The following is a 144,179-nucleotide window of genomic DNA, read 5'->3' as shown; positions in this document are numbered from 1 at the left end:
CTGCCTCTATGTGCTTTCCCCTGCTGTAATGCCTTGCCTGCCAGCCTCAGTATCTGCAGCAACTGAGTGTAGAAAAGGTACAAACAGAAAATTAAGAAATGTTTACTGACTGCCTAATAGCATTTTATTCCTGGTTTTTCTGCACAGGAGCCCACAAGGAAAGCTGGCCTGTCGCATCCCATTTGGCACATGAGGTTTCGGAAGGCTGGCACTGCATTTTGCTTGCAGCTGTATCGGTGCATTGTGATTGTCATTTTCATCAGACATCTGAGTGCTACACACTACATCCACAATTAAATCCCGTGTATGTGCTGCTAAATTAGGAGCATGTGAAAAAGATTTTTTGTGTGTTTTTCTCTTTTACTTTGACCCTTCAAAAGCAGGGAGTGCTACACTCCCACCTGATATGTAGTATTTGGTTGCCACAGGTAAATTGATCATTATCTACAAAAAGAGATCTTCTGCTATCATGAAAACATCTTCCTAGGTAATGTTTACATTGCTACATACTGAAGAGCCTTTGTAATACCAGTAATTACAAGCAAATGTGTCAGATGTCAGGTACTTTTTATATTTTAGGTAATTCTCTTTCAATTCAAAACACTATCAAACAATGAATTTCTGCCTTTAATTACTTTTTTAGTATCTCAGGTTTTCCTTTCTTTTATTGTTTCACTGCTCCTTTGGGTGCTTTTTAAAAGCTCTTTTTAATACATTTGTTTTGGTTCATTTTGTGATTAAATATCCTTGCTTCAGTTTAGTTCAGCTAGCCATGAACTCAGGCATGCAAGTGTTTTCATATTTTTAGCTGGCCTATCCACTCTTCTAACAGATGACAGCCAGTATCCAAAACTCAGTCGAGGCCTGAGGCTGGCCTTAAAAAGTCTGGATTTCTTCTCAAGAGAAATAAGGCTTGTGGATTTCCGCCCTTCCTTTCTTTTTTTTCCCTTGAATTTGCTCTACAGGTCTTTAGCTCCAGCTAGTGGCTTACTCCAAAATGCAAATTTTGTCCAGTGCTTTAAAAGAAAGCAGAAAGGTAGGGTTTACTTCTAATTCTTACAGTGTTCTGAAGTGCATGAGGAGAAGGAGAATTTTTCAGAGGCATTAGTCCTTCCTGGCTAATTTTAAGTTAACCAACACATTCTTTAAAATGTAATAAATACACTCCTTTTTCAGATTGCAAGTTCCCGTGTTATCACATTGGGCCAAATTCTACCCTCAAGTGTACACTTGTATAGCTCTTCTGGACTTCAAAGGGAGCTGCATATTTGTGTCTTAAAGCAACAACAACAACAAAAAAAAAAGATGTTTTATCAAATAAAATGTTTTACCTTAGCTCCTACTTTGACTCTGCACCCTTCTTATTGAGCACTGGTATATAGCCATTGTACAATGTGCAAAAGCAAAACTAGAAAACATTCATTTTTAAGTAGGGTTTGAGATTTGCAACCTGAAATAGAGGTGACAAGTTCACGGTCATTTTAATAGGAAGACACTGTCCCTGTTCCTCAGAAGTAAAGCTTCAGCCTGAACCAGTGTTAGTGCTGAAATCGCTGGGAGCAGGATGCTCTGTATGTTCTATGATTCTTAATCTCATTTGTGTACGTGTGTACGTATCCTTCCCTTGCTGAAAAATTATTTTGACAGAAATTGTGAAGCCACTAGAAAAATATTTTTCACTGACCCCTTTCATTTTTTCATTCAAAGGAGATTTTTGTGTTAAAACGAAGAATTATTTAGTCTTAGGAGGAATTATCTAAAACTGAGTAAGGGTTCAGGCAAGTAATCTGTGGTTGGATCCTGTTTCTCTCAGGACTTTGTGGTGGACACGGACCCCTTCTGGGTACAGGAGCCACGCGCTCAGGCTGGACACTTCTGAGAGCAGAAAGCCCTCCTGAGGAGGCAAATTATCCTGGGGAGGAGGATGAAAGAGAAGTCTTTGGAGCTTCCCCTTGAAAGGGGATGAGTGGCTCTGCTGAAAAATATCTCAGGTGAATTTGGGTTATTGTTCTGCAGATGCAGCCATGTTCTGCTTCAGTAATTCTGCAGTCACAGACAGGTTTGAGGGAACCTGAATACTGGGAAGGAGGGGAGCGTGTTTTTTCCCTATGAGAAGGGAAGTAAGGCAAATTATTTTGTCTTAATTTACATAAAGTGCCCTAGCCTTCAGTGTATTGATTTTAAATGATAAAAAATAAATGCAGCTTAAATTAATCAAAATCCACGCCTCAGTTTTTCTTCAGTATTCAGTCCAAAGTTTCACTTAAAATATTGTTAAAATAAAAATAATTATAGATTCTCTTCTTTCCTTCATCCCGTACCCTCACCCCAAGAAGAGAAATGTATTTCCAGTACTTTGTGGAATTAAAGCACATGAGCAGGCACAAATCAAGCTTTGTTGTGTGACTTTCAACATTGGCACCAGTACAGATATGGCTGCCTTGGCAGCACTAGAGGAAACCCATTTGAGTTCTACAATCCTCTTGTTTAAACCCAAAGACTCAAATGTCTGTTGTTTGTTCAAAGACTTTTATTGTTTCCATTTCATTACTTGGTGAACTGGATACTGGGACAGGTGTGTCTACAGTCTGTTCATATTGACTGTCCATCTGAGACACCAGATAACATGATAACTCATTCCTGGGTTTCCCAAACTTTGTCACTTCTGCCATAAAACCCTGGCACCTAGTGTAAATAAGTATATCTGGAATATAGTAAATTCAATCCAGGTCTCTTTCAAAGGGCAGTAATCTGTTCCTGAAGGCCTATCCTTCCTCATCAGTCAGAAATTGTGCTAGTCCTACACTATTGATTCAATCCTTTCCTGAAGGAGAATAAAGCACCAGAGTACATTAAGGGATTTTATGTCAACATCTCAAATGTAGCTTTTGCCATACAGTCTGGAAACTAAACAACAGATATATATATATATATATATATATATATATATATATAGGGCAATGCAGAGAATGCATGCACGTTTTCTGCCATGATACAGATACAGCTGCTGTCTCTCTGCTTTGTCTGTTTATATACCTATGCACAAATTCACATATGCACACAATTTATGCATGTGTATATATATTTATATAAAATGTATGCATCTGTATGCAGTCTTCAGCTAGTTGGTTGGATTCCTTATCTCTCAAAAACACTTTCATTTATTTACAATATAAATGTTCTGAGAGCAGCACAACAAGTAGAATTGGTAAGTGCTTCCCAAGGTTCTGTTGTCAGTGAGTGCAAAGTTATACCAAGTCAAAAAAATAATATATTAGTGCTGTAATTTTCTACCCAGTGCACCAAGAACACACTTGGGACCCATGCATAAGTCTATTGATCCACTAGGTCAGGGACCTTAAAATATTTGAAATTGTTCTTTAGAAAAATAAAATAACCCACACTTTTTTTGAATTACTGTGGTCTTTCAAAGTCCATATAAAGTATTACGCAAGGAGACAAAGCTATTTTACCAGGCAGGCAGATATTCCAAATTACTGGTTCTTAACAAGCATGGTAATACATCAGTCAAAAGCAATAAATTTAAACTTAATGAAATCTCAATTTGCCTACAGTGCATTTCACTTTGACATTTTCTACATTGCCACGGTGCTTTGATAAAGTTTTTTAAAATGCAAAGAAAGTGTCTGTAAGGCTAAAGAGCAGGCTTGGTGCCATTGTGCCCAATGGAACATTACAGTACTTAAGTTCCATCACTATATGCCCTGTGGCAGACTAAGCCTGAGTGCTAACATAGGTTCAGTTTTCATTATCATCATGTGATTATCCATTTTACTGCATTTAACTGATAATACAACTACCAGCTCACCTTAAAAGAATTAGCTTGGAGGTTTCATTGCTTTCCAAATGGAATTCATTTGACAAACAAATGACAATTAGCCCAGTCTCCCTGTTCTGTGTCAGGATGGTTTTTGATTGAACCTAGACCAATTTACAATTTTTAAATGAGTTTAGACATTTACATTTAAAATGTCTAGAGGAAATTAGCCTTGGGACATCTAACAGCCAAAATGCTTTTTGAAGTTGATTATTATTTGATCTGGTACCCTCTACCTGTACATTTTGTTCTGACTTCAAAGTTTTGGAATGAAAATGCCACCTACACCTCAAAGCGTAGGGAAAAACTTAAAAGCAGTTTTACTCATTATATTATGCAAAGAAACCTATATTTTAATATTCGTTTAATATGGTTAGTTAGCTTTAATGACACCAGTTTGACAGTGTCATAGTTTTTGAATATAAGACATTGATTGAAGTTTTCTGTACTTGCCTTTTTTTTTTTTTTGTAGAACGAAAGAATATCTTTTGAAGGTGAGATTCATATGCCCCACACTACTATTCTGCCACAGACAGAAATGTAATCATTTACAGATGAATGCATGTCTTTGTACAGAGTCAAAAGTATGTTGTCATTTCTATATTCTGTGTATCAAAATCTTTATTAATGTTTGTATTCCTGCATACTAAATTTGTCCAGCTATATTTATGTTGCTCTTATAGCATGAGGGTCTCTTTGCAAAAAAGGGGTTGTCAGCAATTCCATTATAAACATGCGGGCTCAGATAACACAGCCATGAAAATTGGGCTGAAATAGGCACATGGTATCTCAGCCTTAAGGTACTTTGCGTCATACTATTTTTATTTTGTATTATTAATTTATGCATTTTTTATAAAGTTAAAAAACTCTACATTTGGCCAATGTAAAATTATGAGCATAGAAATAAAAGATGTTGCTTTTCTGGGTTCTCAGTCCTTAAAACTCCACTTGAAGCCTATAGGAGTCTTATGACTTTCAGAAATAGGTCTGTTTTATTTCAACAAAATCACTATTTGGCTTTCAAACAGTAATGATTGCTTGGGAAGTATTTTTTAAAGATGTTTCATACCTTTCTGATATATGTACTTTCTATGAGCATACAACGTTATCCACTAAGTATTCTCTTTTACCATGAATAAATATAATTCTGTTATAACCATTCTTACAAACCCTACTCAACAGGGTTTTAGGCTTCCAGCGCCTGAAGTTGTGGCCAAACACACCTGAAATCAAATAAGATTTTGGGATAGGCTTTTTTGGAAATCTAAGTCTGAACAACAGCAACATTATTGTTTTCTAATCCTATTCTTTTGTTTGTTGAATCAAGGGGACCACATTTTCTTGAGGGAAACAGTCCTATGCCATCATCGACCACTTTGCCTGACTTTCAAGTAGACATAAATATCAGGCCATGTCCATACAAACCTAGTCAGTGCTGATGATTTTGGACAGAGCAAGCTGATAAGGACAGTATACTCTTACCTGCTTAGAGCAGTCTCGAGATAAGGCGGTGGTGGTATCCCTTTCTCTGACAGCCATGGCAAAGTGTCCTTCCCCTTTGCTATGGGAAAGATTTAGGAAAAAATTGGGATTCTTTTTCCAACTTTGGAGGCTTGTCACTTGGCTTGCTGTGTTTGTGTGTTCCTACACAAAGAATGTAATTTTGTTTATGCTTTGGATAAAAAGCCTAAATGTCTACTCTAAGTAGCCAAGTTTCCTGTGAGGGCTCAGTGATTAAAAAATCAAGTGCATGTATTTTAGGCAATTTGGTGATGAAGGATCTTTCTGGTCTTGAATCTTAGTCTTCTGTGACTTAGTCCTTGGGGAGCTCAAAACCTTTGTCCTGAAACATTTCCTCACATGAAGACTTCTTAGGGATAGAGGAAATGCAAATCTAAAGAATGACCTGGGAAGAACCCTTGGACAGACTGTGTCAGGCCTGCAATGACAGGGGCTTGAAAACGTGAACAAATTTCAACAGATCCAGTCTGTCTCAAAATGTATCATTACGATCAGTTCAAGGTGATGCTGCCACACTCTTTCAGAAATAGTTATTTATGTAAGGAAAAATATATATGTATATATTTTCTGTCTGCTGTACTCTAAAATATGTGCAAGTGAGATAAATATACTTCAGGTGTGCTTGGTAAGCAAACAAACACCCCAGGGCATGAAGGTCAGAGACCAGCTCTCCTGGGAAATTTTAACTATTAAATTCAAAGTCTGTAATTTTCTACAGTCTAAAAAGCACATCTTTAAAAGTAGATACCAAAATCTTCAAGTATGCAAGTGTGAGTCTCTCAAATCAGAGTGACTAATCCTTCCAGTATCACCATTTAGAAAAATACTGGTTTTGCATTCCAACTAAGAGAACATCAGTTGGATTTCTCAGTTGGGAAATGCTTTTGCTTGTAGTACATGCAGTGAATTCTGACAAACGTTAATAACTTCTCTTCAACTCAGAGGGCAGAGGTTGGAGATATTTAGATCTAAACTTGCTGCTGTCAAATACAAAGAAAGGGCAATATTTTTAGAGGCAAAGCTGGTGGAGACCCAAAGCATGGAGCAATAATTGCCATGTTAGAAGTCACCATTCTCCAACTCCCTGCATCACCCCAACCTCACACGAGAGCACATGACCCTCATGGAGAGGGAGAGATGGAAGGAATGGGATGACTTGGTATTTCTTGAAAATGTTGGAATTCATTTATTATTTATAAATTTCATTTTGTACATATCTTAAGGGACATTAAGAGATTAGTAGTCATGCAGTTTGCTCTGAGAATTAATGCTAATCCTCGACGATAGGTGAAGGGTAATTTCATTAGTTTTTATAAAGATTTGGAATAAAACTAACCATTCAGTCAACAGTTTGAAAGGAGACATCCAGTGCTGTGCTCTCTGCTATCTCAGCAGGCTCTGCCTCTCTCAGCAATGTGTCAGCACAGACGGGCATATCGGCAGTAAGGGTGCATTCCTCAGACGTTGTTTTATGTAAAATAGGTGGGTACTTCTTTCCTAAATATGTCATATGAAATCATTGTCTCTAGTATGACATATACTAGTTCAGGAAGGGAAGCTAATCTAGGAAATAAAGGGATACAGACTATTGATGCCAAAATCAGCAATTACATTGTATGAGATCTCATGAATAATTCCTGAGCTGTGATTTAACATTAATCTGAGTGTTTAGTACAAAGCTGGGCCGACACCAATAAAATGCTGACTGATTTGTTTTAAAATAGTGCTCCTTCAGGCTTCACTACACTGCTTTGAAATGACTGCTTTTAGGCAATACCTCAACCTTTTCTCTATAAAACACAGATAGACGTACTCACATGACTGCACTCTCAGACTCTACTGTTATTTTTCCCCTTTATTTTGGGCTGAAACATTTTCCGTGTGCAGTATTTAATACTAGCCATGATTTAGGCTGTTAGCTTCATAACCCAGAGCTTCCCCCTCACAGGGAAAATCTTCTCAAAACAGGACTGTGTTAGTACTGCGTGGTGGTATTTGCTAGGCATAGGTATTTCAAGTGCAAAGATGAGGAGACTATATGGTGAAGAAAGCAAGAAATTACTCAACCAAACATTAGAAGAGTTCAGTGTGTTGCAATTGTTTCTGCATCATTAATAATGCCTCTTTCCAATGAACATCAAATGACAATAAATAAATAGGTGAATGAAACAGCGATGACCGTCTCAAGAGACACAATGCATTTATTCACTCCCACCTGTGCCCAGGAAATGATGCGCTTATAGGCATCTCCCATCTCATCTTCTGCTTCTGTAATAATGTCTTTGCCACTTAATAATGGTAAAGCACTAACTGAGCACATTCTTCTCATCCATTACCATAGAATGTCTGTTCAATAGAAACCCTAAACCTGGAGTGCTCACACATGCCTCCTATGTGCTCTCTTTTAGAAGTTAAGACAAAAGGTGTCTTAACCCGTGGAAGATGGAAGACTATCCATGATGCTGCAACCAGGAGCTCATTTCAAGCTATTTCAGACTTTTTGACAGTACCCTGCAGTGACTACAGAGTGGTCATGTTGTATGAGGCTAGCCAGAAAAAATCACTGTTATGTGCCTTTCCTAAGCATTGCAGTGAAAAACTGTTTCTTCCAAACACCCACTTCAAAACAGCAATCACTTTGGGCATGACAGTGATCTCAATAAGTGACAGTAATTTACTCCTACCTTTTGCATATCTACATGCTGGCAAGTACAATCCGTACAGCAAAATGCATGAAGCTCCATAGGAAGCATGCATTCTCCATGGCCATGCTGGATCATTCAAGAAATAATGGACTTAATGTGTAGATGTATGTCTGTCTTTATTAGGAAAACTATGCTAGGAATACATTAAAATGCCTAAGGAGATTGTTGAGTTTTCATTATTGAAGGTTTATTTTCAAAGAAAAACAAGAAAAACAAGCATCTCTGTGATCTGATTTCTGTTTCATTCCTGCGCAGTGGTGAGCACTGCATCTCAAAAGTTCCTCAGTGTAGAGATCCTGATCACCAGACCAACCCTGGCACTATCAGCTCGGTGGAATTTGAGAATAGCAGTGTTCTGACCTCAGCAGGAGAATATTTTAGAAGCACTTCAATGAATGTTCTGACATTACAATATTTTATATTGTCTGACACTTAAAAAGTAACCCAGTGTCAATGTTCAACTGACTTTGGCTTGAACAGACCATACAAAATATGAAGCTTTTTTACAAAGAGAAGGTTTTCCAACTAAAATACCCTTTCCAGGACTCTGCACCAGTAAGTCTGGGTGGATTGTCTAGTTTTTGTCTTCTGATTCCAATTGTGCACAGGGATAAATAACAGCAAGGGAGCAGGGTCTTAGTCTGAATATCTTGTTTCTTCTTCACGTGTTTGTTTATAGAACTGCCCAGACATGACTGAGGACCCTGGAACCAACAGCGTGTGGAGGTATTAATTCAGTCTCCCCGTTCCTAATGTCAATGTTTGTGTAGTACACACAGTGGTTTGCATTTCTATGATATACTGACCTATTCTGTCCTTTCTGACCATAACAGCAGGAGGGAAGGACAATAAAACAAAGCAGGAATATAAAACAATCTGCTAGATGACGAGCCAGAAGACCAAGGGCCTCTCTAAATGGAATAAAACAGGAACCATTTCTGCTCAGCAGCTACTGAGTAAGGCAGAGGGTGAGTGCCATACTGTGAGGAAGGAGGAAGGTCATGCCAGAAGGCAGCATCCTGCCTGGGAGAACATTTGCTGCCTTCAGTGGTTTGTTTCACTGTTCCCTGTTCCTTCACTCTCTTCACAGGAATTATGGAGTAACAGCTGAGGATAAAGCTCCAGCCCCAAGGAGAGGTGGTTTTCCTTGCTTTACTCCTTTGAAGTTTTATGTCCAGATTTGCAGCCTGGTGCTTCACCCCTTGCTTGCATGGAGTCTCCCTGCATGGGTGAGACTTTTGTCGGAATGAGCAGGGTGCTGCAGGGAGCTGACAGGAGTAGGGTGCTCTGTTCTTGCACATCCCTTTTCCACTTGGCCTGACTTGCTCAGAGAGCATCCTGCCCAAGAGGTGTTTCAGGGCTCTCAAGAGCTGCGGTGTAGGATTTTCACCAAGCTGGATGCTACACCACATCTCCTTTTGCAGGCGCTTGCCAGTGTTTTTTATTGGCAAATAAGAGCTTGGAAGAAGATGGCTTAGTAGTGGGTACATTCATGATATGGATGAGTCTGAAGGCAATTATATTCTTGGGGATAATTCATCTGTGGGGCAGGGACTAGTGCTCATGATTTTTTTAAGGTCTTTTCAGAGCTATTCAGGGGAAAAGCTCTCTCTCTCTGTCTCACATGAATCTTGTTACTGTTATTATTCTTTTTCCCCATTATTGACTCATAATTTTAAGCAGTCTCAGGACTACTCTAACTTTTCTCTGTTGATAAAATTTCATGGAGTTCTGTTATATTAGAAGTGTCACAATAAAGAGTATCCTAAATACATCACCCATTACCAGTGGCACTCCCTGGCATTTGGGACTATCCCTGCACTAATAATTATACCACGCGATCCTCCCAGATATGCAAAGACAAGCTGTCTAATCCAGGAGAGGAAAGAGAGAAGTATCTAGTTGTCAATACTTAGACTTAAAACTCTTTATACAGTTGGAGTGTGTAGCTGAAAAAGAGATAGTTGAATAAATGTAGCAACTGTTACCCAGGGAGAAGTTTAGGCATTAAAATTAATGAACAAATGTTTGTCTGTAGTTTGCAAAATGAAAGAATATATGGTGTCGGAAGAGGTTTTATCATCTGTATATATTTTTTTAAAAATTTAATAAAACCAAAACAAATAGCATTGGCTTATCCCAGGGAATATTGAAATCCATTAGGAATGCACTTGGAGTAATCTGATTCAACAAGTCGGTATATTTCTCTCAAAAACATAATGTCTGTACTACATTGTGCGAGAAGAAGGTTAGATTACATTTCTTGCCAGTGCAATAATTCCCACATCATAAATTCTGATGAAATTATATCAATATATAAAGCAAATGGATGTCTGACCCACCATCGTTTTCTAGTTCTCAGATGCAGAAGCTGACATACAAGTAAATCCCCAGCCGCTTTGTGCAATACTATTACAACAGTGCCATTGCCTGGGAACTGTTATTAGCTATCTTGACCAGGAGCTGCTGTTAGAGTTTGTGGTTTCTGCTCTGAATATTAAACTTTGGCATACAAGAGTCCTCATTGTGGGGAGCACTTGGAAATGGTAATGCTAAATTGCTTTATATTTGCAGGGTTTGATTGCTTCAGATGATACAGGTCTAGCTGGTGGGCCTCTCTTACTGCTTGTATTTCCAGATTATAAATCATTCCTTTGACAGGGTATCTGCCATAACCAGTTCTCAGTTTTCTTACTGTCCTTCTTTATATTACAGCTGGCAACTACTTTTCTGGGCCATTCAGCTGGACGGCACTTTTTGTGTAGCTTATGAGAATAAAGGCAAAATTGAAGTTTTCATATGTATCTTAATATTTAGTTCAAATGTCATTAAGTATGTGAAACTAGGATATGGGATACAGGTTTGGAAAGAACTCTAGTTGTTTTCCCAGCAATATTACATATTTTTATACCTGCTATGATCAAGCTCCCATATTAATGGCTGAACTTGAAGGACAATAGAGTGCTTAGGGTAAAACCAACCCAACTTATTATTAGCACTGTTCGTGACATCATCAAAGATTTTAACAGAATAAGAGCTTACAGGTGAACTTGCAGGTCAGCTTGGGTTAAAAAGTTTGGACAGTGTTTAAAGTCTGTGGCAGAAAGAGTTACATTCATTTAGGACATTTTCTTAAAACGGCATAATAATATTCTCAGAAATAAAGAGGAAAATCATTAGCGTTATGCTCCTCCAGTCCTTGAAGAATAGTGATGTTAAATTGGAAAAAAATAATCAAAAAGAAGTATTGTTCATGATCTTATAGTTAAAATTTAGTGTATAAACTATTAAATACAATTTCACAGTGTTTAATCACTGTTAATGCAAAGTCTCGGTAACTCTCTGCTGTCTCATTATGCTTTTATTAGATTAAGACCTCAATGATGTTTCGCCCACCATCATATAAAAATGACTCAGAAGGTCTTTAAGAATATATACGAGGTTTTGAAACCTCACAAGTCTTTTTTTTTTTTTTTTTCTCAAAAGTTTCATATTAACCTGTCCTTTCAGACAATTTCTAGAAGTTCCTGAATACTGAGTTACTGATTGTATCAGAAATCCCGATTGCTTTTCAGGAAGTCACAGTAGCAAAGATATAATAAATAAACAGATAAATATTTGGGTATAAAACAAACAAGAAATGTTAAACAAAAAGCTTTCAATGTAAATTTTTTAAAGTTTTTTTTTTCCAAACATTTCCAGTCAAAATGACTGTTTTTAATGAAAAAAATTGCTTCAGATAATATTTTTGCTTTTCAAAAATTGTGTATAAAATTAGAAATAGTTTTAAATTATAAACAGAAATACTTTACAAGAAAATAAACTTTAGTTTTGCTTTTGAAATTAAATTGAAATTATTTTTCTATGAGAAATATTTACTTCAAAGAGAAATCACACTGTTATCAAATCACATTTTGAAGAAAATCAGATATTGATTAGCCTATAAAATAAAAGAGCAATGTTCTGTACTTGAAAATAATCGTTTACCTTCAAAGAAAGATTAAAATGCATTTGAAATGCATTTGGCCCTAAACCACTCAAATGCAGACACACCAGGAATCTGACATCAGAGATTTTTCACTGTGTGTTGATTTTGTGATGGAAAAAGCTAAGGGGGAAAATCATTAATCCGCACACCCCATAATTCATCACACAAACCCTGGTATGCTCTTCCCGAATCTCAGCAAAGATTTAAAAGTGAAATACTGTAGCAAAGTCTCATGTTACTAGGATTTATTGTTTTCCAAAATACACTGCAGAGCATGGGCTAGAATGTCAAGAAGTTCAATTAGAAATCAGAGAAAGTAAAATACACCTGTTAGTTTGGAGGAAAAGCATTTTTTGGCTTCAATTGGCTTTTCAGTGTGCTGGTCTCAGGGAATTCTGAAATTCCTGCCCACTTTTTAATAGGCAATGTTGACCCAAGACAAGTGAGCGTTATATTGATATCAGAAAGCTCAAGCTGGTGCTGATTTTGACAACGTGATAAAGGGCCCACTAAGCATAAGTGGTTCCTAGAGGAGGCAGGTTTTCTAATGTGTTAGGGCTGTGCTTGTCTGTCTGCTACATCTGGGAGGCATATCTCAGTATGTCACCTACTTCTTTTCACAAAATAATATGTGCCCGAGCTTGCAACTATTACTGACTGGTATAAATATTAACATATATCTGACGCAGAACCGTGCAACAAATAAATGCCATTTGCTTCAATGCCAGGAGCAGTCAGCAAGGCCACTAGTTCATCCTGACACTCACCCCTGTACAGCAGGTCAGGATAACGTGCTAATACCTCCACCAGCCTTCAGCTCATGCTGGAGTCACGACGTGCTTGTGCCATGAAACGTCTCCCTCCTGTCTGACTGCTGACACTTTGCACCGATCAGTGACAGTCGGGATACAGAGCACCTTCATCTGATGTGCCCAGCACAGATCTCCGTGCTGGTGTTGACACTCAAGTCATAGTCCAAGCCTTCTGTGCTGCAACTGATCATCAGCAAAATTGCACCTGGACCCAGCTTTTATATGGGGGAAAGCTGGAGTTTAGCTATCTGTATCTTCCACCCTAGAATTTACACACTACAGCATTACTAACAGCTGTAGATAGAGACACAAATATTTTATTCTGTGAACATCATTATGTATCCTACGAGATGTGAATGCCATGCTGTAAAGGTGAAGATTGTCTAACTCATGAAAGAGTAAGGGACTGTGGCAGTGCCGAGCTAAAACTACTTGTGGCAATTTCTTATCCTAATTGAGATTTTCCCAGGACTCTGTGACCAGTACTTGCTCATTCCATCATTGCTGAAGATGTTAACTGCACAGCATGAGTCTGCCTTACATAAATGCTGCTTATTTTCCAAAAGCTCAGAATACAATGAATGATGTATAGGGGCAGTGGGGTAGACTTCACCATTATAGACAATTTTCTGAATCAATTTCCACTGAGAGAGGTTTATGCATATGGCACGTATATCAGTGTGTTTTGGATCCATTCTGGATTCACAGACCAATAATAAGGAATAAAAAGAGAGTTCCCAGGTTATCTCAACAGACAGAAATAATGGCACTTGATGAGATACTGCAGCTAAATGCTGCTGTAGCAGCTAACTCTCTTTTATCAATTGCCCCAAGAGCTTCTCAAGTAAAGATGATTTGGGACTGGGAGAGGACAAATAAGGAATATGTGTAGCTCTGTTACACATGTATTGAAGACCTTTAAGTAAGTGGCTGGTGAAGAATCACAACCCAGTTGGCTAGGATGCATGGGAAGATGTATGGATCTCCAAATTCATTACACGCTTGTGAAAACATAAATTCTGTGCTCAAGTCACTGCCTTGACTTTGACTTTTCCCACGTTGACAGGGACTATAATGCAAACAAATCTTAAATTGTTTTGAAGTTCATAAACAGTTTCAACCAGTTTCTCATTACCGGTTTCTTCATCTGAAAACCAGAGCTACAGTGTTTGCAGAAACCAGTTCATGACTTGATATTTCTAACCTGAGGCTTCTCTCAAGGGCCTGATTTCTGGAGACATGGGCGTTCAGTATTTTCTGTGTCCTGAAGCAGGACACCACTCAAATTACTTGTCACTGAACTGAAAAGGCTGCTTATGCCTATTTGATATTTATACAGCTCTCTGGAGCTACATGCAAAAAAGACAGCCTGTATATTGAAGGCATGACTGCCTTTCTTTGTAGGCTGTCACTGGAGATCCACGTGACAGGAAGTAAAACACAGCTTCTAAAAAGTCTTTAGAAATAGGAAATAGAAAATCCTATGCATTTTCCTTGTAATTGAGTTGTCCCATCCTTGGCTCCAAGGCACTTTTTCCCCAGAGCTTTGCCCCTGCTGTAACCTTATTTTGAGCACTCACTTTGGATCCCAGTATTGCTGCCATTTTCTGGATCCCTGTATTGCCAGTCCTGTCTGGGATGAGCTGTTGCCAGCTGAATGTGGAAGGTCTGCACTGTCTGTGGCTAGCTTTACAGGATATATTTTTATAAATGCATGGCATGCTGTATTCCAGAGATTCCAGAGCTTTAGAGGAGCAGCAAATTTTGACCTTTGCTTCTGCTTAAGCAGAAATAAAAGACGGTGTTTGTTCACAACAAATATAGGACACGAACACGTCCCTGTACCACATGACTTACAGTAATCTAATAATAAACCTTGTGGAAGATGTTAATATTGCACGAATTTAATTTTGTTTATCTGGGGCAGAATATGCACTAATTGCCTATTTAATCATGTTTATAATTAAACTTGTTATAACAATGATTCACGCGTCGGCTTCTCTAATTACACAGGCAGGACGGCATTATTTCCTCCTTACACTTCTCTCGTTTAGGCTGGAGAAGCTCGGTGTCACTGACAATCCAGTACTGCACATGAACTGGTGGGTGTGGGTGGTGTTGAAGCTGTTCTAGGAGGAAGACCCCGCTGTGACTGACCCCTGGATGGGCCGTGGTGAGCTTCTGGCAGAGAACTGCAGAAGGGGGTCAAGTTGAGAGGCCTGGCATTTCTGCACGAGATGGATGTGGTTCAGTACTGAGCACACCGGATGTCTGAAAGAGTCCAACGGGACAGGATATTATTTTTTTGTTTGACAGAATTACAAGATTCACATCAAATAAGAGTATTGGGTCTTATTCTTTCTTTTTTTCAAGTATTTTGCAAATTAATTTTGCAAAATACTCCTCAATTTGCAAACCAGGAGGATAAGGTTCAGCGAGCAAATATGCCTCATCCAGAGTCAAACAATGAGCTGTCATTGAAAAATAATTCTCTGAGATCCACCAAGTTCTGTATTCACTAAGCAATACACTTGAAATAAGGATACTGATGTTTTCCTTTTCATTTTTAAACAGATAAAATAATAAAGACCTGGGCAGCGTGATATAGTTTATTCTTTCACTGAGCACAAGAGGTTCACTTCTTGCAAGAGACAGGATGCAATTTCTGGGGAATATATACGTGCACTCGTATATATAGCTACAGATACATAATTAGCAGCCTGCAATATTACTTGTGTGTCATAGTTAAAATTCTGCAAGATACACTAGGAAACCTTATTTTCAGCAGTCTAATGGTAGCACTGTCATAAAAATTCACAGCAGGCTGAAAATATCTCAGCCCAGGAGCTAATTATTTTAAAACTTTAATTTTTCTGGAAAAATCTTGTTTTCCCCTTGAGGCTATGAGTTAGAAAGTGTATCCTTGTTTAAGTCTCCACCCCCCTTCCCTCATCTGCTATAACTGAAATACAGCTCTGTTATTTAGTTAAAACAATTGCAGACAAATTGAATCTGTAATGACGATCAATTACTATTGGTATCTTGCAATGTTTTCCAATAATTAAGGTCTAGACTTTCCAAAGCAGCTCACACTGTGTAGGAATTAGAGAGGAGGGTTTGAGAGGTCACATGAGGCTGCAAAACATGGGGCAATGTAAATGCCTGGAGTGCCTTTTTTTCTGTTCCCACTTACAGAAGTTCTCCAGCCCTTGCTGAAGATCTAAAGCCTTGTGCTGGGGACTGGATGAGTCCATTAATCAATGCTCAAAAATGTTTTTTTGGTCTGTAAAAGAGACATTTGTAATTTAGGTCTTGCAAAGACATGGCTGCATAACTTCAAACTCAACAAGGCCAAGTTAGAGGTGTGAATTACCCCCTGAAGAGTCACCTGAAAGCTGTGCCCCTCAGTGGCTTGCTCAGGAGCCACCTAGAGCCAAGCCCAGCAGCAGAGCCCACTCTGTGGGCGTTGAGTGGTCAGTGCTGGTGACACGATCCTGAGCACGCTACAGGAGGCTGTGCTGGAAGGAAGGGTCCCAGTACCAGCCCTGCCAGGCTCACAGCCCACCCTGGTGTAGCCAACAAAGGGCCCCAACCACGCTGGTCAAGCACCAGGCAGGCAGGGCTGCTCTGCACTGACCTGGTTCACCCCTCTGCTAATGAACTGCTCACTCGTTAGGAAAGTTGCTCTGGAACAAAAGTCGGAGTTGATTCTTTGTTCAGAAAACGAGCTCCTCTGTCAGCATGCTGAAAAAAAATATGCTCAAACTATGATAAAAACAGCAGGAAGCAATATTTTGAATAGCATCTTAAAAATTCCTCTCTGCTGTGAAACAGTGGTACCACTGAACTCAGCCACACACACCCTGTTTGCCAGGACCAAGGCATCATTAGTCTTGCATTTGGCCCAACAAAGTGTCATGCCCATTCTGCTATCTAGTGGCTATTCTTGTAAAATGCATCCAGTGCCGTACAGTCTGAAAAATATCCTTCTTTCCCCTCCTCCTTTATCATATAACTTGTTCAATTATATTGTCTTTTCTTCTCTCGATTCCTATCTGCAACTATACTTGCCCAAAGCAGCTATTGTATAACCTGTGGGTCTTGGATTAAGTTCACTAGTCTAGTTGACCCTCATCCTGACCTTCACTTAATTAAATACAGGATTAAGCCCAAGAAGTATGCAACTCAAATCTCAGGTTATAGCAGAGGGAGTTCAGCACACTGGCAAGGAGCTGACTGATGTTCATGAATGAGCTCACCTGGCCTTGTAAAACACCAGAAAGTGCATGATCCAGCCTGTTGCTTTTGGAAAGGAGAGCGGATTTAACTCTTTCCTGGTGAACCTTTCTCTGTGTTTTCTCTGATGTTATAGGCCAGCATAAAACCACATCTAATTACAGAAATGAGGTGCATGACACATTTCTCTATTGTGGAATCAAGAAAATGAGTATTCTTATTAAAAGTAGTAGTAGTAGTAGTAGTAGTAGTAGATGAAGAAGTAGTAGCGTAGTAGCATGAATATCTTTGGAGCTAGTCCTAACATTTAATGATTTTGAACTGGGACCCTCAACCATCATCTATTATTTCCAGTGCCAATGTGGCTGGAAAATTGTTTCCTCAAAGATGTCTTCCGTAGCCTAAGGTACCTAAACCAGCAGCTTTTACTGTATCCATGAATTAGAGGGAAGAGAGGCAATGCAATGCTGCACTAACTCTTCAGGTGGTGCAAACCAAGGGAGGAAATGGGAAAACCCTGACTTCCACCAGCTGATCTTCTAATCTGAGGCATGTGAAAACCGCCTGTTAAATTTCATGGGGCAAATCTAAAACCTCATGTGTAATGGGGATGATGCAGAAGCGGACCACTTTACATTTCCCATCATTGTCTATCCATACACGTAAATTGTGAGAAAGAACATCCAGTTGTTCCTGATAGGGGACTTTCTTGAGAGTAGACTGCATATGACACCAAATTTAATTGTGTTTTAAAGCACGGGTAGGAAATCTTGTTGTTGTTTTATAATAGCTTGAGCATGGGGTTGAAATCCAGGAACTGTAAGGATACAAGGTCCTAGCCTGCAAAAACTTGTTTCAAGCAAGTGGATAGTCCCTGAAAACTGAATGTGCACTGAAATATTTTGCACATTGTGTTGGAAGCTTCTCTTAATTTACTACTCCAACCTGAAATGGAGGGAAAAGAAAAATAAATAAAAATAAAAATAAAAATAAAAATAAAAATAAAAATAAAAAAGAAGCTTATTGTACAGAAGTGTGTTTAATGCACGTTGTCCAATTCTCAGCTGCAGATTCTGTGAGTAAGGACCAGCTTACTTTCCATTTCAGGATTTCAGTTTTATTTTGTTTTGTTTTGTTTTGTTTTCCCAGAGACAGTGTGAGACGAACACTGAGCTTGCAAATTATGAATTCACTAAAAAATTGTTCACTGTTTTTCTGAGGATCGTGCTGCAATCTGGAACAAACCCAGTGGGACCAAACCCCTGGTGGTGGGCAGCATCTCTGAAGAGGACTCAGCGAATGTGCTGGCCAGTGTAAGAACAATTGCAAATATCTTATTTGGGGTGTCTTGTATCATCTCTATACTGTATATTGACATTTTCTTGACTCTGTCTGCTCTACAAAATGTCATGTCACACAGGATGAAATGAAGAGTGGTACCAGGAAAACCATGTAATCTGGCTGGGTCAGGGACTGAGCTCCCAGGAAACCCACAGGAGAAGTCTCAGCCTGAACTCTAGCAGGGAATTAGCATTTAGGTACTTCAGGCTTTTAAATCCATTGCATTAGCTGAAGAGCATTTGTCTAAGATGTCCATTACTGGTGAGAAAGAGTTTATTTGTTTTTAAAATCTGCTTTAAATCTAATGGGCTACTGAATCTCCCCAAACTCCATTTGACAGTATTAATTTTTCAGATTAGTTTTTTTAAGAACAAAGAAGCTTGACACCCCACACAGTGTGGAATAAAACTTTGAAAATGAATAAAAAGCAACCCCGTGACTAATACATTCACTATGTGAAGGAGCAATGGCTTAGTGGATCTGCTATTTCATAGGCAAAAATGCAGAGATTGCCTCTTTTGTCAGTTCATAGATAAAATCCTATTCTTTGTAATCCCTGAAGAAACAAATCAAATAAGCTCTGGCTGAGCTAACCATTTTCAATCCATCAAAGCAATCAAATTCTGTTTACCTGAATCAGAATGATTTCTAAAATGTTATTAAAAAGTAAAATGGAGTTTAACTATTCCAAAAAACTGAAAATGATGTGCAAACACAAAAGGGATAAGATTTCAGTAATTATGTAGACACAAAGTCGGTGCCATCATTTGTACCACAATACAATGTAGCTATGGCATATAAAGATAAAGCTTCCTTTGTCTAACATTACTGCTGCTAGTGATGCATAAACATAATTAATGTAAGAAGTCTTCAAAGGGGCGAATATTCATTTTGTCAGTTAGTTTTATTGCTCTTTCAAGCAAACAAAGGTTTTATAATTTAATAAACCAATTAACTGATTATATATTTCACCCAAAATATTTGTATATCACACATTACTATCGTTTCACAAATCACCCTTGTTTTTCATGAAGCAGAGCCAGCTTGTGGTGCTACAGTTTAAGCCCTGCATTTAATATTCATGTAGTTTGCCCATTATTTTGGAGGGAGTGCCTTAAGAAGCTTGTGCCTCACTGCATTCCCTAAATATAGTGGCAGGTTCATACAAATTTTGTCCTGTGGTGGCTTTGAAATGAAATCATTATGTCATGATTCTGGAACTGATCTGCATGAAGAATTGCGTCACCTTCAGGGCAGGACTAGGTGCATTTTACCACCCCTGCAGGATCGCTTTTCCTAGTCAGCAGCGGATCGTGGGGATGATTTCAGTTGCAGTGCACATCACTGCAATGCATCCCTCACTTGCTCAGTGACAGCTCATGGGGTTTCCCACTGTATACATTATAACATATGGGAAAAAAAAAAAAAAAAAAAAAAAAAACTAAAAAACTTGTAGAAATTCTCTCAAAGTCTTAGGGAACCACTCAAAGTTTGATGCATCTTTTTTTATATCATATAAACAGGGGAAAAAAAATTGCACAGAGAAAACAAAAACCATCTCCAACTTATTATTGTCATTATTATATCATTATTATTATCATCATCATCATTATTGTCAATATTATTATTGTCATTATTATTATTGTATTGTCATTATTATTATTTTATATACAGATAGGAGCCTTTCTATTGAGATTGTACATTAACTCTGCAATTTAAAAATATCCCTGCTTCTCTAGTTGACAAGGACAAAACCTGCCTGTGATGACTGTGATTGCCCTTCAGTGTCCTGCCAAAATATAGTCCTAAATTTGTCTAAGCTATAACACAAAAATGATGTCCTCTCTCAGTTTGAAGCAAAACCTCAACTGCTAGTTATTTCATTGCATAATAAGAGGCAGCATTCACAAGTGGTTAGGCATGAGACTGAGATTGGGAACTCAGCCATCTGTTCCCAGCTCAGCCAGTGCCTTGGTGTCTCTGGAAAAAGAGTCATCCCATGTATGACTCCATTTCTCAGGCTAAATTTGGGATAATTATTTTCTGCGTCTTTTTAGAATCCTGGAGGCATTCGTGATGTGCTAACATGGCCAGTGAGGAGCAGAAAGGACTCGTGCACCACGTCTGTGTAAATGAAGTTGCTTGTTTGACCAAAGCGTATTATACAGCCTCATGATACAGCCCAGCTCTCAGCTCCGTATAATGCTGGAGCCAGCCGATGACCTTCCAGGGAAATTTAGTGGGAGAAACATTTTATCAGTGGAGTTGCCCTAGAGGTAATTATTCAACTACTCCTTCTGGGTGTTTGAAAGTTAACACAATGTTTTACTTCCAAAACTTGTCTTTTCATCCTGGGAAGCCAAACAGAAATTGGGAAGTCTGCAAGGCATCTCTAGATCCTCCTGAAGCAAGTCGAACCCATCACTGCCTCTGTTTCTGCTCAAGGCTTCCTTAAAGATATAAAAACTTTCTGCAGACATTGGCACTAAGTATAAAACTGTTATAACCCCCCAATAAAATAAAAAATATTGCTTTAAGCTTTGTCTTTGCAACAGCTAATCTTTTACATTTCACTTTCCCCATACAGCACAATGCTCACCTGCACTGATAAATACTAAGTAATGAGGAATATACCAAAATGTGTGGTTCTTTCCCTCTCATATACACATGCACACGCACACGCACGCGCACACACACACACGAAATACTCAGAACATTAAAGAAAGCTGTTAAACTAATCTGGTGCATCTAAATGGGCAATATATATTGAATCCATGCTCCATTGATCATAATTATTGCGGTGCCCTTTATCAAGCAGCCATCTTAAACCATTATTTAGAGATCATTTTGCTTTCCATTACTGTCACTATATTGCAGAATTCACCAGGAATTGGCTGCTGTGTGATAGATGTGTGTGCAGCTGTATTAGCCTGGAATCTGCTCGTGTTATCCAACAATGTTTCTAAAATGAGAGACTTAGCAGTGCATTCACACAACTTTTGGACAGCCTTTAACTTCTTTCTGAAGGGACAAATTATTCGCATAAGCTTTGTTTTCCCTGTACCTCCTTTCCACCTCAAATTCTTTGAATATTCTCCTTAAAATTAAATAGCCTTTATGTGACTGTGCACACTGAAAAGCTTTTCTTGTCTTAAGGTGTAACTGAGAGGTACTAAATGGCTACACTGCCAGTTTCAGAGGGTGCTTGAAATGACTCGTTAACCTTCACAAAGTCTTTATTACCCTCTGGGGTAAGCGAAGGGGGGAGACAGAAGTATTTTGGCCCTCTGAAGCGATGCACCACACAGACAATATGGTAATTCCACAAAAGCCAGCGTGTAAATATCTGGAGCTGAATCCAAAGCACAGAATTCTCAGAAGTACTTGGAAAACACCTGGCTCGTTTGCCTTGTAAGAAGATTAGAGGAACACAGAGAGAAAGAGGAAAACATGGTTCTTAATAAGACCAGCATCATTTTAGACTGAATCCCTATCTCAAGCCTCTTGAAGTAATGCACCTGGCATGTGCTGCATGCTGTGATATTAATAGATGTATCAGGAACACAGGTGTTTAAGCGGATATTCGCCAGTTTAACCAGGTGTAAGGGGATTTTAATGTAGCCAAAAAGTAAGAGGATGGAAAAACAGAAGTTTCAGACATTCGTCATCAGTGTTAGACTATGAAATAATACAAAATGTGTTGGAGATAGCTAAGTCAGCATTAATCTTCTGACTTATAGCTAGGTGCTCAGCATATTAAAAGTTCAGTTTGACTCCTGATCAGTTTTTTCCAGGTCTTAACACTTCAGCATAGGAGTCCTTATGAATGGCTTCGATACTGGGGAGCCCTTTGTGTATCACAACCTGAGCGACCTCTGGGAAAAATCACTTAACCTTTCACAGCCTTTCTCCTCCTATCTGTGAAATGAAGATAATAACACTTCCTAATCTCAGAAATTGTGTGACTTTAATTGATTATTAGCATTTGTATAATCATTTTGAACTCCAGAGAGCGCATACACACTGCATGTGTAGCATAACAGGTAAATATCTTGCTTAGCCGTGGAGACAGTCATTGGACTTTATCTCATTGGGGCTTAAGGTCAAAGGCATAGAGAAGGCACCAGAATCTGATAAGGGCTTAAGTGGTACAGGGGAACTGCTTATGTTCTGAAGAAGCCACCAGTATCACTTTCTCCTTGACTCTAATACACTCTCAGATGCTGTGTCTGCTACTATCAGGCCAACATCTGTATCAGTCCCCATGCCTGAGGCAGAGAGTGTATTGACTAAAGGCAAGCCAAGTGAGGAAACACTCGGCGTCTTCACAGGCAGTAGCAGCCAGAAGTGTATTTAGTTCTCGTCTCTGTAAAACCTCTTTTAGCCTCCCTAACCCATTGGGAGTCCTAACAGTGGTGAAAAAAAGAGAAGGAATGAGACCAGTTTGACTGGCCAAACTCCATTATTTAGGGAGCAGGTCGGCTGATTTTGTGTTCAGGCTGCTCGTGGATATAGGCATGCCACCAAACTGCCAACACAATTTCAGAGCTTCGCTGCTGTCCAGGCATGCTGGGTGTACAGCAGAGCAATGGCATGACTGGCAGCAGGACAGAGCATCTTCTATTTGTGCAAGGTGCTGACAAGTATTCGCAGCACAGGAAGCTCAATGACTGGCAGACATCCTGAGAGCTGAAAGGTTTTCCAGGTTTACTGGGCAGCCAGTGGACCAACTGCTAAGGAACTACTAAGGATAATATTGAGAGGTCTGTGATCAGATGTGATTGACAGTTTGGGTCAAGTAGAACCGACTCCATGCCAATTTAGGTGTCAAATGCATTTGGTCACTGTCTTCATGTTTCTTACTTTAAACTCCACCTGAAACCGCACTGTCTATGAATATATTACTCAGCTGCAGCAGACTGGGAACTACTAAGCACTCATTAGTGGCTGCATGGAATAAAGGAAATACAGACTACAGAACAGACCATTACTGTGTGAGCTGTAGCAAAATGAAGTTCACTGTCTCCCCAACAAGTTTAAAGGCAAGGGCCAAGGGCTAATGGATATGGAAGAGTACCATTGACAGCTCATTGGCCTCCTCTGTTATGCTGCCTAGCTTTTAACACAAGACTTTGAATTGGACATATCCTGAGGTTCAGTGCCTTCCACCAGAATTATTCCATAGGGACTGTTGATGCGGCATCCTTGTTTTTTTAGACCAAAATGTGTCTTCTCCATGTGGTCAGACATTACAGTTATACTCCCAGTCTTCTCCTCAATGAAGAACATGAAACACATTGCTGCCTTACATTTTCCTATAACCGCAAATCACTTCATTCCTGTACATAGATTGAGCCATTTGCTATCTCCAGTTTACCCACGATTGCTGCTAGAAGCAGGCTCAAGACAATATAACATCTGCATTAGTTCATCAGTAGTTTTTAAACAGTGATGAGACTGTCAAGTCCTATTTTAGAAAGGTGATGACTGATAAATCATATTGTTGTGTTCTCTACTAAGGAGCGTGAAGGTAACTCTGTCTATCCATTCATTTTCTCCCAATGCTTGTATGTTTTCCAGTTCTGACCTGATGTTTCACAGTCAAATAGTGTGACTTACATCCAGACTGTGCACGAGTTGCCGTTGGTATCTTTGGTCTGCAGATTTTGCTGACAGAATTTGATTTGGAGGGATACTTTGTGCAAACTGTCATTTTTGTCCACCATAATTACATATGCTGAGCCAGGAAACAGAATAAATTAATGTAAGGACTCCTCTGAGGCAGTGTGCCTGCTTATGCAGCATAGTGCTAAATTCAGTGGGTTATACCTCCCTAGGTCAAAATAAGTTTCACTTATTGCCAGTTTCCACTGGATATTGCATAACGTAGTTCCCACTTCTGCAATTTAAAACCTTTCTAGTTAATTTGAATGTAATTGTCTTTAACTGTGTAAAATATGTTTGCCTTTTTTACTCTATCTTTAGAAAGATAATGTCCTTGAAAATACCAAGGAGACAGAAAAGACAAACCTGCTTCTGCCCTGGTGTGCATCTGCTGTACTGTTCTTGAAGAGTCCAGCTGTAATTTTCCAATATGGCATTTCAAACCTGTTTTGCAAGCAAAATGATCTTGTCATTGACAGCGTTTCCTGTTTTCCCAAGTGCTCTCTACTTGTAGTCACATCTAGGTGCTCTGCATCTATCTACAAAATATAAGGATTGTTTCTTGTTGTTTGTTTGTTTTTGTGAACATCTGTCTTGACTCCTTAACCATTCTACAGGGAAAGAATAATCAGAATATTTTGGAGGATAGAGGGCAATCTGAAAACTAGTCATGGATTTTGCAAAAATAACTCAAAAGCTTCCCTGGATTTTGGGCAGCCTGCCTTGACCATGTTTCTTTAATCTTCTGTTAGGTTAACACTAAAATTCAAATTAAGGCCCTGATTCTACCCCAAGATTGGTGTTTGTAGATTGCTGCTTATCAGGTTACATCAGCTACTGCTCTCCTGTGCCAAGCAGCAGATTCTACAAGGTGCAGCGTTGATGGACGGACACAGCCCCTTGAGGCTCAGCTCATGTGAGTCATTAAAGAAAGATTTATTTCTCCTTCACTTAAACAACAAAGAGGTTTCCCACATGCAATTTTAAAAGTGTTTACATTGAAGGCACTGACTGTTTGATTAAATAATTGAAGTCACATAATTAATACCATTAAGAACAATAAATGATTTCTTGAAAAGATACAAAAAAAATAATGTATTCTCAAACAAGCTACATATGTAAGTAAAAAAAAAAAAAAAAAAGGCGAAAGGAATCAATATCACAGGTAAAGAAAAATGGTAAACACAGTGACTATACACTTTCCAGCAAACACATAGCTTGTATTTTTAAATTCTTCTCCAGAGCTAAGCTTTTTCTTCTCGTCAGAGTATAAGTCAATTATGCTGTAGCACAAAAAGAAATCTGCAGTATTTTACTGTCATTGTTGGTAATTTGTCCCTTAGGGTGTTAGCATTCATACATAATTGCATATTGTCTCTCCCTGTAATATTTTCTACTTTCTTTCTGTGTTAGAACAACATAAGAATTATTGCATCCATGGGTTTTAGCAAATTATCTAGCTAACTTGATTTACATTCTATTCACAAACAGAATTACAGAAGGGAAATACATTGGCTTTGTTTTTTTCCTTAGCTATCTCTTGGCCCTGAAAGATTAGAGTTTATTCTTTTTTTCTTTCTTTCTTTCTTTCTTTCTTTCTTTCTTTCTTTCTTTCTTTCTTTCATTTGTGTGTGTGAGCATTCCTTAAAAGTATAAACAAAAATAAGGAAACACAATTGTATATAATATTGAAATCACTAAGAGAATCTCTTTTGAAAGACCAGATGCAGTCTGAAGACAAATGCATTATAACTTGCATAAGTGTTTGCAGTTTGTAAAAGCAATAACCCATAATACTCATTACACAGGTAAAGGCAATATCTTGAATTTCTTTAAGTCCTTGAAAGGAAAAAAAACTCCTCAGAGAATGAATAGACTTCTTTCTGTAAGTGCTGCAGGCTCTGGAGTGACCTGTTCACCATCACAAATCTTCTAAATATTGGAGATGACAGAATCATCCCAAATTCCCATCTGCTTACATATGGATACTTTAGTGAATATGCTGTCCTAAGCTTTTGGCAGATTTCTCATCTGGCCAAACTTCAGGGCTGATGGAGCAGCCAGAAGCATCCTCAGGGTTGCTTGATCACAGTCCAGAGGCTTCCTTGGTTCCCTGAACAAGTCAGAGTGCCTAGAGGTGACTCTTGCAGTCACTATTAGCTGACAATAAGCAACTCTCTCCTAGTGAAATCTGCTGAAGACACTTAGATTATTTGGAACAGTAAAGATGCAGATTGGCGGTGAAAATCTGTAGAAGCTTATCACTCCATAGCATGAAAATGGAAGCTGAAATTCAATGTAGGTAATTGCAACATGATGATCATGGAAAAAGTACTTAATTCTGCATATACTTAAAAGAAGCCTTGATTGTCTACAAGCATGAGGAACAGAGTGTTGGGTTCATAATAAGCAGTTTTGTGGAAATATCAGATTAATGCCAGACAATAGTCAAAACAAATAGACGGCTTCATAATTAGAAAAGAAATAGAGAACAACACAGGAAACAATCATTCTCCTGTATAAATTCAGGATGAAATCTTGACAATGGTGCAAATGTAGAGTCCCCTCATGCCAAGGGAAGTGTGTAGGCCTGGAGAAGGCAGGAGAAAGGTGACATGGATGGTCACAGCTTAACAATGGTTCCTACTTGAGCAGATGATGAATTCAGCCTGGAGAGGCATCGGATGAGAAGGAATATAATATCCTAAAAGAAATAAGAACAGAAGGTTATCGACTGCTGTCCGTTCCAACTTCAGGATATATACTCAGAAAGACAGGTTTCGAACTAGAAAGAAACTAGGTTGCAAACAAAATCTGTCTAACTGTGCCACAAGATACAATGAGTGCCAAAGATTGGTCTCTGGACAAAGCTTGTCCTGCTCTTACTCTCTTTCCAGCCAGAGACAGGGCACTGGTTCTGTTGTGTGACCGTGTGTGGCTATGTATTCACCACCTCAGCAGGTCTTCTGCCCGTCCTGTAGGTGGAAGATCACCTGGGAACCTCAGGCAGCGGAGATTTTGGTGTGAACTGAAACCCACTGACCCAGAACGAGTGGAGAGCTGTTTGGCACCATTTCTGCTGCTGAACTGACAGGCAGAGAAGAGAGGAGCCTGCCTGTAATTAACAAAGCAGCTTAGCTACTAATACCTCAGTAATGTCCCTCATATTTTAGATGAAAGGCTCAATCAGTAATTTGAAACGAGAACAAACAGACTGAAAGGGTGGCCACTGTGAGAAAAAGGAGTACACAAAAACAGCAGTTTATCCAAAAGAAAAAGTGTGTTTTCTGGATGTGCTCACAGTGCTCTGTGTACAATGGAGACTGCTTTTGCAACTGTTTTCCACATCCAAAGCAAGTGAACTGCAGTGTAGTGCAAGTCCTGCATAGCAGCTCCCAAAGCAGCTCCGACAGGGCTTCACTGCAAACACCAGGAAAAATAAATGAATGAATGAATGAATGAATAAATAAATAAATAAATAAATAAATAAATAAAGTGAAGAATTTTTAGAGTTTTCATCTGCATTTCTCAGCAAAATTAATAAAAGGACCCGATTCTTGTCTTGGGAAATAATATATACATATTTTCAGCTGGGAATTGTACTGAAAACAATGCTTTTGACAAGCAGAAACATCCAAAACTCAAAGTGGGAAACATTTTGTTCAGATGAAGGGGATGTGAGGATGCCTATATGTTTTCATGCATCAGAGACACCTATGTACTTTTGGAGGTAATACATCGATCTCCGAATAACTGTACTGTACAGTGACTGTGAATCCCACACTACAGCTAATTTTGGACATAGTTAACCCATAACTAAACCAGAAAACAGCTTTATCTGATGTAGAAAAGCTATGAGTCTGGGTCTGACAGATAATTACTTCCCAGATATTCATCCAGAAACGTGTTGTGTTTTTTTGTTGTTGTTGTTTGTTTGTTTGTTTTTAAAAGATTATTTTTTCTTCCATTTTGAAATCCAGATGATGAATTTTCCTCCATTTCTATTCTCTCTGATAGAGTTCCTACTTTCATGGCTTAGTGACTGTTTGTGTTCATTGCCCATCAAGCATGATCTGTGTTTGCTTTGCTCTCCTCCTCCTCCATCTCTCATGAATAACAAAACCAGAGGAAGAGGCCGAATGTATCTGGAATCATTCAGGTAGCAGATGAACTTCGAGTGTTGACTTTTTCACCCTCACAGGCATTGTCCATTTACTTTCTTCTTATATGCCTGCTCTAATTTGTACAAAGCTACTTGTGATTAGCTGACATTTACAAACATGTATTGATTTTTTTATTATTTTATAAAGACTTCAAACAAATAGTGGTAGTCAATTCTAGCAGTAATCCCCCAAGAGGCAGGGAAAGATACAGTCAAAGCTACACAAGCTATAGGCAGTGCACAGTGCATTAGGGAGTAAAATTTCAGATGCCTGTGCATCCTTTCACAATAACGCTTTGTGCATGTAGTAAAGCTGGTAAATACAAATGTCAAGAGAACATTTTCAGTGAGTCATATGAAATGACTCAAAGTTGCATAAAAAGCAGCACAGTCATTCATTAAGTGCTGTCGGGTGTCAAAGGATCTCTCTTGCGCTTATGCACCTTTTGAGAAAAAGAGTTCTGTCTAAATCACACTAACCACAAAATGCCAAGGGCGGAAACAGAACAGTCAATTTAGTGCCTTAGCTCAAAAACAAGGAAGATGCCTGCTGGGGCCCCCTGACCTGATTCAAGGCTATTCAGGGACAGGGGGGAATGCCAAAATGGATTCTGCTGCTTTGCAGGTTGAGTGGAGGTACTGGATCGTTTCAGCCAGGAGATGCATACCCTGGGGCTAGACAGGCTTCAATGCAGAAAACATCTACAAGGAATAGTCAGGGCAGTCAATATGGGTGTTTCTATAAAACACTTTGCTTTACTCCTGAGGTAGGGCAAGGTTTCTTTCTCCACGTATATCAAGTTTTTCCTTGCTTGCGAGTGAGTATTGATAAGCAGTCCCTGGAGCAGAGGGGCGAGATGTCAGCTTGGTCAAGTTCTTTCCAGCTGAACTCATTTTATTGAAATGGGGAGTTTGACTAAATGAACAATTTGGAGGAAAACATAGTATTTTCCTTAAAGATGTCCACATCTATGTTTTAATGAAAATAACAGCTTCAAACAGCTCTGCTAACACTACTGGCAGTACGTTAACCTGCACGCTATTGGAGTCTATAACAAGGTTCTAACATGAAGCAAGGATTGTCCCATGTCTCTCTAAAACACTGCATAGGGGATCTGTCAGTGTAGTAGCCCTGGGACGAGATTCCAGCCAGCTGGCAAAGGCAAATATTTCATTATTCCTAGCCTTTACCTGCCAACCTCATCCGGAAGCTTGATAAATTAAGTGCATTGATATATTGTAAGAGTTTCTAATGTATTGTAACGTCCTGTGAATATAGGAGCAGAACACTTGCAAATGATTTCAAGAATCTTCCAAAAAAAATAAAACCACCATCAGATAGTCTTCACTGATGTGTTATACGCTGTTATTAGCCAGAGTCCAACAGTCCCGTGGTATTTAGAATCCTCTGGCATTTCAGTGACCTTTTATAAGGCATAAGGCATCGAACTATTAATTTATTTCATGGGCGTCTCATTATATCCATGAAAAAATGTTAGTCAAAAACAGGTGTCCTGATCCAAGTCCTGTATTGCATTTCAAAACCCATTGAGCAGAAGCTAATTTCAACAATTTGCATGAGAGCCTTTTGCTATCACTTCTATCATAGTATCAGTGTCAGCTCAATTTTCAGAGCAGCTGTAGCTCAAACACTGACCTGCTGCCTATTACAGTAGTGTAATGAAGTGCAATGGACTGGTAATTATTCTACATTACCGTAGATCAAGTAACATGCAGCCCTCAGTTATCACAATGGAATCCCAGTTCTTGCTCAAAATGAGAAAACTGACCATGAAGTTGATTTAAGGGTGTCATCAAAAATTACTTTCAGAGCCTGGAAATGTACTACTTATTTCCCAGATAGCATCTGACATTGCTGTGCAAATGTCCCAGAGTCGCTGCATACTTGAATAAACTAGTTTCAAATAACTAAATGAAAAGTTGTATCTGAGAGGCAGGAGTAAATTGAGATGGGATGTTCTTAAAATTTCTAGTAATGAAATTACATTAGGCAAATGATTTCAATGTCTCCTTTCTAACACCATCTGCGAAACATCCTAACAACTTATTCAGGAAATCATGTTTTTTTTTTTCTGTTGCTGCATATGAAATATTGAACATTATGAATTTGACTTGAAAGCGTGGCAAACCAGTCTCTACCTGCCTGTACAACAATGACTCCAGCCTGTACAGATCATATTCCTCCAAAAGAATAAGCCAAGATTGTCATCAGCTCTATGGTAAGATCTACTCCTTCCCCAAGCCCTCTTGACACAACCATCTCAAAACCTGCATTTAACCATGCCCTTTGGAGGAAGGGAGCCTTGAAGAAAAGAAGAAATCTCATAAGAAATCTGGATTTTCTGGATAGATAAGGGGAAGGGAGATTGTGGGCTGTACACTTTTATTTTGCAAATTTTTCTTAGCTAGCAATTACCAGTAGGCACTTAGCAAAGTTGTGTGCTGCTGATAGAAGCAAAGACTTCTATTTTTGAGGCAAACATTAAAAAAATCTATTCCCGTGTCTCCATCAGTATCTGGCACAAAATTTTAGCTCTTCCCTACCAGAGGTAACAGGACATTAAGATACATGGAACAAGCAGACTGGAAAGTTTAACTGTCAAAAGCAGTAACATTGTGTCAGAGGTAAAATTAAGTTCTAAAAGGATAAAATAATCCCTGCAGAGCAATTTGTAAGAAACTGGGTTGGTTTGGGTGGCTTTATTATTATTAATTATTATTATTATTATCATCATCATCATCATCATCACCACCATTATTATTATTTTTAAATAAGCAGGGTGCCCTCCCACTTCTGAGGGATTCTGAAACCTGAGCTCATGATCTTGTATCCCAGTGCTGTCCTTCCCTCATCCAGCTCATCCTGATCAAGGAAGCCATAAAGTGATGGCAGCTCTGGGGTGAACCCAAGGGGAAGCCAGCTCTCAGGACAGTCTTTAAAGCATCCGTCTTTCTGTTTGTCCATCAGCTCCTGAGCTGAACAGCCCCACTCTATCGCATCAAAGCAGCCAGGCTCACTGCAACAGCTGCCATCGGTACTTGCAAATAATAATGGAGATAAATACTGGGCAATGCTAGAAAAACAAGTGAATGTGAGGTAGCAGATTCTCAGGAGTTTTCTTTCTCCTTTTATATTCATCTTCTATAAATGATCACTGTCAAAATGAGAAGATTTTAGAGCAGAATTTAAATAAATAGTAGATTTAAAAGAGATATCTCAATGCTACCTCATAAAGCAATTGAAAAGTGGGGCTTATTTCTACAATTTTAAAATCTGGAACCTAATTTTAAATGTGACAAAACTAGATGTGACAAAACTTCAGTCAGAGACACATCAATATGACAAGAGCGATGCTGCCAACCAAAATAATTTGCATAGTGAGATTTGACTATTTACAGTAAATAACCCAGTAAGGAGCCATAAAGAGTTGATTCTAACAACTGTTGCAAAACTAGTCAATAATAATAATCAGATCAGCTAACTTTGTATTTTTCAGGTAAAAAAAAATAAAATTATCACAAAGTTTGTTGCAAAGACACATTCACCACTTAATATGTATTATTCACTGGCACTAAATTATGATTCTAAATCACGAGGGTAACAAGGTGTTTTCCTATATAAGATTTAGCTAAACCTCTGGAGTTTTTAATCTGTTTTCCTAACAAAGTTTACTCAGAAACATTGGCTCTGTTCTGACTGTCAGGAGACCTCAAGTCTCTCTGTGTAAATTGAAAGAGGCTCCCCATGCTGGCTCATGTTTTTATTATGGGAATCACAATAAATGTGATAATTTTAGTGAAGAGTATGTTTGCTGTTGCATCAACTTCTAATTTTGCATCCTCAGCATCCACAGAATATGAATGAAGAACATCAATCTAACTTTGAGGCTTGCCACCAAACACAGGGATGGTCTTATCAGGTCCCCAGAAAAAAATACATCTGAAATAGGACAAAACTGTGTGGTGTTCGACTACTCATTTGAAGAGAAACATCTGAAACTTCTGCCTTCATGTCTTCACCAATCACTCTCTAAATATAAAAGCTGGGGCTCCAAATTCGACATTCTGACTTTATTTGCATTGCAAAATTTCACCAGTTACACTTGTGAAAATGAGGCAATTCTCTACAGCATCGTGCCCACAGTGACTTGGCTGAATGATCTAGCGGCTGTAAGGATAAGACTACGGTTTATGTCTACTTTATGACTCTTTGCAGTACAAAGTACAAATAGTTTAATTCATCATCCATCTATATGATATTAGGAGAGAGCATTAGAAAATGCAGAGATGCATTGTCCTTTTTTTTTTTTTTTGTCAATCTCTGTGGTTCTATTGACTTGAATCTGCTAATTCCTATCTGCCAAAAAATTGGCTCATGAACAAGATGTATTTAAAATGGAAAAATATTTAAAATGCAAATCTCTGATGCAAATAGCCAGAGCTTTATCAGGATGATAAATAAAATAAAATAAAAAAGAATATTTTTTTCCAATAAAATTCAGCTACCAATAGTTGAGAATTTTCTATTGGAAAGTTTTTGTTTCAATGAAGATTTGCAAGTTCCACAGGGAAAAAAAAAATGGAATTAACTAGTCCATTTGGCTTGAAAAACATTTTAAATCACTTAGTGATTTATTTTCCCTGAAGTGAATTTCCCTATGATTCTTTGCCATATGATGGTAGTTCAGCTTTCAGTTCAAGACCTCTGGCACCCAAAATCCTGGCGTTCACAGCCACTCGCCACCACTACGTGTCCCAACACACTGGTGTCACACAGAGGTGGCAATAAGGGAAGGAGATGGCAGTTGCTCATCACCCTGCTGCATAAATCCATGCAGGACATCATTGTCCTGATTCCCAAGAGGACTGGAAGCCAACACATTAATTTTTTCCTGGCCTGGACTGATACAACATTAGGGGATCAGAAGACTTGGGGTCAACGTAGAAGTTGCGGCCTGATTACGAGCTCTGGGCTGTAGGGAAAAATAGATCCCAGCTATGACTCTATCAAGGCAGTGCCTGGCTCCTGTATGCTTCAAGGAAACACATTTTTGATGCAGGACATTTGGGTTGTTTTATCAGTGACTGAAGGAAAAAAAAACAAAATTGCTGAAAGTTTCATTCTCTTAGAAGAACATCCAAAGGAATGTTTGTCATTTCCTAACTGGAAATAATGTGAAGTTTCCATCCCACTGTTAAAAAAAAAAAAAAAAAAATCTGAATCTCACTTTTTAATCCTGTTTTAAGTGGAAAGAGAGGCCGAAATGTCAGCATTTCTCCTGGGATAGAAATGCTGTACTTCCTAAGGTCTGTAAACAATTTTGAATAGGAAACTGTTTCAGTGGAGATCACATTCTCAAAATGATTTATGGGCTTACCATAGTATTAAGCATCAAATTAAGTGGCTGTAAGGATCTTTTTTTTTTTTCTTTTTTTTGTTACCTGAAGTGTACATGCCTTTAACACACAGGGCTCTAAACTAGCAGAAGGTGAGAGAGATCAATATGACAGAAAAGAATAGCAGAACAAAACACCTGATAAACACTAAATTAGCTCCTGAAAACTGTAAAGATCTGACGTGACACTGACCACTTTTTTCCTTTGAGTGGGCAAATTGGCTACAACCTGGCTGTGGTGTCACTCTCCCTCCTCGCTGTTGCACATTCCCCTCTAGTGGCTAGTAAAAGATTTATGGGATGAATTTCCTCTGAGAGCTAGAACCACGATTGCAAAGGGAAATCAAGGGGAATAAAGCCCGGAAAGACTTCGCACAACCTAGGCAGGGGGTCTTTACATCACGCAGTGACAAAACGCACCCTCAGCATGCTGCAGGTAAAGATCAAATCGCTCTTTTGGCCAGCGCCAGGCTGATTACATCCAGAAATCAAAGGCTGAGCAGCACGGTTGGTGCAGCTCTGGTTGGGGAGTGGAGTTACGGTGGAGAAACCTAAAAGTATATTTTGGATAAATATGAAAATTATTTACTTTTTTTGTCCCTGTTTTTTCTGTTTTTTTGTTTTGTTTTGTTTTGTTTTGTTTTAGATTATTATATTTTATTTTTAACAGGGATGGCTAGCTTTATGGTGGCTTTTATTTTGTTTTCATGTTTTGTATGTGTGTGTGTCCGTGTGTGTGTGTGTACATCCATGCTTGCTGAGGTGCCCTGGGTGTCAGCTCCACCTGTGTCTCCTGGACTTGGGGATCGGGTTCTGGAGTGTGTTTGTTCTGCTTCTGAGTAAAATCGCAGTTTGCTTCTGAGTAAAATCGTGTTTGCTCTAAGCACACTCTCTTCTTTTGCTGATTGCTGTGCTGCACCTGCCCAAACCAGGGGAAGAAGTAGACAGAGGAAGAAGTCCCAAGCACGCTGTGCTGCGTGGCTGGCTGTCCACATGCTGAAGAGAGGGCCCGTGTGTCCGTCAGGCACTCGGGGAGCCTTCAGGGATCACTGCTCCTTTTGGAAAGGACACCGGCACCTCGATTAGACCTAAATTTTAAACCCTAGCACACAGGAACCACGTGTGGGCAACCTGATCTCGGTGGCCCTTCTGGAGCAGGGTGGTCAGACCAGACAACCTCCGGAGGTCCTTCCCCTTTGTGGGGCTGTGAGCGAGGCTGTAGAGCAATAACCCGCTTTGAAATGCCTTAAGCTTATCAGCCTTTCCTGGAAAAAAAAAAAATCCTGTTATAAATGATGCTATAACGGCTGTTAATACGGGACTCACAGTGTTTTGCCGCCAGCAGCCCAAACATATGTTATGTGGCAAGCCAGGTTTCAGCAATTCCTCTTAAAGTGCAGGGAGCAAACCAGGCTCATCAGGAGGCGAGTGTGTCCCTGCCACCTTCCAACTGTGTTTTCAAACAACATTTGGGAACGATTTGTGCTGCATTATGCCTTCGGTACCATCTGCTCATCATCATAAGTATAAATGAAGTGATAATGAAGAAAATGTTCTAAGCAGCTAACAAGATGATTACACTATAATAACATAATTTTGGCATAATTTGGATCTTCAACGATCTACAAACACTTCATTTCAAAACCTAAAGGTCTGGAGCTTTGTTGGAGCTACACAGAAATCTCTTCTGGCTTTTAATGCCAGGGAAAGAAACAAACTGGTCATGAAACGTGTCAGACGCCCCGCTCCACCTGTCTGCTGACTCACACTTTCTCCTGCACGGCATCTGCTCTGCTGCAGATTCCTGATTCATTTCCTTGCCTGATCACCTGCATTTTGGAAACTTTTATTCTCAGAGCAGAGCCAGTATCTCCCCAGGGCAGGAACCAACACTTTCCTGCCAGAGGGTTCTACCTGGTCTAATCTTTTCTTAAGGGAAAACAACAAGAGCTGTCCTTACAACTTCTGTTAGGACCCTTCAGTTTTGTTTTGTTTTGTTTTGTTTAATGAAGAGTAAATTGAAAGTTTAGAGAAAACTCAAAGTAGGGGTGATTTTGCATGGAATTCAGTGAAGTTTCAGGGAAAAAAAAAAAAAAGAAAAAAAAAGGAAAAGAAAGAAAGGAAGGAAAAAAAAGAAAGAAAGCTGCATTTAAAAAAAATAGTTTTTCTTTTAACTTTTTATTTCAAAATGTCAATTTATGTAGAAAAATAAATCTAATTTCTTTAAAGACAAGGACTGAAATGTATCTTGCATCTTTTTTTGGGGAGGTGGGGTCGAACAGAAGTGTCTCAGTTCAACCACCTAATGAAGAACTTCATTTGCCCTGAAGTCTGGCCCAGTGTGACACAAGTTTGTATTATTCCCCAGGGTTTTTCTTCTCGGTTTCCAGTGTTGTTCCAAGAGGAAATAGCCTGGCCATCCTCGCTAGCGTCAGGTCCTGCAGTGATGTGGTTTGGGACTGCTTCCAAGAGCCCTGTTTTTCCAAGCAGGCCTTTTGAGACAAGCTTGAAATTTCCTCTGCAATGCAGAGCCTTCCCTAGCTGTCCACTCCTTTGGACCCCACAGCTGGATGCTTCCTATGTACTCCACATTTTGATATATCTTGGGGCCATCCAGGTGCTCGCAGAGTGAACCTCCCATGTCAGAGAGATGATGGGAAGAAAATGCTGGGTGATGCATTGTGAGCTGATTGAAGCTTTTGGATAGAACTGAAGGTGGTTGTTGGTTGTTTTTTTTTGTTTTGTTGTTGTTGTTGTTGTTGTTGTTTTGAAATTGTCAGAAATTGGGTGGACTGCTTGGATCTCTCCTGTGATTTATCTTTTTGCAGTAATGAACCCCTACAGACTATTCCACTAAACCTTGCCTGCTCCAACACTGTTGTGTGGCAGCAATGCAAATGTGCTCTACGGTTTTTAGGCTAACAGTGTGAAACCCAAAACCAATTCTAGAAACTCTTGAGCTTATTTCTTAGGTGACAGAATTTCCACGTCACCCAAGGAGAAACATTGTCTAAATTTTGGGCTTCTGCTTAGGATATTTTTTACTCCCGAATTATCTTTTCCATAGTGAAAATTTGCATGACACCTTGCTGCCAGTCTGACACAGCACCTCGCTAGAAGGACGAATGATGTTTGTTGAACAGGTAGCACAACAGAAGATCTGCCACCCAAGCCAAGCTGCCATCCAGCTAGACTCAGCTCTTGCTCTGATCAGAGTTACAGAGAGTACCAAGAAAGAGGAAGCACAACGATTTGTATGGTGTTATTTTGCTGTCTTGTATTTTCATCTTTATATTTGTCTTTTCAAAATGAATATGCAGAAAATAAAGAAAGCACCCTCACAAAAAGATGCGGTGCTGAAAGGTACTTGTGCAGTCAAGTGACTGCAGTTGCCCTGAGGACTGACACACAATGGACGTGTCTCATGGAACAGCTATTGCTGCTCCAGGTGCTTAAAACCCAGCAATAACAGGTTGACATGGAAATCATCCTTTATTGTTCTCACCATACAAGTGAATCAATCAATGGATCTGCAGGAGGACTTATGATTCTTGGTTATGTCGTGGATTCTGGGGCTAATGGAAACAAACTCATCCCCTTCTTTAAGCAAAAGTATTTCAGAAGATTGCCAGAATCTGCTCTAGGACCAGAGTGGCACCAAAGCTACACCCTGCCCAGCATATAAGCTGGGTCAGAAAGTGGAAAAAGACATAAAGACCACCATATTAAAAATAATAATAATAATAAATAAATAAATAAATAAAAGACCAAATCTGAGGAAAGCCTTTCATAACAATGCTTGAGATTTCCGTGTAGAGGCAGAGGGTCAAAGACCAGCAACTTCCCCAAAAAGGAATGGCATGAAGAAGTACTAGCAGATACTCCTCGGTGATTTAACAAGACAGAGAAGTAAATTAATAAGGACCTGCAAGCTACAAGAACTCTGTAAAAACAAAGCAAAACAAACAAGCTGCTGCTGGTGTTGTACAAATATCTTTTCTGATTTATTTTTAATTGTGAGAAGGGAAAGAGGGGGAGAGAGGGACTAACAGCCCTTGCCAAGTGTTCAGTGATTCTCATATACCTGATTCCCAGCTGCATCTAGCTCATTATCACTTCTGTGAGCATAACACTTCTCTGCAAATGCTCCAGCCACTTAGATTTTTGAAGAGGGTTTTTCAACAAGGATGGAATGTGATAAATGCAATTTAAACAAGCCACTTAATCAACTTATTTATATTAGATAATGATATAAGCTGAGGGAGCGAGCCTTCTCACGGAAACCCACAGGAAACCTCTCTGGAAAAGAAAATACCCTGAGATCCCTTCATGTGCAGACACCCTCAAAGCATTTCTTTGCTGGGCGATGGGTCTGTGTCCCCCCAACAGGTTTTGTAAGCTTCTAAGAAGTATCCCTCTAGGAAATGTGGTGTGTGTCCCCTTTCACCACGCTCCTGAATATGCCCTGAGCGATGAGTGGAGGATATGGAACAACACTGCACTACTGCAGCTTACTCTATCCAGAATGCCAGTGGGCTTCAGGAAAATATTGAAGGAAGAAATCTGTGTGGGCAGAGCTACTAAAAATGTCAGTGAATAAAGCTAGCTTTTAAAATTACATTTTCAGATTGGAAATAGGAGATGATCCGCACATTAGGTGAGGAATAGCAAAATAGAGGGAGAATTATTTTTTTTTTTGTGTGTTCATTTTACTTAATCTGAGAATTTAAGTTTATCCTCATTTTACAGAAGCTTGTGGAATCCCTAATTTGAGATAAGGTCTGAGCTGGGATCAGAGACCCCAAGCAGAGAAGAGGGCTGATAGAAGTTTAAGCTGACAGAAGTTTAAAGAGAAACAAATGGGCTTTGCCTCTCTGAGAATGTAAGCAAAGACCACAGTTCTGGAGGGAAAACAGGACGAAGTCAGAGAGAAACGATTCATAAACCACAGACTCGACTTCTCCACTTCAGAAAAGGCAGAGGCAAAGGTGAAACTACAAGAGGATACAAGGAGAAACCGGAGTGATTTTTGAAGAGGCCTCCTGAAGGTTTACAGTCACAAATCAACCAAATTTGTGAAGCCTTTTTGTCTGTGTAAAAAATTAAGGCATTTTAATAACTGCAGGTATACAGAGATAAACAAAATACACATAATTTACACAGAAAAGAAGGATTTGTAGGAAAAGTTATAGAGACAGAAGTACATGGTGCCTGAACATGAACGGAGCACTTTTTCCTTGTGAATCAAGCACCAGTGCACACGTCCATTGGAGACCAGAAGTTACATTAAAATTTTGAAGATTAAAATTAGTGCTGCTGCAGACAAGAATGTAGACCTTTGCTGGAGTCACTGAGGAATGTGTGAGCTAGATATGGAAAGAAGATGTCTTTCGACAACAGGATCCTCCAAGCTGTGCAATAGAACAGGACGTGACAAATAAAACCCATGAGCTCCTTTGAAGATTTGCAAGACAAAGGAGACCAGTTCAGCCTGATTGTGACCTTTTGATATGCCTGATATATGGTCACTTCTTTATATTTCCTCTAAAATGTGGAGAGGTAAATGAAATTAGACTCATATGAGATTGGGGGTGAAAAATAGAACTTCCTGCAGCATTGCAACTAAGAATAAATGTTAACTGTGAGCAGTCTGTAGGAAAAGGACAGACCACATACACAGACCCTCTGTCTCCATCCCAAGGGGCTTCTCTCAAAGGTGTGTTGAGCAAGCTGTTGTTCCACCAAGGACACCTCAGTGCTGCAGCTCAGGTTTCTCCTGCATAGCTGTGGGGGCATGGCACTGGCAGCAGCACTCACTCCTCCTTCCCCTGGAGACCCATTGCAGACCTGCCCCTCGCCCTGTGAGCATGGCTCACACATTACTGATGTCCTACCTCCTTGATCGCACCCAGGACTGGCCCTAAATGCAGCCTTTCAGAGTTGCCACCTTTGTCTTATCCTTGCTTAGCATTTGCATTTATATAGCAGGAACAGCTGTCAGCCACTGATGGCAGGATCCCAAGTCTCAACCAGGTCTATGGTTTCGGAGCTACATGCACACTTGCCATATGGACAATCCTGTAGCAACGTCTCTGAGACTATCTTGGGCTGAAGCTGGAAGTTCATATGGAAATATTTTTTTGTGTGTGTGTGTGAGCTGGTTTTGCCAAACGTCCTGTTTTAATTATTCATCTCTCCTTATGAATAAATGAAAAGGAGAAACATCAAAAGTCGCCAAATACTCTGTGCTGGTCACAAACACTGAAGGTTTCTTTTTAATGTGCAATCAGAAAGCTGGATTAAGATTCACTCCTTTGATATGCAGCTGATTATTTTTTTTTATATATAAAAAAGAGAGAAATTCCTGTTTCCTGCAATTAACTGTATTTTTTTTGAAGCGCAACAGGCATAGAGAAATCACATATCTGTGGCGACTCCTTTCAAAGAAAACAATTAGCATCCATATCAAAAAGCTAATTCAGAGAAATTAAAGAACACATACATCAGTAAAATATAATATTTCCTCTTTAGCACATCTCATTGTGTACAATGTGTCACTGTAAAATTGTTAGGCTTGGAGATAATGAAGAGTGACAGTTGAAGGGTTCAGGGCTTCATATAAGACTTTTGGGTATGTAAAGATTTTAATTGCACATAATTATGAATGTGGAAGTGGAACGATTTAATTTTTTAGCTTTCATGCTATTAGAAGGCTAATAGAACCAATATCAAACTGAGTTAGTTACAGCAGAATTACTAGAAGAAGCTATTTTTTTCATTCAGCAATTTAAATTAAATCAAAACAACCAAAAAAAATTTAAAATAGTGCGTATGTTTCTCTCTTCTTTTACATTTATATAGCGGTAGCAAGATAAGTGGTGTAAGCCATTAACAGCGATGAAGGAAATAGTTCTAATAAGCTTAGAGTATCCTGAAGCAGTGGGAATGGTCAGTGGGGGCTACAGAAGGAAATGGACCGCTGTGACTGTAGGATTGCCGTAAAAAAGAGGTCTGTTAAGTTTGAGAGATGCCGTTGCTTTAGGCAGCTCTCTGTTCCTGCTGTAAATAACATACCCTCTCCCCATCTTAGATACACTATTGTCATACCAAGAGAAGGAATGAGCTCCTTTCCCTGGGTCTGTGTGGTTTGTGACCACTGAAAACACACAACTAGCAGAGACAAAGCGTGTCCAGTAGCTGGCAGGGTTTGTGAACAGCGCCTCACTTCAAACCCTCTGGGAGGGAATTCTTTTCTTCATGCTGGCAATGCCAGAGGGGACCATGGCAGGGATTGTCCTCGCCCAGCAGCCTGGGTGACCCTAAGCACCAGGACAACTTCCAGGAAAGCACTGGGTGGGGTACAACAAGATTTCCACCATAACCCATTTCTGCAGGGTTCAGACCTCCCCAGTAATCCCGGTCCCCGATCTCTCCCCGTATCTTGGTAGCACCTCAGTTTCAGTTTCCCCTGCTCGCTCCTGCCGGGTACCCTCCTCCCTTGTATCTCTGCCTCTGCAGGGCATTTCCCTTCACCTGCCCCGAGTTCAGAAACCTCACAACCCTGCCTGCTACTCAATCACTCGCTCTGGGAGAGGCTGGAGTTTCCTTCCCCTGCTTTCCATCCAAGGGCCTGCTTGCTCCATGCAGCTGTAACCCAGCCTGCCCAGCGCAGGGGACAGAGGGCAGGAAGAACAGAGATCAGCAGAGAGGAGTGAGAGGAAATAGTGTCCAGACACTCAACGTTTTCCTTATCCATAACCAGGTGTTTCAGTTCTGGAGCGCTTTTTCATTCCCCATATCATTCCTTGCAACAGAAAGAGAAATTTCTGTCTACTGCTGAAACCTTATTTAAGTCCATCTTTCAGCAGCAATTAGACGTCTGTTGATGTTAGGATCTCTTTGCAGATCTTGGACCTTTTCAATTAATTTTAATCAGGTTCATTAGCACTTTTTTAATGTGTAAGAAATGGGCAAATACATAACTGAAGAGCCACTTACCTTTTAATGAAGGTAACAAATATGCAATTAAAAAAGCTCCATCTTTCAGCAACTTTGCATTAAATTAACTTGTTTTGTCATTATTGTGCCTGCAGAATGTCACTTGCTGTGGGGCTTTGACATAAAATTCTTTATCATTGGCAGAATTAGCAAGTAACATTAAGAACTAGGAAATGACAATTAGTTCACAATTTAGGTGGGATATACAATGTGTTAATTATGGAGGGACCAAACTTCATGCAATTAAAAAATAACATCAAGATAAGAATAATGTATTATTAGGTATCTGAGTATTTAATGAAGTTGCAAAATGATTGCAAAATTTTATAAATTAATTCTGAGGTTCCTTGACTATTCTTTGAATGTTTTGTGCCTTGGGACTTGTAATGGGCTGCATTTGTTGGCAAATAGAACAATAACACAAACCTCTGAAATACAATAGGAAGATTTGGGTTTTATCGATCATACGTGTACCTGCAAAGATGTTTATTAAATGTCTTACTGCTAAAATACGTTATACTGATGTTTCTTCACTGAGATCTTAATTTCAAAGCCGCATTTGGCATACAGCTCCCACGTCCAGCAGTTTATTGCCTGTGGATCAATAAATTGTTGGAAGTTCACTCTTTATTGAAAGCTCACTCTATGTCTCCTTAAAATCAACGGGCATCCTCCCATACTGTCCTTGCCACATCCTTGTAAATACAGAGCACACGCAAACAGCAGCTGGCTGCTGGCTTCAGCGGGACTTGAATCATGTCCATAATGCTGCAGGAGACTTGATTGCGAGGCTGCAGGTGGAGGGTGGAGAAGTCATGAAGTTAGACTAGCAAGTCGTCACTTCACCGTGAGCAGCCAGCCCCGTATCATCCCAATAAACTAAACAGTAAAACAACAGGTCCTCAAGAGGGACCATTTTTCCCCACATAATTTAGGGCTATCGTGACTTCCCAAGTCAGCTACAATTGATGTCTATCTGCTGAGGACAGGGAAATCTACCTAGGCAGCCCCTTGGATGTCATCAGGAAGACCAGAAAGCGTGTGGAAGGTCAGAGCAGCGTCCGACCAAGCAGGGCAGAGGAGGGGCTCACACACAGCTGGACTGGGACTCCTCTTCCCCATCCTCACCCTGATGGACGAGCAGCCCCCATGCAGGCAAGCAACCTTTAAGAAATTTTTAAGGGATCTGACACTGACCCCAAGCCACTGGCATAGGAAAGAGGCCCCTTGCTTCCCACTAGCCACCATCGGGACACCAATCTCCTGAGAAGCCCAGGGGTGAGGGACACAAATCTCTGCTCCACACCTACATTTCAACAGCTTGGGCAAGATTAAGCATTTCTGCTGGAAAATCTCTCTGTTTCATCACTCTCTTTGCAAGAGCCAACAGTAAATTTCAGAGCAGCCTTGTTGGGGTTTGCTCTTGGATACGAGTCCCAGGTTTTGCCACACTGCAGTGAAAGCAATGTGCTGTGCTTGTGACTTGGTGCCACAGACACTTGCACAGCACTCCCAGCACGAGTGGGTTTCGCAGCTGCTCCGCTAGCTGGATGATCCCGCAGCAGCGAAACCTTCAAAAACTTGCAGCAACAGGAGGTCCTACTTAAACGAAAGCTGCGGCCTATATTATTTATTATCCCTACCATAAGAAAAGAAAAATATTAACCAAAGATGGTGAGAATAGACTCGCAGTGGTTTTAGTGAGCCACGTTATGTCTCAGGAACGGGTCCACTGCTGCACAGGCAGAAGAGGGATGGTCACAGTGACATTGGGGTGTGATGGAGAGCCACGTGTCCGTGTCACCTACCCCATTGCCATGGCTCAACCAGGCTCCGGTGCAGGCTGGGGTGTTATTTGCTGTACCTGCGCTGAAAGCAACACAGCATGCAGCACTGATTCTACATGCAGCCCACAAACAAGGCTCTGTGTAAACTATCTTATTTATTTCACTATCCATCCCCCACTCACCAGGCAAATTATCACATGTGTATTCAGTTTCAATAAGATAAAAAATTGCCTAATAAAATATTTACTCAGCCTTTGTCCCTGCAAGTGTAAACTCATGTAATTACAGACTACTCCAGAACCTGTGGCTATAAATCGCTAGAAATAAATTCCTCAGCACATTGACAGAATAAGGCTCCCACTTACTGTGAAAATGGGAAGCTAGTCCATGCCAAGCTGTTAGATTAACTTAATATGCTTCAACTCATGCTCCTTCCCTCTCTTCAGTCTTCAGGGAAGGATGCTTATCTCCTCGCACTGCCTGGCGATGACTGTCATTATCTGTCTGTCATAGGCTGGAAAAGTGATGATTCCACCTTTCTCACGGAAATCAGTGTCTCACAACCCAATATTGGCTCTTGTCACTGCCTACCACAAGGGCGGTGGGCAGCGGCGCCTGGGACGTGCCATCAGCTGAAATAGGCACACAGCAGAGAGATAAAGGGACTTAGGACGCTGAGAGAGGCACAAACTGGGCAGCACCAGAGATGAGTGGTGGGAACCTCTGTGGAGGAGAAAGGGAGAGAAGAAGAGGCAGAAGGGAGAAGCTGGGCTGTGTTTCAGATCGCCAGGTGCCAAATGGCAGCTCTCATTTTAAGCTACAGGGCTCTGAGTGTACCTGAGGTAACACGGACCTACGTTTAATAATGTAATGTGTATAGATGCACTCAGAAAATTCAAAGTATGCTGGTAACAAGGCAGCTTTGGTTACCTCAGCTACTAATAAGTCGCCAGTGGATATTTAAGCACTCTAGCCTGATCTTCTTTGAGCAGCCTTCCTCGGGAAATACTGTCAGCAGAAACGTGGTGTGACAAAGCTGCTATTTCCAGGAAAACATTCCTGAGACTGCAGGGGTGAACCTTGGAAGGGAGTGGGAAACCTCTGCCTGAGGAGGCTGCTGGCAGAAGACAAACAGTTAGCAATAATCTGCTCATTAGATGGGCAGATGAGAAGAGAAGCTATTATTTCTTATTTTAAATAATGTTTACACTGGGGCTTCAGTGCAGAGGGATCAGTGGAGAAGGGAGCACAAAGAATAACAATATCTTTTGTACCTGTCACTTTAATATACGCCTGCTCCCACTTTGGCACAGCACCAGAGTTTTTGAAACACGGTAGCTTAGAGCGGTAGGGAGTATATTTTGAAGGAACTTTTAATTAAGTCTGCCCTTGGGCTCCAGAGCAGAGAAAGGTGGGGGCTCTGGTGGTTGTTTTTAAAGGGTTCCTCTATAAAGGCATTTTTTTTCCCAGGCTATCACAGGTCTAGAATTGAAGAGAAAAAAAAAAAAAAAAGAAAACAGGTAACCTCTCCAGCTCAGTGGGTAATCTAACCCACCTGCCCCTGAAAAAGCACAGTTTCATAGGCTTTTTACTTCCCAAACTAATTACTTGAAAAAACCACTGCTTGGACACAAACCAGGTATCAACATTGCTATTCAGCATTCTCACTACAAACCACAGCAGTAGGCAAGCAGACAATAGGGGAAAGTAGTAAGCAAAGAAGGAAAATGTCTTTTACTGCCTGCCCTGTGGAGAGCTGAGGTGACCCCAGGCTCCCCTTTGAAAACCAGAGAAATCTTCCTGAGGAAAAGTCTGCTTTTTTTTTTTTTTTTTTTTTAAGCTTGATAGAGCACCACAAAACACAGGCTTTCCTTAGCCGGTATTTTTCTTTTTTTTTTTCCATCTGAAAGCATTCTGTTGAAGAAAAATCCATAGCAAGGTCTGCTACAAGCTTTTCCAGGTGACCCAGTTGGAAAGGATATGAGGGAGAAATTTCTTTAGTTAAAGGAAACACCCAAGTTTCACAGTGATTGTGTTTATGAAAATGAGTCTGTGATATCAGCCCAGGCATTCATGTGAATCACTGTGTCAGCCTCTGAGTTTAATCTCAGAAGCCAGTTCACCTCATGACTCTACAGTGCCACTTTTGCAATGGTGCACACTAACAAGAAGCATGTCCAGTGATGCTCAAACACAAAGCCCTGCCTGAAATGAAGTCAGGCTGAGATGAGTGCTTACACCTTTAGTGCTGGAGCTTTTGCATTTCCAGCAGACAAAGATGACCAGGGATTAACACTTGGGTGTTATGGTTTGCAGCGCCTGCAGGCAGAGTCCTTCTGGGGAAGCAGAGACCTTCCAGGGTAATTTGGCTGTGCTAAAACAGCTTCGTTCTCATGTTTGGCAAGTTCTGGCCTGGGAAATTGTGGGAAACACTCCAGGGGTGGTGGGTGGCCAGGCTGAACCATGGGGGCCAACATACAGCCTTGCCATAAGGTTGAAAATGGGAACCAGGACTTCCTACCCCCACCAGCTTAATCCAGCATCACTTATGTCACCGTGGAATGCTTTGCTTTGAATCTCCAACTTGTTTCAAGTTCTGCTGTTTGAACAAAGGGGAAAAAAAAAAGAATGTGCTTCAGCCTTAGATCTCCTTCATCCATTTCTCCATCACTTTCTCTCCACTTCAGTGCCAGAACACAGCTCCCTCATTTGTAACTGCATTCCAAACAGGCTCTAATCAGGCCTGCTTCTTGCCTTGTCTGCTCCACACCATCCTGCACTGCCTGGCTCCCTGTCCTGACAAAACTGCATCACACTGTGAGAGGTCTTCCCGTCACCAGTTGCCCATCTGAGCGGGTTTTGCTGTCTTTTTGGAGCAGAGGGGAAAAGGGGGGGTGGAAAGCACTGTTTCTGACGACATGATATAAGACAGTTTCCAGGCTGGCAAAGCAGGGTTGCATTCCTGAGAGCAAATTCAGTCTCAGTCTGCAAAAGCAGAGTGGATCTGCAGTTTCTTATGGTCTGACAGTCCTATCCCCGCAGCATCCTGCTCCGGATTATGTCTCTGTTGGGATCAGTGCTTCACCAGCACAGGAAGGGGCCAGGGCCCTGGGCAGTCATGCAGAGATGGGTACAGCCCCATGCATCCATTCCACAGCTATTTACTTTAAACAAAAACTGCAGAGGCTAAAATAAGTGTGTGAAGGGTAGATTTTCTTCCTGCTTCTGCCCACCCTTAATAAAAAGCAAACATCCCCTTTGGGTGGCAATACTAAGGAAGTAAAGATAATTTTCAAAAAAGCCAACTTGGAAGTCACTGAAGCAGCATTAACTTTCTGCCTGTGTCAGATGCCACCCTGTGGCTCAGAAACCCCTCTCCCAGCCCAGCCAGAGGAGAGGTCTCCACTCAGCACCATGATGGAGCTGGGCCCAGGAGGGCCACGTACTCCTTGTGCACACTGTGCTGGTTCTTACCCAGCGCTTTTTAATATACACAAAACATGGATGCAGAGATGCTTGGGTGTAATTATACACAACATATAGGGCCATTAACCATATGGGAGCAGTTGGGGCCCTTTGATCCTTCTTGCCTGTAAAGCTGGGCTCAAGAGGCCTGGCGTGGAAAGCAGGGCAGCGGGGGGGGGGGGGGGGGGGGGGGAGGGGGGCTCACACTGCTGCCTGCCCCGTTCAGTGAAGGCCAGGGCTGTGCCTGTATTTTCTCATTTCTCATGCGTGTTTGGGAACAAGCTCTCCCCACGCAGCTGGAGGCAAGCGGAGGAGTGCTGCTGGTGTCATCTCCGGCTGGCTCCTTGGGGTGCTCTGGGCTGGGCTGGAGCCAGGCCACACCTCCAGGCCCCATCAGAGGCAGGGCCTGCGCCTTCGAGCAAGGAGGGCAAAACGATGCTGTGGAGAAATCTCCATGGTGTTCAAGGCCCTGCTCCTTGCTGTCATCCACCCTGCTGCCCTTCCTGATGGCCGACTGCTTCATTTGTGTCAGGGATGGTGGCATGGACATTGACAGGGCAGGACTGGGAGGCAGCTACAACAGAGTGAAATGGGACTTTACATTTCACTGTGGCTTCCACCATTCCCTGACTGAAACTATTCTATAATCTAGTAATATTTCATAGATACAGTTATTTCTTTTATTTTCTATTTTGCTTCTGGAAAAAAAAAATCCCTTCACAAAGGCATCAAGAAATTTAGCTGTATTTTACATGGTCTGGTAGGGTTCCCCAGCCCGAGTTTGATTCAGCCTCTGAGGTGTGAGCGGCCTAGACCAGATCACTTGGCTGTTCTGCCTCAGTTTCTTCTTTTCTCTTTCCTTTGCCCATACTATATATATTTTTCCTCTATGGGAACACCTCTATAAATCTGTCTTCTAGCTGGTTAGCTTGTATGTACAGAACAAGGAGGGAGAGATCAGGGCTGGAACAGCATTAGGGAAGAAACCCTGCTAACAGTAGGATAAAACCAATCTACCAGCTACATTTCCAAAGGCAAGGGGGTTTGCTCACCCGCTAAACCCAAGCCTGAATGCAAGCCAAGCCTCTGGGCAGTTCACAGCTGGGTTTGCCAAAAACAAAGGACCTGCCCAAGCTGAGATGGGCCTCTGGCAGCCCCAGTGCTTCTGCCCAGCCCCCCCAGCCTGCGCCCACAAATCCTCACAGGTCTAAAGGAGATTTGCACACTTGGGCCCATACCAGTGAACCCTACCGGAGCCATTTATTCCATCCTCCTGTTGCTAAAATGTGAGAAGCCATAGCACCCTGCCTGCAGTTAGCGGTATAACCCTGCCTCATATACATGCATTACTGTCAATAAATTGCTATTGCATAGCAGGTACTTGTAAACTCTTCCCATGCATCCTATGAGAACGACATGGAGTTTGATTTAAACTTTTCCCCTGTTTCTCAATCTGTTTTTCAGGCTATTTGAGCCACAAAAATGGCCAACAGACACAGCTGGAAAACACACTGCAGCACAAAGAAAAAATAATAAGGGTTGGGAGGAGATTTTTTCCCCTCTACAGAACTGTAATTGGGCCTTGTATTTATTTTTTTTTTAAGCTCAGCTGGGATATGAACTCCTTAATGTTAGTTTGACTTATGGGAAAGGGAGGGCATTAGCATATTTATAAAAATTTACCTTGTTCTGAAACTGTAGACATGCTTCACCTTTTAATTTCATGATTAGTGTCATTTCATCATAGGGGAAAAGCCACTTTTTCTATCCAGCGGCACAAAACGAATACAAATCAAACACATGCTTTCTGGAATTATTCACACAATGTTTTCAAAAATCGACATAGTTCAATAGTTGAGCAATAAATTTTCTTACTAATGAGACACTAAAAAATGTTTTTGATGTTACGCCCAGGGAGAACTAGTTATTGCAGATTTATAGGCAATCTGTGCAAAGACTGTCCTTTGCTTCCAATGAGTTTCTAATTTTGATTTGATGATATCCAGCTGCAGAGATTTGGCCATGATATTATATAACTTGTGATATCACATATCTACAGTATTTTCTTCACTCTCAATGACTGGCCTTTTCGTACATGAGCTGGACTGTAACATCCTTTAGTTTCCCTGGGCAGACAGCCACAGTGTGCACTCTTGATGGACCTTTCCATGAAGCATACACAGTTACAGTAGGTGTCTTGCATAACTCTCTGAAATACTTGAGGAAAACTTAAATTTTGCTGCTTTTCAGCTCTTCTTGCACTCTCTTTGCTCCAGGAGGTGTAGATTGGAGTAGGTGGCAGTGTGTGCAGTGATGCACCAAAGGCCTTTTAGACAGCATTTTGCTCTTCCCTTTGTTCCAAGCACCCCTTCCAGCAGGATCCTGGAGCTGAGCCTGTCAGACTTGTACCACACAGGGCGAGGCATCACATCAAGGGATGGAGTTGCTGCAATCTGCCCTGCACACAGGAAGGTTTGAGGGCAGCCATCGAGTCCTGCCTTCAGCCTGGTGGTGGCTGGGATGGCCACCTAGGCCTACGTCTGTGGCGTTCATAACAGCATTTGTACATGAGTCCCCAGAATGCAGGCTGCGTGAAGGTAACCTCTTCTGCCAACATTTTAAACAACAAAGAGCCCAAAGGGGAGGGTTTCTCAATTTGGGCAGGGAGTATTTTCTCCTCTTAGCAAAAGCAGAGTGGTGCATTCCCTGAAGGTAGCCACCATAGGCCCAGTGCAGGAGTCGATTCCCATGGCTGCAATGGGATCCCACCGAAGATGAGTGCAGATCTTCCCTGGGGACATTTTTAATCTGAAACAAACCGAGCGGTGCCGGTATTGATACTGCTGGCAGGCCCCCTTCCATCGGAAATGAGGGAATATGGTATCTCTCAGAGGGTAATAACAAGGCTCCTTGCCTGGATACAAGAACGATGAGTGCTTCAGAAGTGCTGATGATTAAGGCCCGTGTTTAGGACGCTTGGAAAAAGTGGTCTCCAAAACGAAACAGCCATCAGCCAGTTTGCTCCGCCGCTCGCCTGCCTTCCACCCACATGGCTGCCTTGTGGGCAGCCTGCAGACAGGCTCTGCGAGCGCGTCTGGCAGCCGGCTCGCGCGCCATGTGTGCCTCAACACGCAGGGGCCGCCTGCGCTGCAGCGTGTGCTCCAGCGCGGCCGCGCCGTGCCTCGCAGGCTCGCCGCCCGCACCCGGCGCAGCCTGGCCCTTTGGGCCGTCCTCAGTGAACAGCACGTCTGCATCCACTCTCCACAGATGAGGAGCGCCGCTTCTTTTAACTTGAGTTCTGCTTTATTTATTTATTTGTTTTAGGTTTTTTGGAGGAAGCCTGCAGCCTCGGTGCACTGCGAGTAAGTGGAGAGCTTGGCTTCTGGCAGAAGACAATGAGATGGTGGTGTGCTAAGCTAAGCAACTGCAAACGAAATCTGCGGAGCTATTTTTGGTTAAGTAAACATTGCTAGATTCCAGAAAATGATGAGGAGTCTGTGGCCGCCCTAAATTGTATTAAATTAACTGATAACTCACGAACTCGTAAGTCAGCTATTCTTCTAAGGGGCTGCTGGGAGCACACCCTTAGCAAGGACTACAGATGTCTTCGGTAGGGACTCCCCCACAAATCAGGCAGAGCCATCCTCTCCCGTTCCTCGCGTGTCATGCATATGCATAATTCCATATAAATCATGGGTCTGAGCAACATAGAAGCACTACAGAAAGTTAAAAGTCCACAGAAGCATATTCAGAATGACATCTTATTCTCAGCTTTCAGTAAGCGCATTATACAGTGAAGAGTTGCCATTCATTTTTTACTCATAACCCGGGCTTTTGGTCCCCTCCTCCTCATATGCACCTTCTAGTCACATTTCTATATCCAAATTCACCACTGATACAAATGATTTCAATAGCACTTCACAAACATACACAGAAAATGCAGCCAGATGTCTTACTTGGATTTCAGGAAGGCAAAGAAGTGTCAGAATTAAATCTGGATTGCTGTGATGTTGCCAAAAATAGTTTCTGCACTCACTCTGTGTCTGTGAAGATGGATCTCAAGGCCAAACACAGAAATTAGCTTCCATATCAACATTTTACTGTCACTTTCATCGCCACGCCAATAGATTAGTTAAAATAACATCGTTTACTGGCATGGAGTGTTATTGCAAACAGATGTCATTGTTAGGATAAAGACAAGTTCTACTATTTCATCCAGGAACTTATTCATGGAAATTTTGATTTTTCTCATTGAAAAGACTAACATTTTTTTTCTGTCTTTGAATCTTCCACCCTCCAAAAACACTTCAGGGAGTGTTTTATCCTCACACCCCCTACCCCTTCCAATAAAGAAGAAATCAGCATTTTGCTTGTCAATGCAAAAATTGGGTGGATATTTCCAGTTAAATGTTTTCCTCCAGTGAAAGACAAATGTTAATTGGAAAAATATCCATGAACAACTCTAATTTCCTGTGTATCTTTCATAATTGTATCTAATTGCATACTGCTTCCTTCAGCTCTTCTCTGTCTGGAGTTGAATAATTCTAGTCTCAAATATATTCATATTTTTCCATAAGCCTAGTCACTGAGCTGCCTTCTCTGTGTTATTCAAATAAAACTGGACATACTATTTATAATGATTGGGTTTTGCTGCCCTCCTTTATTATGAAGGGAATATGTATGGAACATGGATATACAATTTACTGCGTTTACTAGAAATGAATATAGAATCATGGAATCATTTAGTTTGGAAAATAGATCTAAGATCATCAAGTCCAACCATTAACCTAACACTGCCAAGTCTGCGAATCGCTATAACAGAGACTGGCCACCAGAATACAGCAGCTCAGAAAGGATGAAGTAATAGTGCACCCTGCAGAAGTCTGAAATCCTTGTCCCATTGGAATGAGCGGCAGCACTCCTACTGACTTCAGTGAGTCTAGGATTTCATCCTAAGAATTTAATAATACTGAAATTTCAAGTAAGTTCAAGCAGAAATGCATGCTCACTGGCATAGTATAAGGCTCACGGTCTTACACAAACAAAAGCCTCTGCATTTAAGCGAAAGAATTTTTGAGTGCCTACATTTTATTTATTTAATCTACTTACAACATATTAAATATTAAATACTACACCGTAATAGATTCTATGTACTGCTGAGAAATAACTGTGAAAATCACCCAATACACAAAAAATGCAGTAGTGGTAAATTGGTATTCTTTTTTGTTCTTCTCCAGAGAAGACAGCAAGAAATAAGGTCATGTTTAGCAACCGCTTTCATGTAATATGTTGACTCATATCTGCTCTCTGGTTCTATTTATTCCATATACTGCACCTAATGGTTTGTATGTAACTCCTACGTGAAAGCTGCAAAGTGTGCTTGAGCTCTAGTGCTGCGATGGCAACTCTTGGCATCTCACCAAAGCCTGTACTCCTATTTGGTTTGATGTAAAATTTCCTTTACAGCTCAGTAATAGAGGGTTGGTCACAAAAATCAAAATCCCTTAGGAAATAAATAAATAAATAAATAAACAAACAAAAATAACTACTATAATCAATTTTTAAAGTCCAGCAACTCAGTCTTTAACATACTCTCTGAGAGTACTGGAGAATTGACACTGGCAATAAAAGACATATTTTTAATATAAAAATAAATGTTAAGCTGAGGGAAAATGGGAAGAATGTGTACGAACAGCCCCAGAGCACACACTAAGTCAGCCTGGCTGCTGGAAAATCCTGAGCTGAGCCTGGAGGACACACAAAAATCAGAGTGGCAGTGGGGAGCCAGGCCTGCAGCAGTGAGTCCTGCATCCCCCAATGCTGCTGGAGCACACAGGCACTCTGGTACCCCGGTGAACCCAAGAACAAGGGTGCCTCTCACTGTAAATGCCCCAGGATATCAGCAGCTTCACTGACACTTACCCTCTCTGCAGGTCTTTTTTTTAGGGTCTTGCCATAACGTGGTCTTGCCATAGCACTGCAACTGTCCATTAAGGCTTGGACAGTTATCCTATATCCTATATCCTACATCCTATATTTATAGTTATATAGTTACATAGGATAGTTATCCTATCCTATATCCCTATATCCTGACTCACAGCTTTGTGCTGAGTTGCTTTAATGGGTAAAAATCTTTACCCTACATCTACTGTAAATGCCTACAGGGAGCATGCTATGTCTCACCAGGCTGAGCTGAGAAAAGAGCAAGAGGTAGTTAGAGAAACTCTAGCTGGAATTTCAATCTTCTGCATTTGCCTTGACTGTAATTATGTTTCAGAATAATTTCTGTGTCAATCTTCTGCTTCCAAATATAAATGTCACTTCTCTTACCCAGGTTCAAAACAAACTGTCAGTTTGAAATAGCTTCTAACACACTAATAATGAAATACCATTTTACCCCCACTGAGAATAAAATGCTAGTGCTAATCATACCATTCTAAAGGGCTTATAAATCAATAAACTGAGAGGCAATGAATGAACAAAATGCTGATTGAAATCACAAGCACATCAAGTATCTGCAGATAATCAGTCACATATTAAAAAAAAAAAAAAGTGAAAGATAGAAAAAAAAATAGTTTTCCCTAAACATTTGGATACACACAGGGCCTAGATTTTATTCTCACTACGTGGCTTGATTATCTCACCAAGGTAGGTGAAAGCACAATTGAATGCTGGAAAAATTAGAGCAGTAGATCCCTTTGTGATGTGACATTCATTACCCAGAGTGGTACAACTTCACAATAAACTGTCACCGGTAGCTGGGATTTTTCCTGTGCCTATTTTCTCTGTTTGCTGCTTGGATGTCCCTGCATCTTTTGGTCATGAGCAGTTCTGGTGTGGGTCCTGGGGACGAGGGCTATGTCCGGTGGCCAACACCGTGGCCACAAGCTAATCCTAATGCCTCTCTGGGGCTGTTCCCATCACACATCTGAGGTTCAGCTGCCTACTAACCCAGCCCCAGCCCACCCCACAGCATCGAGAGCTTGGGGGTACAGCTCTCCCCTCCCATCCAGTGTGTCCTCCAGGGTTTCCCATTGCTTCTCTCCCTGAAGCTTGTGCTTAGTGGCTCTTGGCCATGCACAAGCTTTGATAAGCAGCCCCAGGCAGGTAGCTACCTCTGGTATCTTGTATAACATAATTGCTTGGTGTTGGCCGCTCTGTTATGGTTCTTAGCTGAGCTGAATGCACAACACAATTGGAAAGTTCCTCCCTGGGTGAGTCATGTTCTTCCCCATCCCATAGAGACTGAGAGGCCTTTGTAAATACAGTGCTGGCAAAAGCTCCTCTCAAACATGCTATTGCCTTTAATGAGAGGTTCACACAACTGCTTACAGAATTGCCACCCCACCTGGGGTTGTCTGCAAAGCTCCGGTATACCAAGTGCTGACAAGCATTTCAGCTTCTAAGGCTCCCAGTAGCATTGACACCATGGAGGCATCCAAATGCCTTAGCTCAGGCCCAGCAGCCCTGGCAACACAAGCCAGAGTTTGCAGGTGTAAGGCCCTCCATGGGAAACCCTCCTACAGGAAGAAAGAAACAGGCAGCTGGGGGCTGCTAAGTCACGGCTGTGCTCCCTGTGCCTGTCACCCGAAGGAAATTCCCCATCTATAACTGATAGGATTGCAGCTGTCCCTATAAGCCTTTGGCCACATGTTGTTCCTCAAGCCCCAAGGAATTCTTGCGGGGCACCGCTACACCTCGTAGCTCACCTAGGCAGCAAACCCCACCCCTACCATCATAGGGAGCCTATGAGAAATCCCTCATGCCTGGGAAGGGGCACACGTATTTTTAACAAAAACTAGAAATCTTCTTGTTCTAAAAGTGAAGGCTGGCACTGGGTATGGAGAGACAATGTTAAATGCAAAACACCAAGAGCCTATCTTCTCTGTTTGACGTAAACTGGTGACGCCAAATAGATTTCAGTAATTTCCTGTGTGAGGCTGAGAATGTTTCTTATTTACAGTCAACTCCAAATTATTTCCTCATATACTTTATTGAATCTTCCTTAAAGATAGATTTTGTAACCCTCACTAAATCTACTTCAAGAGAAAAGTTTGTGTAATGCGTCAAGAGTCCTCTATAACTTCTATCAGTGAATCTTGATGCAACACAATAAATACAATACAATAGAAATGCAGATGCTGGGGATTTATGGCAGAGCTTTTAATTAGAGATCTAGGAATAAATGAAGATGGGATTTTCTTCCTACACAATTGTAAGTTCAGGTAATGGATATTATGACTGTCTTTTTTTTTTTTTTCCAAAACTTCATGTCACTATAAACTGTTTTTATGTACTGTCTTTAAAGACAGTCATTATTATATATATTATTATTATATACTGTCTTTAAAGAGTCATTATTCAGTAATGGACACATTTTAATAAATTTGCTTTCCTGAGTAGGCAAATGGATTAATTGGTAGAGGATCATGGAAAGCTTTGCAAATGTGTGTTGATGACCTTGTTAATAAAACATCATACAAAATATTTGATTCACAGGAGATGGGTGGGCTCCCCCCTTGTTAGTATTTAACAATGTAAAAATGTTCTTTTGAAGCAGCAGTGAAGGATCATGATCTTCAAGAGATCTGGGGTAAGAACTTCCTTTAACAAAATCCTCTGCAGAAATATAGCACATCAGAGATTTTAACTCTTAACTCTTAACTCTTTTAACGCTTGTTTAAATCATCAGCTAACATTTTCTAGCAATTTCCACTTGTTGGATGCAGTGAGCCCAAGTACCAAAACCGTGAAGCAGTAAATGCAGCCAGCAGTGTTACGGGATTCTGGCACAAATCTTCAAAAAGTATTCAGAAGCCTAACCACTGCTGAAATCCAGAACAAATTCAGCCTGATACTTAGGAGCTGGGTATTCAGTAACTTCTTAGTTGTGCCATGGAGCTTTATAAATTCTGCCTCCAGCCACACCAAAGGTCACAGAGCTCCAACCCTGTGCTCTGTGGCTGCATGCTAGAGGTCTGCTCAGCCCTTGTTCATCACCATCACTTCCAGTCTGTGGAGGTTGTAATTCCTTTTATTTGACTGGGATTGCAACAGAAAATTGTGTAGTAGGTATGTATTTGTGCGTGCATGTTCAATAGGGGGTCCAGAGAACATCACAAAGAGCAAGGGCAGCCTAAGTTATTCATCACCGTCATAATACTAAGAAGATGAGACTTTTTATTTGTTATATGCTCAGAATCAGAAGAATTGGCCGTTACCTTGCAAATAACCTTGCAAAGTTTCTCCTACACACTGTTCTTCAAAAGCATCCCACGTTGTCACATGCCTGTCTCTGAGAGCCTGGGAACAGCCAGCAAATATATTTACATGTTGCAACAAATTGTCCCAAATATTGTTTTCCACTAAAGTTTAAAGCCATTTCAGAGTTCTTATGCACATGTGCTTGTGCAGCCCTCAGTAGGGCTTTTGCAAGCGTGCAGGGTACATGTGGCAGCTCCACGTAAGCACAAAAAGAGGCCAAGACCACAAAACTGCAGTGTCTTTTATGATGCAGTGATCTTTTTTTTTTTTCATGTTTTCACATGCACGACAACTAAGTATTCTAGCCTTGTGGATATTCTCTTGACAATGACGATGTTATACTGGTTTTGTTTTGTACAGTATTGCTTTCTTAAATCTCTGTTATGTTCTGCTGCCGCTCTATGTCACAAGTAAAATTAAACAGCAAAGGAAGGTTTTAGAAAGGTCTATAACACTTTGATGAGAACGGACCCTGGTATTTGTAAGGTTAAAGCTGTCCCTGCTTTGACTGGTTCCCAGCAGCAGGTTGCCTGCCATTGTGTGGGGCTGTTTTGGCCCCTGGAGTTCAGCTCTGGCTATGGCAGCATCATGATTTTGGTAATTCCGATTGTCTTCGAGCCTCGTCATTGCTCTGGTGAGAGCCGGAGCAGGGAAGACCACTCTGACCTTCGTCCATCTTCGTCCAACTCCTATTTTAAAGCATGTATTCCTGCAGTTGCATTCGCAGGAGCTTGACAGGGAGCAGCCACACGCGGACCCTTGTATCCCAGCCATTTTTTTGGCACCAGCCAGTTAAAGCCATTGGCTTGCAGAGCAGAGCACAAGCCAGGGCTTTATGTACCTTGGCACCAGCTCCTTGCTGGCTCAGGGAACGTGCCTGGGGGACCACCCAACAGCGTGGGCAGCCACCAGGAATCAAGGGGCCCCCAGGGAGGAAGGTGGGATGGGGCGGGCAGCAAGTGGCACTAGTGCTCACGGGTCGGGGAGGGCTGAGCAAACAGCCAAATGTTTGTGGGAAATGCTCCAGCACTGCAGACAGATTCTGGGGGGAGTAATAATCCCCTGCCTTTGAGATGTAGGGCATTAGATAGGTAGATGTCATAGTGGCATGTTGCTAGAATTCCCATCAGCTACACTTAAAGCACTCAAATGTTAGGAAATGTCAGGATTTAAGTTACTGGGAGAACCTTATCTCTACCCTTTTGTGTGTTTGTGCTGCACAGGGTAAAGCACTACTCTGTAAAAGTCAAAGACACGGCTCCCTGCAGAAATATGAGTTAATTGGGTCACTAATTCAAACTTTTCATATTCATCTAATGTCCCTTCAATAAGTGATTTAACACCTGGTTAATCATTGTCCACTTCTGACTGTCACAACATTCCGCCTACAAATTTTTGAGCTCTATTTCAAGGAACAGAAAATAAATAAATAAATAAATAAAATTGAAGTAACCAGCTTAAAATAACATTTCTTTGTAGAATGGAGCATTCACTCTCTCCCACTCTCTCTCCTGACCAGGGAGCACCTCATGAAAGTGAGAGGTGAATAAAGCCCGGCTTTAGTGGAATTGCTCCATTCTGAAGCTTCCACTGACATCTGCTGGAGACAGAATTTAAATGCTAGACATTTCTCGGTTGATCATTTTAAATCGGGCATAAAATACATTACTCTCCCATTTAATTAATGAAGCATGCTGTGTGCCTGTAACAGTAAAATCTGGACAGAATCAACAAAGTCCGTCTGCTTTCCTTTCTGAGTTTGTGAAAGTTGTCACAGCAGAACTGCCCAGCCTGGCCCGTGGCATAGTGCAGCACGGAACCTCAGCCCAAAGGATTGTGTGCTGCTGCATTTCACAGTATGATGGGGGGAAAAAATACCCTAAAACACAGGCACAGTCCTAGAGGTATGAAAACTAGAAAAAGCATCACAGTTTTAATAGGATATTTATGTTGTTGTAACACCATCCTGCGCTTCTTGGCCATGATACAGGGTGAGGCACTGGTGGACCTAAGCCTCTCCTTGAATTTCAAATTGTAATGTTAATACATTTGTAATAACTCAGACAGACTTGTGATGTAGGTAACTAAAAATGCCTTTATCACAGTTAGCTCACCGTGTCTAGCTCGTAACACTGGATTTCAACTAAAGCCACAAACTTCTAAAAACACTACAGGTCCATACACTATTTCCCTCAACACTGATTTTCTAAAATCAGTAAAAATAAAGATTAGGTGCCAAAAGTTACAGTACAGTTTACAGTTAACTTTACAGTTACAATAAAGTTACAGTAAAGATTAGGTGCCAAAAAAAAAAAAAACTATATTTTTTTTATACTTGTTAGATTTTCATGGTCGTTTGACACTTTCATTACCACCCTGCTAATAATGTCAGGTTAAAGCTCAATGGGTAGAGGTTGGGCGAAGTCCCTCTAGTTATGACCAGAAGGTGGCAGTGAAAGAGCACCCAATGCTTGGCAAGCCTGGTCTGCGAGCTCAGGTGCCATTTAACATCCCGGGCAGAAATAAGGAATACTTTAGATGCCAGAACAGCAAACAGCAGCATTTTAGGGTATTTTAAGACGTATCTTCTATTACTAAGATGCTAATGTGTAAGGAAACACGTGTTCACTTTAAGAGAAGAAAAACTCTCCTCAAAGTGTTATTGCAAAAGACTGAATTATAAGACAGCTTTAATCATCTTAATTAATCAAACAGGTAATTAAATTTGAAAATCTGAATATCAGGCCCACTTCAACTGCCTGAAAACACAAAGGATCCTCACAGTAAGCAAAGGTCTCCGAGTTTACCCAGCATCATGATTTACGTCTATATTAGTTAAGGAGCCTGTGCCCCCTTCTCTTTGCCTTTATTGCAAGGAAAACTTAATCAAACCCTCCACAGGGAAAGACAATGCTGTTTTAATATTAATTTAAAATATGTTACCATGAATAACATTAGTGTCCTGCAAGCTGCTGCAGGTGGAGGGACCTGCTGGAGTCTGGTTTTAATCCCTTAAAATGGAACTGGCACCTTGCTCACTCATCTGTTTTGTATTTTGCCGTTTAAAGAAATAGCTTGTAAAAGATCTTGCTCAAAAGAAGTGTGCTTGTGGGAAGGGGATTTGTCTGCAATCAGAAGGCAAAGCGATCTCTGCAAAACCTTCCACAAAAGAGAAAAATCCAGTAGAAAAAACTGACTGGGATGAGATGGCAACTTTCTGCCTTGTTTCTTTTCTGAAGTGAAACTTCACTCATAGCCCTGGACAATCTGGGGCTCTCCAAGCTTCTTGAAACCAGTGGCTGGTCTGGCCCACCCTGCAGAGGTGCTGGGTGACCCCTGCTGCCAGGGCAGCTCCATGGTGGGGCTGCCAGGAGGGACAACCTGAGGGCATGGCACCAATGCCTGCCTGCCCCTGGGGAGCCCCAGGTCTGTCCCCACGTCTGGGGGCTCAAAGGATGGGGTAAAGGTTCAGATTTGCTCACAGATATAGTGAATGGGGAATGCAAGGTTCAAGAAAGGGGATATTAAGTCTGAATTAGGCTATGCAGAGGTCTGCTGGCACTTCTCAGGGAGATGGGAGGGTGTGCTTTAAAGCTATGGGGTAATAAAACAACAACAGGGTAAAGAGACACAAGTAAACTGATGAGTTAAGGATAATCTGAAGAAAAAATATATGGTGGGCAGAGCCTCACATCTACTACAGCTCTGGTGGGCCTGACCTACTGGCGGTCCTTTGGTAGGCCGCGTCAAGGGAGATGAGTCCTGTCCTGACATACTGATCATGAGCAGTAGGTGGGAGGAATGGGTACCTCTTCTCTCTTTTCCTAAATGTCCATTCCATCCATGCATCTTACCTCTTTCTAATCTCACCTTCTATTTCGGAAGAGCCAGACTTCATCAAGACAGCTTCTGCCACAAGGCTGCTGCGAGCCCAAGGGCAGAAAAGCAGCCGCCATCAGCAGGAGAGGCAGCGGGTGTTTGTACGTGCTTGCCAGACCACAGGGTGCCAGATCAGATGCCAGATCACAGGGTGCCAGATCAGATGCCAGATCACAGGGTGCAGGATCAGACCACACGCTCTGCCTGTGCAGCTCCTGCAGCAAGGCTGCAAGTAAAAGCCAGCACCAGCGAGAGAAATGCAATGCTCTGTCCCGTCCCTTGCTGAATGCTTGTCTTATTCTCTACTAAAGAGGGCAGGATCAGACAACACAGCAAAGAGACAGTAGAAATCCTCCCTATTTCATATTTTTGAAGGATACTTGGCTTTGCTTTTCCTCTTCTATGCTGTGTTCAAATAGATATTTCTTCTTTAAAAATATCCCTTCAACAGGAAGAGAACAGACAGTAATTGCTGTGAAAATCTTACGAACACCTATGATTCAAATGTCTTAGCCTTTTTAATTTTTTATTTAAAATTCAGCAAAGAAAAGGACAGATTTTTCTTTCAGGAAAAGATTTTTGATGGATGAATGAATAGGGTGAAACAGGGCAGAACTCTGAATCAGGCTTTATTCCTTTTTATTGGGCAGAGCAGAGACATTAATGCCTTCTCTTCTCAGCACATCAGAATTAAAAGGACAATCCTGTGAGCCAGCCAGAGATGTGGGAGAAGGTTCAGAAATGTGGGGAAAAGTCCTGAGTTCTTCATTCACCTTAAACAGAGAAGTACCTACACAAAGGAGAGGCTAGATCAGGCTGCTGAGGCAAGTATGAAAGAATAGAATAAGCATGCAGAGAGAAAATTTTAAAACAAAGACACTGCATGGAAGATAAGTAACATCAGGGCTAGCAAGAAACAACTATAAATATACATGGAGAGAGAGTGAAAGAGAGCAAGCAAAGCGTTTATTCAGTAGCAAATGAAAAAGGGAAATCATCAGCACAAAAAAAGCCAAGAAGGCCAGAATACTCACTGTCTTATTTTGCATTTCTAAGTGAAAAGATCAAGTGCAAACGATGGCTGAAGTAAGCAGCAGCAGCAGCAGTGGAGCCGTAGGATCTCCCCACAGAAGTGCACAAGAAGATGTCAGTGCACTTAAGGAACTCCAAGGGCTTCATGATGCCTGAGACTGATGGATTTATTCCAGGAACCTGAACAAGAAGATGACAGAAGCAATGTCAGCACCACTTGTGGTTATCTGAGAGAAGTCAGGGAGTGTAAATAAGCATCAGAAGACTGGAAAAGGGCAAATGTATTCAGTTTCTAAGAAAGGAAGGAAAAGACTAATCAGGGATTTGTATATCAGTCAGCTTACCTTCAAATGCCAGAAAAACCCTGGAATGAATAAAATCTTTGTGAACACATGAAAGAAAACAAGGAAATGAGTAAGAGTCAAAATGGATTTGTCAACTGCAAATCCTCTCAGAGCAAACTCATTTCTTTTTTTGAATGGGTTGAAGGTCTGGATAGAGAGAAAACAATAAATGTCATCTAAAATCACAGAATGGACTTTGATACCTTCGCTAAAGACCTTCTAATTCAAAAGGTAGAAAAATGCATTCTACATGAAATGCTGATATAGCACAGGTCAAACATGCTGAATGAACATGCTGAGCTAAGCAAAACGTAGCTGGCATCAGTGGCTCTTGGTCAAAATAAAAGAGTATAATTAATGGGATCCTCTGACAACTATCATGGATTTGGCTGGATTAAAAATGCTTTTATTAATGACCTGGTAGGTACAATAGGGAGCTATACTGTTACAGCTCTAGGGTAAAAAAAAAAAAAAAAAAAAAAAAAGAAGAAAGAAAAAAATAACTACGAAGAGATGTAAGTATATTAAGAACAGGCCTAGATACTTAAATGAGCTACACATACTATAGAAGTTATATGAAGACAAACACTGGATTCACCCTTATAGAACCAAGTAAAATATGTGCAGTAGGTGGGAGTGATAAGCTGAAAAAATAAGAGATGCAGAACAAATAGAAACTCCAGGAATCCAAGACTGTAGGAAATCATGAGCAGAACGTGAGCCAATGCTTTCCCATGGTGTTGCAAAATGAAGGTAATCATCACTGCAGCCCAGGATACTGTTCTCTGAACAAAACTCATGATGTTTGCATATAATGAAGTGACATTCACACAGTGCAACACTCAAACATGCATTTGAGCCGTTGTACAATGATCCATTTCCTCACATCATGTACTTTCACAGAGCAATTAAGCAAAATTGCTCATGTTCTGTGAGAACGAACCTTGCTGGAAGGGACTGATCTAAAGGAAGAACCTACCTCCCCTAATGGCACTAACTTGTTTCCCAAAGGCTGAAATTGCTAAATGACCTTCTGTGAGTAAAAGATTTGACACATTTAAAAAAAAAAAAAAAAAAAACTTTTCCTTCAGCTGGCCACTGCTGAACCTTCCCTCTGAGTTGCACATGAAGCTAATGCAATATCTATTGATTTGGCACTTTTGTAGCACATGCATACGAAAGCAGAACCTTCTGCCATAGATTGTGAGAAACCTTCACTAGACAATATTTCTTATTTTTAACACTGTTTTCTCTTATTCTAGCTGTCTTGTTCTTGCCCTGTCTGCTAGACAGGAAGGACAAATATATCAGAAGAGTATCCATCCTGCAGGCTGTGGGAGGTCAATCTAGGTACAATGCTAAACACTTGAGCTCTTGAATATTTTCCCTTCTGTTCCAGTCCTCAGGAGCTACTGTGAACTAGCAGCCAGACAGTTGACATGGTCACTCCTTGCTGCAGCCATGGAAGTAAAAACTCCAGCTCTTTTCCCAGGCTTCTTTTACTTTAACAGCAGCTCTGACCTTTACAAAGAACAGATCCTAGGTTCCAGACTACACGTATAAACACTTGTTTATATGGTGTGATAAATCAAAGGCAGAAATAGCCTACAGGGTTCCTTGCTACACTGCACACTGTGAACAAATAATTTACTTTCTGGGGGACCATTAATTAGTATTGATTTGTCTTCTCGCTCAGACAACTCACAGGCATATGGATAGAAGGCTGCGTGCCAGCTTGTTCAGCATCCAGAGCCTGTTATCCTGCAGCTTTCTACACAGGTTGGAAAGATTTGCAAACAGAAGACATATAATAGTCTGAAGTTCAGTAGATCTTCAAATCACCTGTTTTAAGTGGCTGGTGAAAGGAAATAGATGAGGAGAGGGGATTAACAAAACAGAGAGGATCAAATCTGACGCATACGAAAAGACTCAGGCCCCAGCCCAGTACCCATGAGTAAGACATCCCTATGAATTCACATGTTGTGAGGCTAAAACCTGAAAGTCAACACTGTACCAGCCTCAGTTTGTGGGGATAATCTGAAAGAAAGACCACCACTAAATCTGGCTGTGCAGGGAACACGTTGTCACAGCTATAGCCATCCTTCTGCCCGGGTGAAGAAAACCAGACTGAAAAGCAGTTTTGTATTTTGGTAGGCAAATGTTGTCTCAGCAACCCCGACTGAGAACATGATTTCTCCTTCCCTGAGACCTTCTCTAATGCCATGCAGAGATGTTGAAAGGCCAAGTGTCCACAACCCCCCAAGTTCTGGGGTAACGTGCCTCCCCTGGTGCCAGGAGTGTGACCGCGTGGCAGGCAGGCTGGTGGCTGGGCTCCTGCAACAGAGGCTCAGCCCTTGCAGGCTGGAAATGAGGGCAGGTGAAGCAACTCAGGCAGCTTTGGGCAAAGAGGTAGCACTGATAACGCACCTCAGACCGGGCTTGAGTGACCATCACACCACGGTAGCTGATGTTTAATTGAGCCAGCTAGCTCTCCAGCTCCCCAAACAGTGCCAGGAGCTGTATGAGCAGACACATGCCAGAGCCTGCTGGCAGCACACAGAAGCCCGATGCCACCACCAGTGAGTGTATGAGTGCCATGGAGCAGGTTGTACCCAGGAAGACCCAGAGCCCAGCAGCTCTGGCTTTTCACTGGAGGAAGCACGAGGAAGAGGGCTAGGGTTGAACCGAGCTCCTACTGATCGCTGGCACGAACTCCACAGCAAAAGCCAGTGTTAGGTGGGAACAAGTCTGGCTTTGTACTGATTGCACTGATCCATCAAACTCCTTCCTCCAGACAGCCCCAGGATCAAAAAGCATGTAAAAAATTGGCTGTCAGTACCTCCTGTACAAAGAGACAGTGGTTATAATTAGAAGATCAAGTTTCTTAGAAAGCTTGTAACAGCTTAGGGACAACATTTTACTACTCCAGCAGAACCAGGAGGCCTAAAATGAAGTGGAACTTCAATTCCCTCATTGCTGCCTCCTCCCCTGCCCCAGTCTTTTTTATAAATTTTTGCTCTCTCTTTTCAATATCTATTTTCTTAACAGATTAGGAGGGTTCTTTCTATTTCAATAGGCTTCTCCACGAGTATTAAGGGGTTATTCTAATCATCCTTTTGCATATGTGGATTCTACTTGAATACATATAATAGCATCTGCTAATAATGCAATCCTGTAAAACTTGTTGTTTGGTAGCTAGCACTCTACACAACACTCCCGTGCAACCCAGCCTCTGGCAACACTGCCAGCATTTTGTGTGGGGTCTCTGGGTGCCTATTCAAAGGCTTCTGGGTGGGACAGGTGCTGGAGGGCCAGCTGATGGTGGTGGGAGGACACCGTGTTCTTCAGGAGGATGAGTTCTCTAGGGGAAGAGGGTGTGAGGTTGCCGAGGGTAGGGAAAGCAGCATTTGTTTCTCTAATTTAGAAAGAATTAAGGAGAAAACAGCTGACTAACAGGTTCCAGGGAGACAAAGAATAACTTATGACACCACAGTGAATAAAGATCTAGCTATTTTATTCAAGGTCAAAATGCTGAATATTAAAATTTTGAAGGGAAGCTGCTATTAGTTCCTTGGACAGCTGGAGCTTGATCTGCTGGATAGTTCTGATTTAGAGTACTTGTTTCAGCTCTGGATTAAGGTGATAATTATCTATACTGACGTTCTGCTTCATGGCTCATGCCTCATGGATACTTGACAGTCCTACATCTGTCATAGGAGGAAATATCACTGACCTTGGACTCTTTTGTTTGTTAGGAACTGAAAGATGTGCATGGAGGGGGGCATTGTGTTGCTGCATCCTGAGGGATTCTCATCTTCTGCAGCAAAAATAAATAAATAAATAAATAATCAGTTCAAGAATATTATAGAACAGGGAACTAATAGGGTGGAGTCTCACTTGCATACCACTTCTAGGAGTGTAGAGCAGGAAAAGGCAAAATTAAGAACCCCTTGAAAATACTTGTTGACTCGAATCTGAAATTAAGACTGCTGCTGACTTCAGTGGAGCTGGGGCCATGTTTCTGGGGTACCTGGGAGCAGCCCACAGCATGGCCAAAGGCCTTGGTTCCCTGTGCAATCATAGAGGCATAACTTGTATTTTCTTCTCTTATGTTCTGTCCAAATATCCTTCAAATTCAAAACCTGCCACATCACAGTGCTTAAATGCTATGAATCACATAGGTGTTGTATGTTCCTATCAGGCTTCCCTCTGCTTTTCAGACGTGATACAGCTTTCAGTGACAGCTTATCCCACCCTGCTGCTTATTTTGAACTAAATGAAACTGTTACTCTGTGGTAGATCCTCATATGGCTAATTAGCACTTAGTGGAAAATAGACGTGGTGTTGAGATTCAATGAATAATAGGTATCTGTTGGATACTTCTGCATTAGAAATCAGCATATTTCTGATAGCCAGACTCTATGTCATTGTGAGTAATGTCTTCCTTGCTGTGTTTCAGCAGTTACTAGCATGTTAGTACGGTGATTAAAAGCGGCAGTATCTAGCTCAGAAGGAAAGAATATTTTCTACAAGAGTATTGCTCTCCCTGGAAACATCACTGCTCTCAAGCTGCCAAAACCAAATGCAGAAGGCAGAAATTCCAGGTCGCAAGAGTTACAGTTTCACAGAAAACACCTCTAGCTATGTGAAGATTAAACAGACTACTTCAAAGATTCCAACACTCCTCAGCCATTTCTTTTGGTTTTAAAAAGGTTTAGTTGTTGTAAACAGGGCATTAGCAAGAGCTTCTATTTACATGACTTGCTGTTTTCTATCCTTTGGTTATGCTGTGAATGTTAAATTAAAATCTTGTGGATATGCACCTCAAAGCTCATTTTGAAACTATTATCTACAGCAGAAAATCACGTAGGTTTGGCTGAGGCTCTGGGCTGCAACAAATAAGAGGCAATGTAGACACAGTAGTCCTTGCTCAAACCTTTATTTCCCAAAGAACTTAGACTTTCTGCAATAAAAGGAGAAATCAAACTGCAGCTCTATGTGTCAAACATCTGCGATTTAGGGCAATTTGGAGGGCTTGCTAGGTTTTTAAATACATGACTTGCAAGGCTTAATGTAGCTCTAGACCACTTCTACCCATCTCCTCCGGTCTCAATATTTGAATGTGAATAGCTTCAGATTTAGAAAGCTGTACTGACACTTTCTCTTCAGTCTCTATTCACTGCTGTCAAAAATGTTAAGGTTATTCTTGTACCAGCTTGGCCTTCCCACCTTCCACCCCTGATTTCAAACACTTCACATTAGAACTGGGAGCATTGTGTCCTAATGCCCAGGAGTTAAGGCACTTTAAGAACTATGTTGATCCATTAATGTTGATCCATTCTTTTAATATGTTTTGGTTTACTTGATAATAAAGTTCACATGTATAGCAAAGCTATTTAACTTAGGGCTGCTAGTTACTTTATCATTGCTGTTTAAATTCTTGCAAAGCAGATCTGCGCTAAATCGACAAATCTGATTTAAACTTCTCAAGACTTTTTGGGTCAATACACAGGAGCATCCACAGCATCCCAGGCACTCTCTGTACACTGCCCTGGGAGAAGACCTCACCCAAAATATTGAATGCATATATATTGAAAATACTGAATGCAGAATAATTTGCTCTCCAAGCTGAACTAGCTGGCAGCTGCCACTGAGGATGCAGAGTGAAGACGTGACTTTAAATCTTGCATCTACGAGTAGGTGCTTCATACTGGGATTCATACTGCCTCTGCATGAGAACGAATAGCCTGGAACTCAAGCACCTTTTCTCAAAATATGCAGGGGGAGAACGTAAATCATCTCAGTAAGCTACTGAAAGACAACTTTTGAATACATAACCACATTTATCCAATAATTTAATGTCTTCTGGATGTGGGCGGTCTGGCTTTTAATCCCACTTCTTTGAGCTTGTTTTTGAGTTTGAGCTGCCTTTTATGTTCTCACCTTATCCCTAATCAGCAACATTAAAACATTTTAAACTGCTTCATGGGAAAACATGTTTCTTGATTTAGCAATTAGGGAACAATTTAACTAACTATGAGAATATGCAGATCTTCTCAGACGCTATGCAACTTTTTTTTTGGTTGAAAGGGTTTGGAACAGTGCTTTCCACAATGCCTTAAAAACAAATAAATCCACCTTTTGTGAACTACAGCAAAACAGGGCTCTTCAGAAGACTTTGTTGGTGATGTTGCTAGAACCTGGTTTGGCTGTTGATGCTTTGCATTTCATCTGTCCTCAGTTTGTGGCAATCTTCCAAGAGGAAGCACTATCAAAATGATTTACAATTAGCTGTGACTGACAACAATTGCAAGGGTTGTACAAAAAGATTTTACAAATAAACATTATTTTATATAACAGCTGTGAATACATGTTTTAATGGAGAAGTGATTCACACTGACAATAGTATTGACTTTGCTAAGATTAAACAGGTCTGCCATATGCTGTGTCTAGTGCTTCAGATGGTTTCACATTTATTTTTAATTTTTTTTAAGTTATGCATATTAACAACAGATGTTGAATTTTAAAAGGATCCAACAACCGAGGAGAAATCATTCCGAAGTTGAGCGTTGAAGGCCTTTCTTCTGAATGATCCGAAATAATTTGTACACAGGGACTCAGGAAACAATTCCAGATTGGTGATGTAGCTCATGACTAGCTCTTGCACACGGTATTTTTATTATGTTCATCTTGGTTCTGCCAGAGTTGAATGCAGTTCCCACAGGTGCAGTTGCTGAGGAGTGTGTTGGTTGAACCTCAGCCTCAGAACTTCAGGCCCAGTGTTTCAGCCAGTTTCATAAAAGGCCCTTCCTCAGGTGTGCCCCCACACAGCTCAGCTGTCTCCGGGCCATATGCAAATGGTTCTGGCATTGTGCGTGCACCTGACTTGCCTCTGTTAATGCTTGTTGTATTGCTGAGGGCCATGAGGAGAAATGCAACAGAGCTGCTAAGCTGAATGGCACGCTGCAGGTGAAGGGCCACACTCGCAAGAAGGCTTGAGCAGTTCCTCCTCCATTCATGCAGAAACAGCCTCCGGGTGGTCACAGATTCAGCCTTTGGATGGCTATCGCTCAAGTGCAAAAATATTCTTTTTTTTGTTTTTTCTTGCCCTGACTCCACAAGCCCAATAAAGGCTTGTTGTACAATACAGTGCATTGTACATCCTTCACACTCCCAAATGCAGCTGGCTACATGAACTCGAGATGCAAGGAGCGTTAAAAACCCATGACTGCATCACAGCCAACTCTCCTCTAGAGTTCACCTGCCTTGGGGTGGGTGTGATGGGGCGGCGAGCCCAGGTCACTGCAGTTGATAAGGGGTCCCCCCCCATGCAGGATTGGTCCTCAGCACCACCCACATCACTGGGATCTCACAGGTCCTGGAGCTAAAACCCCTCCTGCTGCTGTGAGCTACAGGTTGCCTTTCTAGCAAGCTGTCTGGAAACCAACAACTGCAATCAGCATGGAGGGAAATCTCACTGCTCCTTTGGAAGGCACCAAGCTGCTCTCTGCAGCACTGCCAGCTGCTGAAGCAGCATCTCCAGCAGCTAATGGAAATGTAGAAATTGTAGGAAATATAGATGTAGGAATTAAAGCCATCTCCTCCCATTCTTTTGTATGTTTCCTGCAGAGAAGAAGGAGAAAAAAATAAAAATAAAATAAAAATAAAAGAAATTACTACTTAATGGGGTTAATTAATATATACAAGATGCAAAGAATGCAAAGCCCAGTCAGCTGCAGATAGCTGTGATCCTAAATTGGTTTCCAGTGGGCTCCAGACACAAAGCAGGGAGCTCCTAAGTGCACGTTTTATTATTTATATCAATTACTAGCTTGATTAACTTAGTTTGACAAACCAGGCTGGAGAAAGTGAAAGTAAACAATGGGCAAGAAAGTCAACTCCATCAGCTCCTTGGTGAAGAGATCCCAAGGAGGCGCAACTCCCAGGGAGATATATTTGAGCTTTATGCCCTCAACCCTTCACCTTTTGGATAATTCATCAGTGCTCTTTTTGAGGAAAAAGGAAAAAGAAAAAAATATGGTGGGCTGGAGGTAAAAATTCTTATTCCTTCATGCAGAAGTGTCCAAGACAGCCATCTCACAGGCTTTACTTCCTGCAGATAGTTTCCCTCTCTGCCCCCTTCTTGCCTGGTGGGCAGATGGATGGATGCTCTGCACAGTCCCGTCCAATTTGGCATTTTATCCCAGCTGCAAGTGAACAGCTTTCAGCTTTTATCTGCACCGTGTATAGTCTTAGACCGCTAATTATAGCTCACCATTTCCACCTCAACAAGCAAGATTCACTCAATTAAAACTGCACAGAGCACCTGGTGTTCAGCTGGTATAAAAAACACCAGCTTTCCCCAGTCTCTCTAGGTGGCAGGCAGTCATTGTGCTCCTTAGAGCAGAATCTGCCTCTGCCCATCCCAGGTAATCTGCCGTTACCCAAATACAATGCCTTCATTTGACACAATTATAGATCTCTCCCAGATCTCTCCCTTTTCTTCACCCAGCTACAAAGAATGAACTTAAATCAATGTATCACATGAACCATTTATTCTGTGGTGCCTGCTCTGGTGGTCTGGGAGAGACCAGCTCTAGCTGACCCTAACTGAGGTTTGATTACCTGTTCTTTTGCTTTTGCTGCTTGGTTTCGCATTTAGTGTCCTTAGTTCTATTTTGTTTGTTTGTTTGTTTGTTTAATTTCTGCTCAAATATTGATTTGCATTTTTGTGTTGTTCCTAAGTGCCTTTTAATACCAATCTTATGTTTGGCCATAGGGAGTAATTTATGTCTGATCAAGCATTTCTGTGTCTGCAGTCACTGGAAATACGTTTGCTAGAATGATGTCCTATAAGTCCCTCCAACACATATGCAGAATATCTTCAGATAGTGAGGTTGTCATTCCTGCTAGCTTAATCTGTGCTCCCCACTCCAAATTGAGACATCTCTCCCCCTCTCTCTCCCACTTCTCCCCATCATCTCCTTTTGTATCTCCATCATCTCCACATTTAAGATATGCAGAGTCTTCTGGGAGGCCTGGCCCCAATTAAATCTCCCTGTTGATTTTAACACTGAGTAAAGGTGGTCCTAAATTGGACCCCAAAGCCCAAAACTCACCATGCCCTGATAACTCACCTGCTGGCCAATGCATTTGAGATCTACCTGAAAACATCCCCTGCTAAAGCTCTCTTAATACATGGAAACAACTCGAATGAAATCCCAGCAGACAGGACACATAGAGCATCCTGCTCACCTCACAGAGCATTGCAGTGGATTTATGTGGAAAGGTTTTGGTAGCACCTCAGCTCAGAAGCAAACCTTGCTCCATCCCTGCAGTGTGAGAGTCCTTGGATTTGAATGTAAACAAGAAACAACTAAAACCCTTGCAGGGAAAGTTAATAGGCTCACCAAGTTTAGAACTGCACTACTTTATAAAATCAAAGCATGTAATGATTTTTAAATTGTAATTAAAAATTATAGCACCAAAAATACTGTAGAGATGAGCCCTGGTCCCTCAGAGAAGCACAGCATTTCCCCAGAGAGGGGTAGAGATTAGAAAACACATTTCACATGAAGGCTTTTAATATAATTATTTGCATAACTGGATTAAAGAAGTGCACCAATGTGCCTCTAAATCTTATTATTGTTTATTACTCTGGATATCAAAGAAAAGAGTAATTACATTTAGCAGAGATTGCTGGGGCTACGTTCAGAAGCAGGGCTGCGCAAGAGCAGCAGTGCCTCAGTCCCCTGCCACTCTGTGGGATGGGACAGGATGGGAATGGGATGGGATGGGACGCCCAGCCTCATGGTTCCAGCCAGACCTCCCCTGGGCCACATGTGGGGAAAGCCTGCAAAAATGGCTTTGTGGCACCCCAGGACTGAGGGAGCAATCACTGTGGTGGCAACAGGACTGCTGAGGAGAGAGAAGGAGTCTCAGGATCCAACACCAAGATCATTTTGGGGTATATTCACAACACCTACTCCTGCAGGTGACAGTCTAAATGCAGTGTTAGCAGCAAAGCCCCAAGTGCAGATGCAAGCCCTGGCAGACTGAAGGCATGGGCACATTACAGCTGTGCTAACAAGAGGGTGCCCACGGTGCTGGACGCTCCTGAGCGCCCCCCCCTCAAGATGCTGCCCTTGGTGCTGCTGTGACCACAGCACTTCCATCACTGTGGGAACAAGATATGCACTGAACAACAGCTCGTTTCTGTCTTAAGGGGAAAAAAAAAAAAAAAGGCAGAGAAATCCAAGCTTGTTTGCTTCATACAGCTCTTTGCAGCAGCCATCTGCAGGCACTGCACAAGAGAACATTAATAACCAAACTGCCATGCCTGCAAATGAGGGTAAAAACATAGTGTGTAGGAAGGAAATGATGCCAGGCCTGCTGTGGTTAACAAGAGTCTTTCTAGTTACTCCACTGGGCTTTGGATCACTCTGTATTAAAGTGCTGTCTGTATTTAGTGCATGGGGTTGTAAACATTATGGGCCATCTCAATGCTAATTGGCCTTTACAAATTGACAAATTAAGAGCTTGAAGTAGCACAGTTCCCTAGAAGAAAAATCTGTAAAACTCAGGATTTTGTTGCTAGTTCCAGCTACTTTCATCAGTGTTGTTTCAGTGCTCGTTCTTGATGCTCTGCTCTCTGCTCTGTGCTAAAGAGCCCTGAAACACAAGCTGAAAAGCTTATAAAATCTGGTTGCTTTGTTTGGAAGGTTTTTTTGCCTTTTCAAAATCTCCAGTTATTTCATATATTGAGCTTGATGGAAAACGTTTTCCTAAAATTTAGCGAAAGCATCTTTCAAAAAGCCATTCAAATTAAAATCAAGATAAGCAAGGCAGTTATACTTAATCACAGAGCGAAAGCAAGCAATGTCCACTTTAAAAAGATCTCCTTGACTTAATGTCTCTGTAATGAGCTTCGAATTCAACTCCTCATTACAACAGAACAGCTTGAAATTCTAAGGAAAATTGCGAGATTTGTAAAGAGGGATTTCAAATGTGTTTGCAATGCCTTTCCCAGTGTGCGTATAAAGCATCTGTGTATTTTTTTTAACCAGATTAGCTTACTGAATGTTGATGAGCAAAATGACACTCACTGTTTCACAGCAGGAGTACATTCAGAAACTAGAGAGGCCATAAGCTCTTTCTTCCTTCCCCCCCTGGCCCATTTGCACTGCCTTGCAGCACGTACATCTCTGGCCTGGCCAGGTGCAGTAGGATGAACAGGGCTGAAACTGCCCCCAGAAAGAAGCTGCTGCGTATCTGGCTGATCTCAGATGAATATCAAACAGCTTCTCATGTCATCAGTGTTCTAGCTGGAAGAAACCTCTTCAGCACAAATGTCTGCTGTCAGAACATTTTCCCCTACATTTATCTATTACCTATTTTCAGATCAGACAGAGGGGGAAGACACTGGAAGTCATTCGGTTGATTATAGCTTTTACCTCCCTCATTCTATCGAAAGGCGAATGCCAAAGGAAAGTGTTTCTTCCCAAAAACTCCTCCAAAAGACAGCACTTGCCACCCCCACCTTTGACAGCCTTTCTTTTACTGGTCACACAGTGCTCACACACAGCTCTACAGCAGCAGCCCCGACCACCCGCTGTCTCCTGGCACACCCAGAAGTGCTCTTGAACACAGTATCAAAGTCTCTGGCCATCTCTGGAGATCAAAGCTGATGGCAGCACTACCACACATCAAGATCAGCTCCTGAAGGAATGAGCAGAAAGGTTTTTGGCTCTGACATGACTACAATGAACTCTGCTCCATTGGCTGGGATCATGGTCACCTGGCTGGAGGGTCAGCGAGTTGGGGTTAGGTGAGGCAATGGCGAGAGCACCATCCAATGTCCCTGTTGGTGGCCATTTGTGAAGTGGTGGCATGTCTTAGTGTTCTCCTGCTTGGATGAATTTCCACCACACACTGTGTTTCCAGCTCACGTCGCTACACACTGTGCTGCAGGTTCCAAGACACACCAACTTTGGGGTCACACCATGATGTCGGGTTCAAAAAGTGTAAAGCAAAGATTTCTGCCCAGTGCAGCTGCCTGTAGAGAGCAGAAGAGCAGCCGGGCTGCCAAGGCTGCTATTCCCTCTGCTCGGCCAGCAGCAAGGAGAAGCAGAAGTGAGGAAGGGAACGGTGCTGTGCAGACACAGCACACCCCTCTGATGGCTGCATATATGGATGCATATATGGCATATATATGCATGATGGCTGCATATATGGATGAATAGCCCTCATCCACGCGTGGGTCACCAGGCTCACAAGCCAGCCCCTCATCTTGTGCAGAGGTATTTGAGAGGGTGCGAGTGAGCTGATGCCATCACCCCACACCTCACTGACACCGTCAGGAAGGGGAAAGCCCTGCACAGGTAGGACAAAGCTCAAAGCAGCCCCCAGCAGCCCCGCTTCCTGCCTGCAGCTGAGCCAGCTCTGCAGGAACGGCGCTTCAGACAGCCTGAGGCTGTTCTTCATCACGGCCCTAATGGAGGGGGGCTACAGGAGTATTGCCAGTCCTCTACCCTGCATTGTGTGCTGGGGACTGGACTCTGGGTAGATGCACAGATTTCATTTTTACTCAGCCCAAAACATTTCCTCACTGAGGTATCGAGGTATTTTATTCATCCTTGCTTATCCTTGTCCCCAAATCTACAGTGCCAGCAACATCTAAAACAGATAGGAAGGATCCTTGTAGTTTACATAAGGAGATCTTTCTGCACTAAGAACTCCTTGGCCTCTAACTCCTGTCACAGAGATAAGACATTTTGGGGACTTGACCTCTGCCTCTCCTTCTCCAGTGGGGATTTAGGTGCTGGGGAAGCTACCTGGAGGACTCCTGCTATGACTGAGCCCTGAGGACAAACATCAGGAACCAGGACTGATTAAAAGTGGAAACGACTTACAGTGTTACTGCACGAAGAAAGTCCACTCCCACCAGCTCTCGTGTTTACAGCACCACACTGGCCATAATGCAGTTTGTAGTGGGTCCAATTTTCTTCTTTCTCCAGGCAAACATTTTCTTCAGCTCCCCTCTGAAGCTGTCATGGAGCCAGGCATAGAGGAAGGCATTGGTACAAGCAGACATCATTGCAAACCAGTGGCACAGCAGCTGGATGAAATTGAAGTACTGCTTGTCAATTAAGCTGATATCTATGTCCTTGATCATGTTGAAGATGTGCAAAGGCAGCCAGCAGACTCCAAAGGCTGTCACCACTAAGACAAGCAAGCGAAAAGTCTTTCTCCTCCTTGCTCGGTCCCACTCAGCCTGGCCCTGGGTGACGTTGCCTGGGACCACGCGGTTTTTCAGCTTGACCGAGATCCTCAGGTAGGACAGGGAGATGACGGCCAAGGGCAGCACGTAGGTGATGATGAGAGTGCTGTAGGCGTAAGCCAAGCGGTCTCTTTTCATGTGGAACCAAAACTCCTCGCAGATGGAGAAGTCCAGCTCTGGGAATTCTGCGTGGTAAGTGTGGACCAGGGCTGGGGCAGCCAAGGTGCAGCTCAGCAGCCAAATGGCAGCCAGGATGTAAGCACAAATAGGGATGGTGAGCCTCCTCCGGAAGGGGTGTACCATGGCGTAGTACCTATCCACAGCTATGACAGTCAAGGTGAAGACAGACACAAACACGGTGACAGGCTGCATCAGGAAAACGAAGTAGCACATGAAACGCCCGTACACCCATCCTCTGGGCTCAAAGGCATATGCGAGTGTCAGGGGCACACAGGTTGCACACATGAGCATGTCGGAGAAAGCCAGATTGCCCACCAGAAAGCTGGTCACATTGTGCATTTTTTTGGTTTTGCAGATGACATAAATGAGAAGATAATTCCCAATGACACCGATAAAAACCACTAGGGAGTAGCAAGGGATGATGAGTGGCTTGAAGGACTGAACAAACTGGAGCCCTGAGAATAAATTGCTGGCATTGCTATGAATTGCAGAGAGGAAGCTTCGGGAGGTTAAATTGTCCGAATTCATCATTTCCCTCCTTTTGTCGTCTGCCGTCAGCTGAGTGAAGTAGTTACCACTGCACTACTCTCGCACTCAATCAGTCAGGATAATGAATGGATTACTGGCTGTCGAGAGGTAGCCACATGGGTAGTAAACAAGCATCTGTAAAAGCAAAATGTGAAGTTGTAATCCTCGAGAGGCAGCTTTCAGCAATTCCTAGGAAAATTCAAATACAGCCAATTTCCATTAAAGTCCTCCTGTATTTACTATTAAATCTAGGTCTTGACAGCATGCCACTTAATAAACATGTAATGCAGGGAGTACTTACTGCTGTATTTTTTTAATCCCATATGATTTTCCTGTGGATGCCAAGAAGTGCCCTAGATGTCTGGCTTCTGCAAATCCAGGAGCGTGTGTGTGTGTCAGAGAGAGAGAGAGAGAGAATATATGAGTGAGAAAGAGGGTGATGCGCATTTACAAGCTAAGTGGAGATCAGTGTTTTTAAACAGTCTTCACTACTAGGTCATGACAGATTTGTGTATAAGCTTGTATCCCTATTGGCTGCCCTGGGTATTACGTTGCTCTTTGCGTGTGTCTTACTGATAGTAATTAGTTCTTGAATATCCTTTCAAGAATTCCCTTCCCTTTCCAATGCATTTGTAATTGCCTCTTTCAGCTGAAAATCAATTTACATTCATTAACACAAACCTGCACAGTGTCTAATCCTAGATCCACTTTGCCACAATCCTCAGAGTGTCCAAAACAGCTACCTGTGAATTTGCTGCTATAATGTGACCGTAAAATGGAATTTTAATAACATGCTGAAGCCAAATAAATGTTTATACCACTAGAGGGACTCAGCTACGTACCTGGTGAATGAAGTGATGGTTAGGAAGGTGCACGTAGCACAAAGGATCTTCTTTCCTGATGCTGGTAAAATGTTTGCTCACCCATTGTGAGTATTTTCAGTGGGGTTTACATATCCTAAACAGTAAAAGCATACAAAGATCTCAAAGGAAATATTAGCATCCAAGTAGCTTATCTGTAAAGGCTTACCTGCAGTGAATTACAGCAAATGTTTTTTAACATTGCAGCTGCCCAAATATATTTGGGGTGTTTCTTCACACCTGCAGTATGTTTGTAGTAAATAAAATTTCCATACCAGCCAACATATGCTAACCATTCTGTAAAACAGTGCATATTTGATTTGTGTGGTTCAGGCATTAGAAAGCAAAAAAATGAGTATAGGCGCATAGAGAACTCACATTTAAGCAGACATCAACATTAGACTCTTATTGCCCTAGTTCTCCTTTAATTTCCCACCATTTCAACCACTTTGGACCTCTGCTGGTGAAAAAATCAGAAAAACTCCACAGCATCTATTTACACCAGCTAGAGATATTAAAAAAAAAAAAAAAAGGGAAAAAAACAGAAAAGGAACAGCCTAACAGCTTCTTACTTCAAAGCAGAGAACATTGCAAGGCACTCAGGGGATTTAGACACAACTTCAATGGGCAGTTTATGTCCTAATCTCTTAGACTACTCTAAGAAAATATTGACCTGCTATTTCCTATGAGGCTATCCATCTCTTAATTTGATGGGAACTGTGACTGACAAAAATAAATAAATAAATAAATCAAAATAAATTTCAAAATTCATAATTCTTTCCCTAATTTTAAAACAGGAGTTAATCTTCTGTAGCCTTTGTTCAGACCCAAGTCATTCTCCCACAGATTCACATGATGGATGCGTTTCAAACCTAGTAAGTGCTGATTTTGTGCTACTGCATTTATGGTTAGATTATGCTATGGACTGGAATATGGCCATACTTCCAGCCTGAGGGAAGAGCAAGAGTGTAACTGAAGTGCTCAGAAGTGCCATCTTTCACTTTATGGACGTAGTAACCTAGCCATGACCCATACAAAAAACAGGACGTTATATCCCTCTTCAGAGTCTACTCTCATGTATCTGAGCTGGAGGGGACCCAGAGGAATATAGCACCCATTTGTCTCTGTATACACTAATCCAGAACAGCAGAGAGACCTGAGGGTAGTGATTGCAAAGAGGTGATGAAAAAGGAGATTCCCACTGTTTTCACCACCCTATGCAACCATTATATTTGCTTATAAACAGAAGGCCACAAAAGTATTTCCTAACACTCATAAATACAATTGGTTCACTTACTGTGGGAGAAAACTGATGTAAATCCTACTGAGGTCAAGGTGAACCTTTTAACTGATTTCAATGGGCTTTGGTCCTGGTCTCTAGGATAAGCCAAAGGGGAAAAATGAACAGGGAGCATTTGTAAATAGCCTGCATACCGCCCACATCCTATTGGAATTTTAATGCTTATGCTAGGAAAGAAGCCTCACAATAATATCAGTGCCCACATAATATTTGAAAATCACATTTTTAACCAAGTAATCTTCCTGTTTCTTTCTGAAAAGCTATAGAGTAGATCCAATGAATACCCTTATAATATTCCTATGTGAAAAAGGTTTATGCTTTGCTATACGAGAATAAAAATCAAACAAAGTATCATCTAAAGTAGCTCCCAAGGTCACCTTAATGTTGAAGTCACAGAAACTTGTACACAAGCTTAGAAGTTCTTTTATGTCAAGCTGTATCAAGCAGTTTTCCTACATTTTCTCTAATCTTTACAAGTATTTTCTTCACTTCTGAAACCAGTAACTGGTACACCTTCTGTCTGAAGGTTCCCAACCTGTTTCTGTTAGTGATTTTCTACTTGATTTTGCTCCAGACAGAAAATTTCTTAAGTTCAGCTGTATTCTAAAGCCAAGACATAGAAAGAGAATATTTACTTGGATCTTGAATAGAAAAAGTATTTCAGCATTTTAGCCCAAATAAATCCTCTTTTTTCCTTTTAAAATTGCAAATATTAATCTTGTCTGAAATTTCCAAGATTAGATGACAAAGTCCTTCGTGAACTGAGCATAAGTCTATTTCACGCATAGAATCTTCTTATTTAAAGAGAAAAGGTCACAGAAACTGCATTAGTGTCTTATTAAAACTGTTTTGACATTCCAAGTGTATAAGGGTGTCACACATAGGAATGCTGATTAGCGTCTAATTGAAACCCCCATCTTCCTTGCGTCAATGTAAAATGTGATATTTAGAGCCAGACCAACACTTCACAGAACTATTTCACAGCTGAGCTTTCCTAATCTCTCATGCTAACCTGACCAGCTCTGCACAGACACTCTGAGCAGAAACATTGCTAGCTGCTCTGTGACTTTTGTAAAGTGGTAAACCTCTTAAAGCACTAAAGCTGTTATGTACATGCATGCCTAATCATCCCTGCAGTTCCTGACTAAAACAGCATGAGCCAAGAGTGAGATCTGATCATAGCTATGCCTGCGAAGTTCAACAGTACTCCTTAAGCTAGTAGGTCCTCCCTTCCATTATTTAGCCTTTACGGCCTTCAAAATGTTTCTTCTGTCCTTTAAGATGAACAGTTTCAGGTGTTAGTTTTCTATGTTCTTGTTTTGTTTTGTTTTTGTTTTTGTTGTTTGCTTGTTTGTTTTGTTGTTTGTTGTTGTTGTTGTAAGAAAATATTTTTGAACTCAGTCCTGTTGTACTGAGACATCACAAAGTCTAAAAAGTATGTTTACCATTAAGGGTTTTGTTTGAGTGGCTTGGAGGTTTTGGGTTGTTTTTCTCAAATTCAGGATACCAAACTTTGATAAAGTCAGGAAACAGCTAAAACAAATCACTTAAACTGAAGAATTTAACAACTTGAATGAAGAGAGGATCTGAATTAAAGTCAAAATATGCTTGAAGTTGCACATTAAGTAAAGAAAAGGGGCTCTGCTCTTGAGCTAAGAGAGAAAGGATACAGAATAGGGTACCAAAGGAAGCTCTTGCCATGTTAGCCTTCCATCTATGAGCCATTAAACTGACATTTATTTATTTATTTATTTGACTTAGGATCTGTAACAGTTTTTCTCCATTTCAGCTAGCACAAGTCATATGATGTGGTGGCATATGAGGACCTGTCAGCTATACCAGAAGAAATGAAAAGTCTCAGAACTGTGAGGTAGGCAAAGACTAGCAACATTGATGCGGAATTGTGCCAGAAGTCAGCGACCATTCATGCTCCTCAAGAACTTTGCTTGGCATTGGCTAGCCCTGGGAGTTCTTTTCATTTTATTACGTTAGCACAAAAGGCAGGCTAGCACCACCAAGTTTGGAACCAAAGGTGATATGGAGGATGACTGCAATATTACACATAGAGACTCTTAAAACTGACAGGTGAATGGAAGGAAGAAGGTTTGATAGCATTACAGAGGAAAAACTTATCATAAAAGTAAGAATCAGGGTCACCTAATAAAAAGCATTTTCACCATGGCTTAGGATGGAGTAAATTCTACTGCAGGCCTATACAAAGGAGCAGGCAATCAATTTGAAAGTGCAAGGAAAAAAATCTTACAGCTTTGTGACAGACTATGGGGTGAATTTGCCTCTAGTTTACAGCAATCTCTGGACAATTTTCCTGCTCCTTCCTCTATTAACCAGAGCAGAATTATGTTGTATTATGTAAAAACACTGAGGAGAATGGTAAACTCCAGGGCAGGTAAAGAGGGTTTTAAGATAAGGAACAATACGGATGAAAGAATAAATTCACCATGAACAAATTTAGGATGGAAAGTAGAACACTTCTAAGTGGGAGGGCAACAAATTGCCCTGTGGAATCACTGGCTTTGGGAACAACCAGTGTACTATGGGGAATAAAACACCTGCTTTTAACAAAAAGCTTGATCTATTAATTACATGCATGCAGTATAATTGTTTGCACAGGGATTGGGTTTCAGGCAATTCATTTCCAGCACACATCAATACAGTTTTAGACTTTGGACTTCACTCACTCCTACTTCAAAGTAACACCACTGACAGTATTCCCATTCATAATGTCAAAATGATAAAATTAAAATTTATACACAAGCACACCCACACATTTGGGCACAACAAAGACTAAATCCTAAAACATTTCTAGTTTTTTGTTTTGTTTTGTTTTGTTTTGTGGTTGTTTGATGAGAAGATTTGTGCAGTAGTGCCTATGCAGCTCAACTAGAACAGCACTTGAACATTTGCCAGATGAACTTTCACTGTTACTGATCTTGGCACCTGTTCAGAGCAGCCAATCTACAAAGTAAGGAGAAGGGAAGGGTCAGCAGAGTCACTCCACAGAAACAGTTCAGCCCCAAGGTATTTCAGTCAGTGCAATCGCTGACTCTTCTTCTCTGCTCTTGCCTTGTAAAAACCCCACTGAAATAAAACCTTATCCTGTTAGCATCCTTACTACAGTAAGAGACACAACACTAGAAAAGAACTGGTACAAAATTTTTAGAAATATCAGAGCTAGAGATTTTCTTATCCATTTATAACTACGATTTTAGGCAATAGTGCTGACATAGCATGGCAAAGTGTGCCTACATTTTATTTACAGCTAAATCAAGACTAACCTGGGAAAAGGCATGTGAATGTCTTTGATCTAAAGGCTTAAAGGTCTCACTTACAAAGCAGGATTAAACTGGAAATGTATGGAGGTAGATTTGCATATCCATTGGAACCAGCAAAGGATCCAACATCAGATCCCCAGACAAACTAGCATTTCTCCTCTCCTCACAAGCCCTGGAAGGATGTAGAGTGCAATACGAGTACATACCCCATGCTAGAACAGACTGTGGGAATCAGCTCCCAGAAACATCTGCAGAGTGAACACTGAGCCCTGGAGAAACTTAGTGTTAGAAATGTTCTCTGCAGATGTAAACAGCCAGGAGCCAGGGTCACTAAATGCCCCAAGGCACAAGTGTGCAGCTGAGCCCTGGTGGAGCAGAGGGCTGGCAAGAAAAGCTGAGAGCTCAGGCCTGGTGCTCAGCAGCACCATGGACAGAACCTGCACCTCACCGCACCGCACGGCAACACACCACTGCTCTGCCTCAGAGCACTCTGTCCCCACCATGTGACAAAGAATATCTGCCCACAGAGCAGCTGAAAGGACTCAGAAAATCCCTCTGCACCTGTGATTTCTCTTGCTACTTGCGAAATTTACTTTGCCAACAAAAACTCTCCATGAAAACTGTGAAAAATGGACGGGCCAAAATTCATAGAATCGTGGACTGGTTTGGGTTGGAAGGGACCTTAAAGATAATCTAACCCCTCTGCCATGAGCAGGGACACCTCCCACCAGACCAGGTTGCTCAAAGCTCCAGCCAGCCTGGCCTTGAACGCCTCCAGGGATGGAACATCCACACCTTCTCTGGGCAGCCTGTGCCAGTGCCTCACCACCCTCATAGTCAAGAATTTCTTTCTAATGTCTAATATACATCTACCTTCTTACCTTCTTTTAGTTTAAAGATATTATCCCTTGCCCTATCAGAAATAAAATATATATATAAAATAAAAGACGCTTCCCAAAAAAAGCCAAAGATGGAAAAAACATTGCCTACTTCTTGAGGTATCCCAAAGTGCCCATCTACCCTGATTATGAGTAACGAGCAGAAACAGGAGACATAAAATGTTATCAGATGTTCTGTAGTAACCACATCACTGTAAGTAAACTTGCTGTTTTCATGGGGTAGTGAGTTCAATTAATACTTGTCAAACAGAACTGGAATAAAACCCAGAGGAGTAACACCATTCCACCTGTTTTTAGTTGTTCATATAAAGTAATAAAATCCAACTTCCATTTAATTACCTATCCCACTAGCAACAATCTGCCCTGGAGCTTTGAAAGCTCTTAAGACTAGAGGTGTGTCTGGAGGACTGTCATCTAGTTTGATTATAGTTTACATAATAACACTCTACAGAGATAAGAACAGTATTTGGAAATGCATTGTTGTGCTCATTCATGCAAACTCAAGTATGAAGAAAAGGGGGAAAAGAGAGATTGGACTTTAATAACCTACATAGTCAGGAGTAATAAATGAATAAATACTCTTCTAATGAAGCCTTCTGTATGTTTCCAGCACAGTCCCTTTTACAGTGAAGAGGTGATATTTCAAAATAAATTAAAAGGAAAATAGAACATTTTACAGGATATTGACAGTCAGGCTGGTTTATGGTCACCTCCCCTCCAAATGTACAGATCTGTGTTTGCTACCAGGACTATTTTTTCACTGTGTATGTGTGAGTGTGCGTGCATTGTATCCATTTTAGATATGCTTCAACATCTGCTTATTTTCTCTGTTGCACTCAGCAATCTTTGAAGACATCCATTGTTAGATGAAGCAAAATATGAAGCAAAAGGAAGGGGTCAATATGGAGGAAATTAAAGGAATATAGAAGGTTAATATTCATTTCAAGGTGGCTCCTGCTGCCATGACTTACATCACTTCTATTTCTTATTCTTTCATCCTATTCTGACACATGTAGCACTGGTTATAAATGGCTACACTTCCGACTTGAGATACTCTTCTCATGAAAATCAATGTGAATTTTGCTGCAGATCTCAATATCGCCTGGATTTTCCCCTGCCCTTTTCTTTAACATGTTTGCTTTAGAATATTTCTCTCTAGCTGTTACCCTTTCCTCATCTTTTTGTCAAATACAAGTTTGAAATCAGTCTGTCAGACTTCCTTTACTGCAAGTCCTTTCAGCCCATTACTTTCATCCTTGACTTTAGATACTCTTCCACTATTTAGTGAAACTTACCAGCCAGAAATCCAGCCTCATCTGTAAAGTTCCTCAATTCATGATAGTCAGCCCTGTTATTGTTCATGGATACTATCACATCCATTACCTTACTGCCATCAGATTAACAGTTTTGTCTCCAAGTATCTTCCCTCTAATATTCCACCTCAAAAATTGTTTTGTTCATTTTATGACTACATTTGTGTCAAGAGATTTGTTTTTATGGGCTTTTTCAAGTACACAAACAAGAAAAAGTCATAATTTAGCTCTAATTTTGTCAACACTTGTTTTCAACTGAATCCATTGAATTAATTAACATCAATTAGAACACTTGAACATGCAATGTCTGCAATAAATATCTACCCCAGAATTTATCCATTCTTCCACAGACACTTTTATTCTACAGAATAAATCTATTTTGCTTAGCAAGTATTTCTAAGTGTCTGATGTCCATGGTCAGTGGTTTCAAGTTTGGATGCGACCACCATCTGACGGTGGCAAATGATAGCAAATGGGGTTTCCACGGCTTCTCCTTTGTTGTAACTGCTGTGCTCTGTGATATTCTACTTTGGGCTCAGTCTCTGTTTCATTATGTGGTTGAACACCACTACTTTAAGTGTTGATTTCATATTCATTAACAAAAGCATGTGGCCACCTTAACTTTGAATTTTATGTTCTGTAGACTTTGGTAAACCCTTGCAATAGATCACTGTCACTTCAAAATAACTAATGGATCAAGTTTCATTCCTAGCAGTCGTGAATCATAAGATCCATATCCTCACTACAGTAGAATGACAAAGCTCAACAGGAGTAAGCTGATATAAGCTATGTTGGACTCTTGTAACATAATTGGTCTAGTAGGACTCCAGGGGTTCAGAGATACTTACAGTGAGGATTACTTATTGAATAAGATAAGATCTTTCCAAACAGAAGACAACTTAATCACTGCAAACTTAACAAGCCAAGATTCTCACAGTATTTCATACACAATAATGAATGTCTTTCTGACAGCAAGTGAAGATCACTGTCATCTCCCACACTAGAGAGGGTGAAGCTGAGGCTGGATAATTTTTACCCTGTAGCGGCACAGATTATTGATGGCAGAACTGACAAGGGAATATAGGAATATATATAAAGGAATATATCCTACCTAGGCAAACCACTTTTCCCTATTATTATATTAGGTGTCATCACTCAGAGGAACAAGAAGGTAAGACAAGAATTTCTAATCAACCCTTCTCCCCTTCCCCTATTTGTTTCCAGCATTGCAAAAGCTTAGATTCAAGCAGACAAAATCAAAATACACAGCCCTAGGTAACAAACTACTCCAAAGCTTTTTCTAAAGATGCCCACATGACTGTATTTTCAAAAAATCCAAAACTGTATCCTACATCAGTAATAGTTCCTATTTTTATTTTTAATAGGCAAAAGAAGCTTTTAAGCCTGGTTAGGATTTTACTTAGCAAAAACATTATACAACATTTTTGTTAATAGAAAATGAAGAGGAAAAAGCACTGAATTCTCACCACACAATAAGACTCTCTAAGCAATAAAATAGTCATGAAGTCAAATCCCCTTCTCTTCAGTAGCTGGGAGAGAATTGGAGCTCTTCAAAAACTGAACAGAAAACATTGTTGATATTGAGAAATTAAGTGTTATGTATATGTAGAAATTCAGAGGAAATGGAGTAGATACACTAATTTAAGCCATGCTTTTATTTTTTCATTTCCCTCTACATATTTTAATTTAAAAATGCTTATGAGCACTTCTAGAATATTCTGATGGTACTTTAGAAAATGCTATTTAAACTTGAAATAAAAGGAGAGGCTTGATGCCATGCTGAAAGAAGTGAAATACTTGGAGGAGATGTGGGATGACACTGGCAATGACATACAGTTTTTGTTGCAAGGCTATGGGGGTCACAACCTTAAGAAAAAATAGATAAAAGACGACTCTGTATCCAGATCATGAGACAGAAGAAATCAAGTCACTTCCTTCTAGCTCCCCATTCTTGTTCTGGTTTGTATCAACTAGCCACAACAGACAGGGATCTGTGCTGAAAGAAGGCAGCAGACATGTAACCACATCATGCAGACCGAAGGCAGGCAGAGGCTATAAACAGTGTGATGTGGGTCCCCACAGCTACAGCCCCCCCTTTCACCCACCCCTCAGACATGCTCCCAAGCAAGACAGAGACCTTCTATCTCCTCAGGTAGCACCTTATGAACAACAGATTTGCCCTTCATGTTTTTCCAAAGCTGGCATGGACCCACCTGGATGGAGGTCACCCCTGAATGAAGTCCTACCATGAAAAGAGATTCCAAAGCTTCCGCACCACTGCAATCCAGAGGCAGAGAGAAGTGGTGGGCCAACAGACCAGTGATGAGGCCAGCTATTTCTACAGTGTGCAGTTCTTGTTTTTCAGGATAGAGTTTGTAAAGTCTCAATCCTTGGTCTTGTCTATAGTGAAAACTAAAATCTTTGAAAGTATTCCATTTTCTCTAGTTCCTCTGAGGTAAGTGTTATGCCAGTAAGTATCAGTGAAGTCAATGGCTTTAGAAATGTGCTTCAAATCTCTCCACTTGTATACTCAGGAAAAAGGAGCTACAATGAGTCTGAAGCCTGAACCCCTGGGGTCTATTCCTTGGTCAGTGAACTTTTACATCTAAGACTTGAGCTCCAAAAAACAAACAAACAAACAACAACAACAACAAAAACCTTTGCCATCAGTGCAATAACATGGGATGATGAAAATATCCCCTAATTCTGGCTTTAAATACTCAAGATTATAATTCCCCTTCACATAACCTTTGAACCAAACCTGCATAGCCCTGGGTTCACACCTCACTTCATGACGGGAAATTTTAACAAATTGCAACGAAACCTCAATAGCTGAAAGCCAGACAAAAGCATCTTTTAATTGTCAAATTAGCTGGAGGGAAGAGCTGGAACTGCTTTCAGTCTGGAAAGAAGGGGAAATCATTAAAGGAAATCATCCCCCTTTCTTTTTCCAAGTAATTAGAAGAACCATCTGTATGTTCATTCCACTACAGTTAAGGGTGCAGATTAGCATTTCAGAGAGATTTGAGTTCAGCCAGCATACTTTGATGTGTTAACATGAATGATGCTAAAATTTCTAAGGCTCTCAATGTTATACAAGTTAAAAAGGGTACACATGTCACTTTCCAGTCACTCTTTTTAAACGACTATTCAGTGGAGCCAAATTTACATTCAGAGAATTTTCTTTTTATCTCTGAAAGCATATTAAAAAAAGGTATATGTGTTCACATTAAAATAAATATAGTACTTACATGATGCCCAGCTATAGCCCTATGTATATATACTGCCAGACCATGCAGCACACATTGCCATAATAACATCAAAATTGTACAAAAGGCTTATTAAAGCCCAGATATAAACAAGTTGAGTAAACATTGCAGTTATGAATGTTTTTACCCAACAGGAAAAATAATTCCTAAAATATTCCTTCTGTGATTTACAAGTGTATAATAAAATTTAGGGCACAAAATCATAAATAATGAAAGCACACTGAAAAGGGAAAATGAAAACAGAAAAGTTCTACAGACTTAGTTTCACATATATAAAATAAACAGTCTCTAGTGTGGGACCACCTCTGATTAATCTGGAAATAAACCTTTCCCACTATTAGTTCTCTGAGTACTATAGAAATCTGCATTTGACCTGAGGCAGAATGGAAATTATAAGATAATATAATAGACCCTACAGATCTCATAAATAAAAGACCATGGGATGTCTAAATCCTTCAATACAGACCTCTCTCCGTGATTGAAATTAACTCATATGGATAAGCAAAGCTGAATTCAGTTTCCCTAAGATCCTTTGTGACTGTCCAATTCTCTTAATATATTTGTTCAAGTCATTAGACACAGTTCTGCCCATCTATTTACCAATAAATGGTAAACTTCAGCTCCAGCAAGGTTAGAATTGCCCTCCCTGAACCCAAGTCTGTCCTCATAATCCATCATTATTACTAATCATCCTCTAACTTTCACATGAAAATAACATGTCCCTGGAAAGAGAACTTTTAAGTGATGATCACAACTTTAAAACAACACAGTGGAAAAAAAAATTAAATAAAAATTAAAAAAAAAAATCCCCTGAAAGAAAATAAGCTTGCTAAATGATGATGCTCTAGAGCTAGAGAGCTGGGCACTGCAAACCACTAACAGCTCTCAGCATTTCCTATAGACTTCAGTTCAGAGGAAACAAAACCAGTGGGCTTTGGGACTCTGGGGAGTTCATCCTGTCACCAGAGCCAGGCTGTGGTTCCTTCATCCAACTTCCCCTTCACCACCTGTGAGCTGGCCATTCCCCCCGGCACTTTCTGTAACTTCTGTCAGCTCCTTGCTCTATTTTGTTCAGCATCTTTCCATGGCAAGTGCAGTAGTTTCTCACTGTCTGTTCAGTTAGCTAACGTTCAGGACAGGGACCGGTCATTCACCTGCTCACTTAACACACCCTGCCTGTTGAGGGACTTGTGCTCTGCTGAGAGAAACACCTGATCCTCTGGGTCTGGTGCCAAGGAGGGACCTACCTGTGTCACTGCCAGGTGGTATGCCTCGTCTCATGGTGCATTTCTGGTGGGACCTCCTGTGACCCACCGTCACCTGTGAGAGTGTCCTCAGCTACAGTGGAGAAATTGGTCTTCTGGACCAATTTCCAAGACACTATGATGACAGCTAGCCATGTTATTTTGTTCAAATAATCAGAAAAGCAAAATAATATATAGATAAAGAAAGAAGGTATGCAAAAGAAGAGAGGTCAAAAAATGAAATTAATCTGATTAAAATACACAAGAATTTAGTATTTTTCCCCAGACTTGGACATGGTCCATGGAGAAACTGAGTTCCTCAAATTTGGAAATTTTTATCCTCAGAGCACAATTTGAGGAGGAAAATACTGCCCCTTAATTTGCAAAAGAGGAACAAAAATATGAAGTAGCTAAGCTACTTGCTCAACAGCAAAAGAAACAGACAGAGAGATCTTAAACTCCTGCGACATTAGTAACCCCTGCAGTAGCTTTGTTGGGTAAATGAAAACAGAAGTTGGAGGATGCATGTCCAAATGACAGTGGTTCAAAATTTGAAGAATGACAACAGAGGAAAGAAGCAATTTATTTTGCTGCATTAATTTTGCAGAAGAGCTAATGTCACGGTGTCATCTCAACACCATGTCCAGGAATTTTGTCCTTGATTTCTACAGGGCAAGAATTTTACCAAGACAGTGTTAAAATGATTTGTCTAATGTACTCTACTGATTAATTCCATTTAAATTAAATGCCACCATGTGCCATACTGATCTGATTGAATTTGAACACACACGTCCAAGACAAAATGGTAATCTGTAATGCCCTCTCAGCATTCGTGTTTCATAATGAGAGAATTTCCTGCTAAAATAGATTCTCAATTAATACTGTATGATGGTCTGTGGCAGAGGTAGGTATTCACAAGGACTAAATTTAGCCTAGTGAGATATAACTCCTTGGGCTTCCTGTGAGGTCAGCGGAACACGAGACTCAGAGGTGAGTTAAAAAGGAGCTAAGCTTGTCTTCTGGATCACTGACAGGAGAAATCTCGCTTTTCTTCACCCTGTCTCTTTCTCTTTCCCATTCCTATTCCTTACTGAGGAGCAAGGGGGGATTAGCCTTTTGGATATCACCCCAACCCCCTTCTTCTCTATCGTACCCCAGTGCTATAAGAGTATCCTTCTATAATACATCAGATAAGGATGAAGTCTTCAAAACTTAAAGCTCATTCTGTACTGCTAGACATTTCTGGTATCCTGAAAAATAAGATTAAAAGGCACACACAACAATTCAGGGGTTTTCAAAGCAATGATCAAGCTATCATTCCCATTCTCTTTCACTGGGAAACAGTGTGCTTGGTGTTTTTTAACACTAGGAAACACAGTCAATACCCAGATAAGGTACAGGAGTTTCCAGTGAACAGCTAGCAACTTTGAAGTGTCCTGACCTGGCAATTCAAGCTAAGTCAGCAACAGTTAGAGCTCAGCATTTTCTGAAAATCCATTTAATTTTTATGAGGTTTCAGTACTCAGATTTACCAATCTCTTATACAAATGACACCCAAGGATCTTATATGTAGTTTCACACTTTAGAAAATCTTAATCCCCATGTGTGAAAATATGAGATTTTTCTGTTATGTCTGTTTTTTGGTATCTTTTTTGTTTAATTGTTTATTTATTTATATATTTTTTTCTATTCTGTTAATCTTAAACTGTTTAAGAGTTATTACTCAGACACTCTTTAACTTACTTTTTGCTATATAGTGCAGAACTTCAACATCAAAAGGACCTAGAAGAATGGATCTGAATGAGTAGAGTAAAATAATTTAATATAGCTACAGTGCTTGCCCACATAAAATACCCCATTACCAAGGGAGCAGTTTCTCTTCTGTCACAATTCTCTCTGAAGTTAATGCTGCTTAACTGCAATGAATCACAGAAGATGGTGTTTCCCATTATCAGGACAGCATACATAGTTTATAATTCATAATCAGGGAATGTTTAAGCCACTTGAAATGCTTATTGCACTTGGAGTTACTCTATTTTCTGCCTTGTAAAGCACAAGTTGCCTACATCCAGTCTAGCTGATCGGTTGCTATACACAGCCCTATTTCATGTGACTGAAATTACGCACTGCTCGAAGGCTACAGAAATGCTGCAGAAGCAGTGAGGAAGAAACAAGATAGCAAAGAGATGATGGAAGTTGTGAATGGCTGAAAAACATGTTTCATGTTCAAAGGGCATAGAGGAGACAATCGTGAGAATTTGCTCTTTTGTTAAAGGTGAAACAGAGAAAAAGCTCCTAGAGCCTGAAATGCAAAGAACTGGATATCTGCATGTCTTTAGCATGGAAAAAAGTGCATCCAAGTTGTTGGAGCAATTTGTATACATCAATTTATCTGAGATCAGAGACGTCCATAAACTGAAGAAAGAGATCTTGAAAGTGCAGCTGGAAGTATACATTTGGTGCAATGTGGATGGCAAAAGAAGCCACATAGGTTCCCCTACAGTTCACTACGTCAACCTGAGAGCACCTTCCAAGCCATGTATTATGGGCATGCCTTCGCTGCTACATAGCCACCTTAAGAAGATAGCTGGAAATGGCTTACACCAACTACAGAAATGAGTGTAGTTCTGTGGCCCAGGGTCTAAATGTGTGTAAAGCAGCCAATTGGAGAGTCTAAAATTGCTAAACTTGAAGGATGGGATATTAACTCCAGCAGCCGAAGGAATCATCTTGCTGTAAGATTCGTGTGGGGAGACTCATGCTGCTTGGCAAGGTGTTATTGACACTGGGTGGAGAAAATGAGTTGTCTGCATTGTCCCTGCACATAATGAGGCATTTGGAGTCCTAATAAGTCATCAGACTCTCTTTCACTGACTACCACACAAACAACTTAGGGTCCTCATTATCACAGCAATCTAACAGGTTGTTCCATAAAATGCAGAACAACAAACACCTGGATCTATATAGATACATATCTTACATTTCCCATACCACTGTAGCTGTCCCACACTCATGCTCTTTGTGACCTGCTCACACATTGTTCTCGGCTCCCTATTATAGTCACCATCTGGTGAGGAGTTACTGGCACAGGGAATACCTAGTTGTGAAGCTAGTCCTAGGGATAAAAAGAAGGTGAAGAACTATATCTATTGCTGGACTCATTTGTTAGCCAGATGTTTCTCAGGTTTTCTAATTCAAAAATAATATAGTCTTTCACGAACCCCCTCCCACTCAACGCACATATGTACTGTGCTATCACAGCAACTAAATTTTACAACTCCATAAAAGTTTGGTGTTGAAAGCTTAGCCCTTCTGCCTAACATTATGAAACAATTATTTTGTTCAGAAGTTATCTACATATACACAGTTATCTACAAAATATGTATTTTGAAAAGAAAAATACAAGTTCTCAGACAAATAAGGTAAAGGGTGACAATGAGGCACAATGATATGTGAAAAAAGGATCTTATAAAGGTCTTTCAGAAGGAACATGAAGGATCATGCAGTTAATGGAATTTATGTTTCTATATATGAATTATACATGTCTTTGATACTTCCATAGAGTTTGAGCTCAAGCCTCACTAGAAACATGATCTAGGGATGAAAGTAAGATCCAAAAGGTATTGGTATGGAAGGACAAGAGAAATATTCCCTTAACATGAGGTTAAAGGGGCAAATTATGGCTACAAAATGAGCTGTGGAAAAGTAACTATGAGTTCAACACTAACAAAACCTTTCTGCTCCTTGACCTTGAGTACTTGTTGTGACTTTTTGAGTCACAAGCTAAGTCCATGATAAAATGAATTGAAATTGCATAATAGAAGAATGGCAGCACTGGGTCAAAATATCTAATCCAGTCACCTATCATTGTTAGTACCTCTTGGAAGAAGGAAAAGGGGAGGAGAATCAGTATATATTCTTCCCTACGATGGCTTTCCAGAAGTTACCATTTTAGGTTTATTTAAGCCAGCAGTTAAATCCACATAAATATGTCCCATAGGCTTTTCTTCCACAAATGTTTCTAATTAATTGTTTTCTGATCTCAGTTCACCACATATCCAAAATAATCTCTGCCAAAATAATGTGCCACATTTTAATTATGTAGCTCTGTTTTTTAAGCCTATTTCCTGACAACTTTATGAGTTGCTTCCTAGTTTCTGCTTCCTCAAGCTCCACCACATAGCTTGCTTCCTATAATAATCCCATAAAGTTGTCAATCAGGCAATAGGCTTAAAACCTAAAGCTACAGAATTAAAATATGGCACTTTTTTGGCAGAAATTGTGTCTGACTGCCTGACATATTTAACTTACAGAACAAGCAAGAAATGTATTTAGTACTGCTGAAAACACAGATTAAAGTTCAAAACAAGAGACTATATACTACAACTACTACTTCTGCATAATTAGAAAAAAAATACTGTTAGGCCTTTAATACTAAAAGTGATCAACATAGCAGATATTACATGAAACAGAGATATCTTATCGTTAAAATGTAATAAGTTTTTGTCTTCCATCCCTGCCTCTGCAACTCTTTCCTGTCTTCATTAGTTAATTATTTCTGCCTGGAGCAGTAAGCTTGTGATGCTTAAGAAACAACCAGAAAATCAGTAACTCAAGAGACCCTCAGAAGCTTTGATCATTCGTTCGCTTATTTTAACCTACAAATATTTCCTTTTTTCTCTTTGAAAACACTTCTATAAATTCCCACAGGAGAGTCTCAAATGTTGTTTTTGAGGTCCTTTCAGGTGAATTTCTTGTAAACATCTCCAATCTCATGTTACTGTAGAGAGATCTCTACAGGAGCTGGATGCCATGGAATAAACTCATTAACCAACTAGTCAGAGCTAATCAGAATGCTTAAGCATCTTTAGTAATAAAACCAAAGACATGAATAAGCTCAGCAATTTTGGCTTCTAATTTCAACCCCTCAACAAAACCTGGTATAAGGCAGCCACGAAACCATGATGAGCTGGACAAAGTTATTTGCCAATATTAGCACTACAATAATTTACCACAAGCCTCATTCAAAATCAACAAGTGTTTACGTCTCCATACAACAATCACTTCTCATTTCTCCTTCAGTAATTTAATTAATTCATAATTTAATAGCTAAGAATGTCTTGCATATGTTAGCCATCTTAGCAAGATCAGCAGCTTAGTCTCAGATGAAATGAAATGGAATAGTTTTAAAAATTCTGCATACTTTATCTGTAATCAATATTGATTTGGTTTGCATAGTTATTGCTAATAGCTATAAACACTGCTAGAAAGAAATACAAAGTATTTTTTTTAAATAATTCTTCCTTCTCCAAGTAAGAAACCACTTCATTGACCTCTTAATTCAAGTTCTGTTTGAATGAGATTCATGCATTTCCCAGCAGAGTCACTGATTTCAGGTTAGGCAATTTATTGGAATTTGAACTCCTTTGTAATTTAAAGCTGTACATAAAAGCTCTTGCATTTTCTTATTTATTGGATGACTGGAAAGTCAATATTGCAACAATGAATTTCCCAACTTAACCTGCTTCCAGAATGATAATCACACTGTAAAAGCCTGAATATAACTGTTTTGAAACATGGTAGTGGCATTCACAAACAAAGATGGGGGTATATTCCTCTACATTTATGTTAGGGAGATTTTGCTTGAGCCTCAAGAGTGTAAAGGGTATTTTAAACAGAGTGCTTAGAAACACTTACCCCAGAAACTATTAATCACAGAATATTTGATTTTTAAGTATTATAAGGACAAAGATTTACTAGTATTTTATTCTGAAGATGATCAAGAGTGAAGATTTTGCTTGCAAATTGACTTTCCAGGTCTAAACCTACCAAAATTGTAGATGTCTTTTGAAAAATGTGCACCTTGACAAAGGTCACATATTCCCATCCTTCCATCGCTGTCCTTGGAAAGGAATTCAGCTGACTAAGCTCTCAAGTTCTGGATCTTCCAAATATCAGCTTCCCGTTACGTGTCAGTCCCCTTTTGGTTCACAGCAAGGACAGCCAAGGAGCGTTGGTGACTGCCTGACAAGCACATGGATTCCTTCCTTCAACACCTGCCAGCCCTGGGCACATATAGCACCCCGCAGAACCTGAAGCAGCTTTTCTTCTTCTGCCTTTACGGTCATGCCCAGGTTCAAATTTTTACATGCTTGTGTTCAGCTAACTAGCCAAGAAGTGGCAGTGTCAAGGCTGCCATTACCCTTTGATGAGTTTATTTGCTTTGCTTTGAAATGCAGAACTCCTTTAAACAGCAGAGCCAGCTGATGTAGTTCCCAGTTCCTCTCTCTGCCTCCTACCAAGGACTTGCTCTGCCCCTCAGCTCTGCTGCTGAAAGCCTTTGGGCGGCTGCCTGCAAGCTGGACGGGGGAACTGATCTGGCTTAAAAATAACCCAGCAAAAAGCACAATGATTAATAGCCATGGCTGGTTCACAGGCTGTTTCCAAAACACACTGTCTGTGACTCAGTAGTCCCATGGGCCATATGGGGACAGACCATCATGCTGACACAGCTCCTTGTGCCTGATAATGGCATAAAACATGCAGGCGCTTGCAAAGCAGCGTGAGGGTGGTGCCCACAATTCTAATAAAGATCCCCTCTGGACCAAAAGCCAGAAGACTGCACTAACACCAATGATTCCTAGGAAAAACGTATCTGACCGGATCATGTGCCCATGTCACCCCGAGATGTCCTCATGGGTGTCACTAGAGAGAGCCATTCACATATCCTTAACATTTTCTGCATAAATATTCTGTTGCTACCCATAGATCCAGGTAATTTTTGCCACTTCTCACATGCACACATATTTTTCAGTAAGCTGCAGCCAGATCTGAGTCATCCTCAGAAACTATCTAATTTTTTTTTTCCCCCACAAAGCAACAATTGGTACAAAATTCCAGCCCAGTTACTCACCAGCTCATAACAACCTTTCCACCCCACACATGTGTGCAGCGAGGAAGATGAGGTCTGTGTCAAGAATCAGCGGGCTGGACACGACCTCCAAATTTTCCATTTTAACGTTCATTACCCTGAAATCTGGCTCCACACACCTGTTTGCTGTATAGGCATAAAATATGGTCTTAAAATATTCCTAAAGGAACCAATCAGCAAAATACAGGCAATACAGAACTGCCGTGCCTACAAGTGAACCAAAAAGTTCTGACTATAGATAACTCAGAAAGAGAAAATTCTCTTTTTGTTTTTGTGTGTGACATGATCATTTCTACTGCTCCTTTCTCTGACTCTCTTCCAGCTTATCTGCACCCAGAAATAAGCGTACCCTTTAACAAGGTTTTCAGACCCTTTCATCAGACAACAAACCTTTCTGTTTCTTCCGATGAAAGATATTCAAAGTATTAGCTACAGCAAGGCTGTGCAAGACACAAGTACTGACTGTAATTGCACTGTGAGTATCTAGCCATGCAGAATTACTTTCCTCCCCCTGGTATTGTGCTGTGCTCAGCACCAACAGGACTCTGCACCCACCTTCATTCATGCCATGTCCTATTAAGCTCTGCAGATCTACAGCTTGTAGAGACTCAGCACAGAGCAGATGTCAAGGGCCACGTAGCAGTGTGCCATGGAAAAAGCCCTGCCTGGCAAGATGGGAATCTGATTTAACAATGTACTGCTCTGGACAATAAATAGGAATCCTTTGAAGAGTTGGATCTGAAGATTCACTGATTAAACTGGAAGATTTTCTTTGATACTTTCCCCATTAGACAGTCATCGCTTTTTCTTTTAAACTTTGTTTGCTCTGTATAACAATTAGGTATAATAGGTATAATTAGGTATTAAAAGGATATTCATTTTTTATGAAAAGATGACTAAGTATTTAAAGTGTTCTTAAGTAAAATTCATATAAATAAATATAGAAATAAAGAGAGTGACTTACAGTAAAAAGCATTTGCATTTTTTTAAATAGAATTCTATTGACTTCTATACAAAATAAAGAACATGGAGAACACTGAAAGGAAAATTATGCTTTCATCTACACAAATTATTGGAAAATAGTTAGACAAGGTGATTGTTATGCAAATGTAGATTTGCAATCATGAGTCCTGGGAGTATTTTCTAAGAAAGCACTTTTACTCTGTTTCTAACACATCGTGTCTTCCCCCTTCCAGCAACCTTTGATACAGGCTCTCTGAATCAATCCCATGCATTTGTCTTAAAAGAAATATTTGCAGTTGTGAACATTTACACACAAATACATTTTATATTTTTCATTAAATACAAATTTGGCTCATGAAAGAATCTGTGCTAATATATTTAAGCTTTTGTAAAGTATTTAATCTACTGGCACATGGCATATGGATTAAAAAACAATATACACAAAAGCAATGTATTGTAGAAGGCAAGCTCAGCAATAGATGGCACATACCTGAGAAAGTAAAAGATTATCACACCATCTAAGGGGAGAGACTTGTTTGGTTGCTTTTATAAAATTTGCAGATGTCACAAGGGACAGGTTAGCACCAAAAGGGCAGCAACAGAGATGCAATCACAGAGTGAAACAACACCATGCATCACAGAGGGACAAAAAAAACAGAGATCCCTGCACACATGCCTACATTCCTACAGCCTTGGCTAAGAGTGTAGGGGGTCACAGATCCCATATTATCCCTCATCAAATGTCCCTTGTGCACCAGCTTCTTCCTGTGACAAGTAGCAGTTGGAGGAAACTGACCCTACAGTGAAGAAAGAGAGTGTTGTCACGCACACATTTTAAGTAAGGCCGTGTGCATGTGTAGTTAGTACACAGCAGCTAAAGAAGGTGACTGTAGCTTTGAGCTGCTAGAGTGCAAACTTGAGCCCTGGATGTAAAAGCAGAGGAATGTCACCCAGAGGAAACGTTTGATGGCAAATGATCCAGCCTCGTTAGAAACAGAGCTGAAGCCCAGTTCAGGGACTGCTCTCATGGGCCTTACTAAAGATCAGCCCTGACACATTTCCATCCCTGCCGTGACTTTCTGCATGGCCCCTCTGCTCACGTATGAAATGCCTCATTTATTGAAGCAAGTAGCTAGCTCCCTAGGAAGCCTAACCCTCCCAGAGCACCCATTTCCCTCAAAGGACAGAACCAGCAAAGACTGTTTGCACACGGATTTTGGCTGTGCCCACCTCACTGCTGCCAGTTATAACACCATGGCTGGATGCTTCGTGTTTACTTTGCTATTTGCTCTGTCTCTGTTTCTCAGTACCCTTGTGAAAGGGCAGTGCCAGAAAAACAAATACGTGGGCTGTTTTTCCTAGACTGCACTGTTCTCATGAAAGACCCAGAGGAGCTCAATATAAATTCATCTGAGAGGAGGTTAAAAGGTGAAGCAGTTCCAATCCATACAGACATGAAGAGGACATCTAATAATGCAAGGGTTATTAATCTGCCAAGGGCACAACAAGAGCTGGTGGCCAAAGACTGGAGCTGGATAGATTCATGCTAAAAATAAGGCACATAACATTAGCTACAAAGTTAATTGGACATTTTCTGAGAATACAGATTCTCTGTTGCTTGAAATCTTTCTAAAGATTTTAAGATTTAAGGGTTGATTGTCTTTCTAAATGCTGTTCTGCTGCCTACATAAGATTTACATGCTTGAATGAATGAATGAGTTTGCCTGTGCTGTATACGGCATTTGATTAGACAAAGAAAGCTCCCCTTGCTCCTGGAGACAATATATTCCTCAGGAAGTAAGAGCAGTATATACAGATCTATGTATTAAGAGTTAAACCCCACATCTGTGTATGTTGTACATCCCCTCTTCTTTGCCTGGGATCTTGATTGTGCACCTTGCTAAGGATTTTGAATTCTATTTAAAGCTATCAGCAAGGATGTTCACGAACTACATGCTACGTCCCTGGGTCACAAGCGCGATTTCAGATCGAGTCTGGAACAATAAATGGCTGTGAGTTTTTATTGCTCTGTGATGAGGAAGGCTCAGAAGTGAAATTAAATTACAGGGACAGCAGCCGAGCATTTCCTAAACAAAAGACCAGTACTGGGACAAGTATTGACACATTAAAAAGCTAAGCAGAAGCAATTCAAGAATATGACGTGTGTTCGTTGTACTACTTCAAAGTGTGTTTCACTCCCCATGCTATTTTAATGAGGCAGCAATGCACAGAATTAAGGCACGTTTCCCTCATCACACTCTGTCTCTTCTCTGCATACCTCCTCCATCTGTACATCTTCTCAGCATAGAGATTACCACACAGCAGAGGAACTGAGCAGTTTTATTTTAAGATGAGGAAAGGCAAGAATTCTACTTCTATATGAGCCTGCTCCCACATCCACAGGTAAAAGTTCATACGGGTAATAGCAGACTGTGTGTCTGGCCCATAGTTCTGTTGATTTTTCCTGCTAAATGTGCAAAATACCTGAATTAAATAAGAAATCTTTGCAGGTTGGTTTAGTGTTTTGTTTCATTCTGTTTTAGTGACAGTTATAAAAAAAAAATGGTGTTTTTCCTATCATCTGTTGGATTTATTTATTGTATGCCATGACAAAGACGGAACTGTTTGAAGTCCTTAAATGGATCCATAACAAGAAAAAACCTCCTTAAATTGATCCATAACAAGAAAAAACCTCCTTAAGTAACATGTGCAACCTTTTATTATTATTACAAGATTGGACTCTTGTAATATCAGGCTGTCACACACCTTCCTAAATCCCAGCATTGGATTCTAAAGGGGTCCGTTTTTTGCATACAGGCACCAAAATTACTGTGCCTTGCCTCAGAGTGATCAGCTACCACCCTTTAAGCTGCTCCACTTTTGATGTCCCTGTTAGTTTTGTTGTGCTGGTTGTGTCTTTTCTTTGTCTTCAGCAGTTGGTACAAGGGAACTCTGCGGTGCCTGGTGAGACACGGAGGATGCCACGCACCTCGTTTGCAAACATATCGAACCTCTGCAGAGTTGTTTTGTGTGCTTCTCCTGGGAAGTCCCTCACAGTGTGACACATTCCCCTGCCTTCATATTGTGCATGTTATATACACAACCACAGGGAATGCAGTTAGCTATTAGCAACCTAACACTTGCACAAGTCATGCTTTTGGGAGATTGACACACTATTCTCAGGACTAAGATTTGGTAGGTGTGTAGCTTTTGGCACCATCCTTCGAAACAAACCAAACTGGGCATGAGTCAAACACGAAGAAGCTTGTGCCTCAAATATAACTAGCTTCTCACACAGGGGAATGCTTCTGACATAGTTTCAACCAATTATCAATGTATTTGGTAGGTGTAAAGAACAGTGCCAGAGCACTAAAGCCCTTTGAGCCCATAAAGCTGATGCTCTCAAGTGCTTGTTCAAATCCACCCCTCCTACCCCGCAGGCACAGCCCTTCACTTTTCTGCTTTGCCAATTACCAGCTGCTTCTTTGCAGTTCATGTTAACAGAATTGCAGCTTAATACACTGTCAGGTAGGATGACTATTCCGGCTCGCTGGATGAATAATGGATTTTTCAGGTTGAGGGAAGAATTATGAAATGATTCTAAAAATTTAGGATAAACATAAGAAAAGAGGGGTTTGACTGGAGCAAAACAAGCAAACCAAACCAAACCAAAACAAGGAAAATTTTCATTCTGGGTGATGCGTTGCTCATTGGGGGCTACTCCAGCTTTTCTTCATTCATCAAAATATACCACATCAGTATGGAAAGTCAAAGTTTCTTTTTTTGGGAAAAACAACATGAAAACAAAATATTTGGGCAATTCTGTAGTGAAGCTTTTTCCAAATGTGGAAGAGAGACATGTTTTTAAGCATGTTTTAACGTTTTTTTTTTTAACATTTTTTTTTCTCCTCCAGCAGAATCTATTTCTAAAGTTCAGCTCAAATTTGCAAGTAACTTCTGTCCTCCCCTTACTCTCGAGAAACCCTTCAACCTTGTTGAACTCAAAGATCACACACACGCACCCCCCAGCCTTTTGGTAAAGACATTTAAGCACCCAGTTGTCTCTGGAGTCGCATCCCCACTGCAGGTAATTTCCTTTGCTGGTACCTTCCAACACCTTCCCCTCTGCTGCTCCCACACACACCAGCAGCTCACCCCAGGACTGCTGAGCCTTTCAGGAGTAAAGGTAAAAGTTATTAATGGCACAACTTGTCTAGCTTTCCTGCATTTCAGGCTTTTGTTCATAGCATTGAAAAGTGTTGGTGGAAAAGACCTTTGAAGGTCACCTACCAACAACGTCCCAAGAAAACTCACAATATATCCATTCAGCAGTGTCATTGTTGTTTTGCTTGTTTGTTTTATTTTGTTTTAAATGCAGGCTTGAAAACCTCCAAGAATTTCATGGCTTCTCTGAACAACCCATCCCAGTGCTGCCCCCTTCTCATGAAAATATTTTCTACCACCCAGCCTGTGCCTTCCAAGCAGCAATTTGTGCCTGCGATCGTACAGGGTTCGATCCACAGCGGATTTAACCGCCTGAGTCATCTAACTGCAACTTTTGGTATTCCAACTTGGAAGGACTTACATTGCACAGCAGTGATTATTGTTCAAAGCTGAAGCAGCATCCGCAGGTTTAGGATCTCTTCATCAGTGAGGCAGCCCAGCTTGTAGCCTGGGTGCTCTCCTGATCAAGCTTGAACCCTTCTCAAACAGTGGTTTCCAACAGCATCTTGTGAGATGGTTGCAAGGAACAAAAGATAAAGATGGAAAACCTTTGGCTTTTCCTACTCTTTTCCTCCCCACTGTTATTTTAGTATTGTGAAGGATATCTCACAAGGGATATTTCTACTATCAGGAAAAAGATGATGGAGGAAAGCAGCTCCTGCAGCCCAGAACTTGTAAGTATTTTGTTGGGCATAAACTTTGAAGGAAAAAACTGTTTGCCTTCATGGCTACACCTGGCAACCTCCACTCTTAAAATGTCAGCCATCAACTGCAAAGCATGCTCTGTGTCCATCCATATAGATAGGGCTACTGGACCTGAGTAAATCATGCTACCACGGCAGTCAGCACACTGATTTTAGTGCTTTGAGTTCATGTCCCTCCATTAACTTTAAATTTCCCTGGTGTTGTCATGCCTACAGAGCCAAAGCACCATTCTGATAATGACTCTGCTCCTGCATGCAGCACCTCCTCCATCCTGTTTACAACCAAAGTGCTCGGCCAGCCACCACGCGATGCAGCCTGACAAAGGCTCACAGACGTCAGCAGAGCAGGAGTGAGATCCTCCTCTCTCAGCTCCAGCTTAGTGCCCGCATTCCATGTGCTGTGCCTTTGGACGGCTGCTGGTGAGCAGAGTCCTCCCATTACAGCGTTCCGCTCAAACAGGTGGCTACATGCCTTCGAAGGGCACCGTACCAAGTGAGAAGGAGAAATGCCATATAACAACCTGCATAAACACTGCTCTTCTCATTCCAGGAGCATGGTGAGCCCTGAAATTAAATAGATTCACGCTGCCGGGGCTGCTGCTTGCTGCCCAGACCTCTCCTGTGGGATTACGGCAGTGGTGGGGATGCTGCGGGACACTGCCTTAGGTGTGAAGGGGTAGATGTGAGTGGCAGAGCACAGCTGTCCTCTCATCTGTGACAAATACTCTTTTACAAAGGAGATGGAAACCAGACTCACATCCAAGCCCATCTGCCGGTGACACAGCAAGGAACCGAGTGTTCTTAGCCAGGGGCTGAGATTGCTAGCTAAATAAAAAGAGCTTGTTTGCGTTTGTCATCAGACAATGCCAAAAATATGGGCTGTTGCCTAAACCTTAATTTTAATACATAGTATCTGTACTCTGTGAAATTTTCTGTTCTGACTGAGAGATGAAAACCACACAAATCTTAAATATTCTGTCAGGATATCCCATCAGGGTACACCCTGGTAATTTAAATTTAGGAAACAGGACTTGAAGGGAAATCCTAAGGCACTGCCTCCAGCCGACAGAGCCACCCTGTGGTATATAATCCCTTAAATAAATAGATTCAGAGACACATTAAGAGCATGTTGTCTGTACAGGTACCTCCTGGGCCAGGACCTTAGGGCCTGCTCCAAATCCAGCTGCTGCAAGAGAAGCCTCTTCTGCTTGAAATTAAATTGGGCTCAGTGATAGCTTGATACCATAGTCCTGCCACCCAGCAGAGGGAAAGTCTGGGACCCAAAATTATGGGTACATTTTGGTAGACTCTATCCTGTCCTCACCTTAGTCAAATAAGGAAAACCACTTTCCAGCTCCTCATGTTGCCCTGCCAGCGAGGAGGCTGGGGGTGCCCAAGGAGCTGGGAGGGGACACAGCCAGGACAACTGGCCCAGAAAGGCCAAAGGGACGTCCCATACCTTAAGGTACCGTGCTGAACAATAAATATGGGATGGGGTTGGGGGCCACTGCTCAGGGACTGTCTGTTCATCAGTTAGTGGGTGGTGAGCAATTGCATTGTGCTTCACTTGCTTTGTATATTCTTTTCTCATTATCATTGCCATTATTTTCCCTTTCTTTTCTGTGCTATTAAACTGTCTTTTTCTCAGCCCACAAGTTTTTAACCTTTATTTTTCAATTCTCTTCCCCATACCTCTTGGGTGGGGAGAATGAGTGAACAGCTGTGTGGTGCTTAGCTGTCTGTTGGGATAAACCAAAGCACTGGTTTTCTGCTCATCCTCCTGTGCTTCTTCCACTCCTCAAATCTGTACATTTTCTGTTCTGATAGCTGATTGCAGGGTTAAATAGAAACTCAGCCAAAATCAAGTCTGTCTCCTGCAGAATCCCATTCTCATTGGCAAATAGTCTGTGATATAATGATTTTATAAAAAACTAGACAAATAATATACTGAATTTGGGAAGAGTTATTTTGTCAATATTTGGCTGGTATGGAAAGATTTCAAAGTAAAAAAAAATGTGAAAAGTGAATTATCCTTCATTGTTTCAGCTTCAGCTCAATTCCATAAATCATTTGCAAAGAAACACCTGGGTCCATCCCATCACCTGGATTTCTAATCTGAGTGACAATTAGAAAATAAATCCCCAAGGTAATTTAAAAGCTGGCTAGAAGATCCTGGAGTTTTCCAAGATGATGGCTGAAATAAGTGTGGTGGAGAAGCTGCTCATCAGAAAAATTCTAACAGCTGGATATATCTTGCTTTTGAATATATATCAGCCCTATTGGCCTTCGCCAGATAGACTGCAAAGGGTAAGCAGAGGCTGTTTTAAAATGTGCTTGTTTCCACTGGCAACCAATGGAACAAAAGGATAATCGATTCAAGAGATGAAAAGAGGGAGAGAAAAGTCAAGCTACAAAATGTAATAATTCTCATCAACTGCTATGAATTGACTGTTTCATAGCTTAATTTTGGCAAGGGCTGTGATTTTTTCATATTTTCATCAGATGGGATCTCATTTCCAAACACACAAAACTTAAATCTAGACTCCAATCTTTTCGTTTGGATGCTGATTTCAGAGTGGGGCCATTTTAACTTAATTTCCCCCTTAATTGCAAATAATCAAAATAACTTTTTCAGTCTAAAATGTCATCTGCATTTCTCGTTAATAAATCTTGATACATGAATCATCTTTATTTTTATGCTCTTGCCAAAAGGACATAAAAACATTATACCCAAATTGGAAACTTCATGAAGCCAGATGACATTTGCAAAGAACGCCTTGTCAGAATAGTTTTCCACCTAACCTTTAATAAGTTTATTTTCCATATATTTATTACTGTCAATAGAAGAACATTGTGTCCTAGAATAAAATATTTGTGGCCTTTCTATGTCTTTGTTACCTAGGTCTCCTGGTTCAAAGAACTATATAGAGGCTTTTAAACTGTTCACCATGTCATTCCTGTCAAGTAGTACTTTTGTGGGCTATCTGTCCTTTTCCTGGGGAAGTTTTTCCTTGAAACCTAAAGAGTTTTCTAAAATGCATTTAGTAAAGTATTTATTAATACACATATTTGTAGTACTATTGCATTTTCTTAATAATAGTGTGACTTCAAGTGGCTTGAAATGGCACCACAGGTTATATCCAGCTTACAGAGCTCATGTTCCTGAGGCTTGATTTGATTTTTTTTCCTTTGTTTCTTTCTTAATAGCTCTAAATATTTGTGTACCTTATTCAGAATCCTCAGCTCCCAGCTCAGCCAGCACCTAAGCCTTTTTTCCCCCCTGAGTGCTGCTTTCCTGATTATATTTCACCATCCAGTATGTACCTTATGTTCTTTGTGAATTTTGACTATTCATTACTGAATAGTTTTGTGTGCATTGGTGTTCTCCTTTTGGTACCTGCAATGTGTCCTGACACCCTCATGTCACAGCCTTGGCCACCCTGCCCTTACAGAAGCAGGCAGAGGCTTTGGAAAGAGGCATTTCCCCTGCGGTTATTTTGTCGTCAGTGCCCAGGAAGTATGTCAGCAGGAACCTGGGTAGAAAGCAGGATTCTTGAACACACCTCCTGCTTTTGTTTTACTCACTTCCCTCTAATTTTGCCTGTTCTTTTCCTAAGCTTCATTATTTCTGTTTCCTTCCATGGTTCCTTTTAAGCTGATTCCCAGATGCACATTTCATGCATGGTCTAACAGCATATTCTATCTCCCAGGGTAAAGAACATGAAGCAAACAAGAGCAGAAAACACCTGCTCTTTGATGAGAAAAAAGCCTGTATGATGTTTTCCAAGCCGCCACCTTGTGATGAAATTTCACTACTTGGGAATTTGACATGATAGCCTAAAGTGAGAATAGGGTGTACGTTGCCAACCCACACTGTTCTCAGGGCCTGTAAACCAGTTCCAGTTTCTCTTTGAAACAGATCTGTTGTTTCAAGCGTTTGTCAATATTCATAGCCTTTTCTCAGGAGTTGCACAATTTCTCAGCTTTAATGAGGAGGCTGAAAAGTTGGTAAACAAGTTGAGGAAGGTATAAGATAATAGGGAAAAGGTCAGACAGAGTAAAGATTGCACTGCATCAAGGACCAGCATGAAGACATCCTTTCTGATTTATTCAGTACACAATGAACCACTCCAGATTTCTGCACTCTCAGAGCAGACAGCAATTCTCCACAGGACTGAAGGTGAGAGGTGACACTGGTACACGTGAAAGGCAGGTCAGGAAAACATTAATTATATTGCAAAGTACTGGTAAAAATCCATCTTTTTAAACATTCATTGCTGGTAAGAGAGAAAGAACAGGAGATCAAAGTTCAAGGAGATTTTAATTACTGTTATGTTCACTGTGTTCTATCAAATACATGCTAACAAGAAACTTGTTTCATCACATTGGAGAATGGCCACAGCCATGCACGGGGACTGAAAAGCGAGCGAAAGGATTATACCCATCAGCATAGCCTCAGAAAGTTTACTGCTCTTGAAGACCTACAGTTAAGCCAGGAGATAAACCGTGTCAAAGGATTACTTATCAATCACAGCAAACTAATTTAATGCTTTTTTCTGACTGCATGACAAGCCTTAAAGATAGGCAGGAGCAAAAACTATCACACATGCCAACTTTCAGGAGGACTTCCTGCTCTTGTATGAACAAACTAAAAAGCATGCCCTCTCTAGAGCAAAACATAAAGACAAAGGTGCAAAATCCTTTTCAGACACATCCAGCAATACTCACTGTCAAACATGCTCGTCCTACGTAGTAAGATTTCGAGGAGAAGGATCTTGCCCCACCCAGTACTTCTAGTGTGGACCTGGATAACAGATGAGAAAGGATGCCTATTAAAATGCATTCAACAACCATCTGGAGCTGGCTTCAGGCATGTTCAAGGGTAAAGCTGGAATACAAAAGGATCTTGTCAGACTGGAGAAGTGATCTGAGAAAAATAGCATGTGATATAAAAGTGGTAAATGTGAAGCATTATGCTGGAGAAGGGATAGCCTGCAGCATAGACATGGAGGGTAGAACTACATGGATCATGAAGACAGTCACCTTCAACACCTGACTACAGGAGAAAAAAGGCTGGTGAATAGACAAACTCCAGGTAACTCACTCCTTACTTTACGTGGATCCCTGTGCCCTCTGAAATGCTTCCTCTTTCAATGTCAAGCCACTGTATTTTGACAGAAATTCCCTAAGGAAGATACCCACTGGCCATGCCAGCCTTGGCCCCAGTGGTCCAATGCTGTAGAAAGCTCCTGGAAATCAGCAGTTTCTGTGGCTTACAGATTCAGCCAGAGGAACCAGAAGTCTAACATCCCATGTCAACTGGCCTCCCCAGTGGTAAGGACATCATCCTGTAAATGCTGTCTTTCAATTAGTTCCCACCACCTGCCCTGTGATCACCAAGACAAGCGGTGCTACCTCAGACCCCTCAAAAGCAAGGTGCTGCTAATTGGCCCCCTCCCGGTGTCCCAGCACCTGCACACAAGAACACGCATTTCAGTACAGGAAAGCCATTATTCTTCCCCAGTACTCCACACATCAGAATTCATGCCTTTCTTTCCTTTAAGGGTCTTGTTATTTCCAAAGCTAATCTACCAACAAAGAACACACTTCAGGCAGCAATTCAGATCTAAATGAATTATGGTTCCCTTTGTCTGTCTTATTTTCATCTAATCCATTTTTCACTTTCTTATCTGTTATTCCAGTGGGCCATTGCTGGCTGTACATTCAGAAGCTGAAAGCATGCTTTTATTATCACAGATCAGAATTAGTAAATCTTTTCAATCCTTAACCATCCCTTCTTTTCCATACCCCCCAACACCTACTCAACAATTCATTATGCAATCTAAGAGTTTTTCACATCTTTGTTTTCCTTAGCAAGTGAAAAAATATCTCAGTTTAGAGGTTGTTTAAGTACTGAGAATAGAGATAAGGATTTTGTGTAGATCCTCTAATATATTCCATTCACCAGGGAAAGCAAGATGGAGATGTCTTACAGCTTGGTTAAAACAAACCTGCTGGCTATTTTTAAAAGACTTCAGTACCAAGTCCTGCAGGCAACTCTTCTATTAACTCCAGTGGCATACTGGGGTGTTCTGAGCAGGCAGACACAAAGACGAGCAAGTTGTTTTATACTTGCAAAGTACCACTTGTGGAAAAGCATCAATTTATGGCTGGAACTGACCTTCAAAGACTGGGCTGGCTCCATGATCCAACATTTGTCCCCGTAAGGACTCTAAAGAGTCTCTTGATTCACATGAGCTAACGAGTAAATGCAAATAAGTGAACAACTAGTTGAAGAACCTTGCACTGGGAGCTTCCACTGAAATGTGATGGGTTGAAGGATGAACCAGATAAAAGAATGCATGATCAGATCATAAAAATTTCAATCCAGGAAACTGTGGTCTAACAGTTCCTTTTGTTTCTCTGATGTCCTTGCTGTACCAGTTTTACTACTCTGCCATGAAGTGTCCTTCAGTGCTAGCCTGTACATTTAGGCATTGATTTCCAAAGTAGTATTTGCAATTCTCTTTTCTATATCATCAGTTAATTTTTCCACTCTCAAGTGTCCTCAGGTTGGTAATGTCCTTTCAGGAACTACCTAAGACCTTTGTGATTAGCAAAGCTATCCTCCAGCTGCATCTTGCCCACCCCTCCAGAGCAGGGTGCGCACCATCCCCTGCCTGGGCAGGAGTCAGTGCTCCCCACCGCCAGCTCTGTCCTGGAGCGTGCCTGAGAAATGGTGGGCAAAGCGAAGTGTGGTGAATATCTATCTCCTCTCCCAACCAGAGTTAGAGATATTTCAGGACTGTTAGGTCACTGCAGTTTGATGCAGACCAAACTAGTCCAAAGGTGAAAATATAAGTGTTAGAGCTTGAATCGCAAGAGACAGAACCGAGACATGCAAGTTCACGTATCGGCACTATGCTGCTATAGGTTTCCAGCTATTTCCTGTTTTCTTCTCTAATACTTATTAATATTTCACTCTGTGGAAGAACGACTAATACTAATTTTATATGATTAAACTATTTATCAATAAGGGGCAACTATGATTCATTCAATACTTGACTGCAGATTAGATAAAAACCATTGTTCTGAGTCTATCCTAAAGCACAAAACTGAAAGATAGAAGTAGATGTCTAGAGAAAGAGAAAAATCACAACAGTCCTCTGATTTTTCCTCCTTTCCAGTCTCATTACAACAGAAATTACAAATGTTTTTATTATCCTGTCTTCAGCAGATTAGCTTCTTGACAGTGAACAATAAAGTCATGTTATTTTTATGATATTCAGACAACTGTGAGAATAAAAATATATGATTGTAAAAGCGAAGAAAAAAACTTTTGAGAGATAGATTGTTATATACTATATAAGCCTCAACAGATTGCTGCCTGAGTCACTAAGCCAAGATTTAGCAGATCAGGAGGCCAATCTCCACAAAGTATTTTATGGCTTTCTGTTTTGGAGCAACTGCAGACTATAAACCAGATTTGCTGTTGTTCTTATGTGTTGGCATTCAACCGTTCCTATTGCTAACTCTGCTAGATAACAGTTTCTCAAGGACTTGAAGTCACTGTGGCTCTGTAAGCTCCTTGGATTGGTTATTTAGATACTGTTTAGATTTTCATTAAAGCAGTTAGGAGGGTATTTTCATGAAAATTTTCATGATTTGGTCATTCTAAATACCATATCAAATAGGGTATCATACACTGGTCTGGAGATGAACTGTGTGACTGGAGGAAGTTAGGGATTTTCCATCTCAGTTTTCAGGAGCATTGCTACACAACTATTCTTGGTCTTCCTTGCACTGTATAATATTTCCACAAGACAGCAGTGTGTATATTGAAAGATAAATATGCCAGGGAATGTTTTAGAGTTATAATAATTTAATGCAAGCTGTTTTCATTATCCTCTGATGGGAATTTAAAAAAAGTCAATTCTGAACATAATGAAAGACATTCTTTTTCTCATGTCAATGACTTTTAAAATGTATCCTGCAATGGTGTATAGAAACATTTTTTTAAAATGGCTTTTAAGTAAAGAGCCCAATATTGTGCAATATGATATTGAATTTCGGTTATTAATTACGTGCTGCCAAAGTTCAGCTATATAGCCTGTGGTTTTCCTGAAATGTTAGCAGTTGTTTCAGCTAGTCTTCATGGCTCTGTTTCAAAAACCATTGAAATGGATCACAATTTCTCCATTGATTTCAAGTGATCTTGACTCTAAATACTCAATGCTAAGGGCATTACTAAAACAAAACAAAACTAAACAAAACAAAAAGCTAAGACCAAGATTCTAGTCTTATTCACAGAAGAAGAGAAGTGAGATCTCTGGAATATGGCATTTATTAAAATGTCAGCATCTAAGCTCTGATTTTGCACATATTAAAAAAGTTAAGAACAGGAAAATCATGTCTACTAGACTTTAGTATCTGATTAGTGTGTATTAGAAGAATAGAAATAATTCTAGAATTCCAGATGTTACACAGAATATTCATTTGTCTTCAAGAAGGATTTTTTTTCTGTCAGTAGGCCCAAGTAGAATATGCTATAAAACACAAAACAGAAACAAACAAAACCTGAAAACTGAACAGATCAATAACATCTAAGGCTACAATACATGCTAAGGTACCTGTTGTTAAGGCTACAATATATGAAGTCAGACAGAGCTCCGTACATTCCTACTTTCATGATCATGTATCAATGAATAGGTCATACATTGAAGCATTTGAAAATTTGAGAAATTTAGCCCATATTAATCAATAGGAATTTTCCCTACCGTACGTGCTATCCACAGTATATCATGCACGGGTATCAAAAAGACAACCATACTTATCAGACTTAAATTCTTCATACAGCATGTGTGTTCTATGCTTAGCCTTTTCATACATCTGTAAATTCTATGTGACTGGAGTCCAATAAAAAATTGTCTTCCACCTGTGTACCTTATGCAACAGGTATTTCTTCCCTGGCAAGTTCCACACGTAGATCCAATAGAAATTCCTGTAAAGCTGAATTGCCAAACATGAAATATTGCATGACCTCTTAGTAAATGTCCTCCTCAAATATTCCTCAGGGAATTTTGAAAAGCCGAGATAGGGCCAGGATCTGAAGGCAAGGGAGTTTATTCAGGGCTTATTAATATCGCTTCACATGCTCGTAGATTTAGACATAAAAGTTTAAACCAATCTTATCCATATAGCAGGTTTTCTTATTATTTTGGTGTGGTGACTGAAGCAAACCGTTAATATATGAAACCTTCTTAGGCCTACCACATAATGTAAAAATAGGATTTCCTCTCTGGCAATCTTTTTATTAAATGCTCAGAGTAAACCATGGGCCCCAAAGGAATAATAAAACCAATTTCTCTGTGAGTGATCATTAGAATGCACTCTGGAATACCAGTTGGGCACTCACAATTATTTCGGCAGGCTATTCCCTCTTCTGCTTCAGATGTGCTGCACACTCACTCTAGTTTCTGAGAAATTTCAATCCACTCCAATGAAATTTTATGCCATCTTCAGTGGCCAGAAGCACCAAAACAACCAGAGTAAAAGAAATAAAAATCTTGAGTGATGTCTACCTTCACATCAGACAGCACAAAGCAGTCAGCCAACTGTGTTTTGATCACGTACATGTTACTAATGCCTTTCTCAAGTTAACGTGGGACACACTGATAAAACAATAAGCTTACTCTGTGTTGTAACATTCCTAAAAGGAATGGGTTTTAACTATAAATCATGGCTGGTCTGCACGAGGGATATCAGGGCATACAAATGGAGGAAGCCCTGAACCTTCCCAGTTCTGAGTGCCTAAGGCTGTGTGTCAGGGATGCTGCAAGGAAGTGATGTACCCTGCCTTTGCTCTTCTGAAGAAGCAAACCCCAAATGGCCAGGAACTGGATCCTTTTCTCTCTCCTATCTTCCTAACTTATGATGCAGCCCGTGCAGGGATACAGAGCAGATGTCCCCAGGTAGCCACAGGGAAAGACACCCTTCTCCCAGAGGTGCTTACCAGCTTCACAGGTGGCCAAAAGTCCTTCCTGCCCACATCTGCACAATTGTTTTCATTTTTATTTTTCCATTAGGCCATGTGGCAGTGAGAGAGGAGAGCCAGGACAGCCCTGGTGGGGTGCTGTTACTGCCCACTGAATTCAGCTGGAGAGCAGTGAGTGTTGCTCCATCAGCACGTTGCCCTCATACATCGAAAGATTGCCGGTCCAGTAATAGAGAATTTTCATGTTTTACATCAGAGATCTTGGTTACTAAAAGAAAATCATTTGTTTCTAAGGACTGTAGATAATTTCCTAACAGCAGGCCAGAATGAGGTGATTTAAGCTAATCTCCTTTTCTTTGCACATAATCATTTCCTGCCTCACAGGACTGCACACAGTAACATCTCAGAGCTGGCAAATGTGATTACCTAAGGGCTGTTATGATATAAGGATTAAAAAGCTAGTGCTATATGGCAGTAAGGAATCAATCCAGATGTCTAAACATAGGCTCCTAAGCATGTATGAGACATTTTAGAGCATTTAGGATATTCACATGGGGCTGGAAGATAGGATGCAAGACCAAGGATGTCCCACACCTTCTTGGAGCCACAGTTGGGTGACAAGAAAGATACATGAAAAGATATTAGATCCCTGTATTCAGGCAACTTAATCAAGACTTAGTTAACACAACATGAAAAAAATCTGCCATGTAAGAAACCTAAAAAAACCTGTTTTCAACAGGAAAATCATTAAATAGAAGCATTTATAGTCAGCACTTCCATTAGTAAACTGGAAATATAAATTAACATAAGTGAGTATCAATGATTGATGTGAAAAGGCCAGGCACACGGTGTTCACTGTCATATTGCAAATGGAGCTTATTCAAACTTAAAAAATAAAATAAAATAAAATAAAATAAAATAAAATAAAATCACAAGGAATTCTTTTGGGTGTGGAATGTATGCTGAAGATATTTTTTTAAAGCAGTGATAGGACCTACAACAGGAAACTGAAGCCAGACAAACTTATATGAAAGGAAAACAAAATGAGTAAATTCATTGTAAATGCTCAAGACCATTCCAAATGCTCAGCAGTCGCCATTCCTTCTGATCCTCTTAGCAAGCTGTGATGTGCCTTCCTGAAACCTATGCTTCAGCTCAAAACAAAAGCTGTACTTCAGCTGAGCCCAGGATGTTGGGTCCAGCATAGCAATTGCTACTGAAATTTAATGGTCCATGGCAAACTGTAAGATCAAATGGTCTCTTCTGGCTTTAAATACTGCATCATTGGACACCAAGGGGGAGCAGTGTAAGGTATTATCACCTTTCATTTACAGGTGTTCACAAATTCTGGGATGGCTGAGTCAAACGTCTCAAAAAACAGAGGCTGGGATTTGTCATCTTTAACTGCAGTCATCTAATCTTAGTAAGTTATCAAGTCTTCCTGTAATCAATGTAAGAAAGCTGATGATTCATTTCCAGCTGCAATAAGTGTAGGCACCCTTTGTGGCTGTGTCTTCTCTCTACGTCTCACTTTCCATAATGGGACCTTGGACTAAGATTAGACACCTACCTTCTATGTTGCTAAACTAGGTGTGATTTTTCAATTACTGCTGACCCAAATCATTCTCAGCTGTTTCATATCCAGCAGCTCCAGAAATACACATCCTCCTCACTTTCTTGTCATTCTGATAACGGTTTTCTTGCCAGAAACACGGTCCACAGTGTCAGCACTTACCAGGTTTTACCCAACAGAACTTGCTAGTTCACAGGAGAGGTACATTTTCATATCATTGGTTGGAAACAGGAAAACCAAAATTCTAGTTTAAAAATAATAATAATAATAATAATAATAATAATAATAAAGCAAATCATAAGTACAATTCCCATTAAAAAATAAAAATAAAATAAAAATAAAGAGTAAACAGGAAAGATACATGAATGAAGTGGGAAAGCCCCAAATACTTTTAAATAAATCAAGTGTTATCCTTTTCTACCAAAATTCAGTGTCAAAAATAAGTCACTCCTGCAAATTTCTACCACTCTTCATAGTACTGAATTTCATTCTAAGTTGTACTTCTCAGATTTACAGCTGCCGTGGTTCAGTTTTGTAACAACAAACACTCATACAAGAAATAAACAATGATCTGGCATGATCGACGGTTAAGAAACTGCAAGTCTTAGAGGATATGGTGTCAAATATTTAACAAATTCTGAAGTTGAGACACAAAGGACAGGCCCATGCACACAAAACTATTCTTATGTTCCATAAAAATCCCAACATCAATCAAAGCATTTTATTTCCCTTGCCTTCATTTGTTCATGCAAGATTTTTTCAAACAGCCACTCATGAGTATCCAGACACCTAAAAATAAGTAAAGTGATCATCACAAACAGAGAAAGACCAGACAAAAATGATCTCTGGACTTCTCTGGACCAGTGGGTTGTGTGTTATTTTTGCTGTCCTTGGTTGTATTTCAGAACTGTAGAATTGCAAAAGTTTTCACTTTTGCTTCTTTTCCCTGAACACTGAAGGAAAATAATGTCTAATCAAAATGTTCTCCAGGCATTTTTAAACAGTCCTTTCAAGAGAGAACATATATATTTTAAATTAAACTATTTCTACTACTTTGGTTCTCTATGGAATTGAACCTTGGCTTCTCAACACTTCCACTCTCCCATCAGAAAAAAAACAAATGCTATACCTGGAACTACCCACAATCAAAAGAAGATGATCCTTGTGCTGATCCAGACCCAGAGAAACAGAAAAAAAAAAAAAGAAAACTATGAGAATAAGGGAAGACCAGAAAAATTACCACACCTATATTATCATTAATCATTTAAAAATCTGAATTTAAAGAACACCAGAGCAGTTATTTTTGAGTTGAAGAAACCAAACCAACAGTCCTAATAACTGACGCTGAATTCTGTCCCTGGAAATTAGACTGTGGTAAACTACAGCAGAATGCACACCAGGAGCTGTCTCTTCTGCCAGATTTTCTCTTCCAACAGTTTTTCACGACACAAGGCAAGAACCTTAGAGCTGTCTCTTGTTTCACTTGAGACAGAGTGCAAGATACTCTGGTTTGGAAAGCCACTGCTGTATACTTTAAGGAAAGGCCAAACCCTTATTCAAATGAGCAACCTTGTGTAAAAGACATGCTAATTCACTTTTAATGGAAGTGTTGACATTAAATATAGAAGACGAATTACAGTAACAGATATCAGAACAATCTAGTCCAAACTGCAGGATCCCCACATTATGATTAGCATGCACTGCTGTGTGACTCAGGAACATACACACAGCTCATGAATCTGTCTGCCTGTAAGGAATGCTAGTAGCTACATGAATCCTGCCTGGGAGAAAAACTACTTGCAGCTCATGTTTCATTCCATTTTCTCTAACTTCTCTTCTATGGGAGTAAACTCTCCCTCATCTCACCTGCAATAGATACAGTTGTTAAGAAGCCCAGAACCATTGGCACTTGAGAGGAATTCCCAGAGCAAGAGGGGAATTTAGAGAAAGTAAAAGCTCTTTTTCATGTAGGAACAGCTGAGGAAAAAGATGCTGACCGCAGAAAGAAGGGGACTCCTGGAGTCTGGGGAGAGGTCATGCAGACGATGGGTGATCTTTGATGTCTTGAAGGACTGTGACTTGTAGTCAAAAATGTTTTAGAATGATAAGTGTACTTGGGCAAGACAAATATGTTATTTTATGTTTTTGTCTAAACCAGGGAAAGTTGGATTTTGAACACTTCGCAAAAAGCTCAGGGGCTCGATGCTTCTACTGCCACAGATCCCTGATGAACACAGGGTTAAAGCTCTGAGACCGAGTGCTTAATTTTCAAAGGTCTCTCCCAAGAGCAGGGTTAGTCCTTGTTTGGAAGGTGAAGGTCAGCTGTACCAGAAGATGCTGCTTACTGGAAGAGGCATAAGAAGCTACACCTGTGAGGAGGTGCTGCTGAAAGACTTGTAAACTATAAAAGATTGGTCTCAACTGTGCAGGGAGAATTGAACATCTATACTGTTATATCGAACTTCTGGATGAGAACTTCCCTCACTACTAATCTTACCTGTGCCTTTTACAAGAACATGACCATGACTTTGAGAGCAGGAAGGACATCCTGCAATTAGTTGTGCCTACTGGATTGATTAAACGTCAAGGCACCTTAAAAAGTAACAAAGCAAAAAGTTTTAAAAGTTCATGGTATATACAACACCTGGGGTTTGGGGGATTGAATTGTCTCACCAGCATGCCTCGAAACAGATAAAACACACTGAGACTGTTAACCTCTACGTCTGCTGCCGGATGTGTTTAAACTGCAGTTGTGGATCAGGCAGTCGGTTAATCTGAGCGATCAAGGCTGCCAAGGGAACAACATAAGTCTGTAAAATAATCCTTCTTTAGGTTAGAGTTTATCAATTTCAGGTTTGCCTGAACTAAGCCTAGCCTCTTGCATCGTCTGACAGCTCACTACAAACTGTGCAGCCTCAGAATACCGAGACTGTAAATAACTCATTACAAAATCAATTGTAATCTAAATATTTGAGCCAAACATGTACTCTCCCCCAAATTGGGAAGGGAAGGGATTAGCCATTGCTTATGCCAGGAGTTTGCCTTGCATTGAAGATGATAGCACAAGTCCAATAAATGATGTCTGGTGCAGCACCAGCCACATGGAAGTTCAGTGTCAACTCTATTGATATTCACTCAAGGGAGTAATTCATGTCAAAGTCCAGTGACCTGAGATGCAGAAAAAAAAAAAAAAATCCAAGAAAGAAAGTTTGCCCTTCAGCTTGTGTACGCATTCATTACTCTTGCATCATTTCCTTCTACATATTGGGGATGCGTTTCTAAGTTGACATTTGCAGCAGTTTCAACTTACTATGGTATATTGTAGCTAGGTTATTATAGCTTTTTGAATGGGAATATGGATGGATCATTAACAAAAACAGCACAAGCATAACCATTACAAGAGATCATTAGAAACCATCCAGGGTGGGATAAGTACCTTTATACAGAAAGCAACAGCTTTGCAAAATAGCATTCCAGATTCTGGGGGGAAGGAAAGGGCTTCCACAACAAACAGCTTTCCTAATACCAGCCTCAAGAGTATGGGTTTGTTGTTGTGCAATTGACTCCCAAATCCTTCATTTAACAGTAGTTCATGGGAAATGCATCATATTGCATTTTCCATCCTTAGGGTACCCATGCTGTGGTCAAAATTATATATATATCTAACTTCCTCCTTCAAACCTGAATTGCATAAAATCCTGTCCCTGATGACACTAGCTTTTAGCAGTTCTTATTTTGTAATTAATTGCTCTATTCATGGCCTATATCTGGTAGAATTGCAGCTTTGGGGGTAGGGGATGGGATGGATCTATTTTAAATATCAGCCAATATTCAGTAGTACTCTTTATTTTATTTGAATTGACTGGGTAATTTGTCTATTTCTACTTTTAAATCATACTTACCAGTCTTTACCTACCTAATGCAGGATTTGGAGCTTGTTTGCTGCCTAAGTAAAACTTAGAAGCTCTAGGAGGTTTACAATCAAGCCCCTGCAGCACTGGGCATAGCTGAGGAGTACTGTTTTATGCAGATGATTTCAAGCATCATTCTGATCTATTATATAATACAGTCTGGCAGGAGTGCAGAAATTAAATCAACAAGAAAAATCACTCAGACTTAAGTAGTTTCTTAAAGTTAAGCCAATACATAAAAGATGTCCTAGACGTGGACTTTTATGCACAATTTGAATCTTTTACATTGAAGAAACATTAAAAATCATTGGAACACATTTATCTTTAGTGTTTTTATACATTGTAATAACTACAGATAAACAACTATAATGACTGAGCAGTTTTATAACAACATCCAAACCACATAGAACTTTATAATGGAGCAATATAATCAGATCAGATCAATATCTGCAGCTTCTGTTCTGCACTTTAGACCCCTGCTGAAACACCAGCTTGAGCTTTAAGGGAGTGCATGTTTGTTTGGGACATCCTAGGAACTGATTTTCAGTATGCTGAAAATCCATGTGCTTCACTATCATCTACAGGATGCACAATCCCTTGCAAAGTTTACCCTTTAGTGTCTCTGCTAGTGCCTCCCCCCCCCCCACACACACACCAGTTTCCACTTGGCTATGGAGCCATCACCAAATTTAGAAGGGCAGGTCATGAAAAAAAAAGAGTAAGAAGCTGGAAAACCAGCTCAGGCTACTTGTTACACTTTTTTATATGCTGTGGGAAAGGACTCCCAAAAGCACCTCAGTGGTTATCTCTAACAGGTCCATGGGTAGGATAAGCTTAGACACTTCAAAAATCATCTAATAAAATACCATTGATGGGGAATTGTCTCTGTTGAGAGCCTGTATTCTGACTTTCTAGGAGTATATATTGAAATGGGAAGGGCAAGGGAGAATGGAATTGAAAGAAGATAATGAAGAATTATTTATTTCAAAAGCATATGAAATTGATTTTTATGTGTTCAGGATACAAAGGGCTATACAAATGTCAGAACAAAGCATGCACTTTCTGCTGTGAATGGGATATGCTAAAGCTATTGACCATTAAATAAGCCCAAGAAGCACATTGAAACACCTAAAGGAACCGTTTAGAAACAGTTTAGGCACTTTCCCATTAAATAATATCAACAATAGAAACCCTGTCATGTTTACAGCTCCCCAAATCATTCCTTACATACGATATAGAAGTCTAACTAGTCTAACATTGTCATTTTCATTAAAAGCTCTAATCCTCCCAACAGGAACATGTCAAAGAAAATACAGCAGGGATCTCACTCCAACCTTATGAGAAAAGAATGTTTTCCCCTGTAAAACGATAAACTCTTGGCATATTAAAGCTTGTTCTTGCATGTATTGCATACACAAAGATCCACAGATGATCTTCAGAAATGGAATTTTAAGGCAGATTCAGTTTACTAACAAGAAAAACAAAATGATCTCATGAAACTTTTCCCCCTCAGAGAACATTTTTCTGAATTCTTTTTTTCTGAAGATTTTTCGTCCAGAAATTTTCAAGAATTTTCCATCATTAAAAAAAAATAACCTTCCAATTTTATCAAAAAGTTTCAATTAATTTGAAATCTGCTTTCAGACTACCTTCTGCTAGAACTTGTCACATTTTATCAAATTTGTGAGTTACCTGTTAAAGAGAAAATCTGTTTTCCAACCTGTTCTATTAAGCAGCCCTTTTCTGCAGAGTATAATTTTTTGTGTCCATACACCTAAATTTTTCTGGTAGGTCTAAATTTGTCAGTGCAGTAGATCACAACAGCTACTACAAACATCAGTCACATCTGCTAGCTGGAGCACAGCCTTCTTCTACATGCTGCACTGTTTGTCAGACCTGGAGAGCTCCCTTAACATTCACAAAATGTAGTTGGCACCTATATATTACTAAAAATAAAATAAAAAATAAAAAAGATTAAAAGTCACACTGGCACACATACAAGCGGAAGGACCATAAACCCCATCAGCTGTTAAATACATTGTCTTTCTAAGTGATTAGCAGCAGCACACATTGACATTTTTGCCTTGCAAGAGGAGAGATATTCATTGAAATAAATATTGAATAGTTGACCCAGTACACTGATCACTTGTTATTTGTAAGCAGCAATCACTGTCTTCCTTGTTCTATGCGAAGAGGCCTGGAATATTTTTGGATGTCTTTACATATATATATAATATTCAAATTGAGCAGTCTAATCATCTTGCAGGTATTGATATGTACCTAGCAGGTCACAGATATAACACACTTGCATTTCTGAGCATCAGCAAGCCAAGAACACTCTCAAGGGAAGTAATTAACACTCAGGAGCATCTCAGGTGGTAACAGCAGAGATCAGCAACTCTCGCTAAGAATGGCAATAATAGTAATAGCTTTGCAATAAACTTCTCTATCTGCAGAGAACAAAGGACAACCAGCAACATACATTTTTGCTACTTCAAAAATAAGGACATGCAAACACTACTGGTGCTGTGAGACTAGTTCCTTCACAAAACCACGCAGAGGAGAAGCAAGGAGAAAGTGCAGTCCTCACCTCTGAAGTGAAGTTTTCGCATAGTGTAACAGTTCAGTGGGGTCACTGCCCCATTTTCTGTACTCCGTCCCCAGACAGCTCCTTGAATTTGGGTTAGTCCAAGCTAAAACGTTCTGTTGAAACTTGCTCTTCATCTCCAGCCCCCAGATGCCTGTTTCTGTCCCATCAGGTGTCCTGGGCCACTAACAGGCTGGGACCACTCAGCCATCTCAGCTGGTCGTCCCTATGAGCTCTTTTGGCCAGCCCAGGAGAGGCGTCATCTCCATCTGGCTGCCATCGCCAGAGGTTGGTGGACCGTCACTGCTTCTCAGGGCCCCCAGGAGTGTGTCATGCTGAAGGACTTCTGCTGGAGACAACCGAAGGCTTGGGGCTCTCTTTCACTCGTTTTACAGGAGAAATTAAGGACTTAGACTAACGCAAGTGAAGGAACTGTGATTTCACGGCTCTCATAGCACTTTACTTGAGCAGCCACAAGTCCTGTAATATCACAGCAGATCAAAAACATGCCTAAGACTGTCTCTGGCTTATCAGCATGAAGTTCCTGTGGAGCCCATGCATGCCGCAGCACTCTGTGTAAGAGTAAACACCGACTATTTTCAGAACAAAAGGAAGCTAATGGAGATGCTTATTTTCTCTGAATTAAGCAATAAAATGTTCTTCTGTTTGCATTACATTTTGTTATGTACATCTTGTACATGAGCACCATCGGTAATTTGACTAATTTTTTTATGATATAACCAAAGGGAGCTACTGTGTTATTTTGTACTGCTATCATTTTCCTCACAGGAATTAATCATATTCCTTTATGGACACCAAGACGCATTTTTTGCTTGGTAGCATGCAGGAACTGCTGGTTTCTGAATGCTAAAAAGCAGAGAGCTGGCTGTGGAAGTATGTGGCTATGTAAAAAAATATGGTGCTTTCCATCTTTAAAGGACACTCAAGAGATATGCATGGCACTCATAAAATATTTCAAGATGTGATAATTATCTGTTTTTCAGTTTGTTTACCTCAAGTTAAAAAGCCACTAAGATCTGAAAACCCTGTAAGTGAGGCTGAAATTAACTCAAATGACTGATTTGGTGTCATTTAGAAATACATCTTCCTAAAATTACTAACAACTTAAATTTATAAGTATGAAAGAAAAACAAACAAAATGGAGGTTTGCTGTTTTGTTGGCTTTTTTTTTTTCTTAAATCCCCAGAGCTCTCAGAGAGTTTGAATGAAATTTTCCACCAAACTCGTGAAAGCCAAATAACAGTGCACAAATACAGATATCTTTCATTAAGCAGCAGGTAGCATTACCTGAAGCCAAGGCAGTGGTCACACCATGGAGACTTCAGAGCATCCATCCACCAGCCTGGATGTGGGCCTGACTTCTCCTGGAAACACTGGCATTGCTGTCCATAAGGGAAGGGGGCCCAGCCCTCTGAAAGTTGGCACAGCAGCAGATGCTGGCTGGTGCTGCAGAGTCGCTGGTCCTGAATGAGGTCAGGGCCAGGGGGCAAGGTAAGGGCAGAGAGAGAGCAAAAGAGCAGACAGAGGCAGGTTTAAGTCCTGATTCCAACTGCCTTTCCCAGGAAGAAGAGTTAAAAATGAACAAATGTTGTAACCACAAAACCGTCTTTCCTTAGACACCACAGTCAGTCATATTTGCTCTCTAGATATAGATATGCATTTCCCTTTCTTAGTGCAAGCTACAAGACCCATCAGCATCATTCTCTTTTCCCATGAGCTCCTGGGCACATTCATTTGTCATAAACACTCGTGTTCTTTATTAATTCATTTCCTTTGCTGTTACTTGTTAAAACTGTTCCATTCCTATGCAGACTTCAGACTTTACATCACAGCAAACCTCTTCCCACAATTTTCTTAGTTTTGTTGTTTTGCAGTAAAACTGTTGAATAAAAAATATTTAAGGGAAAAATATAATAATAATGGAAAATTAAGTATGATAACTTTAATAATCACATGCCACTATACATGGTAATAAATGAGCGTTGCATATAGCCTGCGATTTCTGAAAACTATCGCCCATAGGCATGCAGCTCTCCTGCCTTTGATCAGCTTCCCTAGGGGGTTTAAAGTTTCTCAATCATATGGTTTTTAATACACATGACTTTTTTTTTTTTAATAGAAATTAAACCTAAATGAAATACAAACCAAAGTATGTTTATGAGATAAGTTAGATGATCTTTTTTTTTCTTTTTTTATTTTCCCTCTTACAACCATATCCACAACTCCATCACTACCAGAAGTGCAAATCTACCTTCCTTTATTCAGCGAGTGCAAGGGGTGACCACGGTGACCACCAGAGTGCTTCATGGCACATTCAGAAGGATGCATGATATATGCATGAGCGCACATCAGTCTCTACATCCAAGAGCCAAGGAAGCGATTACCCAGTCCTGTTCAAAGTCAAGGAGCATAGATGTGGAAACCACCATCAGAATGATGGATTCCTTCCTTTGCATCTCTACTTGTACCTTCAAGGAAGAATATGATGAGAGACATAAAATGTTGTAGTCTCTTGCTTATGAATACCCTGCTGTCCTACAGAAGACATCCACTCTTTAGGAAAAAAAAAAATTAATCAGCAAAATATGACATGATTGCAATTCACCTTCAACACCCTCAATATCTGCTTTCTCTCTGTTGAGAGAAGAGAGCATGGGAGGTAGAAGTACTAATTTGCTTTCTGATCTATCAGTCTTGCTTGATCCAGTGCTTATGGGGACTCCTAGAAGTGAAGTCTGTAACAGGAAACACTGTATAAGAAAATATCTATTTTTACCTTCATCCTTTTAAAAACCAAGACATTTTTGTGGAAAGAGGCAATAGAAATTATTGGAGATATCCATAGATTAGCCTGTTGGCTTAGGAAGTCCAGATTTGGAGAAGGAGCTAGGAAACACTTCAGCAGGACAGTTATACCTTTGTGCTCAGAGTGACCCTAGTAGTAGGGAAGGTCATTGGATGCATCTGCCTGCAGTATAATGTTTCTTTTTTACGCCTTGTTGGTACAGGCAGCACTCACTGACAGGGTAATAACACTCAGCCAGGAAAACCAACGTCTGAGCATTGGCAGATGCAACAGAAGAGCTACTGAAGTTTGAAACCAGTGCCTCATTCAATCACTAGAGCCCCGAGAGAGCTCTGAATTTATGAGCTTCTGTTTTCATGAGTCTGCTAATTAAAATTAAGATCACATAGTTTGGAAATTGCTCTGTAATAAACAGATCAGGAGTTATTACATGGTATCTAATTTGCAGCTACATAACTGCCAAAATGGTGGAAGTTTAACGCTGACCAAAGGGAATGCTTTCTCTTTGCAGTCATGGTCTGTACAGCACGACGCGGTGCTCCTCATCTCCTCTACCTCCAGCCAGAAGACAAATTTAAGCCCTGCAATAGTGTGTGTTGTCAGAGCTGTGTGCACAGCACAGACACCACTTGAGGATCTGACCTTTACCTCTTCATTCAACAGGTTTCCCCACATCACGGCATGGTAACAACGGATTCTGGTCAGGCCAATTTACAGAATTTGCTAAATCATTAACAGACAAAAGCATCCTTAGGTCCAGGATTAGCAGCGCAAGCTCCTCTTTCTCCTATTAGTCAGAATTTTCTATAGTTAGGCTTTCCTCACATTTCATGATATTTTTTATTTTAAAATTAATCCAGCGGGTGTAATGAGAATAATTGAATAGCATATGCCTTCATTCAGCCATGCCATTTGGTTGACAAGAAACAAACATTGATCTCTATAGAAAGAGATCTCTGTGCCTCCTCCAGCACAGAGACAGTAACTGAATAAATAGCCTTGACAACGACGTCCTTGGTGCATAGCAAGATGGGAATCCACAAATAGGACTCAGTATCACGGCGTATTGTTCAGAAGCTATTACAGAATAAAAAAATCAGAAGCAGAAACTCAGCGGACTCTCCTCAAATTAAGGGTGGACATCTAAACAATCCCAGCAAGTCTGCCAGGAAGCCAGCTTGTCACACGTGGCATCCCACTGCCTCTTTTCACTTTCACCTCAACTAAAGCTGAAGGTTCATTTAATTACCTAAGTGAATAACTTAATGATAAATTCCGCTCCATATCTGACAGCTGAGCAATTCAAGATAATTTTAATAGGGAATAATAAACCAGACATTTTTTAAATTCACTTTGGTTCCATCCCATCTTTAATTAAGTCAGTTCTGGAAAGCTTCAAGTCATAAAGGTCACTGAAAGACATTGGCAAATTAATCAATTAGTGTTAAAGTCTTTAAACAAACAAGCAAATGAACAAACAAACTAAAGAAAATGTCCAATTTCGATATATGCATTAAAGTAACCTTAAAGAAAATTGCATGTCTTTACCAAAATATCACTGTATATTAGTTTGAATGTAAAAAATACTTATGGTTAATTGCAAAATAAATACCCTTTTTTTTTTTTTTAATTGCAATTCCAATATATTTCCTTTAGCCACAGTAAAATAATGTTATTCTCCAAATAATGATTAAAGTTTCATAAATAATTAACTTTGCAGATTTTGAGATGAACTTTGGAAAATGATTTGTCTCCACATAAATCAAAGTTGAGACTTTTCTTTTCAAGCTGTCTCTGAGACAATCAAACAAGAGCAGTCCACTTGGAGTCAGCCTACAAAATTGACTTGAAAGGTCATTTTAATCTGTTACTAACATTTGCTAGTGGATCAATTTTTAAATAAGCGAAGCTGTTTGGAAAAAAAAATATCGAAGTTTCCAATAAAAAGACAGTCAGTGCTTCCAACTAAGGGACCAAGTAAGGAAGAGGTTATTTTTCCCCTCAGCTGAAACAATTCACTAACCTTTCTCTGAATTTACAGCTTACATCCATTTTCTTGGATCGGCTCACTCTGTTGAAAACTTCACCCAGATCTAGCTGGAACCCCTTTCAAGGAGTTTTCTCATCACTTGTCTGTTTTTTTCCTTGAACACCTTCCAAATTGAATGGACCTGATGCGTTTGGCTATAGATGTCCATTAAAATGCAACACATTTCTCATTTGATAATGGCACCCTGGGTTTGGCCAAGCATTGCCTGGGACATTCCCTGCAGCAGGGGTGAGGGAACTGAAGGCAGAAGGAAGAGCCAAGAGCCTCAGGGCTCTAACCTGCCCACAGCCCCCAGGCTTGTCTCCACCGGTGCTCTTTGCAGCCATAAGAAGCCGGTGGAGTCTCCTGCAGCCCTTAATCAGGCTATAAATGCATTAGGCTGCCGACTGCTCGGGAGGTTGCTACAGAGATAGTCTAGCAGGGGCACTGCTGCCTGTCGATACTTTATGTGATGACAAGTGCTTGTAAAAATAAATGCACATATTTGGAATGATCTTGCAAATACGTATGGAAAATATAGACTGCAACTGCTCTCATGGAATAGGACTGCACTTGACAAATATCTTCTGGAATTGTATTTTCGGCCTAAATGGATTAGTACTGAAATTTATTATCTTCTTAGTCCGGACTGGACAGGAATGGAGCTGAGGTCCCTTGGGGAAATGAACTTGTCATCCCCAATCATCTCCTCAGCCAAGAAGAAGACAGAGAGCAGGCCTCAGACCAAATGCAGCTGCATGGCTACCAAAGGACCAGTTTGTGCCTGAGTGCAGGCCTGACGCTCCGCGGTGCTCCTCTCTGCCTGTGAAGCAGGCTTCCAGCAGCTCGACAAGCCCCAGCTAGTTTCCTGCTGCCATGAAAATTGACTCCATATCCACAAGTCTGGCAAAAATGTATTCTGTCCTTGTGGCAGCCCGAGGTCGAAGAAGGTCATTTACAAATAGAGATGAAAAACATAAAAATTAAAGCAAACCTTGCACTGAATTTGCGTAAGTTTGGGGTCTGGGGATTTTCAGCTTGTTCCATGAAGCAAAGTTCCTTGTAAATTCCTGTTCAGACAAGATCCCTTGTCATCGGTGACATCCAAAAGCTGCACAGGATTAAAAGCAAAATAGTAGCTGGAAAGCTGTGTTAGTCATCAGCATTCTCTGATGGTCTAGCTATTTCCAAATCACAAGCCTTATCTGCCTCCCCAGCAGGAGCCAGTCACAGCAAGCTGTGGGCTGTTCGTCTGCCTCGGGTTGTACATCTGCCTTCCTCCCCTCAGCAGGGACATGCCGGGGTAAAGCAAGGAGGCGTGCACAGGTCCACCCTGTGCCTACAGAGCTGCTGCCACCACACAGGTGTGTTTCTCTCTGATGCCATGAGGATAAGCTCATGGGTGCAAGTGAGCTGCATGAAAGACACAAGAGGAAGAGGCGGCAGAGCATCCTTCCTTCAGCTCCAGGCAGGAGGTGGTCTCTCTGAGATGTTGGTTTGGTCCTTCCACAGGAGGAGAGGATGCTCATGGTGCAGGCATAACCATTGTGTAAGAGCCCCTAGGCGTGGGGAGCACCTTTCACCCACACCCCATGGCCCCGAGGAGGAACTGTTCCTCCTTGAGCTCCCCACAGCTCGGTGCCACCACCAGATGCTCCCAGCACAGGCACAGCACCCACAGACAAGCACTGTGCTGGGGCAGAATAAGATTGTCCACCTGCTCCACGGAAAACCTTGGTGATTATTCATGCACCATTGCACCACCTCATTTGCATAGACTTGTCATGGCTGTAGGGTTAAATCAGGGAAAACAGCTCTTTGCATACAATGTTCCCCAGGCTGCGTGTGCAAGCGAGAGCACCCAGAGCAGACAAGCAATGGGACAAACCTAGATCCACACAGCCACCACATAAGATCCTGTCCAGGTACCTCCATGGGTACATCTCATGGGGTGCAGTGAGTCAGGTGCTGGCTTCTCAGCCCAGGGTGCAGTTCATTGAAAATGCTGAAGGAATGAGGGTCTAAAATGAGATGCAAAGCCAAAGAATAAACCTGTACAAGTGTTTCTCATTGTGAGATTCACAGAAATACCAAGTTTGTCTTCCTGCTTTCCCCAAAACTCTGAAAAATTCATTTCTGCTAAAAGCTGTGCCCTTTTGTGTGCTTGTTTTTAAATAAGACTAGTTTTCCCAGTGTTCACACATCCAGGCATACATTTATGTAAAGTGCTTAACTCCCAAGCGAGCTATTTTTGCCAGATTTGTGAGCTTGGCCTGTCACCTCAGAAGCAGGGAGCAGCTCAGCATCCAATGTCTCCCTGCTTGAGAACATCCCCCCTCACACGTGAAGGGCACCAGTCAAATCCCCTGCTTGGATCTGACACCTCGGGAGCCCTCCAGTTCCTCTTGGCATCCCTTGCCGGCGAGAAGCACGCGATATTGATATTGGGCTGCTCTTTGATTTCTGAAGTGTGACATTCATTTGGCTGAAAGGGATGTTTTCTCATTAACGGCAACCGAGTAGATTATCTGCCCAAGTACAAAGCCCAAGCCGGTGGAAGGTGGGGGCTAGCTGGGGCTCTGGCTGGCAGCATGGTTGCATTCCCAGCCTGGCAAGCAGCACTCCTCGCTCATCGGAGCAGTCTGGGCGTGCTGCCAGAGCTAGGTGGTAGGAGGCAGAGACGCAGGCAGACGCTGTCATTGCCCATTTGTTTTCCACTTGTAGCTTATGCTAGATGCCTCGAAGGAAAACATAAGGTAAGCAGCCATCAGACTTGACATCCTACCTTCTTCTCCTCACCCCGATTGTTGCCTCTTTTGTCTCCCTAAGAATTACCCTCTCTCTTCAAGGAACCCCCTCTAAAATGGGAGTGAATAAATCCACTCCCCTGGCAAAGCCAAGGACACGCTGGCTTCAGGCCTGTTCCCATCCTTCTGCTGAAGCTACTGACCCCGCACAGACAGAAACTCCTTGAGGCAGGAGACAGATCTTCGCTCAGGGCACAGGTCTCTTCAGATCTACCCCATTCCCAGCACAGGTGTCACACCATTACTGACTTCATTCCTCAAGCTATTCACTTAGAAGTCCATTTTACCCAAGCTGGACTTCATCAGCATCACCGTCCTGGTTTTGTGTACACGCAGGCTGGGCACTGCCAACTTAACCACCAGCACAACCCCTCCTCCCCTCAGCACAGCCTTCGTTCCCAGAGGAGGCAGCCAGCAGTGATGGGCTGAGATCACACTTGTCTCCTCCACCTTCAGACATCATCAGCATCAACACTGGTACTGGGAAAGTCATCTGAAAGCATCACCAGGCTGATTCAGTACCTGCCTTGGACACCTTACCCGTGTGGCACAGCTCAACAGGCACAGCAGTCAGGATTACTAAAGGGATTTCACTACAAATCAAACCATGTACCTATACCTGTAGCTTGCCATTTGCTTTAAAGCTTGTGAAAGGAGTGTCACGGGATTTTTTTTCCACTAGAACAATTCCTTCTGGAGCTATCTTTATTCTGAAGGCTTTGTGGGCAGAACAAAAATCAGCCGTGGGTGATTTCTGCCTGACCTGGCTTTGGCCCACTGCGATGAGAGGATCTTTCTCTAAAGAGGTGCTTAAAAGCATGAGGTGCTGAAGTACAGAACGTATTTGGCAAAAGATTAATATTTCCTAAGATATGGAGAGGTTTGGCTACAGAGAGCCCAGCACTTCTCAGCAGCTTGTTCCAGCGGTTTATACCTTATAAAGAAACCATTCCTAATTTCTCCAGCTTCGCTTCTCACCAGCCTCGCTTCTCACCAGCCTCTCTTACCACTACTGTTGCTGCATAAAAGAGCCCTGTTAACACCAGGAATCATCTCCAGGAATCTGAAGGCACTGACATGCTCTAATCAAGTGTTCCTGTAGTACTTTCACTAGCTGAACAAGCTTGCCTGCTTAGCTCTCCTACTTCCAGGCTGTTTTCGTGCCTGTGTTGCTTTTCTGCTCTCTGCTCTTCTTCACTTGAAGCCCACAGATGGCAAAACCATCCCCACTGGCCTCAGCAGCCCCATGCACAGGCACCAAACCCCCGGCTCCCACCACTGTTCAGCCGCCCAGGCTGGCCCAGCTGATTTGCCAATAGTTTGTCTCACAATTACCAAGGGGAATAGGTTAGACTCTGGCAAAAATAATAAGCCCTGTATGAAAGACTCCCATTCATTTGAGCACATTACACTTTGTAATTTATATATCCATATCACAATTTTAAAATAAAAATTCCATAGAAAATAAGTGTCATGCATTTTTAAAACATTACACTGCCAAACTCTTTGCCTTCCACAGTGCAGAAAAGCATTTCCAGTTCTCCTGTTCCTTCACCCTTTCCTGTAAAGGAAGAGATTTGCAACTGCTCTCGATATCCACTGGGGAGGAGGGAAGAACCTGCGTGATCTTGTTTATACACAATTACAAATTTTAAAAGTTTTAAACTTCCAAAACAAAATGCTAACTTCTAAAAGCTAAATATTTGCAGAAGTCAAAATACTCCCACTTTAAATAGCACGCTTGCAAACCAAGCTGGACTGCAAGATGTGATCTAGTAGAAGCTGTATTCCGACCATTAATGCTGTGTCTTTTAGGTAACAGACTTCTGATGAGCTGCCCACACATGCACAATTCTTTAGGTTTATATGGGGATTATTTTTTTTAATTAAGTGCATCTCATCTTCAATAACTTTCAGAAGAATTATCAGACAAATACTACTGCTAGTCAACAAGGATAATGTCTCCACAAGGACATGAGGACTGATAATGTGTAAAACCTAATGTAATTTTCTAAGGGCATTAAAGAGAGCATTTAAGGTAATAAAACATACCATTTTTATATTAAAAAAAAAAAAAGTATGCACAAATGACAATCAGTAACTGCCTTAATGACATCAGTAACTGCCTTAATCCATCTGATCAAAACTCCTGCAGTTATCAGTCATTACAAGTTCTCATTGCCCTTTCCTCTTTCTGACCTGCCATGCCAGAAGCATCCCCACCACCAACCTGCAAAATTCTCCTGTATTCAGAGCCTGACCAAGACCTGGATACCAGAGCTGCCTATTTATCAGCCACAGAGCAAGACCATGCATATTCATGGATGCTGAATCAATCATCTCAGAGCACTTCCAGTGATAAATTCAGCCCCACAGCTTATATGGAAGATAGTAAACGTTATTGTTTTCCACTTCAATAAATGCACAGAGATGTGAAAAGTCAGAACATGTCATTCACACAGCAACAGGTATATCTAAGGACTCCTGACCTGACCCCAGTTCATGGCTCAAACAGCTATGCTACTCTCCTGTGCAGGAAGAAATGTGTTACTTGGATAGTTGTTGCAGTCAAATTGCTGGAAAAGTAGAAAAGTTTAGGAATATTTATTTTGGTGAACTGCATCCCTGAACACTGTAACATGCCAGAATGCAAATATCCTTCTTTCAAATAACAGGTGGATTATTTTATGAACTTAGGACCACGGTAAAGGTGTGGTTTGCAGTGTGTGTTGTTTGCAGAGCAAATAGAAAAGGATGCACACACTCAGGCACCAGTTCAGTGCCTTGTCTGGGACTCCAGGAGTCTCCCTCTGCACAAAATCACTTGCAGATAAAAACAAACCCACAGATTTTCCTGAAGCACTTCCTGGACAGCATCGACTCATGTGTGATTTTAAATGGTTTTACCTTGGCTGCAGTAACAAGCCCAAGGGCATGGACGAAGGTGTGACAGCAGAGACCTGGAGGAAATTAATAAGTACAAAGGAACTGCACACAGCACAAAATCTAAATATGAGAGAGACAATGGAAATGACCCATCCCAGACAGCCTGGAAGGTGAATTCCCACCATCAAAAGGCATCCTTAATCTCTTAGTGCATTAAGCAGATTCTGCAGTCATTGCAACTGTCTAAGCATTTAAAGGTTAATTGCAACCAAGGTCTTTCAACATACGGATGCTACAGCATAAAGGTTTCAGGAAATGAAACAACCATATTTAAGAAGCTAATATCACAGATTCATGTCTCCCAGAGCTTTGCCCGGTGTCTAGTGTCTAGCACTCTTCTGTGGTTTTTTTTTTTTTTTTTTTTTTTCCTCTGGGACTCCAAACAATACAAGTAAATGCACTTTGCTGTCAGGCTGAAGGCTTGAAAATCCAACAGATCATTTCTGCTGGGCCTAATTATTAAATCCAGAGCTAGATGTGGAAAATTGTACCCACATCTTTAAAATGCTTGGATGAATAATAGCACCCTAGATACACACATTTGAATTTCCTTTCCTGTGGCTACACTTTTAAGTGTTTTTCTTTTGCTTCCCCTGTAGACTGTTATGGACACAGTCCCACAGTGACCCACAGAGGGGCACACTATTAAAAGCTAAGCTCTTGGGGCGTCGCTTCTTTCTAAGGCAGACGGGAGGCTGGTTTGGTCACTTGCGATAGACTTTATCACCCTGTACCCTTGTGTTTCCGTAGGCCGGGGCTGGGCGCCTGACGAAGTCCTCACCCAAGATTAAGATAACCAGGAAAGACGTAGAAAACTGGTTGTGACATGAGAAATCTCTGGATGTGACAGATAAGAGCACAAGGACCTGACGAGCATTTTGTGGTCGAGTGCTCCAGTCTCTTTCCAATCAAGCAGCTTCCTCCAAACCCAAGAACATTTTATTAGCAAAAAGAGATATCCAAAAGTGGACAGACATAGCTACAAGATCCTAGCCAAGCACGCAGGACAATTTGGGCTAAGTGCCCAGTTTTTCCCCGCTCTGTCTTTACACAAAGGCCAAGCATATGTAAGATCAGATCTTTGCTAATTCAAAATAGTAGAAAAACAAAAATGTAAGTGAAGGAGAAACAAAGCAGCATTGCTATCCTACAAAAAGTGTAACTGTTGGTTCAGCGACATGAGATCTCTGCTTTCTTTTCAAAAGGAAATGTGAAAGCAGAGCTAGTGTCATGCCAAGAATACCTTTAATTACAAAGCAAGTCAGGAAATAAGCTGGATTTCCTTAGGAATATTCACGGCTCAGAACCTCTACTCCAACATCCAGTCTGCCAGTGCTTTAGGACTCCAGGTATTTCAAAAGGCTCTAAAGCCCGGTTATCATGGTAACAGCTAAGTGCATTGTTCACATTTCACATTGTGGGGGAAGAAACTAAACAGACAAGACCTTTTGCATTACTGAATAGCTGAGAAACCAGTTCTTGCATCTGCCTCTTCAGATAGGGATTTCTACCTGCCTTGCACACTTTTGCATTACTGCTGTGTTCAGGGAGCAGATTAAGACCAAGAAGTGAAGGTACAAATGCACATTTGCAACATATTTCCCATAACAGAAGCCAGATGGCCTCCTCCAGGTCTGGTAGGAGCCCAGACCTGCCCTGCACGCAGACCGCCCAGATGGAACAAAACCCAAATACCGTTTTTTTTTTTCCTATAAGGAGTTTTGGTCAATTTGTTGTTCCCTGGGGGGGAAACGTTTACTTAGTCTTGATGTCTTTTCTTATTAGCAAGGCTGCTAAGTGAAATGTTGGGCCATCCAACTTCAGATCCAGCAGGACCAGCTGCAAAGGGTAAGGCTGATAAACAACCAGCAGGAAGAGTTCTCTGCTGCTAAAGGTCACAAAGTTATGCAAAAGCAACGCCAATAACCATGTGGACTGATAAAAGTTGCAGAATCTCTAAATCTAAGAAGCAGCAATTGGCTCTTACATTTAGCATTTGATTCGTCACCCGCTTAACACAGAAAAGACATCATTCCTCCAATTAACATGGCAAGTAGAAAACCAAGGATTAATATCAAGTAGTTGAATACTCTATTATCCTGTGCTGACAACCCTCCACAAGTCAGAACCGGCTCCAGGCACCTTGGGCACTTGAGAGCACTTCTTCAGAGCCACAGAGATATCAAGATCAAACCCAGGAAATTAGCTTTCATCTGTAACACAATAGCAATGCAAAAATTTATGACTGCAACTAAGCCTGTAAAATAAGCTCAATTCCTTTCACTAACGTTTGGAAAGTGATTAGGGCAGCATTGTGGAGCAATGGACTTGTGGGAACCCCATGTGAGCTCACTTTTACTGGTGCAGATGTTCACACTGAGAAGGCTGAGCACTTAAATTTAAGGGTATCTAACTTAAAAGACACCTGTGGTGAAATCAGCCCAAGTTCAAATGGAAGAGGACTGGGTTTTATGCTGCTGCTTGAAGAATGAGAGACATCTGGTGCATGTTCATTCAGCATCGCTGGGAATAGCGCTGCCTCTACCCACCAGGCAGAGCAGCAGGCTGCTTTGGCAGGGGGTGTTGGGAGGTAAATGGGAACAGCAGGGCATAAAGAAGGATGTGGGAAAGGCTCAACAGGACTGCTGTCATGTTAACATGACTTAGTCTCCACAGGGAAGTCAAACCCTCACACCAACACACAGGAGGCCTGGCTGCTCAGGAGAACGGGAAGGCCCTGTGGTGCGGAGGCCCTGCCCCAGGCAGGGATGTGTGCACGAAGGTGTAGACAGAACTGAATCACGAAATGGAGCTCTTTCTCTGCATAGATCCATCCCTGGGGGCTCCCCGAGCTCAGCTGTGGGAGGTGATGGCCAGCCGTTGTTGGAGCTGGGAGGCCTCCTGGGGCCTACAAAGACAGGCTTGTCTCTGCCGCCACAAACAGCACGGCTCCTCGGGCTAGCAAGGTGAACTTAAAAACTCATCTCCACAAGAAGATCAAGAAGACTTCAGATATCTTCCCCTGGCAGAAACAAGAGTGAAAACACCAGCCCATGACAGAGAGATTTTCCTTCAGGAAAGCGCCCCTGCTCGGCTCAGCACCTTGCGCAGCACAGAAAGCAGGCAGCAGTAAGGTCACTTGGAAATTCAATTCTAAAAGAGATACTACACAGTTAACATTTTCCAGCCTCAGGAGGACAGAACTGAGTTGTTTATTCAGAATGAAGCATGTCTGGCTAATGTAAAGTTTGCTTGTAATTGGCCCCGATGAACAATAAAGTTGCAAACTCATTTCACCAGTGCCTGAACGTGCAGAAAGCAATCTGCCACAGGACATTTTATAGGAAGCGCTGTGCTCCAGCATCATGCAGCCTTGTGCTGTGTGAATCACAGCCCATTTAACAGTGACATTGATGCTAGGTTGCTCCAGAGAAGGAAAGGCAGCTCTGCCCATTACCTACCAGCCAACATCATTAAAGTCAATTACCCCATTAGTGCTGAAACAGACCACAGATTCCTTACATGTGAGCAGAGAGCTTCAATCCTCTCCAAGTATCACTTTCAACTAGCAATCACAAAACAGGCACATGGAGATATTCAGCTACTTACAAACAGCACTGAGCACCCAGCAGAATTGGGTCCTTAATTAGGATTTAATAAGCAGCTAATTGTAATGGCAGCGGTCTGATTAGCTTGATGCCTCATTACTGTGAACACAGATCAAGTTGAGAAAGCCAGTCAGCCTTGCAAGCCTCTCCAAACAATGCAACTGGAGTTGATTAAAGCAAGCACTGCTTTTGTGGCAGCTACTAATGAAAAGCAATTTCATAGCCAATGGGAAACTAACAGTAATTTGTGTCACTCTTTTTAAGAACGTCTTTAGTAAGAAGCATGGGACCAGGAAGTTTGTTAATACTAAATAAATGCCAAAAATGGAGAGGAAGAATTCATAGTCAGCACTGCAAAATCAGGAACACTGGACTGGAACGATGTTTGCACCAAAGACAGTGAATGGAAATTACTAACGACTGTTAATTGTAAAATCTCTAAAGCAAACCAATGCATTTCTGAATCATGAAGAACTTAACGGCCTTTGGTTACCTGTTATGTCTATTTAAGCTGTAAGTTCCAGTATAAATTTGGGTACTGCCCCATAGGAGCTGAAATCACGCTGAATTTTGACTGCAGTGTTCAACTTGCCTTTGATCAAACAAAAACATCCGTCTAGTGATTCTCATCTGCCTCCATTTGTAGATGATCATAGCTACAGGTCCAAAATCAAGTTGTGCATTTATTAAGAATAGTATTTACTGCTATGTGTTTCATATATCTTTTTTCTTGTGATTTCAGGAATTTAGAGAAAAAGACAGAATGCTCCTTCAGCAAAATTGACAATCAATTAATTATTTCTGAATGCAAATCAAGAAGGTGTAGCCTCTATGCTCTGCTGCTCACCTGCTTTCAGTCAAGAACATGAAGTTTACTGAGGCTAGGAGTTTGCATCTTTGCACCACACGGAAGCAATGTGAGAGCTGGTAAAACAAATTCAAAAGAAATGGCTCATTAAAGAATAAATATTCTGGTCTTGATCTCCATGTATCAAAGTTTCTGCAAGTCATATATGAAAAGTCTTGTACAGAAGGGAATTGAAACTTTTTGAAGTTGATAGTGATATGGAAGATTACCAATCTGTGTGCGTGTGTGTGTTTGTTGAAAAGATGCCTGCAAAACAAACCTTTACCTAGACTGCCCTTCAGGTGAAAAATACAGTGACCTACCACAGAGAGCACACCATGCTGATACCATTGTGAATCACTTTACGCTGGTACAGGCAAGCAGCTACACCCTGTGTGGACCATCACAGCTCTTGGTTAGCAACTGTTATGAAAAGAAACAATGCTCACAGCCACCAAAGCCAGAGAAATCCCTTGGGAGCCTGAGGATGTGATTTCTCAGCAGTTCAGAGGCATTACTTATTAAGCTGTGGTGTTGCCATTGCCTTTCTCCTGCACAGGTGCCAGTATCTGCAGGCAACAGGCTGAGGGAGAGGGAGGACAACCAGCAGAAAAACCCTTATCTTTTTTTTTTTTTTTTCTGGGCTGTTTCTTTATTGGTTTAGATCCCTGAACTTGCTCACCCTGAGATCAAAAAAACAAAGCATCGATATCTTCACTTGGAGCATCAGTTGTGTGCTTACAGAGTCCATGGTGAACAAAGAGCACCACTCAAAGATGTTAACACACAGAGAGGTTCTCAAGGATAGTCCAGCACTGTTACAAGAGAGCAAACATGGATTTCACTCAGCCAGTTAATACAAAACAAGAACAAAGAGCCATGATGCTAGGAAGTCCGGATGCCTGCTATTGATTTTATACCACAGGCTGCTGAAATCCAATGAGAAAGTGTTTGTGAAAGGTTCAGTCAGCCTTCAGAGAGCTCGTTTCACACCAAAGTGCTGCGGCAAGCACAAGATTTGGGGCTGACCCAGGGATTTCTCCCAGCAGGCTGTCCCTGCGCGCTGCCCCGCACCTGCACTGCCAGGAAGGCTGCAAGAAGAGCAGCGGGTGCCCCAGCGGGCCCCACTCTCAGTTCTCCTGTGCTTTATCCAGGACACTGCTCATTGCCCAGGAGCTCAGTGGGGCAGGAGGTCAGTGGATCATGGTTTTCTCCAGCTACAGAACAAGAGGCTACACTTGCCTGGCCCACGACCTGACCAGGAGCAAGCAGCATGCCCATCAGGCAGCCCCAGCCTCTTGTAGCCCTGTCCATACGTGGTAGCGTTTTACCAGTTTACACCCAATCCTCCTCATCTCCAGTGCTGCACAGAAGGATGGAGCAGCTTGTAGAGGCTTCATGCCTCCTGCTGTCAAGTAACTAGTTGTGATTACATTGCTGTGAAGCCTCCAGGCAGCAGCCAGATCAGCTGGGCAGCACAGGAGCGGCGAGAGGAATGGAGGCAGGTCAGGATCTGTTCAGCTGGCAGCAGTTGTCACCTCTGCTTCCCTCCTTGAGGCAGAATCGCAGAGAAAATAGGATCTGAGAAATACAATTCCAGTAAGGGAACATGCTGCACTGAACGCAGCCAGCTGTGCTATGCAACCGCTCTCTGGAAGGAAAGAGCTACCTAATTACCAAAAGTGCCATTTCTGGAGACTGAGCAGCACCAGTCCTGGCTGTGTATGCTGCAGGATTTAGGAGCAATCTACATCAAAACACTGCTGTGTGTCAGAGAACGTACAGTCCAAACCAGACAATGGGGTGGACAGCAAGACAGAGGACGTTAAAGGCAGACAAAGACTTTAAGCTTGTAAATTATTTAATGAGGCAAGGAGAGACAGCATTTATCATCATCTGTGCAGCATCATCTAAGGGGAAACAGAGCTGGGAGGACTGAACTAGGGAGACATACAGACAGGTGCCCTGGTCTGTGAAATATCCAAAACAGAAATGAGAAAAAAGCAATAATGGCCTCTTCATGGGTGAGGAATGGAGGCTTAGCATGGCTATACGACATTTTTAAAGTTAAGTACCTCAGTACTTGGAAAAGCATCGAGAGTACTGGACAGAAGAGAGCTAAAAATATCTGATACCAAGCTCAGCAGCATTTCCATACCTGGCTGCTATTTCCAAAGTTGAAGCAGGTACCTAAGCGATCAGGTACAGCTGAGGTACAGCAAAAAGTGAAATACAAGTTTCCAAAATCACTGGCATCCTCCCTCTCACCCCCCCTTACCTTATACTGTAATTGCTCTCCAAAAATTACATTCAAAACTCCATAGTCAGTGCAGTTTCAACAGTACAGAGTGTGCAGAACTCTTAAATCCCCAGGCTCTCTCAATGGCCACAGAGATGGAGAACAGCAGGTAAGCAATCATTGCAAAAACAGGGTATTTGCCTTATTCTGGAAAGGTTTGTGGACTTGTTGTGCAAGGGACTGTCATACTAGCAATCTGTGTGAGAAAAAGCAAAGCTAGATGTTTTTTAAACTTATAATTTTGTTGTAAATGTAAGTGCTGAATACTTTTAAAAATTGTTCATAAATTGCATTACTCTAGCATTAACATTAATTTTGATGTTAGTGACTAATTGTACTTTATGGAGCTCTAAGAAATACACCAAGCAAAATCTGATTTTAGCAGAGAAAAAGATCTTGCAACTGGAACAAAAGTCTCTCTCCCTCATGCCAAAGCCATAAAATTATTTATCAGAAGTCAGAAGGGATATTCCCACAAAGGTATGCATTTCCTGACAGTGAAGGTAACAACCAGCTTTAGATATTGATGGCTCACAATGACCACAAGCAATTTTCGCTAGTAAATTGTGCAGCCACCCCCTGCAACAAGCCCTCCAGCAGGAGCAGAGCCCTGGGGGACACACAGGGACCGGGGACATCTTCCAGCCAGACCTGTAACTGCAGGAGCCCAGAGTCACTTTGAGGGGCAGGATGCTGTACCCACCCAATTAATAGCTTCAGCCATTTTAGGTACCTTGTCGTTGGACTTGCAGAGATGGGGTGGGGAAGGGACAGGCGATGGTCATGTTCAGTCTTGGAATACCAATCACAGTAATTCAGCAGCAGGAGGGAGGGCCTAAGAGCATAGGGGAGGAGGAGACCTACAGAGAAGAAAGGAGCTTCTAGGCACAAGCTTCACCCTCTGGAGGTGGGGTTCAGATCTCCACCTGCCAGCAGAAGTCCTTCATGAGCCCGCTAAGTCAGGAGCACCTGCCTCCCTCCAGGAGATACTATCTATCACCTCCCAGGTTAAGGGACATGCTGTGGAGAAAATTACCTGAAATGCTGAGAACTACAGGAACATCTTAGGGATGAGAACCCATGTGAAAACACCTAACTATTTGTCACAAGCTGCATGGCCAAAGCCCTCCCGAGCGCTGCTCCAAGACCACAGCACACAGTCCAGCATCGCACCTACACAGGTCTTCCAAGCAGCTCTGTTCTCCCTCCCCAAGCTCCGTCACAGTTTATGAACACACATTTACGCAGAGCAGAAACTTGACAAGAGGGAAGACAACCAGGGTCAGACTAGGTGACCACAACCTCCCTTTTCGCCTCCTGCTATAAAAGCAATATAGTCAGGAATACAAATGGTGCTTCCTTCTCCCCTCCGTGCTTCCTCTCAGGCAGCACGCTGCGCACAGCACATGCTCAGCACGTGGAGGAGGTCTGCGAGCTGCTTCTGCTTGCTGGGAAGAGGGCAGCAGCTTCCCACATGGCAGGGATTTTTGTTAAGGGCAGATATTGGGCGGGTGAGCGAGGAGCACCCTCACACGGCTCTGCGCGTGTGCCAGGCCTTGCTCACCCCACCAATCGATCAGACGAGTTCAGGTTGGCCAGCAGGTGCCCGCCTTAGACCCATTGTCCTAAAACTGTTTTGTGCTGCCACACAGACCTCAGGCTTCACTCTATTTTCCAAGAGTCCAGACAGCTGTTACCCAACAGGGAAATCCATCTTTCCATGCACTTCTGAGCCTGACAAACTTTGATAATAGTTGTCTCTTCTGCCCTTGCCTGGTGTGCATTTATCCCACCTGCTCCTCAGCAGCACTACGCTCACTGTCCGTAGAGGAATAGCCTGTAGGGCACCCAGATATTGCAGGCTGACCGCTTCTCCTGCCATATGACCGATTTTCTTTAGTCTTTTTTTCTACTGCCAGTCCCCAAGAGCTGTGCCATTTATTTTGGGCAAGACAAGACATTCGCTCCAAGCTCCTGCTCTCAAAGGGCAGCTTTATGAAGTAGCTACTGAGAAACCAGGCTCATATCTATGAAGAGTCACATACCTTTGCCAGGATCCCCAGACATACCTCCATCACCACCTGTTCTATCCCTTGGCAAAGGCCCTAGTTCTGATGAAATCCTCATTAAAAGCCTCGTAAGTAGGAAAAACTATCTTCTACCTCCCATATCACCCATATACACATAGCTGGCGGCCTCTTTCCCCTGGCTGCCCACGAGGTGTGCACGCAGAGGGTCTGGAGGCAGGAATCCACCAGCCGCACGCCCTCAAGGCCAGCCAGCTCTGGTGCCACTGGGACACCTGGAGGGGATGTGTGGTCTGAGGAAATGTCCTGCAGCCTGTGCTAAACCTGAACGGCACCTCATGAGGTTGTGTCAGGGCTTCAGGCAAAGGGAGCCAAGCGATGCGACAGCCAATTCAGCCAGTCTGCCCTCATCACAGGCAGCCTTTCCACTCCCTCCTCCACCAACACCCAGAAAACATCCCTCAGGGAGCCCGCAAACACCTCAAGAGCCAGGCACGTCTTGTCACCCACTGTGCCAGCTTTCATCCACCCCGTTCACCTCCGCACCATGGAGGTCAATCCTCTCTGTCCCCACAACTGCTCCACCTGACTGGCACAGCTGAAGGACAGAGACCGAGGAGACCTGTAACACCCACAGCTGGAACAGAGCTCCACTTCCCCCACATTATACCCATTTTCAGTGGCAAACTGAACTCAAGTCACCTCTGTTACCATTTCTTGCTAGTGATCTGCCATGAACTCTCTGAGGTCAACAACCTCAGCAGAGCCCAGTGTCTTGCCTACTTTATTGTCTAACCAGTTTCTGTATGTCTGGGCCGTTTGTTTAAGCCACAGCCTCACACAACATCCCCATTTGGCTTGTGCAAAATTTAGGGAACAGATGAATGCCATTTCCTTTGTTGCACAAGAGTGGATGTAGCCACGTGTCTGAGCACTTGCTGAACAAACACGCCAGGTCAAAACCACAGCCTTCAGTATTTCACAGAGAAACTCCTGCTGGGGTCAACGAAGGCAGAACTTCCATCGGTCTTCGTAACAGCTTTATAACACTGGCATCAGCCATCTTGTGCCCCACCTTGTTCTGCTGTTGTCTTTCTAACCACTGCTTCATTTTGTGGTGTGGGTTTTGTTTGCAGCTCTACAATTAAAAAACAAAACAAAACAAAACAAACAAAAAACTTGAACTATATTTTCTTATTAAATGCAGACAAGAAAAATGTTAGTCTCCAGTGAAACAACCCTCTCACAGTGAAGTACCTGCTGGCACTGCCCTATGGCTAGATACATGCAACCCCTTTTTGAGCACAGAGCTGTCCCCAAGGAACCCCTCTTACTATCACCTGGTTTGTAAGAGAACAGCCAACGCTGCTACCAAAGGCAGATTACTGAAAGTTACTTTTTCATATCCTCAACTTCTAGGAATTCTTCACAAAATGGGAATAAGCCTTTCCGACAGCTCTGACTCAGAGTGATGGGCAGAAGTGACAGGTTTGGACAGCTTGAGAATAAAAGCAGAGAGAACACACCTGCAAACAGCATCAGCTTCATGCATATTGACGTTGACTATAAAAAGGTGAGAGCAGAAGAGAATTGTAAATCATAGGAGTGATCGGGAGTAAATCAGAAGTACTTGATTAGCAGCATATTAACACCTAGAGAAGAACAGACTAGAATTGCTGGTAGAAATTTTAAACATATTTAAATTAATTCCCCCATTCCTGAGGAAGCCATTATGTTGACACTGGTGGTACCTAACATTTCGATCTGTTTTGGAACATCAAGCTACCAGCATTTTAATCTTTTCTGCAACATGACTATTAAGGAAAATTAATATGCAGCTCTGCTAAATGATTGCCAGTACATCATCCACGCAGAAGTGGGAGCAATCAAACCTAATTTGACAACTGCAACCTCACCTAGGATAATTAATACAAGCAGGGTTATTAAGCCTAGAGGAATTCAGGTCATGCTATTTTGCTTTAGAAAGAAGCAGAAACCTTCTATTTGCATCATTGCCCTTCCTTGACTGAATATTCCCATCCTGTTGGAGCAGCCCACTTGCGAGCATGCTAGCCACACAGGGAGCCTAGCAGGGAAGTCAGGGGGATACGAAGGAATTCAGCCTCTGCAAATCAGAAGACTTTGGAGAGCTGAAATAGAGACTTGGCATTTAACATTAAGTGGAAAACTACAAGTTTCAACACAGGCATTGCTTTGGAGAAGCTAGAGGATGCTGAAATTGTGCCTATGAATGTACACACCTTTTGCAGAATCTTAGCATGCAATCAAAGACAAGTTCTTCTGAACAAAGTGCTGTCTCCTCTCTGTTCATGACTTGTCATATTCCACATGACCTGGCAGTTTTATTATTAGCTCTCTGTGATTCCAAAAATTCTCAAACATTAGTATCATTAGTATCAGTTCATTAGCCTTAATTTGATTCATATAAAACTGAAGTCAAAATGGCTCAATTAAAAGCAGCCAGAGCTGCTTTTTTTTTTTTTTTCCCTCTGTATAGGTAGCTCATGGAAGAAGTAAAGAGAATAATTTAATAATTGCTAAAACATTTGCTTGTACATGACACAAGAGGAATTCATCAGATTAAACTAAGCTTGAAATAAGTCATTCTGAGGATGCACACCAACCCAAAGCTAAATTAGCTCCAGTGGGAACTAACTTCACAAGCATTATCTTTCAGGATGCTTTTAAAAATCAATAAAGCTCTTGAAATACTTTACATACAACCAAAGATTTGCTGCAAAGTAGCTAAATCTACTTAAGAGTGGAGGTTTGTTCTGTCCTGGGGATTGCTAAATGGAAATCTAAGCACCATTTGGTGGTACAAATAATAATGTCCTCTGTTGCCCAGTGTGCACCTCCAGCCTACTTACTTCACTTCAGTAAATCCAGGGACAAAGGACAATCTTTTGTTTCCCTGTTTGTTAGGCAAAGCAAGCCCTAACCCCAAAGGTTAGCTATGGGGCACACGCACACCCTTCATTACACCTTTAACTAAAAATATAGCATCAGGGCCTTGGGTACCCCTGCTCACGCAGCCATCCCAGGGCTGTCCTGGGATGCTCGGAGCAGCCGTGCTGATCTCTTGGAGGTTTTGGAAACAAAGCCACTATTTTGATTTCTTACAGAAGAGCCCAGAGATGACATGCTTTGGCAAACGTGCCTCAAAGATGACTCCCGAAGTGTAGGTGAAAGATCGTTCTGCAGCAACAACTGCGGATGTTAAACCTCCGCCACAGCAGCCAAGTTGCTGCCAAACTGCTCTGCTCAGTCTGCTTCGCCCATTTTGGATCTTCAGAGGCAAGTAGATGCTTAGAAGATGAGTAGTTGCGCTGGCAAGCTGACAAGAGGACTTGGCAAACTGTAAGCTGCTTGCTGTCCTGTAATGGCAGTTCGTCCGACCTCAGAGGATTCACAGGAAATAATCAGTGCACTTTTCACTGCAGAAACACTTTGCTAAATAAAATGAATATTCTCTTGCTAAAAGTTTTTCTTGTTTACTTTTACCCAAGGAAATCAACTTGGCAATTCCCACTTCATCAGCAGGATCTGAGTGTGATATCACAAATTCCTGCTTGAAGTCGTCATCTGTGATGTCAGAGTTTGGACACTGGAGTCTATCCAGCAACACCTACGTGCTAAAACAGTGAGCTCAAAAGCGTGAATGATGAGGGCTCAGAGGGCTCATTTTGGTAGTTTATAGCATGGATACATGCATTCATATGGCAATACAGTAGGGCAGATTATTCGGCAAGCCTGTGGCAAGTGAGAACATCTGATGGTGATTTCCACAAAGTGCTCAGTGAGCTCCCTCACCAAAAGCTCTTTTACATAAATAATAAGAAGTACCATGAGATAATGGAGAAGCTTTTCCTTGTGAATAAACTGCCACTTGAAAGCTACAGAGTAGAAGCTGACAGCTCTCTCAGCAGAGACAGGTGACCAGCAGACCACCACAGTGCCTGGTGGACCATGCCAACCGCTGTATTCACAAAAACCCGAAAAAGAGGTAAACAGTGAAAGTAGCATCCAGGGGAGTAGAAAAGAGGGTTGGCTACAAAGAGCTACAGGACATCATTACACCAATCAACACAGTAAGTGACCCAGCTTACTCAATGCTACATCAAATGTCAAAATGATGCATTAGAAAAACACAATCCTAATTTTCCTCTCCCAGGAAGAGCTCTGAGTTACCGTTACCCACAAATGAGGTCTTTAGACTAGAACAAAAGCTCTAAGAAGCATCGATTCCATATGTACTGGTTATCAAGATAAGGCAAATGTTATGCCAGAAAATTATAATAAGGAATTTTTATACCAAACCATGAATCAGGTGAGGGATTTAAATCAACAGTTGTGGGTGAAGTTTTTCAATTCATGACACGTCCCTTGAGGGAGACATGGAACACAAGAATGCAGGAAGGATCTCATTTTAATTCAGGGGTGTCTCCTGCATATCTGTATTTAATAAGTACAGTGCTCTCTGAAGCAGAAGATTGGAGCCATAACCAGAAAGCATACAATCACTTGAACATGCTTGTAGAAGTTGTAACTGAGGGAACAAATAGGCTAATGAGTTTATTTATAATATAAGCAGATAATCACCAGGTATGATGCATTTCTGCACTTGGACGAAATTCTGCCTAGCATTCATTGGAACAGATTAAATGTGGTCAGCACAAAAGCACAGCAGAAGCTGTGGCCATTACCAAGATACAACAGTGAACCCCCTTGGGATGACGATAGATACACACTCTTTCCATTACATAATTTAAAGGGAACTTCAAGGCAACTGCAGGCATGCAGCAGTCAAAACCATGTACCTTGAACAACGTGGGCTATGCAAGGAACTGGGAACAGCAGGTGCCTACTCAAGACTAAACAAAATTCATCTAAGAAGAAGAACCAAGCAGGCCTGTTTTCCTGCTGCTCTTGCACAGGTAGGACAGGTCTTGCCTGTCAAGTTCTGCTCCCAGCTCCTCTGATGAGAAAAGTTCAAGTATCAGCAGGCCATGGCTGGCAACACAGAGAGCCAAAATGGAAATCTTGAAGTATGCACACGCAGTGCTACGTGGTACCTGCTCAAAGGTTTTGCTTTATCTTATCCATACAGGGAACCTAAGTCAGGCATCTTAAAAAAATGGGCAATTTTAACATTGCATGCCCTAACCTACTTCATGTGTGAGGCACACCTTACTGCTTAACCGTATCTGCCACAGGAGCAAGTCACTCCGAAGATAAGATGTGAATTTGCAGTACATCAGCTATTCCATGGGAATTGTCCCTGTAGACTCTTTTTGGGCATATGCTCACAGATAACTTACTTCAGAGTCACGAGGTGCTTCTATGGAACAGCAACACGAACCTAATCATACGCACCACCTCACCTCTTCAGCAGCAAACTCACAGCTCTGTATCTTGTATTTCGAAGAGTTTGTCCTGTACTATATAGCAATGTCTTGTATTTTTGAAGCTCTTGTCCTGACAATGCACCTCATCCACAGGGTAACATCTTCTGCCCATCCCGGGATGGACGTTTACAGATTGCACTCTGTACAAAACCATTCAACTTGCTGACAGATGGCAGCCAACAAGTAACTTACCTGCTGCCCACAAGAGGAACTGGCGATAACCCAGGTCATGTTGGAAAGTTTGTCTTAAGGAATGATTAGCTGAAACACAACACTAAAGAGACAGTAAGTGCTTTTATTAAATTTGTTTTGATGCCATCATTAGGAGACTCAACTTTCCTGTTCTGTGCTAATTAGACCAGCCAGCAGAAGTGCAGAAAGAGAAACATCAATCAAGGGCATCTGGAGCACCTCAGGAACAGACAGAGACAGCCAGAAGGGATTTCTGAGTGCTCATTGCCTATGAAGTTTTGGAATCCCCTTAAACCAGTCATTCAAGTTAGGTCAACATACACGGATTTAATCCTTCCAGCCCCTCTAGCAAAGTGCAAAGTACTTTGTCAGGGAGCTTTCAACTGAGGCCAAATCAGCAGGTTTGTCTCTAAGGCAGGAACATCAACCTCCTGAGCCTCCTGACAGATGCTGAGACTTCCCCTCACACGTGACTCTGCTCCCCATTCAAAGGCAGCATATTTAACTACTAATAAAAATGAATTTACATTCTCCAACCTTTTTCTGTAACCATTGGTACAAAAATACCTTGTCAGGCCTGTATCACACCAACTTGTGGTAAAAAAAGTAATGTCCTATCGGACGATATACCTTCCTCCGTGC

At 41.3% G+C, this 144,179-nt stretch overlaps 1 protein-coding gene across 1 annotated transcript; it reads right to left on the bottom strand.

The window, feature by feature from the left end:
* Nucleotides 1–68,173: 68,173 nt before the first annotated feature.
* On the bottom strand, nt 68,174–143,576 carry PRLHR (prolactin releasing hormone receptor). Its single transcript, XM_050711952.1, has 3 exons — nt 143,538–143,576; nt 74,365–75,470; nt 68,174–69,076 (listed from the first exon to the last, which is right to left on the bottom strand). Exons 1-2 carry the CDS (start codon nt 143,574–143,576, stop codon nt 74,409–74,411), a joined length of 1,101 nt encoding a protein of 366 aa, XP_050567909.1. The 3' UTR covers nt 68,174–69,076; nt 74,365–74,408.
* Between the last annotated feature and the right edge of the window lie 603 nt (nt 143,577–144,179).

Source organism: Cygnus atratus, chromosome 7 (genome assembly GCF_013377495.2).
Source record: "Cygnus atratus isolate AKBS03 ecotype Queensland, Australia chromosome 7, CAtr_DNAZoo_HiC_assembly, whole genome shotgun sequence".
In the NCBI taxonomy this organism is placed as follows: domain Eukaryota; kingdom Metazoa; phylum Chordata; class Aves; order Anseriformes; family Anatidae; genus Cygnus; species Cygnus atratus.
This window is presented reverse-complemented; position numbering and strand designations above follow the sequence as displayed.

Excerpts from the sequence above, each read along its gene's own strand:
- PRLHR (XM_050711952.1), bottom strand. The coding sequence starts at position 143,576 with ATGACCTGGGTTATCGCCAGTTCCTCTTGTGGGCAGCAG. Across the intron at positions 75,471-143,537 it reads GTTCCTCTTGTGGGCAGCAG|CTGACGGCAGACGACAAAAG; the intron begins GTAAGTTACTTG and ends TACTTCACTCAG.